The sequence below is a fragment of the Bos indicus genome, chromosome 19 (assembly GCF_029378745.1).
Source record: "Bos indicus isolate NIAB-ARS_2022 breed Sahiwal x Tharparkar chromosome 19, NIAB-ARS_B.indTharparkar_mat_pri_1.0, whole genome shotgun sequence".
NCBI classification, from domain to species: domain Eukaryota; kingdom Metazoa; phylum Chordata; class Mammalia; order Artiodactyla; family Bovidae; genus Bos; species Bos indicus.
In genome coordinates, this window is record NC_091778.1 from 26,340,892 (window position 1) to 26,481,296 (window position 140,405).

The 140,405-nt window shown below is 49.7% G+C and overlaps 5 protein-coding genes and 1 pseudogene across 18 annotated transcripts in view; 2 read left to right on the top strand and 4 right to left on the bottom strand.

The window, feature by feature from the left end:
* The window catches only part of TEKT1 (tektin 1), a 15,827-nt gene extending 15,660 nt beyond the window's left edge, over positions 1-167 (bottom strand). The window contains exon 1 of the mRNA XM_019982590.2: positions 37-167. The gene's annotated coding sequence lies outside the window, so the exon portion shown is untranslated. The remainder of the gene's footprint in view (positions 1-36) is intronic.
* Positions 168-20,051: 19,884 nt separating this feature from the next.
* On the bottom strand, positions 20,052-41,800 carry SMTNL2 (smoothelin like 2). 2 transcript variants are annotated; one of them, XM_019980398.2, is made up of 8 exons: positions 41,326-41,797; positions 33,343-33,433; positions 32,584-32,826; positions 31,836-31,911; positions 30,759-30,938; positions 29,598-29,715; positions 29,158-29,309; positions 20,052-20,996 (listed from the first exon to the last, which is right to left on the bottom strand). In XM_019980398.2, the coding sequence occupies exons 1-8, from the start codon at positions 41,713-41,715 to the stop codon at positions 20,870-20,872; spliced, it is 1,377 nt and encodes a 458-aa protein (XP_019835957.2). In that variant the 5' UTR covers positions 41,716-41,797; the 3' UTR covers positions 20,052-20,869. The 2 variants fall into 2 exon arrangements, with proteins under 2 accessions (XP_019835957.2, XP_070628967.1); XM_070772866.1 differs by lacking the exon at positions 32,584-32,826 and having other exon boundaries at positions 41,326-41,800.
* Positions 41,801-41,957: 157 nt separating this feature from the next.
* On the top strand, positions 41,958-60,058 carry LOC109573228 (proteasome maturation protein pseudogene; annotated as a pseudogene).
* Positions 60,059-67,322: 7,264 nt separating this feature from the next.
* On the bottom strand, positions 67,323-77,267 carry FBXO39 (F-box protein 39). Of its 2 annotated transcripts, none has more exons than XM_019982619.2 (4): positions 76,309-77,267; positions 70,656-71,723; positions 68,789-68,965; positions 67,323-68,454 (listed from the first exon to the last, which is right to left on the bottom strand). In XM_019982619.2, the coding sequence occupies exons 2-4, from the start codon at positions 71,679-71,681 to the stop codon at positions 68,326-68,328; spliced, it is 1,332 nt and encodes a 443-aa protein (XP_019838178.1). In that variant the 5' UTR covers positions 71,682-71,723; positions 76,309-77,267; the 3' UTR covers positions 67,323-68,325. The 2 variants fall into 2 exon arrangements, with proteins under 2 accessions (XP_019838178.1, XP_019838176.1); XM_019982617.2 differs by having other exon boundaries at positions 70,656-71,761.
* Positions 77,268-77,406: 139 nt separating this feature from the next.
* XAF1 (XIAP associated factor 1) lies at positions 77,407-90,847 on the bottom strand. 12 transcript variants are annotated; one of them, XM_019982409.2, is made up of 9 exons: positions 90,581-90,809; positions 90,227-90,340; positions 88,039-88,174; positions 87,236-87,292; positions 86,680-86,875; positions 84,432-84,517; positions 80,861-81,202; positions 77,718-77,785; positions 77,407-77,565 (listed from the first exon to the last, which is right to left on the bottom strand). In XM_019982409.2, the coding sequence occupies exons 2-8, from the start codon at positions 90,256-90,258 to the stop codon at positions 77,741-77,743; spliced, it is 894 nt and encodes a 297-aa protein (XP_019837968.2). In that variant the 5' UTR covers positions 90,259-90,340; positions 90,581-90,809; the 3' UTR covers positions 77,407-77,565; positions 77,718-77,740. The 12 variants fall into 12 exon arrangements, with proteins under 12 accessions (XP_019837968.2, XP_019837964.2, XP_070628971.1 ...); XM_019982405.2 differs by lacking the exon at positions 77,718-77,785 and having other exon boundaries at positions 90,581-90,827; XM_070772870.1 differs by lacking the exon at positions 90,227-90,340 and having other exon boundaries at positions 90,581-90,800.
* Positions 90,848-110,158: 19,311 nt separating this feature from the next.
* Positions 110,159-137,432, top strand: SLC13A5 (solute carrier family 13 member 5). Its single transcript, XM_019981983.2, has 12 exons — positions 110,159-110,287; positions 115,057-115,185; positions 115,449-115,585; positions 117,912-118,099; positions 119,113-119,278; positions 120,957-121,079; positions 124,787-124,996; positions 125,974-126,074; positions 127,103-127,221; positions 129,208-129,369; positions 132,125-132,262; positions 133,411-137,432. The coding sequence occupies exons 1-12, from the start codon at positions 110,186-110,188 to the stop codon at positions 133,534-133,536; spliced, it is 1,701 nt and encodes a 566-aa protein (XP_019837542.2). The 5' UTR covers positions 110,159-110,185; the 3' UTR covers positions 133,537-137,432.
* Positions 137,433-140,405: the final 2,973 nt, after the last annotated feature.

The window sequence follows — 140,405 nt, forward strand, 5'->3', positions numbered from 1 at the left end:
AAAAAAGTTGGTGTGGTGGGGCCGAGGCTTACTTACCTCAGCGCCACAAAGAACTACTTCACAACTTGGGGATAGGAGCCTCCTTACTCCAGCGGGAGCTCAGGGCCTTTGAAGAAATGGGACGTAAACAGCTCAGGCTCTATGGCAACCGGTAACGCGTCACCAGGGCAAAGAGGGGTGGGGTCTTCTGCGAAGCTGCGTTTACTCCGGAAGGCTTTGCGCAGGCGCGCGTGTTGTCTTTTCGTCTGCGCTAGAGACTTGGCGATGTGGCTTGGGAGGGCTCTGGCCAGATAGATATCTACAGCGAAGATGCGGGACACCAACCTGGGATTCAGGAGGCCTGCGACTGGTCCTGCTGAGGGCTGGGCCACCTCGGGCCGCACTGGGTCTCCCCAGATGGACCGCGAAATTGGGCTGGACGATGCCTCCAGGTCCTCGCAGCCGCAGGCCGGCCTGCTGCTGCTGCTAAGTCGCTTCAGTCGTATCCAACTCTGTGCGACCCCATAGACGGCAGCCCACCAGGCTCCCCATCCCTGGGATTCTCCAGGCAAGAACACTGGAGTGGGTGCAGGCCGGCCTGGGACCACTTAAACCACAAACCCGACGCTGCATGGGGTTAGCGGGGAGAGATTCCTGGGGTTGCCGCGGCCGCGGGGGTCGGGGGTGGGGGTTAGGAAGAGGAGGGATGAGGAGGGGCACCCCGGGCCGGTCCCTCAGCCTCCAGTCAGTGGTGGTGGCCAGACCCAGGGCTAGGAGTCAGGAGTGGTTTCTCTATCTAGAAAATGAGTGGCTTGGAACTCCCAAACTAGACTACAGCGTTCGGAATATGTTCTTTATGATTGTAGTGCTGGTAAAGCACCCCAAGAGTTGGAGGAGGGGATTTAAAAAAAACAACCCTGAGACTCTCACGGAAGAACTGATCCTTGTAGTTGAGGCCAGCCAGCTGGACTCTGCTCTGCTGGTTCTGCCCTCTGAAAGGCCAAAACTCGGATGCTGTTGCCTCTGTTGATGTATTAACAAAAATAGAAGAAGAAGAAGAAAAAAGAGCTCTCCAACTATTTATTTTGGATGTTAAGTAAAATATTTTCAAAAGAAAAACCTTGTTTTGCACCCACACAGGCCAGCAAAGGAATGAGTCCAATAGAGAAAGTATGGAACAGCTTATGATCAATACTTACTCAGTGTGTATCTGGCATCAGTATATGGGTAAGGGAGGAGAATATATGGGTAGCTACGGAAGAGCATATAAAGCAGATATGCAGCTCAAGGCTTAGAATTTGCTAAATTAAGAAGTGTACAACCAAAGCTTATATTCAAAGTAGGAATACTCAGGCAAAGCACGCTGAAGTTTTAAGTGATTTTGAGATTTTTGTTAGTTGGAATAAAACCATGTTTCCCAAATACAATGAGTTTCCTCTGGAGTTGGTGTAGCTCTGTTTCTGCAACCAGCCTCTTCTCGTGTGGGAGGACCTGAATGGGCAGCTCTGAGTGCAGGTATGGGGAGGATGCCTTTGGCAAACCACTCCAGGTCACTGTGTCCACTGGGAGATGGAAAATACAGGGGAAAAATTAAGTCTGAGAGGATAGACTCAGGAGGTTTAATATTTGTCAAGTGGACGTCCAGAAGGGGAAAAATAGAGAAGAGTGAAGGAAAGAGAGAGAAAATGTCCTTGAGTTAAAGACGCAAGTCTTTATTTCTCTTAATTAAAATTTTACACAATTTTGAAAGGTTACTTTATATTTTGTTATTGCAAAATAGTGGCTCTATTCTCCATGTTGTATTAATACAATACATCCTTGAGCCTGTCTTACACCCAATAATTGCCTCCGACACCTATATTATTTCTCCAACTCGTAACCACAAGTTAGGTCTCTATATCTATGAGTCTGCTTTTTTGTTGTTGTTATATTTACTAGTTTGTTGTATTTTTTAAAAAAATTCCACATGTAAGTGATATATGGAATTTAAGACTCAAGTCTTTAGATTGAAAGACCCACCTGAAATAATTATCTCTCACACACATAGTCACACATACATACACATTATATATGCACCTATTCTCTATCTATATACATTCTATTCTAGTGAAATTTCTTTTTCTATTTTTTTGCCTTACTGTGTGGTCTTAGTTCCCTGGCCAGGAATCGAACCCACACCCCTTGTAGTGAAAGTGCAGAGTCTTAACCACTGGACCACAGGGGAAATGTCATTATTCAAAGAGTAAAGGAAGGAAGAAATGAATATGTATACAACTTTTTGTCTATAACATAGATTACTAGAAATGATGCTAGAATAATGTCTTCAAAATTCTAGAGGAAATGATTTCAAATCTCAAATTCTATAACCAGCCAAAACACCTCACAGAGCAAAATAAAGATATTTTTGGACAGCTCTGAAACTTGAACATATACTCTTTTGGAAAAAAAATTACTGGAGTAGAAGTGAAAAATCGAGAAAGAGGAAGATATTGACCATAACAAATAGAGGAACCATAAAGAAATACAATAGCTGTATCAATTCTGGAAAGCTATCAGTTCAAATTATAACTGAAGTCAGAAGAGTTCTTGAAGAATTTAAGAAGAGTTACACAAATTATATGATTCATAACCCAGAAGTATAACTTCATGCTCTTGGTGAGCTGAAATTATATGTCAAACAAGAAAGACAGACAAAGTGGGGACAGCATTAAACTGTCGTTTTGAAACTAAAAGAATTCTGCAGGAAGCTTATGGAGGCAGCGTGGTGTAGTGGAAAACACACTTAGCCATGAGCCTGAAGTCTGGCTTCCAGCCTAGTTCCTACCTACCACTTAGCTGTCTCTGTTCTCATCCACATTAATAGTACCTGTCCTGGAAAACAGCATGGAGGTTTCTCAAAAAGAGGAACTACTGTGAGAGCCAGCAATCCCATTTCTGGGCATATATCCTAAAAAAACCCCAAAACCCTAATTTGAGAAGATACACACACCCCAATGTCCATAGCAGCATTACTTAAAATAGCCAAGATATGAAAGCAACCTAAGTTTCTATCAACAAATGAATGGATAAAGAAAATGTGGCATACATATGTGTGTGTGTAGATATATACACACACACACACACACACACACATATATATATACACACACATATATATAACAGAATACTACTCAGTCATAAAAAAGTATAAAATTTTGCCATCTGCAGCAACATGCATGGATGTGGAGGGCATTATGCTAAGTGAAATAACTCACACAGAGAAAGACAAATTCTATATAATATCACTCATATATGGAATCTTAAAAAAACACAAAAAACTAAATATAACAAAACAGAAACAGACTCACAGATACAGAGAATAAGCTAGTGGTTATCAGCGGGGAGAAGGAAGGTGGGAGGGGCAATATGGGGGAAGGGGATTAGGAGGTGCACACTACTAGATATAAAATAAGCTACAAGGATATATTGTACAACACGGGAAATATAGCCAATACTTTATAATAAATTATACACAGACTATACCCTTTAAAAATCATGAATTGCTGTAATAGATTGTAACATAATATTGTACAGCAACTATTTCAATTAAAAAATAGTTATTTTTGTTCTGCTTGGCTTATGACAGCCATAGGAGAGTTTTATGGATGCAAAAATGCTATCAAAACATCAGATGTGATTAACTTCTTGTTTAATTTCCTACAGTGCTACCGTGACCCTTGAACTCTGTTTTGGTAGCATTACCACTGGTGTTCAGATCCGTGTCGGTTTCCCTACCCAGCTGCACCTGGATGAGGAAAAAATCTCTTCCTCCATACAAGGGTATTGTTAAGATATGAATTGTTTTCTATCTTAGGCATCACTGTGGAACAGTGAGTTCATTGAGAAGAAATCAGTTTTTTATTCTCAACATTCTTAAATTGTCTCAATATCATAGGCCATTGTGTTGAAGCTGATTATTCAAGACCCCAGTGTCCTGGGTCTGTATCAGGAACTTACTTCTGTGTTGTGCAGTTCTATTGAAAAATCAGCAGTCAAGAAACGTGATAATTTAAAAGCTTTTTATTGGCATTTTAAACTTTGACTAACTACCAGATGACCTCTGTGTGTTTCTAAGAGGTCCTTCAGAGATAAGGAGAATGCCAAGCGTATGTTTCTCTATGGAAATAGCCTATTTCCACTGCTAGTAGGGCTGAGAGATGTTTTCAGCCATCTTTCTTTCTTGTGGTCACAGCACATCCACAACTCCAGTAGTCTTTTCCCCGTGTCTACAATGCATAGTCACCTCCACTAGTTCTGGCTGTTATTCATAGCAGCGTCTGTAAGGTGTCTGGCTGTGAAGCTAACTGGACTTCCCAGGGATTGAACCCAGGACCTAGCAGATTCTCTGCACTAAAGTGAGTGTTCCTGGAGGACTAGGGTACATTTGTTGTGCCCAATAAATGTATTTTAACATTTAAAAATGTTTGTATTATTTACTTATTTATCGGTATTTGGCTGTACTGGGTCTTTGTTTCTGCACCCAGGCTTTCTCTAGTTGGGGTGAGCAGGGGCTACTCTCTAGTTTCGCTGCGTGGGCTTCTCATTGCAGTGGCTTCTCTTGTTGCGGCTCCTGGGCTGCAGAGCACAGGCTCAGTAGTTGTGGTGCATGGGCTTAGTTGCTCCACGTGGAATTTTCCAGGACCAGGGATCAAACCCATGTCCCCTGTACTGGCAGGCAGATTCTTAACCACTGGACCACCAGGGAAGTCCTAACATATTTTATTTTTAATTATTAATTTGGCTGTGCTGGGTCTTGGCTGTGGCACAAGGGATCCTTGATCTTCGTTCTGGCATGCAAACTCTTAGTTGTAGGCATATGGGATCTAGTTCCCTGACCAGGGATCAAATCTGCGCCCCTTGCATTGAGAGCGAAGTCCTAGCTATTGGACCACCAGGGAAGTCCCCCAATAAATGTATATTGAATGGGTGTGCTCTAATCAATTGAGCTGTCCAGTTTTTATGAAAGTGAGCAGCATTGACATAAGAATGCAATTCTGTTAAGTGGAAAGGGGATGTATGAGAATGCTTTATTGCCTAAATTAATGTTAGGAAACAAACTGCTCAGTAAAGAAATCAATGTGCTAGCTCTTTCGTATTTATGTTACCCAATCACTATTTACTTACTTTTTGTTGAGTACTATATTATTCCATACAGGAAAAGCTATGGAAAATAGATTCTCTTTTATGCTTGCTTTTGTTCTACCAATAGTCAATTTAATTATAAAGGTTTTAAAAGAGATTATTATACATTCATGAACACAATCTAAAAACTAAAATACTTCAAGACCTTAGAAAGCATGAAATTTGAGTGTGGTTTAAAAAAATTGCCCCTTGTGATTACCTATTTGGGGCTTGTGAAAATCAGCAAAGGATGCTATTGAATGTGCTTCATCCCAATACTCTTATTTTGATGGACATTTCAGAGAACTTAGGTACATCTTAGAGTTCTAGTCCTTCAAACTTTCAAAGCATTCAGTGTACATGGTACTAGAGTTTCTACTCATCTTGATTTCCCTGTGTCTGAACATTGGGAAGCAATTTTGGTAGTTTTTAAACTTACAGGTTTACTTTTGAGGTATCCTTTAAGAGAATCTGACTCTGAGAATTGCAAGGAACTTGAAAGGCTATCTAATCCAATCTGATGCTGAAATGCTATAGTTTCTACAGCATTCCTGCCAAATGGTTGCCCAGTTCTTGAACTCTCCTAGTGATGGGGAACTCATCACCTCTCCAGTCAGTCCTTCTTTGGGATATTCTGCTGGGAAGGCCTTCCAATGGTTTTCATCCATGAGTCCTAGTTTCTATCTTGGGCCATACAGAATAAAGAGAAGTTTATATACATATCACATTTTCTTTATCCATTCATCCATTCATCAGTGGACACTTAGGTTGCTCCCACGTCTTGACTATTGTAAATAATGCTGCAATGAGTATAGGGGTGATATATCTTTTTGTATTAGTGTTTTTGTTTTCTTTGGATAAATAACCAGAAATCAAATTGTTGGATCATATAGTAGGTCTATTTTCTGTGGTTGTTTAGTTGCTAAGTTGTGTCTGATTCTTTGAGACTCCATGGACCATATGTAGCCCGGTAGGCTCCTCTGTCCAGGGGATTTCTCAGGTAAGAACCCTGGGGTGGGTTGCCATTTCCTTCTATTTTTATTATTTATTTTATTTATTTTTATTGGAGTATAATTGCTTTACAATGTTATATTGGTTTCTGCTGTACAGAAGCATTCTGTTTTAATATTCTTTTCCATTATGGCTTATCATAGGATATTAAATACAGTTCTCTGTGATTACTTTGCCAACAAAGGTCCGTCTAGTCGAGGCTATGGTTTTTCCTGTGGTCATGTATGGATGTGAGAGTTGGACTGTGAAGAAGGCTGAACGCCGAAGAATTGATGCTTTTGAACTGTGGTGTTGGAGAAGACTCTTGAGAGTCCCTTGGACTGCAAGGAGATCCAACCAGTCCATTCTGAAGGAGATCAGCCCTGGGATTTCTTTGGAAGGAATGATGCTAAAGCTGAAACTCCAGTACTTTGGCCACCTGATGCGAAAAGTTGACTCATTGGAAAAGACTCTGCTGCTGGGAGGGATTGGGGGCAGGAGGAGAAGGGGAGGACAGAGGATGAGATGGCTGGATGGCATCACTGACTCAATGGACGTGAGTCTGAGTGAACTCCGGGAGTTGGTGATGGACAGGGAGGCCTGGCGTGCTGCGATTCATGGGGTCGCAAAGAGTCGGACACGACTGAGCGACTGATCTGATCTGATCTGATCTGGGATATACAGTAGGGCCTCGTTGTTCATTCTACATATAAAAGTTTACATCTGCTAACCCCAACCTCCCACTCCATCCCTCCCCCAACCCCCTCCCCCTTAGCAATCACTAGTCTGTTCTCTATGTGTGACAGTTTCTTAATGTTGTATTTAAAAGTCTAGTTCAGGATGCTAAACATATGTTTATTGTTTATGAATATCTATCTACTAGCATTTATGAGGGCCAAGCAAGGTCTGATGGAGCCAAACCCTGGAAAATGTCATTATTCTTTTACTATGCTGTCATGGCCTTGTGCTCCTGAGAGTTTTAATGGTATCTGCTGTTGAATCTTGGCAGACACCATTGAGTATTTCTCAGAATGTGGGCAACCCTCCAGTAATCTGCATCAGAACCCCCTGGGGTGCTTGTTAAAGTGTGGATTCTCAGGCCCCACCACAAATATGCTGGATCAGAACTTAGGTCTAAGATAACGCTGCACCTTCGTGGGACCTGCTCTGTCCTACCAGTGGTCTTCCCTTGGGTCTCACTTTTCCACAGGAAACAGAACATAAACCTCAAATTGTGTTTGTACTTGGCCCCGTTCCCTTTGTTGATCTGATACAAGAATAGCTTTTTGTGGTGCAACAGTGAGTTTGTTGAATAGACCCCTTGTATTTTTAGGAGAAGAAATTTAGTGCTTCGTGGCTCACCATCTCTACTGGCCCTGGTAGCTCTAAGGGTAAACCAGCTTGGGTTTCACCCTGGAGGATTAACATTTCAGAGAGCACACAAAACCCCTTGAAAGTCAAGATGAGACAGGGCAGAGTGTGTGCTGGGTTCTTTGTGTGGTAAGTTTCTCGTCTTTAGCCGTTTGTCAGGCACGGCAGCTGAAGGTGCTGAATTGGATGAGGTAGTAACATTCGAGACTCAAACCAGGTGCCAGGTGCTCCCTGGAGGGTGGAGCAAAGGCTGCTAACTTACCTCCTGTCCTTCTTGCAATGATCTCCACACCTGGGAGATAACTGTAGGAAAGAAAAAAATGTTTCCTCTGCCCTCTTTTATGTTCAGTATATAGGGATATGCAAGTTACACTGACAAAGCTTAGCAGAAGGAAAGGTATATGATTTTTATTTATGTTAGTATTTGTGTGCATGGGATCTTCACAGAAAAAAAGAAGTGAAAACTCTTAAGAAGCAGCTAGAGGCACTTCTCTGGCAGCCCAGTGGTTAGGGTTCTGCACTTCCAATTCAGGGGCCATGGGTTCAGTCCTTGGTTGGGGAACTGACACCCCATATGCCACATGGTACAACCAAACACAACAAAGCAAAACAAAAAGCCCAAATAAACAGTTTAAAAGATCCAATTAAAAATTTTTTTAAAAGAGCAGCTAGAGTTGGGTCTTTTATACCATTTAAACAAAGGGCAGTAAATTGTGGAGAGTTGGCTAGAAAAAAGAAGATTTGGGTTTCTGGGGTGATAAATTCTAGGAAAGTGACTAGGGAATGTATGGGAATCTAATGAAAGATAAGGGTTGTTTTTATAAGGTCTGTTTATGCAGATTCATCTCAGTGTGACTCCCGTCTCTGGTGATCAGAGTTAGTCTTCTTCCTGGTTACAGGCCTTCCTCAGAGGAGCATCTATAGCCTACAGTTAGGCAGATAAGGGAGGGCAGATAACTTTCCCCGCATCTGTCACTTTTCAGTTACCTTCAGCTCAAAAATAATCCTTATGCCAATGTGGCATATTTTGGGATGGCATACCCTGGCCCCATTCAGCATCATTAGCACACCCGGCTGGGGAGAGGCTGGATAGGAGCTGGCACAGAAGGCTGACTTCAGGCAGTTTCTTTGAGTTCTAGCTGCATCGCCTGTGCAGAACAATTGGCCTGGGTCCTGTGAGGCCTGCCCTCTCGCTCCACCAGATTTGCTATGTCCTAGTTTGAGAGCAGCCCTCTAAACCCAGAGGGACCAGAGGCATGTGACGGAGGCGCCCACCAGGTAGAACCACTCTGTGGGAAGGTAGATTCTTAGTGAAAACCAAGCCTCATAGTTCAATGGATTGAAAATTAAATCACAGATAATTTTTAAAAGTTTTCTAAAATATGTGGATAAGCCATATCTTCGTATGAGCCTAATACTATGAATAATAATAAATGGGATACATACTACTACATATAAAGTAGATAAACAATAAGGACTTACTGGGACTTTCCTGGTGGCACAGTCAATAAGAATCTGCCCACCAGTGCAGGGGACGTGGGTTTGATCCCTGCTCCAGGAAGATCCCACATGCCGCACAGGAACTAAGCCCGTCCATCCACCACTGCTACTGAACCTGAACTCTAGAATCTCAGCTACTGAGCCCCTGTGCCACAACTACTGAAGCCCACGTGCCTACAGCCTGTGCTCTGCAACAAGAGAAGTGACCGCAATGAGAAGCCCGTGCATCGCAACTGGAGAACAGCCCTCACTTGCTGCAAGTAGAGAAAGCCTGCTCACAGCAACAAAGAGTCAGTGCAACGAAAAGTAAATATTAACAACAAAAGGCAAGGATCTACTCTATGGCACAGAGAACTATATTCAATATCTTGTAAAAACCTATAACGGAAAATAATCTGAAAAAAGAATACATATACCTATATATGTATAACTGAATTACTTTACCGTGCACTTGAAACACTGTGAATTCAATAAAAAAAGAAAAAAAAATCTAAGCCCCCTAAATCAAGGAAATCATTATGTTCCACTAGAGGGCACTGTGGTAACAATCGAGTAAAACATTCATAAAATAGGCTTGCAAGAACAGGGGGAGTTTGTGATTGGTTTGTAAATTTGTGATAACAGCTTTGAGCAGAAACAAAACTCAAGTACCACTTTCACCAGAGAGGGTGACACGAAAACTACTCAAGTGGCTGTTTTTTCTTTTTAAGTCGGAATGACACGAAAAGAAAAGGCAAGTTGACTGACAAACAAAACTGAACTGCTTTCTTTAGTTGCTATGTTGTTCTGTTGCTATGTGGTCTAATAGAACCTACAAACATAATCAAGGCGATCACATTTCCTCTGCCTCAGCCATTGGAAAAGCTTCATACCCCTAAGAGTCTTCATCCACAGTTGTGCCCGAAGAAACAAAGTTTGCCCGACAGTTTAAATTGGGAACGATATAAGAGTTATAGCTAGCTTTTTTTGAACGCTGAGTGCTAGGCTGGGCGATTCGTGTGGATCATCTCTTTAATCCCCACCGCAGCGTTATGAGTTAGGTTCTATTATTATCAGCTCCATCAGACAGATGAGGAGACTAAGCCCATGGAAGACTGAGTGCTGGCCCACGGGACACCGCAAGCCAGCGGCAGAGCTGCGATTTAAATCCAGGCAGGTTGAATCTAGATCCCTCATCCGAGCTAATTCTATTTCCTAGTCTATTAGGGGCAAAGACAGAACTAGAATGCAGGTCTCTTTGTTACAAATTAAAAAGTGACTTTAGTGTTGAAAAAGACATGTATGGGCACGAATAGGTAGAAGAAAACTTTAGAAGAGGGCTGACTCACATGTCAGCAGGATGATTCTGCCTGCTGCGTTGAGAATAAACTGTAGCAGGAAGACAGGCAGAAGATGCTATTGCAATTAGAAGGCTATTGCTGTGATGCAGGTGAAAGATAATCACGGTGCCCAAGAGGATGATGGTGGCTTGGACCAGGGTGTGAGCATTGGCGGTGGTAAGAAGTGAGTGGACTCTGGGCAAACATTGAGGGCAGAGCCGGAATATTTCTTGACATAATAGATGTGAGGTGTGAAAGAGAGAAGACAAAAGTGGTTCCAAGATTTTGGGTCTGAGCGACTGGAAAGATGAAGCTGCAGTCAAGCGAGATGGGGAGACAGAAGCTGGAGCAATGTTCCTGTTATCCATTGCTGAACTAAACCAGACTTTGGTGGCATAAAACAACAACCATCACTTATTATTGTTTTAAATTTATTTTTATTTGGCTGCATCAGATCTTACTTGCCACTCTTCTGTAGTTGTGGGGCACGGGCTTAACTGACCCACGGCATGGGGGCATCTCAGTTCCCAGAGGGGAGGTCGGATCTGCATCTGCTGCATTGGAAAGTGGATTCTTAACCAGTGGACCACCAGGGAGCTGCCCATCATTTATTAGTATTAGCTGGGCTCAGCTGGGCATGTCTCACTTGCTGGTTAAGACCAGGTTTACTAGAAGATAGAATAGCTAGAGGATGGACCAGCTGCGGCTCCTCAGACATCCATCTCTGTCTCTCTCTCATGGCCTTGCCCCAAAATCTCTCCAGCATGGTGGCTTCAGGAGAACCAGACATGTTACATGGTCACCAGAACTCCACAGCTTGTGTCCCAAGACAGAGTGGGACACACCCTGGACCACCAGGGAAGGCCTGTTTGACTTTCTAACCTATGTACTTGTGTTACGCTGATCAAAGAATTTTTAAAAGGCTGTAAATTTTTTCACTAAAATAATTTTTTTAATGTATAGGAAAAATACCCTTTTTTCCATAGAGAAAGGGCAAATTTTAGAAAATACCCCAACACCTCTCCACTCTGAACCTTCTCCTTCATGTCTCTGGCCTGAAAGAGAACTGAGACCAACCCATTCACGCTTGTGCTGTCACAGTGAGGACCACTGCAGCTCCCCAGGTCTCGGACCATCTCCTAACACCCCCTCCTCACCCCTTTCAAAGGCATCCCCGGTAGCCCAGATGGTAAAGAATCTGCCTGCAAAGGAGGGAGACCAGGTTTGATCCCTGGGTCGGGAAGATCCCCTGGAGAAGGGAATGGCAACCCACTCCAGTATCTGTGCCTGAGAATTCCATGGACAGAGGAGCCTGGTGGGCTGCAGTCCATGGGGTTGCAAAGAGTCGGACACGACTGAGTGATTCACACATTCACTTTCACCCCTTCCAAGCCTGTAGAGACAGGCTGATGCCCATTTGAAAGAAGAGAGAAGTATGGCTTGGTGAATTCACCTCATTAAAAGTCATTAAAAGACAAGACTTGAAGTCAGATGTTGTGGCTTATGCTGCAATGGTTTATCCAGGCTTAAATGTCATGGTTGCCATCGCTGTGGGTTCTCCTGGCAGCATGGGTGAGGGTAGGGGAGAGAGAGAGTGAACAGTTCTTGGAAGGAAAGTTCATCCCTCTAAATTAAGTGCATTATTTCTCCTGAATAAAAACACACCTGTCGTGAAATTCACTGCCCCCAAAAGATACTTGATACAGTGACTGTGATGGCCCCTGGCTGAAAATACTCCATTTCCCCTTAGTCACCCTCCTCGGGTCAGCGTAAGCTTGCTGGATAAAGTAACAGAAAGAAACAGAGCTCCTTTGGGATGAAATTCCTAGGCCCAGAGGAAGACTTTGGGGGGTGGCAGCGGCACAGTTCGGGGCAGAACCTTGGGTTTTCCTTTGGGGAATCGGTCCCTCTCGGAGGGTGGGTCTGGTGTGCCAGAGCCCAGCCCTGCCCTGGGGGGCAGAGGGAAAGTCACCAGTGGGAGACCAGACCCTTGTAAATCGGCTGCTCCATCGCAGACCGTGGACCACCAGAAGGGCTCACTAACCCCTGATCTGTGCTTAGTTATGCACTGAACCTGCTCTAGTTACCTCAAAGCCTTTATCAGAGGCACAAAGTGGCTGGGTGTGCCCCAAACTTGCCAACGTGCAATGCGATGTTTACCACGACAGTGGAGCAGTGTCAGCAGGTGTGCAGGTGATGTGTCCCAGCCAGGTCAACAGGGCCCACCGAGCACCTACTATGTCCAAACTCTGTCCGAGGCCAGGATGGTGGTGGAAATGGATGAGCACACAGCTCCGCCTCTGTCCCTGGAGGCTCAGTGGACCAACTCTGTGATTCTGCCATGTGACATGTGGTTAATGCCATTAGCTTAACTACACTGATTACACTGTGTAATTACACAGTTAATTACACTGTGGGCTTCCCTGATAGCTCATTTGGTAAAGAATATGCCTGCAATGCAGGCAACCCCGGTTTGATTCCTGGGTCAAGAGGATCCGCTGGAGAAGGGATAGGCTACTCACACCAGTATTGGACTTCCCCTGTGGCTCAGCTGGTAAAGAATCTGCCTGCAATGTGGGAGACCTGGGTTCAATCCCTGGGTTGGGAAGATCCCCTGAAGAAGGGAAAGGTTACCCACTCCAGTATTCTGGCCTGGAGAATTCCATGGACTGTATAGTCCATGGGGTTGCAAGTAGACACGACTGAATGACTTTCACTAACTACTCTAGGACTTACCAATTTCTGTACTCTGCTGCGTGCGGGTTTTAGTCATTGGAAGGTGCCACACTGTGGGTCCTTTATTGGGGGGGAGCTCCCAGAGCCAGGGGAGGGGCTGTGGTCTGCTTTCCCCTCCCTGGCTTTGCTTTCTGACCGAGCACAGCACATGCTCTGCAGTGTTCTCAGCATGTCTCTGCTCTAACCGAATTTGATTTTCTTTCTTTCCTGTCTCATGATGATGACTGAAGGGCAGGAGGCCTTTGGTGGACACCCCGTGACACTGATCACCAAGTGTCACTACCCTCATCCAAGGCGGTGACGATGCACTCTGGGCGCTGAAACCTGAACCTTTTCACTGATGGTGGTTCTAGCTGAGTCTGGAGGAGCTCAGTTACCACTTGTCACCTTCGGCTTCATTTATCAACATCTGTTCAATAAACAAACACCTAATTCTGCTCCTCCTACTGGCCTCCCAGAGGCTCTGGCGATTGGAACTGAAGCACTGTTGGATTAGAATGTCCTGCTGGAAGGGAAGGAGCGGCACCTGATTAATTCTGAAAGGAGGCTCTTAACCTTCAGAAACTTGGGCCGGGTCCCAGGGGCCCAGAACAACTGATTCATCTGGCCCATTCCTCCTGTGCTCGTCTGGCAAAGAACGACCTGCCCACGTGGCAGCACTGCCCATCTGTTCAGGGAGCACTCATGGAGTACCTACTGTGTACCAGGCTGTTGCTAGGCCATGGGCGCCCAGTAGGAAGCCAGGCCGGGCCTCTGCCCTCCTGGCGTTTACAGTCTAGTGATAAAACAAGAGTACTGGGTGAGAGGACAAAGTGAGTTTCTGGTGCTCTGTGGACAGAACCGTCCATGAGGGCCTCCCGGAGGAAGTGATGTGTAGACAGCTCTGAGCAAGTAGTCGGAGAGAGTCAGGTGAACAGGCTGAAGGGACAAGTTGGGGACAAGGGTAAAGGTGAGTGCTGGAGCCAGGGTGGTGGTCTTCAATGCCCTGGTAAGCAACTGTTTATCTTCGGGTTGTTGGGAATCCATTCAATGGAGGAGGTGATACGATCATATCGCCCTGGAAGATCACTCTGGTGGCCGAGGGTAGAAAATGGGTTAGAAAAGGCCAAGAATGGAGACCTGGAAGCTAGTTCTAGGAGGTAATTGTCCTAATCTAAGTGAGAAGAGATATGTGTTATATAAGATTACTGTGCAGAGTGGATGGAGGAAATTGGGGTCAAGATTACAGAACCCCAACGTCCACAGTAGTTGTTGTTGAAAATTGTTTAGTCGCTAAGTTGTATCCTACTCTTTTGCGACCCCATGGACTGTGGCCTGCCAGCCTCCTCTGCCTATGGGATTTCCTGGGCAAGAATACTAGAGTGGGTTGCCATTTCCTTCTCCAGGGGAACTTCCCGACCCAGGGACCAAACCCACGTCTCCTGCTTGGCAAGTGGGTTCTTTACCACTGAACCATCAGGGAAGCCCCCGTTCATAGCAGCACTATTTACAATAGCCAAGATAGGGAAGCAACCTAAATGTCCATCAACAGGTGAGTGGATCAAGAATATGCGGTCTCCATATACAGTGGAATACCACTCAGCCATAAAAAGAACAAAATTTTGCCATCTGCTGTAACATGGATGGATTTGGAGGGCGTTATGCTAAGTAAGTCAGAAAAAGACAAATACTGTATGATATCACTTACATGTAGAATCTAAAAGATACAACAAACTAGTGAATATAACAAAAAAGAAGCAGACTCACAGATAAAGAGAATGAGCTAGTGGTTACCAGTGGGGAGAGGGAAGGGAGGAGGGGAAATACAGGGGTAGAGGAGTAGGAGGTACAAATTATTAGGTATACAATAAGCTTAGTTGTATAATACAGGGAATATGGCCAATATTTTGTAATAACTGTAAATGGAAAGTAACCTTTCAAAATTGTATTAAAAACATAATGTTTAAACTTTTTAAACTAAAATACAAATTTAAAGAAAAAGATACAGAATCTTCGTCATATCAAAGTGTTAGTCACTCAGTTGTGTCAGCTATGGATTTGCTTATTGTTGTTGTTCAGTCACCAAGTCGTGTCTGACTCTCTGCGACCCCATGGACTGTAGCCCGCCAGGCTCTTCCATCTATGGAATTCTCCGGCAAGAATACTGGAGTGGGTAGCCATTCCCTTCTCCAGGGGATCTTCCCGACCCAGGGATCAAACCTGGGTCTCCTGCATTGCAGGTGGTTTCTTTACCACTGTGCCATCAGGGAAGCCCAAATCAACTGTAATTGAAAAAAAATACATGCTTCTCAGCTCCCAGTATAATCACAGTCAGGCAAAGATCATCAGTTGATAATCTCAACATACAGTCTTAAGATTCTCAAGGCATTGCAGAGCAGGATACTGACATGACCTCAAAAGCATCACCCACAGATTCCTAACTAGTTTTAGAGGGAGAGAGGACAATGGAAAGGTCTGGGGAATGCCCTTCCCCACAGCATCGACCTTCCCATAGCCAAGAGCAGGCAAACCATAGCATGTGCTTCTGACGTGGTGCTATAGAAATATCCACCACCTGGTCTGTATTTACCCACTCCAGTGTTCTTGCCTGGAGAATCCCAGGGACGGCGGAGCCTGGTGGGCTGCCGTCTATGGGGTCGCACAGAGTCAGACACGACTGAAACGACTTAGCAGCAGGGCTGTATTTGCCAAACATGCTTCACCTGAATCTACTTGGGAGCAAACAACAGCAGAGTGGGGAACAAGGCAGTGGGCCTGGGCTGTTCAAAAGAGTTAGAAGGGTGGGATGGCGTGCGTGCGTGCGTGCGTAGTTATGTCTGACTCTTTGCGACCCCATGGACTGCAGCCTGCCAGGCTCTTTTGTCCATGGAATGTTCCAGGCAAGAATAGTGAAGTGGGTTGTCATTTCTTCCCCCAGGGGATCTTCCCGACTCAGGGATTGAACTCGCAGTCTCGCGTCTCCTGCATTGTCAGGCAGGTTCTTTACCACTGAACCACCTGAGAAGCCCTAGGGTGGTGGTGGTTTGGCAGAGAGGCTCAAGAGGGAGAGGATATATGTATGTGGATAGCTGGTTCGCTTTGTTGTGCCGCAGAACTAACACAACATTGTAAAGCAATTATACTCAATAAAAAGTTGAGTGAAAAATTGACAGTAAACAAAAAGTGGAGGGACTGTTTCAGATGAAAAGCAATTAAACAGACATAATCACCGAATACAGTGTGTGAACTTTCACTGGGTCCTGGATTTTCAAGAATTTTTAACAGCCATGAAAGGCATGTGGAAACAATTAGGGAAATTTGAATGTCTAGTGTAGATTAGATGAGTAAATGTTCCATTTTTCAGGTGTGCTGACATTATCGTGCTCATGTAGGAGAATGCCCTTACTCTAGGGAGACATTTGCTAAAGTATTTAGGGCTGAGTGTCATGTCTGTATCATATTTCCAAATGGCTCAGAAAAATGGAGATGGACCACAAACAAGGCAGAATGTTTACAAAGCAAAGGAAAACAATGTTCATTGAACTCTTCTTTTAAGTTTTCTGTAAATTTGAGGATTAGCAAAATAAACCCTTGGGGAAAACTAATAGCTCTGATGCTTCAAGACATTTGGGTAGAAATCATGGGGCTCCACTAGAAAGTGTTTTGCAAACGCCTGGTTTACAATATGTGAAAGGAAGTGAGAGAATCGCTTGGGCAGTCAGTCCATGATGCTCAGGGACAAGGTGGCTTTCAGTTCCCTGGCATGGACAGTGGGGAGTGATCATGCTGCTGTTTGCTATATTTGAATAAATACAGGAGAAGGTGCCTGTTTTAGAGGGAAAGAGAAGGGAAAACATTCAATTTGGACATCTAGACTCCCAAAGCCCATGCCGGTCCTGGGTTATGAGCCCCTGATGTAGAAGATGGGACACAGGGTATAAGACACAGCACAGGAGAGTAATGGACAGAGGGAAAGGAGGTCATGGTGGAGACGGGGCAGAAACGGCTAGAGCGGTGCGGGGGACCTTTGAGTATGGGTAGGGTCATGGATGCCAGGAAGAGGGGTCCAATAACACACATGCCAAACTGAGGTACAAAACACGCCAAGGACACTTTTAGCTGTGAGTGATGAAAAATCTGGCTCGTGAAAAATATAGATTTTGCCCCTTGCCTATGTGACAGCACTGGATCAACTCAAGGGACCCAGGCAGAGAGTCATGTTGGACCCAAACGTTGTTTGGCATCTCTGGGATGTCACCATCCATGTCGAGGCCCCTGCTGATTCCAGGCCTCCATCAGTTCTTTATTGCATCAGGTTGCAGTCTCCCTCCCACCAGGGCTGCCTGGGTACCCCAGGGAGCACAGCATTCTTGGCCCCATCCTTCCCAGGTGTGTTTTTTGTTGTTGTTTGGCGCTTTCTAGGGAAGGGGCAGGCCCAGGCACGTTTAATGTGCTCTGACTAAGGACGATGAGGGCTGCTTGATGTCAAATCAAGTCCAAGGACCAAGCGATAAGAGATCAAAAGCTCTAAAAGCAAGCCCAAACCAAATCTTAAAAGAGCTAGAGATAAGATGGGTAATAACCCTCCTGAGAACATTCATCATTCAGCTGAAGGGGATGACGTGTGGGTGTGAGAGCATGGCTCTGGGAGGGGAGCAAAGGGGAAACATGTTTGTCTCAACCGGTGTGATCCATTCATCAGAATGAGCTGGTCACCAGTCACCAGTTGGAGAAACCCAATTCAGAGTTGGTTCTGCTGGGTGGCTCAATGTTCTGCCTAAAACTGGCCAACTCAGCACAGTTAGTCTGCCATCCCATTGTCTGGGGCTTCCCTGGTAGCTCGCTTGGTAAAGCATCTGCCTGCAATGCAGGAGACCCCAGTTCAATACCTGGGTCAGGAAGATCCCCTGCAGAAGGAAATGGCAACTCACTCCAGTATTCTTGCCTGGGAGGATAATCCCATGGACAGAGGAGCCTGGCGGGCTACAGTCCATGAGGTCGCAAAGGTCCGGACACGACTGAGCGACTAAACCATCATCCCATTATCTGGAGTCACACAGACCTAGGATGGCAGAAAACATCCTCTATGTGTGTGTTTCCTCCAGTGACAGAGTGCTGACCACTGCAGTCAGGAAAGCTGAGAACTTTTAGTCACTGAACACATTTGCGAAATTCATTGGCCTTCACAGACTGTTCCCCTGAACACCTGGCCTGAACGTTCTCCTCTAACCAGCCTGTGTAGGATCATGTTCAGAAAGTGCTTATAAAGCTCCCACTTGCCTTGAAAACAAAATCTCCATCAGCTGTCAGAAAAGCTAAAACCCGTCTTGGCTCTGGTGACACATCCCCTTCAGGGAAATGCACACAAGCCAATTTGGTTCAGACTTAATAAGTTTTAACAAAATCCAGGTGAAGGGATCTATCTGGAAAAGCAGAAGAATCTCACAGGCAGCTCTGAGAAATAATTCTCTCAGGAGAGATAGGGGGGAAAAAACATGTGAAACCATTTGTATCATGGCAGAAGGTGATTTGAAATCCAATTTCACAAATGGGAATTTTCCGTGTAACCCTGATGCAAAACGATGGTTTCCAAATGTCTTGAGATTGTGTGGCCTGCTTGCATGCCCCTTCATCCCCCGCTCCCACCCCCCATCCCCCTCCATCCTGGGAACCCTCAGGCTTTGTCTTGGAGGTAATCAAGTTTAAAACCCCTTAAAGCTTATGAGCCCTCATTTGCCCCTCCCCGCAAACCACAGACAAGAACATCATAGAACCCACTTTAAAAACACCTAGTCTCTTATGACTGAATGTGAGACGTGAGAAACACCATTGCTCAGTTTAAGAGGCGTTCTTCCTTTCTCCAGCAGGATCTGCTCTGTTTTATGTGCAGAGGTGCAAGGCCATGTCTGCCAATCAGGAGAGTTCCATTTAACATGTGCAAGGACTCAGTACGGTATAGGCATGCTTTTTATAGAGCCCCTGTGATCCCAGATTGGCTTTAGGTTTGAAACCCTAAGCTTCGGTATGAAAAAAGACCAGGCACAGTGTCTTTGCTAATAATAGGGCTCACCTTCTGGAGCTGGACAGGGGGTGGTTCCCACTGAGGGAGAACTCAAGAGGATGATATAAGCCTTCAGCCCGAACAAACAAACAGGGGCTTCCCTGGTGGGTCAGATGGTAAAGAATCCACCTGCGATGCAGGAGACCCAGGTTCGATCCCTGGGTTGGGAGGATCCCCTGGAGAAAGCAATGGCTACCCACTCCAGTATTCTTGCCTGGAAAATCCTATGGACAGAAGAGCCTGGCAGGCTACAGTCCATGGGGTTGCCAAGAGTCGGACACAACTGAGTGACTGAGTGGGGCAGCTCTGAACAAACAAATCTGCTAAGGCTATTTATCACCCAGCTGGCAAGCTCTATCATGTTCTTCTCGACACCCCCAAAGAGCTCTGACCCCCAAAACAGGGGACCACAGGTGACTCTGAGAAGGCACCCAGATACTGGTGGTTAGAACCCTCTGCATAAGCTGGAGACACATACTAGCTCCTTACAGGGAAATTCTCCAAGTTCATGGCTAAAATCCAACCCAGTTAGAAAATGCTTCTTGAATAAGAATAACCTAATAGCTGTGGCTTTATAGAATCTAAAGATGTCTTACTAAAAACCTAACAGTTTTTTTTTTTTTTTTTACAATCAAACAGCTGTGAAAATAAACCAGTGCCCTTCAATGGACACCCCCATGTGTGGGACCACCCCACCGCTGATCACAGATCTGTCAGTCAACTTCCAGGACACAGAACTGTAAGGGGGGGTACTTTCTGTCCACGCTCCTTCGATGATGTGGAGATGGGTGACCAACAGGCAAATGCAAAAAAAGCAAATGTGATTTCAACTTTCTGGGTGGTGATTTTGGTACAAAAAATTAAGCAGGGGGTTGGGGGGGTTGCGGTTTCAAGTAGATTTTTTTTTGGCATGTATGTGAAAGCTCTTATTCCCAGATGAAATAAAAAATCCCAAGCAAGGTGAGACACATCATTTTATGTACAAACAGTCAATGGTACAGATGGAGTTACTTTTTATAAATATCTGCAGCAAATCCCCTAAAAAAAAAAAAAAGCTGTGAATAAAAACCACCTCACAGCACCAAGGGCCTGTCCTTCCCTAAAAGTGTTAACTTCCCAAGAGCCTATTCTTAGCCAAACACTTGTGGGGCCCTCCTGGGAAGGACAGGACCAGGCGAGAGCCTTCCCCTCTCCCCAGAGAGCCGAGGTGACGTGTAGGTCATCTGCTGCCCAAGACCCCGGAGTGATTAACCGTTTCTTCCCAAGACTTTAGTCATCCTTGTCAAGCTGCTGATTATACGTCTCTGTTTCCTGGCAGGGGCCCAGAGCAAGGGAGGAAAGGAACCTACAATAGTGGGGGGAAGTAGAAAACTCTGGCTATTCTGATAAAAAAAAAAAACAAACAACACTTTGTAATCAATGCAATGCTGTAAAGCCAATGGATCCAGTTCAGTAGAAGGAACACTGTGATTCAGGCTTCCGGAATCTACAGACAAGCATTTTTTTTTTTTAAGGAAGAGAATTACTTAGCACCAATTTCTCTCTCTCCAGTAATACTTCCTTTTCCTCGGAGCCCTTGGCTGTAATGAGTCGGAGCGCAGTTCAGTGGTACTTTTCATCAGTAATGCAGCCGGGCAGGTGGGGGGCGCAGTCACTCGGCACAAACAGCGCTCTCACACCACTATGCAGCTCTGCTCAAGGGGGCCTCCTGACTCGGGGACACCAGCGGCCTCACCGTCTTCTCTGGGGGATGGCTCTCCAGCCCCAAGGGGCTTCACTCAAAGCGGCGCAGGTGGTTGTACAGAGACTGGACGTAGGTGAAGACGCACATGGGGTCCGGCTTGCGGCCCATCACCATCATGTCCTCCACCTCAATGAGGCGCTCGCAGTTGGCCAGGTTCCTGAAACACAGACGCCCCATCAGAATGTCAGCCCCAGCCAGCAGCCAGCATCACTGCTGGGGAACACAGCTCAGCCCAGAGCTGGAGGCTCCTGAGTGCCCCCAGTAGGGAATTCACATTACCCCACAAGAGTTTGTGGAGTTACTCTCTCTAATGCAGTGTTTCCCGAACTCCCACATGGAGGAAGCACCCTTCCAACTCGTGTTTTGACTTGACTGTTGTATTTCAGTCTCTCAGTTATGTCCAACTCTGTGACCCCGTGGACTGTAGCCTGCCAGGCTCCTGAGTCCATGGTATTCTCCAGGCAAGAATACTGGAGTGGCTTGCCATTTCCTTCCCCAGGGCATCTTCCCAAACCAGGGATTGAACCTGCACCTCCTGCATTGGCAGGTGGATTCGTTACCACTGAGGTACCAGAAAAGCCGCTTTAGCTAACTAGTGAGTGAGTGAAAGTCACTCAGCTGTGTCCGATTCTTTTCGACCCCATGGACTGTAGCCCACCAGGCTCCTCTGTCCGTGGGATTCTCCTGGCAAGAATATTGGAGTGGGTTGCCATTCCCTTCTCCAGGGGATCTTCACAACCCAGGGATTAAACTGGGATCTCCTGCATTGCAGGCAGATTCTTTACTATCTGAGCCACCGGGGAGACCCAACTAAACTTACTTTAAATTTTCAGTGAAATTCAATTTCCCTTTCAAGTTTCACTAAATATTAAGTTCTGCTAAAAAAAATTTCAGTTTTTATTAATTTAGTCAAATTTATATGAATCAAAATGGTTAGTTTTATTGATAAACATCCAGCTCTGAAATTAAATTTCACTAAAAAAATCCAATGTCTATCAGCAGTGTATGGAGAATCAGCATAGACTATGAAAATAAATGTAAAATGAATCAGGTAAAAAATAAATCTACCCATATGCCTCCTAAAACAGTCTTTAACCTTTTTTTTAAAACCATAACCCATAGTTAGAGATCTTTCATGATTCAGCATACACATACCTGTATGGGGAAATAAAGTTTCACAAAAATATTGACCCTTTCTACTATTCATATTTTCTCTAGATTTCATCTTTCACTCCCCACTTCTTTTTTCAATTTTTTTAATGCTGGTCATGAGCCATTAAGGGGCTTCCCAGGTGGCTCAGTGGTAAAGAATCCACCTGCCAATGCAGGAGATGCAGGTCCCTGAGTCTGGAAGATCCCCTGGAGGAGAAAATGGCAACCCACTCAAGTATTCTTGCCTGGAAAATCCCATGGGCGGAGGAGCCTGGTGGGCTACAGTCCATGGGGTCGCAAAGAGTCAGACACGACTAAGCATGCATACAAGGGTCACAACAACTCAAAGGTTTAAAAATTGCTTAAAATCGTCTTGAGAGCCTCTCTCAACTCTGCCCTAGGCCTCATGCTCTGGGAAATACTGGTTTAACTTCTGGCCCACTGGGGTAGAAGAATGTGGAAACTGGGGCCTTTCACTGGGCTGGAAGAAAAGCCGTTCCCTCCATTGTTCCCAGCTGAGGGTGGGAACCGAAGGTACGGGCTTCAGGGTCTCGTGGGGATGAGCATGTACCTAGGAGTAATGGCAGGGGTCCTCTGTGATGCCCAGCACAGCCCCTCTCCCACCCTGCACCGGATGTGGCCAGACCCAGAAGGCCCAAAAGCAACTGCACTTGGTCCAGTCATCAGTGTCCTTCCTTCAGCAACTGTGTGCCCTCTTGTTCCAGGGTCCCTGGTCTTTTTGCCCCCATATATGAGGGGCTGGATGAACCACAAGCTGGAATCAAGATTGCTGGGAGAACTATTAATAACCTCAGATATGCTGATGACACCACCTTTATGGCAGAAAGCAAAGAACTAAAGAGCCTGTTGATGAAAGTGAAAGAGGAGAGTGAAAAAGTTGGCTTAAAACTCAACATTCAGAAAACTAAGATCATGGCATCTGGTCTGATCACTTCATAACAAATAGATGGGGAAACAGTGAGACTATTTTTGGGGGCTCCAAAATCACTGCAGATGGTGAATGCAGCCATGAAACTAAAAGACTCTTGTTCCTTGGAAGAAAAGCTATGACCAACCGAGACAGCATGTTAAAAAGCAGAGACATTACTTTGCCAACAAAGGTCTGTCTAGTCAAAGCTATGGTTTTTCCAGTAGTTATGTGTGGATGTGAGAGTTGGACCACAAAGGAAGCTGAGCACTGAAGAGTTGATGCTTTTGAACTGTGGTATTGGAGAAGACTCTTGAGAGTCTCTTGGACTGCAAGGAGATTCAACCAGTCCATCCTAAAGGAAATCAGTCCTGAATATTCATTGGAAAGACTGTTGCTGAAGCTGAAACTCCAATACTTTGGCCACCTGATTCGAAGAACTGACTCATAAGAAAAGACCCTGATACTGGGAAAGATTGAAGGCAGGAGGAGAAGGGGATGACAAAGGATGAGATGGTTGGATGGCATCACGGACTCGATGGGCAAGAGTTTGTGCAAGCTCCGGGAGTTGGTGAAGGACAGGGAAGCCTGGCGTGCTGCAGTCCATGGGGTCCCAAAGAGTCAGACACGATGGAGTGACTGAACTGAACTGATATATGTGTCAGCATTCACACTCCAGCTGCACCCTTCCTAGCTACATGATTTGAGCAGGACACAACTTCTTGGGGCCTCAGTTTCCCCATCTGGAATAACAGCCACTTCACAGGGCGGTGGGAGGGATTAATGAGCGAATCACACAAAGCAGTTTGAGTGGCGTCTGGCATGGAGAGTTCAGTAACTGTGAGTGGTGATCACTGTTGCTGTTTGTATTGTAATGGTTCTCTCTAAACATCAGAGCAGGTCCTCAGGGGAAAGTGGCCAGAACTGGAACTCTAAAGAGCTGGGTTCAGCTCTTGGCTCTGCTCATTGCTCCAGCCTTCTGTGCCAATTCCTGGGGGTGGGGTAGAAATCAGCTTCCCACTGCCGCTCCCCTTCCAGGCAGGCTTGTTCACGCCCAGTACCCCGAGAGCTTTCTACCAGTCCCTACCGGCTCCCTGGCTTGCTTGCTCCAAAGACAAGCTGTGTAACATCAGCACGGGCCGTTCTTTGGTGCTGGCCTGATACCAGGCCTCAGATCAGAAACCAAATGTCAGGGTGAAACAGAGACACCTGTTCTGGATCCCACTGCTGCGTCCCCCTGGGTTTGGAGTGAGCAGCTAGTAAAGAAATCTGATGGGTTCATGGGGTGGCGAGTGCTTCTGGACCGATGAGCGGGCACCCTTGTTCCCCAGGATGGGCCAGGGTGGGGCTCAGTGTCAAGGGGGTTGGCGCTCTGACAAGAGTGTGCATGCAACAGTGCTTTGTTGAAAATCTGAGTTCCTGGGGAGGCCTTCAACCTGACTCCACCTCTCTGAGCTATCAGGTAGCATCTGAAGCCTTTTCCTCACCTGCAGCACAAGGATTCTCTCTCTCCCCCTCCCTCCCAGGGCTGCAGTCAGAGGATGCCAAGTGTTGTGCCCAGGTATCACCTCTGACAGCAGTGACCTCAGTAGTCAGTCCCTCCAGGAAATGTGGGCACCATTCAAACCCTAAACCTCAACCTTGGAAGAGAACTGAAATCCCATCCTCCAAACACCAAGCCCCTGGTGGAGGCCCTGCCTCGGCTGTGCTCACATCCAGGTCCAGGGAAGGGGCCCTAACTTCCTTCAAGGATGGTTCCAATTGCCCTGCTCTGACCATGGCAGGCTCTGACCATGAGGAAGTTCCTCCTCGCATTTCTTATGCAATTTTGCCTCTAAGTCCTTTCTACCTATTGTCCCCACAAGGCTATTCTCAGTCTAACTTTTTTCCCCACAGAAGAGCCTTTCGCATGTTGGAAGAAAATCTTTTGTCTTTTTTTTGGTTGCTCTGGGTCTTCATTGCAGCTTGCGGGCTTTCTCCAGTTGCGGTGCTACGATCACTTGCCCTGTGGCACATGGGATTCCAGTTCCCCAAATAGGGATCAAAACCATGTCCCCACGTTGGAAGACAGACTCTTAGCCACTGGATCACCAGGAAAGTCCCAGGAGAAAATCTTAATATCCACATCTTTCCCTACAACTAAACACGTCTGCTTCCTTCACCGTGCCCACAGTGGGTACCTGGGACCTCTGCCCTGAGCTGGTGGTTCTGGTTTCTCTCTAGCCCTCTTCATGGAAGAGCACCGAGAATCGTTGGCATGTTCTGAATTTTGTCCAACCTGTGCTTCATTCTAGAGGCTGCGCTGGGCCCCCCAGTAAGGACATCCCTGCCCCTGCCCAGGGTGGCCCTCAGGATGGGCACTAAGGTCTGAACCTGTCATCACCCTCTACCCCCCAGACAGGAAGCCATGGGCAAGATGCTGGCTTCCCCAGCAAAGAACCCAGGGACTGAGCCACATCCATCTTGTCCCCACCCCACCAGCCATGACAGTAACGACAAGATTCCTCTTGTAGCTGTGCACATAGCTCCTTGGGACGGGATGTGAGCAAAGGAAAACGATGATGCACTCTGACTTTTATAAAAACATTACAGTCTCAAAATAGTAGGGGCCCTGATTGCCTTTTAAGTGAAAACATGACTGCTTTTGTGAAAATAATACAAGCTTGTTTTAAACAGTTGGAGCAGCATGCAACAATAGTCCCAAGGAAAAAGTACAGATCATTTCAAATGTCACTGCACAGCGAGAACCAGAGTTACCCTCTGCCTACTCCCAACTTGAGATGGATTGACTCAGCCCAACCTCGTTTGGAGTTAAGAAAGGGTCAGAGGGTTTTCTCCTATTACTTTCTATTGTGATCTTCAGTACCTACAGGGCTGTCAGGGAAATGGAGGAGGTGTGTGAGGGGCTATTTTTATTTGTTTAAGCCTTTTCTAAATGCAGCCTGGGATGCCAGGGCTTGACTACAGCCCCTATCTGGTTTTTCAGACACATGGGCACTACAAATAGCCTGGAAGCTCCTCAGCTGGGCCGTAACCTGAGAGCAGGGCACATTCTCCGCAGGGCAAGGGGGAGCCTCAGGCACAGGGCCCGGGCCGGGCTTGCACAACGCCTGGAGATACGGGGAGCAGAGCGCAGGGGGTCACACACCCGTAATACGGGCCGGTCCTCCCGCTTTCCAAGCCCTGAGCACCTGTCCAATAAGGGGAGCTCACTGAGCTGTCAGCACCGCATCACTCACACAGATTAGGCCCCGGGAAGCTCCGGGGAGGCAAGTTATTGGGAGAGGGGCACACAAACCCCTCTCACTCCCCAGGTTCTAGAGGTGTGTGCTTTTAAGACCCCTTGCTCACTGAAGGGTCTGGAAAAATCTCCTTCCTGACGTCAGGGAGCCCTGACCCTGCCGCTTTCCCTCCTCCGGTCGCCCCATGGTGCCCGCTGCAGCCTGCCTGTCTTACGTCCCTCCTGCTGCCCCCGTGGTCTCCGATGGCTTCTCATAGCCCTGTGGGTCTGCTTGGCTTCTGCTGTCTAACCCCAGCATCTGTTAAGATGCTGATAATCAGTATTCTCCTGGAGGTCTCCCTGTGTTTTCTTTGCAGCTTTTTTCTTTTGTATCATTATTATTTTTTTAGTTTATTTTTCTCAGCTTAAAAAAAATATTTATTTATGGCTGTGCTGGGTCTTCATTGCCGTGCGGGCTTTCTCTGGCTGAGGTGAGAGGGGCTACTCTCTAGCTGTGGTGCACAGGCTTCCCACTGTGTGGCTTCTCTTGCTGCGGAGCAGAGGCTCTAGGCGCCCGAGCTTCAGTCATTGCAGCCCGTGGGCTTCAGTAGTTGTGGCTCGTGGGCTCTAGAGTGCAGGCTGGCCCACAGGCTTAGCTGCTCCACAGAATGTGGAATCTTCCCGGACCAGGGATTGAACCCTCGTTCCCGACACTGGCAGGCGGATTTCTTAACCTCTGGACCACCAGGGAAGTCTCCCTTTCCAGCTTTTCTAACCAACTTATTGTCCAGGAAACTAGGTGAGCCAAGCTGCCGTCCCAGGAGGCCTTGGGTGGGCAGGCCCACCCCATAGCTTGCTCCCCCAGGTACCTGGGAGGTGATATCCCAGATGACTCATGGGGGGAGGCACCTTCCTCCCCCTCAGGCCTACTGTAGTTGCCCCTCCCCTACCTCTCGAGTCAGCAGAAAAGCAAGAACTCATCTCAGGGGCCCACAGACCATCCTCCCCTCCCCAGCCAGCCTGAAACAGACTCAGGCCACAGGGAGGCAAGGCCAATTTTTACCTTGTTGTCTTCTCTGGGTAGGAGAGAGGCAAAACCTGGAGCAGGCTCCCCCTACTCCCGCCCCTGATTTGGGAATAGAAGAAACATCTGGTTGGAGTCTGCAGGCGCTGTGAGCTCAAACCTCGTGCTGAGCCACGAATCTCTCTGGCTCCGGCTGCCAAGGGAAGCTGTGTTCCCTGAGAGCTGGGGTGCAGGGCCACCATCCCAGGGCCCCCCCTCTTTCCTGCACAAGCCCAGCATAGTCCAGGGCTTAGGGTGACCAAGGCAGCCAGGGCATGAGCTGGCATGGCCTGGCCCCCTGAATTCGATGGGTCAGCCAAGGGTAGCCTCACCCAGCGTGGGTGGGACTTGGGGTGCCTACATCAGAGGTCCAGGCCCTGCACCCTCTGACCATGTGCTGTTTTGACAGCCACCCTTTCTAGGCTTGCAAACAGCTGGATCTCCTCCTGGGGAGACGCCCCCTTCCCAACATGGAGCTGTTACACTTGGCTTTCCTTCAGCATCGTCTGGACTCAGTTGTGTAACACACTCCGTCCAGAGCTGTTTCTGCAATTAGGATGACAGCTAATCCCAAGCAGCCAAGAAAGGAATGACTTTCAAAGTATACAAGGGGTTCTTGTGACCCCAAGGGGGCCGAGGGGCCACGCACGTCATCTGGGACAACACAATGGGGCGACACTGGCGGGCCGAGCGATCATGCTCAGGTTCTCCAATCTGTCCCCCAGGGCGAGACCCTCGGTACTGGGCTCCGGGATGTAACCTGTGAGCTGCAACTCCTCCAGCCAGGCTCGGGGCCAGGGTGTGGGGGCTGGAACAGACTGAGGGGGGCAGGCAAGGCAGTAGGGGGGGCACCTCCTGGACACGGGTACCAGGGCTGCAGACAAGACACGGAAGGGGCCAGGCACGCCGGATGGTGGAGGCTCACCCCCCAGGCACAAAGGAGGGCGGGTAGGAGAGAATGATAAATGTTCCCTCCAGGAAACTCGGGCTCCGGGAGGCCTTACTGCCCTCCAACCCTCCTCCCCTTAATTCCCAGCATCAGGCAGCCCTCCATACCCTCATCTCTACCCCCGTGCCTGCCCTGGATAGGGGTGGGGGACTCGATGGATTGTGGCAACAGCTCCCTTGCCCTCTGCCTCTGTGTTCAACACACAGGAGGCCCTGGGGTGAGGGCAGGAGGAGGGGGAAGGCAGGGTATTTATTCCCTAACCCTTCCTGACCGGTCATTGTGAGCTGGTCGCACCCACCCACTGCCCCAAGTAGAGCCAGCCCTCTGTGTCTGCGTAGAGCTGCTCTCCCCAGCCCGAGGGTATCGCAGGACACCTGGCTTCTTCCCACTTCAGCCCACTCATTTACAAGGAATCCCTTTGTTAAACTCTCCTGCCTACTCAATTTGAACGCACCCCCGCCAACCCGCCACCAGAGCCCTGACTGATACACCCCTTTGCCACTCTCCTGACACCCTGGGGTAGCCCTCAATCTATAACCAAATCCCAAGCTTCCCAGCACCTCCTGACCCCAGAATCACCCCTCACCCCCTCCTCTCCCTACGTGAAAGTCGCTCAGTCGTGTCCAACTCTTTTGCAACCCCATGGACTGTAGCCCACCAGGCTCCTCTGTCCATGGAATTGAATTCTCCAGGCAAGAATACTGAAGTGGGTTGCCATTCCCTTCTCCAGGGGACCCTCCGGACCTAGGGATCAAGCCCAGGTCTCCTGCACTACAGGCAGATTCTTTACCCTCTCAGCCACCAGGGAAGCCCCTCCTCTCTCTATGAGCACGTCTTAAGAAGGTAGGCAATTTTATAATCAATGCTTTTGATCACATTTAGGGGAGCAAAATGGACCCACTGGAGAAGTCTGAAATGTCCCCCAGGCAGATATTACTCAATTTCCTGCTGTTCGGCAGCTGGGGCTTGGCCAAAGCAACCGTGCCTTCCGACCCCCCAGACTCACTCGGCCATGGTGAAGGCCAGCTCGAAGTTCTGCCGCCGCTGTGTGGGACTCAGCGCGTTGTAGTCAAAGGCGTCAGGGAAGAAGGAGTGCACTAGGGCGCAGAAGGCCATCCCGTCGCTCCAGCTGGAGGAGAAGTTCTGCAGGTCCACGTGCTGCGAGGCCAAGGCAGGGGGATGAGGTGGAGAGGGGGTATGGTGCCGGCTTCAGCTCCCCCACCTGACTCGACCCCATGGTCCTCCCAGCCACTCCCCAGGCAACCATCCACCCAGCTCAGTAATAAGTGCCCATGCTTGCTGGACTCCCAGCTGGGGACCCATCGGGAGGGCATGGTTTCTCCAGCTCCTACCCCTCCGTCCCACCCTGGGGTTCCTGGAACGACAGCCGGGGGCGATGCCCACTCCAGCCTCTGGTCGGGGTCCCAGCGGCCCAGCCGGGCTCACCTGGTAGCCAAGTGTTTTGCTGCGGCACCACTCGAGCAGGATCTGCTTGATGCTGCTGGCACTGGCCACGCCGAAGCTCTGCGAGCGCTTCAGCTTCGCCCGTGTCTCGCCCTTCCCCCTGCGGACAGAGGGCAGGCCTGCTGGGTGGGGGCTGCGGGGCAGGGGTTGGGGGCTGCCCCTCAGCTGCCATCTCCTCGGAGACCATGCTTCACCTGCTCACTCAGGTAGCACGCAACCTCCCAACCCCACACCCACGTCCAGGCAGGAGCCGTGCATCCCAGAGCACAGCCTGCCTCGATGGGATCTGACAGACCAGCCCTGCTTCTAGCCTCTGGGCTGCCTTTTACTCACCACGCTGGTGATCTGGGGGCAGAGGGCCTAAGCCCACCCGGCCCGTGCTCCTCCCCTCTGCCTGGAGCATCCGCTCCACTTCCCTTCATCCCACCTCCTCTGAGCCTCCCTCTTGGGCTGCCCTCCCTGACGGCTCTTTCCTAGCCCAGAGGGATAGTTTTCTCCTCTGGGTCCTATGGACACTCCTTGATGGCCAAGATCAGGTGTCAGGGTCAGTGGGACACTTCCTGGGTCTGTCCCCCTCACTAAAGTCAGAGCCTTGAGAGCCGGGACTTGGGGTGGGGTTATCATCATACAGGCCTGGGCCTACCATTCAAGCAGTAGGCGTTAATATCACCAGAGGAAGGAAGGCTGGATAAATTGCAAAGTTGGACTTGATCTCTAAGGGGGTGGGGTTGGGGTGTTGAAGGGGCTGGTGGGCCCTGGGTCTCGCTGTGTCACCTCCCAGCTCCTACTGGGAACCCCAGGGACTGCCCTCTGGTCTCCCCTGTCACGCCCTGAAACCAACTTCTCCAGTTGGGTGAGGAATGTGGGCGTGAGGGTGGCCAGGGGCCCCTCTGGAATGCAGGGAGCGGGCTGGGCTCTCACCAGGCCTTGCCTGGCCCGCCTGCCCCCTCCTCTCCTCCCTCCATTGGTCCTGCCTACCTCTCAGCCCACCCCACCCTGTAGTCAGCCCTGACCTTGTGTTTTGCCCAAGAGGTCACATATTGGGGAACAGAAAGGGCCAGCTTTGCTGCGCTGTGCCTGCCTGACCCTGGTCTGAGTCCTGGCCTCTCTGGGGGCCCTGACTGATCTGGAGAGCATCCGTACTTGCCGGCTGTATCCTGCTCCCATTTCTCAAACAATGCCTTCCGGGCCTGTGCCCCAGACGTGCGGGGCAGCGTCTGTGACCTCACCAGCTCCCGGCGACGCTCCCCGGGTCGATGGGCCTGAGTCGTGGCTGGTGGCTGCGGGGATGGCGGTGACTGGGGTGGCGTCACCAGCGGAGGGCTGAGTCAGGGAGGGAGAGAACCACAGAGTCAGGAACACAGACCCGCCCATCACTAGCTCACCAGGCCCCCGGTCCCCCGCCCCGGGTCCCCTGCCCCACTGAGTGTGAAATGAGGCAGCAACCGGGCTCCAGGGAGAGAGGAAACATCACTGGCTCTAGTCCCCAACCGGTTCTGCAGGTTTTCTGAGCTGAGCTGTTCTCTGAGGCAGGCCAGACAGCCCATGGGCCCCCCTCTCTGGGAGTAATCACCCCTTGGCAGGTGTCAGTGCCTGGGGTTGGGGGGCATTCTCCTTGCGGGAGGTGAACCCAGAGCCACCCCCAGGGCCAGGCCCCCTCCATGCCACCACTGAAAAGCTCCCCTTTGTCTCTCCCAGAACAGTTCGCCAGAAAGTCACAATCCTCCTTTCATTATTAAAAGGAGGTGGCGGGCGGGGGAGGTCAAGCCAGCCCCGCCCCCAGCTCTGATCACAATCCAGTGGGCCTGGGGGAGCCTGGGGACCCCTGTAGGCCAGAAGGCGGCAGACCTGCCCCAGGCTGGGGGTCCTACCTCCAGGGACCTCCTTGGCCAGGGACAGGAAGCACCCAGCTGGAAGGGAGGGGCCCAGCCAGGATGGATGAAGAGGAAAGCAGAGATGGTCCCACGCTCCATCTTCCTGGGTGGACTGAGACACCCGCTCCAGTCTGTGCACAGACTTGCTTTCAAGGCTCCTCAGTGAAACCAGTCTGTGGCCATAAAACCCTCTACCTCCTAGCCTCGCTGCCTCATTTCCCTGGAGGTCAGCACAGGGAGCTCCCTGCAGGGGCCCAGGCAGCCTGGGTCCAAGGCAAAGCCCAGGCGCTTCCTGGGGAGGGACGATCCCTCCCCACCAGGGACTGGGGCCCTGACTCAGACTCACCTGTTGTTGTTCCTGCTGGCCGTCATTGCCCCGAAGCCAGAGCTGGACAGAGACCGTGGGAGGGAAGAATTCTTCTCTGAGGGACAAGGCAAGAGAGATAAATAACAAACCCTGGCCTCAGGGTGTGGGGCGTGGGGGGCACCACTGCCTGCCTCCCTTCCGCTGACCTGGCCCTGTGCCCTTTACCCAGCGTCACTCCAGGGCATGGGCGGGATCCCTGGGCTAAGCTGGCCCTGCCTCAGCTAGCACTTGAGGACAAAGGATGCTGGGGACATAGAGCAGTGACATAAAAGAGGCCTTTTACAGTGCTCCCTCCTGCTTTTGAGAGTACAGAGCCCAGGGCCTCTTGGGCTGCGTGCCCATAAACACTTTGATCCCAAGTTTTCATTCTGGAAACCTACACAGCCCAACCCCAGGACTTGCCACTGAGGCCTGACCCCAGGGTCCAGACAGGCCCCAGGGGCCACGCCAAAGTGTGCAGGGTGAGAGGCCACCTTCCAGCCGCAACCTGGACCTGTAGGAAAAGCCACGGCGGTATCCTACAGGGTTGATGCTACTTCACAGCATCTCTAGCAGAGGAGTCAGGAAGGAGGGGCCCCAAGCTAGGGAAAGGGGTCACGGTGACAGGTTGGGGAGGCTGGGGGTTGGCCCAGGTTTTCTGGGTCTCTTGCCAACACCCCCACCCCACCCCACCCCAGCCCCTGCCCTCCCTCCCACTCTGAGGCCATGCATGCCCTCCTGCTCCTACCACTGGGACTGGGAGTCCAGGGGGTGGTAGCCTCGCTGGGGCTCGAGCTGAGGCCCCCCAGGATGGCAGCAGATGTGGGCGACAGAGCTGTGGCTGAGGTCTCCCCAGAGAACCTCTCGGAGACTCGTGTGACGGCTGTGACTGGCTGGTGAGGCAGCCGCAAGGAGAGGCTCACAGGGCGAGGCTTGGGGGGCTCTGGTGCTGGGATGGTTTGAGTGGCCTCAGGGGGTCCGTCACCTGGATCTGGAACATGTGACCAGCAGGGGTGGAGCTGTCAGCTATGGCATCCACAGGGGCTTCAGACCCTCCCAGGAGGACTCCAGTCTCTGTGAACCCTCTTCCCACCTTCTCCAGGAAGGCCTCCCCTATCACTCCAGCCTCCCTGACCTCTCCCTGCTGCTCCAACCAGACCTGGCATCTGCTTTAACTTTCAATAAACTGCCTGTTTACTGAACAGACAGTTCAATAAATAGTTGCCTCTCTTTCTACCCAGTTCAGCAGCTGGATGATTCCTCAGCCCCTGCTTGCTTTCCTCCAGAAGCGAGGAAGCTCAACACCTTCCAGGATCTCTCATTTTTTTCTGTGTTTGCAAAGCTCCACTTCACACTGAATGAGGCTGCCCTCCCGTCAGCCTCTCCACTCGCTGGGGTTTAGGTGCAGGTCCTCTGTCCCAGGCAAGAGCTAGCCTGGCGCAGAGGCACAGCTGAAGCCCTGACCCCGAAGCTACCCGGCTCGCCCTCCTCTGCCGTCAGCCCCTACCTGCCCCGGGCTGGTGCCCGTTCTCGATGATGCATGAGTTTGAGGTCCTTCTCATCTCCAACTCACTGGCCTCGTCATGGTGGTCCAGGCTCTATAGAGAGACAAACCCCACCAAGACCCAGTCAGCGGGGGGCCAGCTGCCCCTCCCCCACAATCATGGCCAGAGACCCTCCCTGATTCTGGCAGGACAAACATTTTGAGAGAGACAGTTCTGGGGTGGGGAGGATGTTCAGTGATGGGCCCCATTCATATAAGAAGCTGACATGGACTCAGCCTCACCAACTGAACCACCAGGATCCTGGAGGCAGAAGCCTCCACTGGGCTCATCCCAGACCACCAAAATGCTAGAGTAAAGGTCCCGACTGGGAGTTCCAGGGCTTCCCTGGTTGCTCAGTGGTAGGACACGGGTTCAATCCCTGGTCTGGGGAGATCCCACGTGCCGTGGAGCAGCTAAACTCATTACACCACAATAGCCCGTGCTCTGGAGCTCATGAGCCGTAACTGCTGAAGCCCCCAGAGCCTGCACTCTGCAACAAGAGAAACCACTGCCATGAGAAGCCCACACATCACGAGTAGAAAGTAGCTCCTGCTCAGCACAAGTGGAGAAAGCCTGTGCGGAGCAACCAAGACCCAGCACAGCCAGAAATAAATACATCTTAAAGAAAAAAAAAAGAGGCTGGGAGTCCAACGGAATACGCAAGGCACCCAACCCCTTTGCCCAGGCAGGACCAGGTGACTGGGGTCAGGAGAACCCGGCCTGGGGCCGTGTCGGGAGCCCAAACCCAGTGACCTAAGTAAGGTCCTTCTGGGCCAACAATTGGCCCTGAAGCCCTCATGCTGAGGTCTTTTCACTGGCTGCGGGGTCACAAGATTTGCCTGGATGTCCAGAGTACAGAGGCCTTACTGGGTTCCATTGACCCCTCCGTTCCCTCTGGCCTGCAGCAGTTGGGGGTGTCACGTGGAGAGAGAGAGCCAAGACCAAGAGCCGGGTGACTCAGGTCAGACGGTTGTGCCCCCTCTGGGTCAGTTTCCCTGCTGGAGATGAGGGCGTAGGCTACGCAAACCTCCATCATTTTGAAGCCTGCCAAGCCATCAGGCCCTTTGCCCAGGCATGCCATTCATACCACTTTGCTTCTGTTGTCCCAGGTCGATGCTAGCACACCCATTTTACAGATGGGACCTGAGGGCTCAGAAAAAGGAGATGCACTGTCCAAGGTTACCCAGTAAGAAACAGCTAAGATTCGTGGTCAGGACAGATGTTCTCTTCAGCCTTGGCCCTACCCTTCTTACGTGGAGGGAGGTTGGAGAGTACAGAGTATCTGTAAGCCTGATGGGGTCTGCCTGGCAAGAGAAGACAGAGGCAGACCCAAATCAGGGGCTCTACTCAGAGCCCACGATGAGTGGCTTGAGAGGTTGGCCATAACTCTTCTTAGACACTGCCAGACTGGCCCCCTTGTCCACCAGGTTCCCAGATGACAACGGCCCATCCCTGGGCCCCAGTGGCTCAGCTATGACTGTAACGAGTACAAGAGGTATCCACCCTGCCATGAGGGGATCAGTGTGGTGTGGGAGCCAGGACTGTGAGCAGATGACGTCAATCTAGCATGAGGGTGCATGCCTAGGACAAACTTCATCCAGCCCAGCGGGTCAGGGAAGCAGGGGTGGCTGAGCCCGGCGAGAGTAAGCCAGGTGGACCAGGAGTGGAAGCCATTCCCAGTAGAGCGAGTGATACCTGCCAAAGCACAGAGACATTAAGGCCCAAAGTGTTCTGATCTGGTGGCGGGGGGGAGGCACTAAGCAGCTCAAGGTGCCATCCTGGAGAGCCTGGACTTGACTCCTTGGACAAGAAGGAACTGAAGGCCGTCAGCTCTGTTTTAGAAACATCCTTCAGAAACCAATGAGACAGTGGCATGGAAACGGGTGACCAGATGGCCAGTTACCTCCCTAGTCTCAGATGGGGATCTGGGGAGCAGAGATGGGGCAGCAAAAGAGTGGAGGACAAAATGGACTCAGCATCTGGGGAGAGTAAGTGGATATGAGGGGGGGGTAGTCACACGTCTTCCAAGCCTGGGCTTTGGGCCTGGGGGATGTGACTATGGAGAGAGAAGGGGGAACTGGGGGGAAAATAAGGACTTCAATTTGGGACGTGAGTATTAGGAGCGCCTGAGGCATCAGGGAGTTGAGGTCAGGAAGCAGCTGGATATTTGAGTCTGAAGTTTCAGAGGGAGGATGAACAAACAATAGAGGCGTAGGGGTCTCACATCCAGAGCCCAGCAGAAGAGCTGGCTGGGGGCCGAAGAGGCCTGGGATGGGCACCGTGTGCGGGGGCAGAGGAGGCATCTGCAGAGGAGAATGAGGAGCAGCCGCCAGAGGGAGGAGGAAGAAAACCGAAAGAACACTGAGAAAGGCAGGTGGAAGTACAACGAGAAGGCTGGCGCGTCAGCGGCTCCCAAGGTGGCCTTGGGTCCAGGAAAAGAAGGTCAAGGCAAGATCTAAAAGGGTCCATTGGGGTTAATCCAAAAAGAGGTGCTGGGTGATAGTTTAGGAGCTGAGTCAGAGGTGGAGGTGAAGGCAGGAGACAGCCTCGGGTTGAAATGGAGACACAGGAACTGCAATCATGGGCAGGTGGGGGCGGGGAAAGGGGTTTGAAGGGCTCACCCAGGCCGAAGAGGGGGACGATGCTTAGAGGCTGAGAGAAAGACTCTAGCAGGGTGAGGGGACCCTCTGTGGGGTGGGGACCCTGGGGAAGTGGAAGAGCATAGGATCGAGCCTGGGTTTGGAGAGGAGGTGGCCCCCTCCAACTTCTGATTCAGAAGGATGGAGAGAGAGAGTTCCCAACCGATACAGTGGAGAAGAGGGGGCCTCTCCTGGCCCCTCAGGGTGCGGGGCACCCCTAGGGCCTAACCTGAAGCTAACTCAGCAGACAGAGGGGAAACAGCCAGTCCACCCCGAACTCCAGCCCCGCCTGTCAGCAGGGTGCTCAGCTCGGGGGCTCCCTGTCCCCCCACACACACCCTACCCTGGTCCCACAGGTTCTGCAGGTCTAGGCAGGGGCCTGGAGGGCCCAGCTGGTGGTGAAACCATCTTCTCAGGAATGTGGGTCTCTCTGTGGGGCCCCACAGACACCTCCTCTTGCATGGCACAGGCCCCATGCTCTGCATGATGGCCTAGGGGACCAGACACCACCATCAGACAGGAGGCAGGGTCTGAATTCCCATCAGGTGGTCTCCAGCAAAGCAAGAGGGAAGGGGCTGGATTGACTCACGCTGGGAGGCCAGACTCCCAGGCTCCCCCTGCCCTGCACTCCCCCACGCCTGAGATGGAAACCACTGCTCATCCAAGCAAAGGGCTCGGCCCACACCTCAGACCCAGGGGCTCCTCAGAGGCCACCCCCCAACTCGTCACAGGAGCTTGGGGGTTGGGGTCACCCCTAACCTCACCCCATGACTAAAGGCAGCAGCAGTGTCAAGGTTGGGGTCTCCTATCCCAACCCCGGGCTCTGTCCACAAAGCGCTCATGCTTTCCAGGAGCAGGAAGGACCACTCGAGACAAATTTGTGCAATCAGGCCCCAGCCGTCTCACAGATGAGGGGAAGGGTGGGGTAACTGCCCCAGTGGGATCTGAGTCCCCAAGCCCAGGCATGGGCCCCCAGCACACCCCTGCAGTGGTCGTCCTTTGGTGGGGGATGCCTGCTTCAGCCACAGAGAAGGGACTGGGCAGGGGGACCCTCTGCATGCTGGGGCCAGGGTAGAAGTCAAGTCACCGGAGAGCCCTGGGGACCAAACGGGTCCTGGGGAGCCAACTGTCACAGCCCCAAGACCTGGGCTTTGTCTGAAGAAAGGGGAGGCTCCCGGTCAGGGAGTCCAGGCCCAGGAATGTTAGGGAGAGAGGTGGAAGGCAGGGAGGTGGGGGTGGGGGGAGGGGAGGTAAGTCAGAGACACTCTTCCTGGGGAAGTTTTTAAACACTGTTGAGAGGGCAGGAATAATAGTTCAGGCATCCTTGGGGCTGCCTGACTCCACGTGGGCTTGTGCGTGTGGACAGGGGCGCACGTCAGCAGGCCCAGCACAACCCCCATCCTGAGCCCCTAACAAGGCTGCCCCAGCCTCCTCCTCCTCCTCACTCACTCACACCACCGGTTTTAAAGACTCAATTCAAACTTCTCCCCAAAGCATTTAACTCTCTTATCACACAGTGTGTCTGGGAAAGGAAGGCAGATAAGGCAAGTCTGGTTTCTTTCACGTCCAATCTCGACGCTGCTCCTGGCAGCCACTCGGGAGGGGCTCCACTGCCTCTGACATGGGGACCTGGTGGCTCCAGCTCAGCTAGGGACATTTCCAGGGACCAACTCTGGTGCAGCCTCCTGGGCCGGGCCTGGCCCGGCCTCAGGCTGCCCCCAGCCAGCTCCCTCCACTGGCCAGATCACAACTGTGGCTTCGTGGACACTCTTATGAACCCACCGGGCAGATGTCACTGTCATAACTACTCAGCCGGCTCGGCTCAGGGCCCAAACAGGGCTGGCCAGTCCTCCTGAGATACAAGGGACCTGAGGTCCAGCTGAGAGATGTCCCCACGGCCTCACTGCAAATGAGCCTTAAGCAGCTCCTGTTTGCTACAGGGTCTCAGGCCTCCTACAGGGAGTCCTCCCTGATTACTCCCACCCTACCGCCCTGCCCTCTCACTCCTCCCTGAGCCTCCCTGGCTGCTCACTACCTGGCAAGGTCAAGGTTTGTGCACTCAGAAGTGGATTACTAAATCAACTCTGCATTGAGTTCAGAGCATATGTACATGCTGAATTCAACCCTCCTCCAACCCTGGCGGTTCCCACTTTGAAAGAGCAGGAAGCGAAAGGGTCTCAACCGAGGGTCTCTAAATCTCATTGCTTATCACAGAGGGGCAGTGGACAGACCAGCCTCCACACTGCCTGACCACTGTCACCACTGGCTCTCATGCGTGGATAAGACCCTCACACCTAGACTCCCCCATCCAGCAACACACACAAACTCACACACAAGTTTGAGAGGCCAGACAGCCCTGGCGCCCAGCTATGACTCTTTCCAGTCTCGCCCTAGAGACCCGATTCCCTGTTCATGACCAAGCGCCTGATCACAAGCTGCTGGTCACAGCGGGAAAGCGACAACGCGTGGATGACTCCACACAGCGCCCCTCCCTGCCAGAAACTGGCTTGGAGTCTGGGTGGGTGATCCTGAGAGGTGGGCTGCAGGAGAAGTGGAGGCCAGTGCCTCGGGGTAGGGGGAAGCTGCCTGGGACCCAGAGAGCCTCTGACCCATCGGGAGACCTCGACCATCCTCCACCCACAGTGCTGAACTCTGCCCGCTGCCCCACCCACTCCAGGCTTTTCTGAAGCCCAGAACCTGCTCCCCAACTGCGTCTCCATCCTGACCTGCCAAGAGGCTCCAAGAGGCTGTGGCACCCCTGATGACTCCCAACCCCTTCTTCCAGAAGGGCCCCCGCCTTCTCTCCAAGTCTAAGAATGGGCTTTCAGGGACCTCCGCACTCCCTGGCAGCTCCTTGACCTCCACAGAGGGCTCCAGCCTCACCTTCTCCCTCTGCTCCCCTGAAGACCCCACCCATTCTAGGGCTTCACCCACCAGCTCTGCCCTGCTGTCTTCCTCACCTCTGGCCTCGACCAGATCTGTGACTCCACTTGCTCTGGGTCAGCTTCACCAGGATGTCCCTCACCCTCAGGACAACCCAGAGGGAACTGGCCTCCCCACAGATCTGTGACCCAGGAGTCCCCCAGTAGGGCTGCGCTCCCTGCCTCCCTGCTCACATCCAAAGACCGTCTCACCCTGATGACTGCCCCTCCAAGACAGCGCTGCAAGGCAGTCCTGATGCTCCCTTCACCCACCCTTGGCTGTCCTCTCCTTGGACCACGGCATTTAAGTTACCCTGCCTGCAACTGCCCTCCAACGCCCATCCATCCATGAGGGAGCTTGCTGGATACAAGGAGGAGCCTATTCCTTCCCTGGCCAGTGCCCCTCACCACCACCCAACAGCCAAGAGGACTAGTTCACCCCACATGAAAGCGAAAGTGTTAGCTGCTCTTTGCCACCCCATGGGCTGTAGCCCGCCAGGCTCCTTTGTTTATAGGATTCTCCAGGCAAGAATATTGGAGTGGGTTACCATTCCGTTCTCCAGGGGATCTTCCTGACCCAGGGATTGAACCTGGGTCTCCCCCACATTGTAGGTAGATTCTTTACCATTTGAGACACCAGGGAAGCCCCATGTGACTGAAGGCCAATTCCCACTTAAAATAGAAGACTGGAGAAACTTCTACATATGTGTGTGAATTCATGTACATATGCATACATGACTCAGAGTATTTTTCTGAAACTTAGACAGCTGCTTCTGTGAGTAAACAAGTAGCAAATGTATGTTAAAATAAAAGCTCAGAAACAGTCGATGACACAGTTTATTAGGTGCGTGTGATCTCACAGTGATGATATTATATCCTGGCCAAGTAGTGGTCATGCTCAAAGGACAGAATTAAGTGTATCCATATTTCTAGATGGGCTTCCCAAGTGGCGCTGGTGGGAAAGAGCCTGCCCGCCAATGCAGGAGACTTAAGAGACACAGGTTTCATCCCTGGGTCAGGAAGATCCCCTGGAGGAGGTCATGGCAACCCTCTCCAGTATTCTTGCCAGGAGAATCCCATGGACAGAGGAGTCTGGCAGGCTATGGTCCCTAGGGTTGCAGAGTTGGACACGACTAAAGTGACTTAGCACGCACGCACGCACGCACATGTTCTTTGACATTGGGACACTCAGGGGCTCTGTCACCAGCATGTTTAAGAACCTCTCACCCCACCCCCCAAGACAAAGCCCAACTCCCTGGCCCATCATCTGGGGGCCTTCTCAACTCACCCCTCTCCTCTCATACCCCACCAGGCTCCCCTCTGGCCACTGAGTCCTTTGAGCCTCTCTGAGGCGGTCGGTACAGCCTCACACACCACGCCCTGCAGCAGCAGGTCCTAGGCCTCCAGGACAAAACCCGCTAGGATGAGAGAACACCCGCTCTGGCTGCCAGCACTGTTGGGACTGCTCCATGTGGGGCCATCTCCCATCCAGGCTGGGACCTCTAGGGGCAAAGGTTAATCTGATAACCTCCCCCCTCCGCTTCCAGCCCCTTGAGGTGCAGCCCAGCCCACACAAGAGATCTGAATGAGTGATGGACTGAACTGAGAGGGACTGGCAGGTGCCAACTACCCAGACCCTGGAAACCCAACCCTGGAGCACATGCCAGGGGCAGGGTGGAAAATCCCACCAAAGGGCCACTGTGCACACCAGAGAACATTCTAACGACCCACTCCAGGAGGCCCCGTGATCAGGGCAGTGACTGGTCCACACCGGCCTCTGCCCCGCCCCCACAGTGTGGGTCGCTGGCCAGTCACTGACCCCAGAAATCTAGACTGCTCAGAACTGGTTCCCCTGGCCTCTACCCCAACCCCGTCTCTCCCATCACGGTAAGGATTCCCCGCCACGGTGAGTTCCCAAAGGCTGTGCCCAGCTGCGCCCCAACAGACTGGGTACTGCCCCCGACACTCACACCGCGCTGGAGTTCTCCACCTGGGTTAATCAATAACCCGAGCCGTCAGGCCTCAGTGAAGGGGCATCACAGGGGCGAGTCAACGGAGGTGGGGAAGTAGGGGGTGGGGGGTGTTGCTGACCATTCCAACATGTCGGCCAGGCCGGGGTTGGTGTTACAGCGCCCGAGTGCCAAAGGACAGTTGGAGACAGCGGGACAGAGCTCGGGGAAAATGGGACCTGGCTGCAAAGAAGGGAGGGGGTCCGAGACAGGTGCGGCGGGCAGCCTAAGCCGGTGGTTTCCCCGACCGTAGCCGGATCCCCACGACCGGGTCGCAGCGGCAGGAGCACGCACTCGGGACCTAGGGGGCGGCAGGGGTCGCGGAGCCACTCTCCCCCGGCGCACGCGAACAGGCGCCCGCGCTCCCCTAGGCTCACCTGGCTGCGGCCGGACAGCGAGAAGGTGGCATGGCTGGCAAACCGCGCGGTGCCCAGACGCGGCGCGCGGTTCGGGACGCCGGGCGCGGGCGGAGGGCTGGGTGTGCCGGGAGCGGGCGCCAGCCCGGTCGTCAAACCCAGCGACTCCACCTGGCGCGTCAAGCGTTCGAGCTGCGTCTGCAGTCTCTGGTTGTCGCGCTGCAGCTCGGCCACGGTGCGCGCCAGCGGCCCCGCCAGGCGCAGCGCCTCGGCCACGCGCTGCTCCACACCGCGCTGCAACCCCTGCATGTCCTCGTGAAGAGCGCGCACCGCGCCCTCCAGCGCCGCCTCGTAGCGGCCCAGCGCCTCGCGCACTGTGCGCGCCTCCTCGGCGTCGGGGGCCGACTCCATGGCCGGGCCGGGCGCTTGTTTGTCGGGGAGATCGGGCCTGACCCGGAGAGAATAGTCGAGCTCCGCAGCTCCGGACCGCAACTGGCCACCCCTGGCTGGGTTCATCCGGAGGGGCGGTGGGAGGGGCGGGCGGAAGGCGGGGCGGGCCCAGTGAGCCCCGGGACTGGGCGCCACGCGAGGGCGGGCCCTCAGGGGCGTGGTCAGCGGCTCCGGAGACCGCCCCCGCCCCGGTGTCCCGCTGGATGCCTCGAGGTGAGGGAGGTCCTCGGTGGCAAGTCCTACTGGGAGTGGAGACATCCCCACCCGACCCCACTCCCCGAGCCACACACACACACACACACACACGCACACACGCCCACACTCTGCTCAGAGAGACCTGAAAGCCTCAGCAATAATTTCCAGACCCCTGACCCTCACCCTGGGCCTGTCACTGTCCCTCCACGCCAAGCACACGGCCCTTACAAGCACATACTCACCTATGGATTCTTTGTCTGGAATTTCTTGCACCTGTTATAAGACCTAAGGAAGAAGGAGACAGGTGGTGAGGTCCCTCCCTGACTCTACAATTGTGCCTTCTCCCCTCGAAACCCACTCTGGATAGTAAGATCTTTTTATCCTTACTGCCAATGGTCACAGGGCCTGGGGGTTCACAGAGAGGCCCCTGCTAGGGGATCCATGAGTGGCTGAGGTCAGATAGAAAGGAGAGGGTGTGCTTAGGGCTGAATCTCCAAATCCTAGGATCAGCGACCCTAGGACTAAGAACCCCCCTCCCTCCATCAGAGCCTCAGTCCCCGGCTTCTATCCACATCCCAGGGCTCCCAACTCGACACCCTCTCAACACTCCTTTCATGCCTGAACTCAGATATTCCTTCCTTCTTTCCTCCAGAAAGCAAGGAGTAAAAACAGCTGTTGCTTCAGAATGATGCTGAAAGATGCTGTATGTTCTCATGTATATGGTAAAATTAGGTTGAAATAAAAATGGGAACATCCCATTCTTCTTTGTGCAGAAAAAGATCTTTCCTGATTAGCCTTCTCCTTCTTGGCCTAACCCCGGTGCCTAAGAATGAGAGGTCTGTAAGGCTTGTTCCCATCACACTTCCCAAGATGTTGGCGGCCACAGACATCCTGGACTGGCCTGCTCTGCCCCAAAGGAGCTGGATCAGCCCAACAGATACTAAATGCTGACTCCCCCTGCCCCCCACCATGGGGACAGGAAGAAACGCTGGGTTACCTAATCCAAGGAGCCTTCCAGCAATTATTTCATGAGAAAGTCAAGTGCCAAAAGGCATGCATGGTGTGTATATGTGTGTGTTCCAAGTAGCTGTGTGGGACAGGGTAAGCCAAATTACTCCCTGCATTCTTCTCCGGGTAGAATCTTTGATAGACACTAGGAGAGAGGCAACCGCTACAGCTTGTCTCTAGTAGCACTCAGAGCCCCTCTGGATCTGAGCACAGAGCCTGGAGTGCAGGGACCCCAGTCTCAGCCAGAAAAGCCCAGCCTCTTCCTTTGCAGGACCCGAGGAAGGACCATGCAGGAAAGTCTGGGAGGGGCTGGACAGCTGGGTCCCCAGTCCTATAGCTGATGTGCAGCAGAGTCTGTGCCTGGATAGACAGCATAAATGAGGGTGGGGGTGGGTGGGGGTCCAGCCTTCTCTCGCAGCATCCAGGAAAAGGAAGGCTGGCCAGGTCTCTAGGGTGGGACTAATGGGGCATAGATAAGATTCTAGAGACTGGCTGCCCAGGATCCAGCCTCGCTCTCCCACCTTAGGTGGGTTATATGGTCTGTCCGGATCCACCATGACAACATCTGGGAGGGGCTGCTCGGGGCCTGGGGAGGGCTCTATCTGCCAAGGGCAGAGATGGGGCTCACGGTGGGTTCTGGGCAGACAGTACGAGAATCAGACCATCCCCCTTGGTTCCTCTCCCTCGGCAGTCAGACCACTGAGTCAATAGCTGGAGATCAGCCAAGGAGAGGAGAGATGAATCAGGAGGGGAGGAAGAGGGGCAGAGCATCTGGGGAGGAGGGAGGGAGAGAGGGAGGAGGGGGTGATTCTGGAGCGGGGAGGGAGGCACTGAAGACCAGTGCCATCCAAGAGCTGGCTCCTTGCCAGTTTGGGGGAGGCTGCTGCTCACCCCAGGCCCCAGGGGCTCCTCCTGGCCGCCCCCTCAAGGCCCCTCCTCCCTCCCTCCCGGGGCTCAGCTCCTGCCCGGTACCAGACTGTGGGGGAGGTGAGGGTGACGGACCCTGCTGAACTCCCTGCACATTCACCAGCCCTGATGTCAGTGGGCTAGCGAGGCCGACCTCCCACTGAGTCCCAGGGGCTCTGGCACTTGCCCTCCCAGTTCTCCCTCCCCTGGCTCCGACCTTGCTTCCTGGCTCCTTAGTCTGCTCTGGTGCTGGGCTGGGGGCAGGATGTGGGACAAGCCTTCCTGTACCCCCTGCCAATCACCTCATGAAATCGAATCCCAGCCAAGCCCAAACCCCAAAGTCAGGGACCTGAGGTGGGGGAAGTGAGGCCCGGGGAGGGACAGGGACAGGCTCCAGGTCACAGAGCAAGATATGCAGAGACAGGGCTGGAACCCAGGGTCTTGGCTGTGGTCCCAGGGCCCCTTGGGGGCAACCGTCAAATCCAGCCAATTCTGGGCAGCTCCCCCTGCTCCCAGATCACCCAGAGGCTCCAATCCCCTGGAATTGTGCTTTGAGGTCTCCAGAACCATCCCTGTGGCCCTCCAGCAGGAGCCCCTGAGGACCACCCCTCCTCCCAACCCTCTTGACTCCCCTTCTTCTCCCCAGTGACCTTCCTGAGTGACTCTGTTTTCACTCATCCCTTAACCATGGTCCCCAGGGCTCTGAGCTGGGAAGGTCCCCCTTTTATTCACAGACCCTTTCTGCATGGTGTCATCCACCCCCACACCTGCACTGGTGACTCCCACTCCTCCACCTCCAGCCCAGTCCCTCTCCTTATACCCACCTGCCTCCAGCTCTTGTCCTGAAGGTCCCACCCACTCCCCAGACTCCTGAGGTTCAGCGCTTAAGGGGTGGGGCAGTCTTCTGCAGTCCTGGGCCCACCTGCCTGGGACTGGCCCTCACCCTCTGCACCTGGGTCCCTGTGCATGGGCGTGGGGCCCTCACACACTTGTGTACATGTGTTGGAGCCCATCCTCGGAGAGCAGAGAGCTGTCTGTCTCAGCTGTTCATCTATCTCTACAGCTGAAGAGGCAGCTGGCTTTAGAAAATGCTCCATGAAAAAGTGGGAGTGAATGCCAGGGAAAGGGGACTCATTGGAGAGGGAGTGGAACAAATAGAATGAGCACATGGACGGACCCCATGAGCTGGGTCACAGAGAGGATGCGTTAGAAGGCGTGGTAAACCATGGGGGTCACAGGTGCCACACGGGGGCTGACTCCAAGATCACATCAGCCTTTGCACTGAGACAGACAGCTGCTGGCCTCACTGGTCACCTCAGCCCTTCAAGCCCCTCTGCCAGGAATGCTCAGGTCAGAAGATCATGGGTCAGGCCAGACCTGTGATCTGCCAGGCAGGCCCCAGTCAGCCCTGCCAGGCCCTCTATGAAGCCTTCAGGTCGCTGTGATGGCTAACAGGCCCAGCAGTCCAGCTTTGTAACTGGGGAAGGTGTGGAAAGGGAGCCACACCCCACACCTCAGGGTCCTCAGCTGCAGGCACCAACGGGGAGCAGACTAATAGGGACTCAATGGAGAAATACACTCCAGGACTGGACCCTCCTGGCAAACATACCATCCCCGGCTCCTCCCCCTCGAATCTTGAAATCCAGCCTCTGCCCTGGAAACCATTGCCTTGTTATGAGATCCACAGGGGTGTGGACGCAGGACTTGCGTTTATCTTTTCCTGCCAGGTTGCTAGGTTCAGGAGCCAAAAGGGGTGCTAAGCGGGGAGGCAGGGGCATGATGGAAGCTGCACAGGAGCCTGGGGTGGGCCAGGCTCGGAGCTCCTAGGCCTCATCTCTAACTAGGACCTCAGAGAAGGGCACCAGCGGCTCTGGGCTCTGCCCCATGGCTCTGCCTGCCTGAAGCGGAGCCACTGGGGCAGAACCTGGAGCCCTGAGGCCCCCGGTAGGGAGGACAGAAGAGAATCCTGCCCCCTGGGTCACTCCAACTCCCTCTACCAAACCCTCCTTTAAACTCCATCCCAGGGACACACTGCCGGACACACGTGTATTTTGGGATGTTCCTCTTTCTCCGGTGTATCTGGGGACACGCCTCTGCATATATCATGCTGCGTATACCTGTGTACGTGTGTTGGTGTAGAGGGAAGATGTGGGAGGTACAGAGTCTATAGTACTTGCACACACAGCTGTACACATATGTACATATATGGGCACATGTTCAAGCCCTTGTGGTTGGAAGGGGGATTTTTATGCCTTTGCTCATAAATGGTGAATGTGTTTCTAGACACATATGGATGCATGCCTGCAGTATCTGTGTCAACACAGGACGTGCGCATGCCTGTGTGTGTATTGTCTACACATGCTTACGTATATCAGATATTTGTGTGTGTCTCGTTGTGTGAGTTTGATCACACATCACGTGCCATATTTTCCGCTCTTTTACCAGACCTGGAAGTGTGTCTCTAGAAGGTACAGATCCTGAGTGTTCTGCAGAGACTCACACATACAATTCTAAGGGTGGCCCTGACCTGGGGAGAGGGTAAGAGAGTGGAGCTTCCTGTCCCCCTAGACCAGCACTGGGCCCTTTTGGTCCCAGCGGAGGAGGAATTTCCCACGAGCCTCTGCTGAGAGACCGGCTGCCCAGAGAACAAACAGCAACCATCCCCGCGTGGAGGGGCTGCCTGCTCCTCCCAGCCAAGGCAGGGGCTGCGGAGGGTGTGGAATGGAGACAGCTGCTTCCAGCCCAGATAAGGCTATGGGGCTCACATTTTCCACTTCCAGGAGCCTCCCCGGCAGGTCCCAACCCCTAAGCTCTGGCCCCATGGCCTGGAGAGGTCTCCGGCTGACCCAGCGCCTTCCCCACCCCCCACCACTCTGGGGGCTGCCATGCCAAGAGGAGAAACTGAGGTCCTGGAAGTGTCAGCACCCCACCAGAGCTTGTCCCGGGCCGCTGGGGACTGGGGACGTGGTCTCTGTGGCAGGACTGGCCCAGCCTGGGGCCCTCACAGCTAATATCCTGACACTTTTGCCTCTGAAAACCACCCAGGAAGGAGGAGGGGTCTCCCGTTCTTTTAGAACAGCAGTCCCTGTCTGTCTGCTCCATCAGCCTGGCCACCCCCCGCCCAGGGGAACCCCGAGACCCGGAGGAGTGAGCAGTCCTGGTCAGGGACAGAACTGGCCTCGAACTCTGGACTTCTCCTTCTCCCCACCCCTCCACAACATCCTACCCAGAGCCTGTCCCCTCTAGCCCTGCCTGGTCTGCCTCCCCTCCCCCTCCCCAGGCTATTTATAGGTCCTGGCTCAATGGCCTCCAGGACTTGAAGAGCCAGAGCTGCAGGGCTGGAGAGCTCCTGGGCCTTCCCCAGGGGCCCCGGAGGCTGGGGAGTGTCCGCTTTCAGCCCAGCAAAAGGCCTTGTCACTCAGAGCGAGCGGTGGGGGTGGGGAGGCCCGCCGAGGCAAGGGGCTGGACTAGGGTCTAGGCAAGGAGCTCTCTGGAGCCTCTTCCGGTCTGTAGACAAGCCAGGCTCCCTCAGAAGCATTCTTGAGGCTCCTTGGGGCTGGGGTAGGCATGGGAGGTCTCCGAGGGCACGAGACCTTCCTTAGGAAGGCCTGGAGAGCCGAAGCCAGCATCCGGACCCACCAGGCGGCCACTTTCCTTGCAAGCCCCCAGAGTCTCCTTTCTCTAACAAAACTGTCCCCCTGACCCTTGGATCTGCTCCAGCAACAGGTGAATAACTGAGGCTGCCAAGGCACAAACTCGCATATTTCTGCCATTGTGGCTGCTCTGGTCGCCCTGCCCAAAGCATCCTTTCCACTTGCCATCCTGTCTGACACTCTCCTGCTCCTTTTTCAGATCTTCAGAGCCCAGTTTTTGGGGAAGGTTGTTTTATTTTTTTTGGCCATGCAGCCTGGCATGTGGAATCTTAGTTCCCTGACCAGGGATCAAACCCATGCCCCCTACATGGGAAGTGTGGAGTCTTAACCACTGGACCACCAAGGAAGTCCAGAGCCTGGTTTAAATGCCACCTTCTCTGAGAAGTCATCCTTGGTGAAGACTGTCAGCCTGCCTGGCTTCCACTCTCTGCCCCACTGTGTCCACTGCGTGTTCCACTCCTGCCCTGGTTCCCTGCTCTAATGCGGGATTTGTGCTTCTCTGGAGCAGTGATCTCAGTTTGGAGCTCCCGAGAGGGCAGAGCCCAGAGTCGCTCAGCCCTCAACTCCATCCATCGCCCAGCCCCAGGCACTGGATGAATGAGTGCAGGAACTAGTGATTGAACAGTGAATGGAGATGGAGAGAACCAGGGGGGAAGGAAAGCAGGAAAGACCCCGTCTGTGTCTCCTGAGCCCTGGAGGGACTGCCCGGTGTGCCAGTGGGCAGGAAGGTGGCAGGGGCAGCCCAGGCTAGGTTTCAGGGATGCTGTGCCGCCCTGGGCTGCAGCCAGCTCGGTCACTCTCATTCTTTCCAGATCAAAGTTCCCCCAGGGAGCAGCCTGGAACCTGACACTGGCCCAGCGTGGAGGGGACCGGCTGGTGCTATTCAGGAGGAGGGTATGGAGAGGTAGGGCACCTGTCCCCAGCTCCGGAACACCAGGCCAACAGCCCAGGAAGGGGGCTGGATACACTTTCACACACCGACTCCAGCTGCAGGCCCGTCCTCAGATGAAGGGCCACATTAGTAGGATGGGAACCCCTGGCTTAGGCCCTTGTCCAGACTCTCCAAGGACACCAAGCCCCTCAGGGCCTTAGTGGCTCCCTGCACTGTCCCCCCATCAGTTCTGACTCACCCCCATCCCATTCTTCAGCAACTTCCATCTCAGACACACTCCAGGTGTATGGTCTGTGTCCCAGCATCTGTGTCTGTTTCTGTACCTTTCTGTCTAGACTATCATGATTCTCTGTTTCTCTGTATTTTAAAAAATATTTATTTATTTGGCTGTGCTGGGTCTCAGTTGCAGCATATGGGATTTGGTTCCCTGACCGGGGATCAAACCCGAGCCCCCTGCATTGGGAGCAGTCTTAGCCACTGGACCACCAGGGAAGTCCCTCTCTGTATATTTTGTTCTTCCTTCAGTCCTAATTCCTGTCTCTTTTTCCATCTCTGTCTCCCTGGACATGAAGAATGACTATGGAGTGGTGTGTTAGCCCTTCAGTCTGCAGTAAATAGGTTTTTCCTGCCGCTGGGTCTGGGCTGGCAGAGGATGAGAGAGGACAGAACCCAGTGCCCCTGCTGCAGCCAGGCCTCACTGGTACCCTCAGCTGCTGCGTCTGAGCCAGCCCGAGCTCAGCCCCACCGCCACGTGAGCAGACAGACAGGAAGTGGGCAGAGCTGCTCTGCGGCAGGAGGCCCATGTCAGTGGGCCAGATCCCTGAGTCTGCCACTCCTCTGGCCTTCTTCCTCATTCCACTCCTAGCTGTGGAAAGTCACACCACAGCCAGAGTTTGACTTCATGGCCCCCACTCCCATGTGCAAACTGGAGTCACAGGTCACACACACACACACGCACATACACACATAGGGGAGTGGCTCAGAGCTTAGGACTTTGCGTCTCAATAATGTCATGGCTCACTAATCTTTGGACCTCAGTTTCCTTATCTGTAACTGAGGATTTTAATAATAATAATACGGTATCTGTATCCTAGAATTGTTGTGCATGTGTGCGAAGTCACTTGGGTCATGTCCGGCTCATTGTGACCCTATGGACTGTAGCCCGCCAGGCTCCCGTAAGGGATTTCCCATGGAACATCTGACTTAGGATCAAACCTGCATCTCCTGCATTGCAGGTAGATTTGTTACCACTGAGCCACCAGGGCAGCCCCCCTAGAATTGTTATGCTCAGTCACTCAGTCCTATCCAACTCTTTGCGACCCTATGGACTGTAGTCCATCAGGCTTCTCTGTCTATGGGCTTTTCCAGGTAAGAATACTGGAGTGGGTTGCCATTTCCTACTCCAGGCGGAATTGTTAATATGCATTAAATTTATTCATATTTGCAAGGTCCTTAAAAACAAAGACCTTATATCTGGCTCATAGTAAGCACTCTATTTATCTATCTATTAGTTAAATAAAATTAATAAATATGCATGATTGCATGCTTCACACTTGACTCTCAATAAAAATTACAAGTTGCTTTCACCTTTATCCTGTTCCCCTGGGTTGAGCCAGACCCTGGTCACCAGCAGGTCCAAACAAGCCTGATGTGAGAAGTTGTGATTCAAGTCTAGGAAGAACATACAGCTCTGGGCGTGTGCATTTCGCCAGATCTGCTAGTGGAACCACATGTCATTAACAGGATCACACGTGGAGAAATCATTTCGCTTCTGGTTAAAGACAGTTGAAACCATCTCCCTCTGCTCCAAACAAGTAGACATGAGGACATGTTTGTAGACAAGAAATGGAGACCTACTCCATAAAAGAAAGAAGACAGGAGCCTGCAGGGAGAGAAGGGGTTGAGGCTGTTCCCAGGGGCTGGGAAGAGAGCAGGGCTGAAGGTGGAGGGTGTGGGCCACGGTGTAAATGCTAAGCCAGGCTGGGACCTCAGCCTGGCTGGTGTCAGGACCTGGGTTGCCAGTTGTGATGATAAAGCGGTACAGCCCTGTCCATCCTTCAAGGTGGCAGCAAAAACCGAAGTGACATGCCTGTGGTTCGGCCTGCAGCAGAGCCACTAGGCTCAAAGGGATTGTCCTAGAAATGTGTCATCCTCATGAGGTTGAGGGCCTGCAAGTGGACACTTCTGAGAAAACCCTGGTGTGGAGCCCAGCCAGACCCAGACCAAGCTGAGGCCACTAGCATATGGCCTTGGGTTTTTGAGAATCTCCAGATAACCTCAGAAGGTCCCCCTGGAACTGAGCCCGAACTGCCCACAGCAGAGACCTCTGCATCACACCCATCGCGGTTTGGTCTCCATCCCTCACTCTCCCTGGTGTCTCCTTCCAGTTTCCTGCCAGGATTTCCCAGACTGACCTTCTAAAACAAGAGTCCTTATCACAAGCTTTGCTTTTAAGAGGATTCTAAGACGCTAAGTTTCTTGTCTTCTTCAGAAGGATCATAGAGATGCAGATGGTGTTTTTAAATTGAGAAAAGGTTTATATCCATTAAATACATTCTGCAGATGTAAAATCAGTGGTTTTAATACATCACAATGGTGTGCAACCACCACCACTAATTCCAGAACATTTCATCACTTCAAGCAGAAATCCTATACCCATTAGCAGCCATTCCCCAATTTCATCACTAATCTACTTTCTGTCTGTATGAATTTTTCCATTCTGTACATTTAATATATTCGTCGTTGTTTTTCAATTGCTCAGTCATGTCCGACTCTTTGCGACCCCATGGACTGAAGCATGCCAGGCTTCCCTGTCCTTCACCATTAACATATTGGGTTGGGCAAAAAGTTCATTTACGTTTTTCTGTCCCATACACGGAATGATACAACATGTGCTCTTATGTGACTGGTTTCTTCCATTGGCATGTTTCCAAGGTTCCTCCATGCAACATGCATTGTGGTCCTTCGCTCCTTTTTAGGGCTGAATGATATTCCATCATATGGCAGAGCAAAATAAGAAGAACAGGTCTGAGCTGCAAGATAGTTTGATAATCAGTAGTAACAAAAACATGTCATTTAGAAATACGGGAGTAAATATTTTAAAAATCAGCTTCAGAGTAAGTAAGAAAGTGATTGTCCACGGAGAAGAGGATACAGAAAAAAAGGAACAACATATAGATCTTTTTCTAAACAAACCTCAAAGGGAACTAGCTCATTCTTTATGTGCATGTATAACAAATGGAAATAAAAACTAAAATAAGGAAAAAAGCATGATAAGTAGAAAATACAAAATAAGATATGAAAATAAGTCCAGATATATCCATCACAGTACATTTAAATGGCTTTAAATTACCTGTTAAGAAAACCAAGACTTTCAGAATGGATAAAATCCAATCTTATTCTATTAACAAAATCCAATCGTCTTCCATGAACACACCTAAGAAACAACTGTGGCTTCCCCAAAGTCTCAGAGGGTAAAGAATCCACCTGCAATGCAGGAGGTACAGGAGATGGGGGTTCAATCCCTGGGTCAGGAAGATCCCCTGGAGGAGGATATGGCAACCCACTCTAATATGCTTGCATGAAAAATCCCATGGACAGAAGAGCCTGGCAGGCTACAGTCCAAAGGGTTGCAAAGAGACAGACACGACTGAGTGAATGAGCATGAGTACAAAGAAGCAACTATGACATGGAATTGCTGACATAGGAAGGAGGGGAAAAAAAACATCCTTCCCAAGCAAGAACAAAAGAAACAGGAAAGCTGGTGGGGCAATAGTGGCGTCAGAAGATACACTCAGGCCTTGCGGTTCAGTGACTGTGGTGTGGTGGGGTTACTTTATCCAGGAAGGTCGAGAAGGCCTGTCCAAAGAAGGTGAAATTCGTGTTGAGACCTATAAAGTAAGACGGTAGCTAAGAGTTGTGTGGGAAAGAACATTCCAGGCAGAAGGAGCAGCACGAGCAAAACAGCGTGAGCCTGGATCCAGCCTGGTGTGTTGAAGAGCTGAGAGGCCAGTGAGGCTGGAGAGAAGCACAGAGATGGGCTCAGGCTTGAGCAGTCAGACCAAGAGGGCGGCGAGGGGGCGGGGCCATATGAGGGGCGGGGCCAGGTGAAGCGTGGCTCCGAGTGCAGTGGTGCAGGTGTGAGAGCTCTGGGAGGTTTCAAGCAGGGGGAGGACCGGGTTTACTTTACTGCTACTTGGAAGGTGGATTTTAACAGGGCCAGCGTGGAGGTGGGGATTACAGTTAGGTGTGTACCTAATTCAGCCCTGAAGCAGGGAACGCCAAAACTGGAAGAACTACAAGGAGAAGTTAAGAAATCTATTAATCACGGCGGGCGGTTTTAAACTCGGAGTGAGGGAGCGTCTCTCAGCCCTGCCCGTGTTGCTCCGTGGCTCCCACTTTCTCCCCAGCCCTCCGCGGCCATCCCTCACACGCCTTACGCCACGTCTTCATGTTACCTCCCTTTTCTTCCCAATTCTCCAGCCCCTCTGTGTCCCCGAATGTCCTTGCTGGTTCTCTCAGGTCCTAACATCGGTCCAATGACTCCCGCTCCCCTCCAGCCTTCCTGGCCTCTCCAGGGCTCTCCTAATTCACCTCTTTCCTCCTACATTCCCCCACCCCCGTTTGGAATCTCAGCCCCTCCCATCCCCCTGGTTTCTTCCACTTTCTGTCTCTCTCTAGCAACTCAAATCCCCAAACCATCCCCAGTTCTGCTTCATAGCTCGCCTAGTCCCTACCTCATCTCCCAGACTCTCAGTCGTTTTAGCCCCGGCCCAGAGCCCCACCAACTTCCTCCCATTTCCCAGAGTCCCTCTGGGTCTCCGCTTTGGTCCAGTCTGGTTGGAGACTCATTGTCTAGTTCCTTGTGTGGGGCTAGGTGCATCTTTTTTTATTTCCTGTTATTTCCCATTATTTCCCACTTCCTAGAGGGGCCCTCAAGGCCCCTGCTTATTTAACTTATTTGCAGAGTACATCATGAGAAACGCTGGGGTAGATGAAGCACAAGCTGGAATCAAGATTGCCAGGAGAAATGTCAGTAACCTCAGATACACGGTGACACCATCCTTATGGCAGAAAGCAAAGAAGAACTAAAGAGCCTCTTGATGAAAATGAAAGAGGAGAGTGAAAAAGTTGGTTTAAAACTCAACATTCAGAAAACTAAGATCATGGCATCTGGTCCCATCACTTCATGGCAAATAGATAGGGAAACAGTGACAGACTTTATTTTTGGGGGCTCCAAAATCACTGCAGATGGTGACTGCAGTCATGAAATTAAAAGACGCTTACTCCTTGGAAGTATGTTGTCTAGGTAGACAACATATTAAAAAGCAGAGACATTACTTTGCCAACAAAGGTCCGTCTAGTCAAAGCTATGGTTTTTCCAGTAGTCATGTTTGGATATGAGAGTTAGCTGAGCACCGAAGCATTGATGCTTTAGAACTGTGGTGTTGGAGAAGACTCTTGAGAGTCCCTTGGACTGCAAGGAGATCCAACCAGTTCATCCTAAAGGAAATTGATCCTGAATGAATGAATGAATATTGCAAGGACTGATGCTGAAGCAGAAACTCCAACACTTTGGCCACCTGATTTGAAGAACTGACTCATTTGAAAAGACCCTGGTGCTGGGAAAGATTGAAGGTAGGAGTAGGGGACAACAGAGGATGAGATGGCTGGATGGCATCACCGACTCAATGGACATGAGTTTGAGTAAACTCCGGGAGTTGGTGATGGACAGGGAGGCCTGACGTGCTGCAGTCCATGGGGTGGCAAAGAGTTGGACATAACTGAGTGACTGAACTGAACTGAGAGGGGCCCTTGGGGCTTCCTAGGTGGTTCAGTGGTAAAGAATCAGCCTGCAATGTAGGAGACTCAAGAGGTGCTGGTTCGATCCCTGGGTCGGGAAGATCCCCCCCCTCGGAGGAGGAAATGGCAACCCACTCCAGTATTCTTGCCCTGGGAAATCCCATGGACAGAGGAACCTGGCACACTGCAGTCCATGGGGTTGCAAAGAGTCAGACACAACTGAGCGCACACATCACACACACACACACACACACACATACAGAGGCCTTTTCATGGAGATTGTCAGTTGACCAGATATGAGTAAAACACACACATCGTTTCTTGCCACCTTCAGTGACCTCTGGACCCAGAGAGGAGGAAAGGCAAGATCCCCCAGGTTACCTTTCATTTCCCATCACGAGCAGGATGAGAGCCTGCTGACCATGGGGTTGGGGCAGGGCCCACCCTGGCAGTCAGGGAGCTCCCAGTCCAGCCAGGGGTGGGTCCCAGCAGCTGTCATGGCACAGACCCAGCCAGACCTTGGGGCCTGCCGCAGCAGGTGGTAATGGAGGGAGTCCAGCGGGATCTGGTGTTGGTAGGGCTGTGATGTGTGAAGATGACCAGCTCTGGCCATGCCCCTTTCCCATGTCTCTTATCTCTCACCTCCTGCAAACTCCTCCCAGCACCTCCATCTCTTCTCAGACCTCCAGGCTTTCTTAGCCCACCCATCCTCTCAGTTTACCTGCCTCCTGAGAAACCTGTATGCAGGTCAAGAAGCAACAGTTCGAACTGTGGAACAACAGACTTGCAAATCAGGAAAGGAGTACGTAAAAGCTGTATATTGTCACTCACCCTGCTTATTTAACTTATTTGCAGAGTACATCATACAAAATGCTGGGCTGGATGAAGCACAAACTGGAGTCAAGATTGCCAGGAGAAATATCAATAACCTCAGATACACAGATGACACCACCCTTATGGCAGAAAGCAAAAAAGAACTAAAGAGCCTCTTGATGAAAGTGAAAGAGGAGAGTGAACAAGTTGGTTTAAAACTCAACATTCAGAAAACTAAGATCATGGCATCCGGTCCCATCACTTCATGGCAAAGAGATGGGGAAACAGTGGAAACAGTGACAGACTTTATTTTTGGGGGGTCCAAAATCACTGCAGATGGTGACTGCAGCCATGAAATTAAAAGACACTTGCTTTTTGGAGGAAAAGCTATGAGCAACCTAGACAGCATATTAAAAAGTAGAGACATTACTTTGCCAACAAAGGTCCATCTAGTCAAAGCTATGGTTTTTCCAGTAGTCATGTTTGGATGTGAGAGTTGGACCATAAAGAAAACTGAGGACTGAAGAACTGATGCTTTTGAACTGTGGTGTTGGAGAAAACTCTTGAGAGTCCCTTGGACAGCAAGGAGATCCAACCAGTCAATCCTAAAGGAAATGAGTCCTGAATATTCATTGGAAGGACTGATGCTGAAGCTGAAACTCCAATACTTTGGCCACCTGATTTGAAGAACTGACTCATTTGAAAAGATCCTGGGAAAGATTGAAGGTGGGAGGAGAAGGGGACAACAGAGGATGAGATGGTTGGATGGCATCACCAGCTCGATGCACAAGAGTTTGAGTAAGCTCTGGGAGCTGGTGATGGACAGGGAGGCCTGGCCTGCTGCAGTCCGTGGGGTCGCAGAGAGTCGGACACGACTGAGAGACTGAACTGAACCGATCCTCCCAGTCCCTCCAATCTTCCACAGGGTTTCCTAGTCTCTGCTCCGCCCCCACTTCCCCTCCCATCCCTGCCATTTCCCCCAGTGCTCCACATTTGCCTTCTATAAGGCCAGGGGACTGGGATCCCAGAGGACTTTGTTAAGAACTGATGTGCTCATGTGTAACAAGAAACTACTCAAGGCGAGGGAAAGGACCACCATACAGGAGCATGCCAAATGTTTCTGAGGCTCACACAGGAGTAGGAATAGTCCCTGTTTCCACCTGTCAAAATGGATAGAACTCCTAATACACCAAGCATTGGGTAGAATCTTTAGATGGGTCATGCATGTATTGCAACAAAATGAAAGGCAACCCATAGAGTAGGAGAAAATATTTGCAAACCATGTATCTGATAAGGAGTTAATATCCAGAAAAAGATAAGGGATGTATACACCTCAGTAGCAAAAAACCCAAATAACCCAACTGTAAAATGGGCAAAGGACCTGAATAGAATTTTTTCCAAGGAAGACATACAAATGGGCAACATGAAAAGATGCTATGCTATGCTAAGTCAATTCAGTCGTTTCCGACTCTATGCGACCCCATAGACGGCAGCCCACCAGGCTCCCCGGTCCCTGGGATTCTCTAGGCAAGAACACTGGAGTGGGTTGCCATTTCCTTCTCCAATGCATGACAGTGAAAATTGAAAGGGAAGTTGCTCAGTCGTGTCTGACTCTTCGCGACCGCATGAACTGCAGCCCCCCAGGCTCCCCTGTCCATGGGATTTTGGAGATCACTAATTATTAGAGAAATGCAGGTCAAAACCACAGTAAGATACCATGTCACACCTGTTAGGATGTCTGTTATCAAAATGACTTGAGACAACCAGTGCTGGTGAGGGTGCTGAAAAAAGTGAATCCTAGCACTCTGTTGGTGGGAATGTAAACTGGTACAGTCACTATGGAAAACAGTACGAGTTTCCTTTAAAAAATTAAAAATAGAACTACACTATGACCCAGCAATCTCACTTCTGGGAGATTCATATGCAAAGAAATGAAAGCACTATCTTTAAGAAATAACTGTACTCCTATGTTCTTTGCAGCATTATTCATGGTAGCCGAGATATATAGAAAGTAGGTCTCTGTTGACAGATGAATGGATAAAGAAAATTACACACATGTACACACACACACACACCATGAAATATTATTCAGTCTTAACAAAGAAGGAAATCCTGTCATTTACAGATTTATGGATGAACCTGAAGGGCATTATGCTAAGTGGAATAAGCCAGACAGAGATAGACAAGTACTGTATGATACCACTTATGCGTTAAGAAAAAAAAAAAGACTCAGAATAGAATGGGCTTCCCTGGTGGCTCAGTTGACAAAGAATCCGCCTGCAATGCAGGAGACCTGGGTTTGATTCCTGGGTTGGGAGGATCCCTGGAGAAGGGCATGGCTACCCATTCCAGTATCCTGGCCTGGAGAATTCCATGGACAGAGGAGCCTGGCAGGCTACAGTCCATGGGGTGGCAGAGAGTCGGACACACTGAGTGACTTTCACTTTCACAGAATAGAATGGTGGTTGCTAGTGGCTGGAGAGAGGGGGAAATGGGGACAGGCTGGTAAAAGGGTACAGACTTTCAGCTGTAAGATGGTTAAGTTTTGAGGATCTAATGTACAGCATGGTGACTATAGCAGATCACACAGTTTCTATATTTAGTCTCTTAGCAAATCTTAAGCTTTCTCACATACACACCTAAAAGATAATTATGTGAGGTGATGAAAGTGAAAGTAAAAGTCGCTCAGTCGTGTCCAACTCTTTGCGATCCCATGGATTATACAGTCCATGGAATTCTCCAGGCCAGAATACTGGAGTGGGTAGCCTTTCTCTTCTCCGGGGGGGTCTTCCAAACCCAGGGATTGAACCCAGGTCTCCTGCATTGCAGACAGATTCTTTACCAGATGAGCCAGAAGGGAAGCCTATTTGAGATGATGGTATGTTGATTAACTTGACTGGGAGAATCCTTTCACAATGTCCATGTATATCAAATAATGTACCCTTTAAACACATTAATATTTCAGTTTAATTTGTCAATTACACCTCAGTAAAGCTGGTGAGGAAGGGAATAAAGATCATGCATTAGAGGCAGAGCTAATTCGTTGTAAAGTCTGCCTGTCCTAACAAAGCATAAAAAAATCTCTCAAAAGATAAACAGAGTCACAAGTTAGTTAACTGCATGCCAGAACAAAATCCAACACTTTTTCAAGGAATACAATACAACGCAGCACATAAAACTCAACAACGTAAAATTCACCATATTTAGCACCCATTGGAGAAGGCAATGACACCCCACTCCAGTACTCTTGCCTGGCAAATCCCATGGACAGAGGAGCCTGGTAGGCTGCAGTCCATGGGGTCTTGAAGAGTTGGACACAACTGAACGATTTCACTTTAACTTTCATGCATTGGAGAAGGAAATGGCAACCTACTCCAGTGTTCTTGCCTGGAGCCTGGTGGGCTGCCTCTATGGGGTCGCACAGAGTCGGACACGTCTGAAGTGACTTAGCAGCAGCAGCAGCAGCCTTTAGAAAATCACAGGACATGTAACAAAACACAAAAATCGGACACATACTTAGGAGAACAACCAAAAAAGGAACAGACCCAGAAATGACAGAGATGATGGAATTAGTAGTTAAAGACTTTAAAACCATTATTTTAAGTGTTAAGACTATAATCAAGGAAAATTTGGACAGATAAGGAGAAGAATAAGATATACAAAAGAGACCAAAATGGAACTTCTAAAGTTTAAATACACACAGTATCCAAAATGAAACATACACGATGGGCTTAAGAGCAGATGAGATACTACAGAAGAAAAGATCATTTGACCTTGATCATTTGAAGAAATTGCAATTATAAGCTACCCAAGATAAAACATTACAGGAAAAGACACTGAAAAAGAAGTGAGCAGAGTCATGGTGGGCTGTAGGACAATATCAAGCAATGTAATATATTCCAATTACAAATTGGAATCCCAGAAGAGGCGAAATTAAACAGAAAAAATATTTGAATAAATTGTGGTTTAAAGTTTTCCAAATTAGATGGAGACTGTAAAAGCTTAGACTATAAATGCATAGAATCTCAATAAAACCCAAGCAAAGAAACAAAACCACACCAAGGCTGATCACAATCAGATTTGTTAATATCAATAATAAAAAGAAAATCTTAAATGTTGCTGAAGAAATTCAACTTCTAACCAAGATAGAATAATAAGGATTGGATTTACCCTTACTGAAATAAGGGTGACTCCCTTGGCATGGACTATTTAGATAGGAAACAAAAGCAAAATGATAAATGGAATTTTGTGAAAAATAAAAAATTCTGATCTACAAAAGATGTCATTAAGAAAAATGAAAAGGCAAGTCATATTTGCAAAACACATTATCCAGTAAAGGACTTATGTGTAGAATGTACAAGGAATTCTTAAAGCTCAATAAAAACAGCTTACTTTTTTTTTCATGGACAAAAGGTTTGACCAGACACTAAAGCAATGAAGATATATGAATGGATAATAAGCAAATAAAATGACATGTCAGCAAAGAAGATACATGAGTGGATAATAAGCAAATAAAATGATGTTCAACAATATTAGACCTCAGGGAAATACAAATTAAAACCACACAGAATAGAAGTGAGTGGTGGGGCCAGCTGACAGTAAAGGCGCTGAGCGGCTGTGTGCAGAGCAAGCTGGACTTGGATCTCAGCTAAAGGACAATATTCCAGTTACTGAACTTTCAGTAAACGGACCTTCTTCAAAAAAAACATTTTTCCCTTGTGTGAAAAATGAACTTTTGCCTAGTCATTCTCTTGAATTACCAGGAACAAAATTTCCAGTTCAACCAAGATAAAATGAATTTTTCCACACCGAGAAACATCTGGGGTCTATTTGCTCCACTAAAACTGCATATGGAATTCAAAGCAATGCAGCAGGTTCTGCACCTTCCATTTCTTCCAAGCTCAAACCTTTCAGTGGATATTTGAGGAATAATGATGAGGCCATTGGATTTGAAGATATTTTTAATGACATGTCACAAAGGGAACTAATGGGAGAACTACACTTGATGATGGAATATAAACTTGATTTCCTGTGATACAGTGTATGCTGTTCATGAGAACAGAGGAGCTGCATCTTACTTACAGTAGTTGTCTATTTACTATAATTTGATGTGCGCAACATTAAAAGTACTGACACATGGGGGAAACCCCACATACACATACCCTAGAGTGGATAAAATTTTAATAACTGACAATACTAAGAGCTGTCAAAAAAGTAGAGCAACTGGAACTTTCATTCATTGCTGTCGGGAATGCAAAATGGTGCAGTCAGTCTGGAAAATAATTTGGTAGTATGTTTATATGTGTATATATGTATCAAGTTAACTGTATACTTATCATAAGACCCAGAAATCCCACCTTAGATATTAACAGGAACAAAAGCATGTATCCACACAAAGACTTGTACACAAATGTTTATAGCTGCTATATTCATAGTGATAAAAATTTGAAAACAAGCCAATTCCATCAATGAATAAATAAATTGTAGTATATGGATGCAATGGAAACTGCTCAACTATAAAAAAAAAACAACTAGCAATACAGGCAACAACATAAGTGCTTGTCCCAGGTTTTATGCTAAGTGAAAGAAACCAAGTATGAGTGATTACTTGTGTGATTCCGTTTATAATCTGTAAATCCTCAAAACATGATTCCTTTGGTGGAGGCAAACGTCCAGGGATAGAAATCAGACCGGTAGTTGCTAAGGGCCAGAAGTAAGGGCTGAGGCAAAGGGCACAACAAACCTTTTCAGTCGTCGGAAATGTTCTTTATCCTCTTCATGGTGTTGCTGCTGCTGCTGCTGCTGCTGCTGCTAAGTCGCTTGAGTCGTGTCCGACTCTGTGCGACCCCATAGACGGCAGCCCACCAGGCTCCGCCATCCCTGGGATTGCTAGATGATGATATATAGTAAAACTGGTGAATTTTACTTTCTGTAAATTTTACCCCAATGAATCAGATTTTTTGAATAACATGCATGACAAACTTGTCTGCCACCACTGATTTTGATGGTGATTTTGATTTTGATGGAAGATTGCTGCACTAGAAACTGGCTCTCCTAAGATCTGCTGAGAGAAAAGGATGTGAGACTTTCCTGCGGATTAGACGTGAGCCATGGGAGAGGATTGATGCTTTTGAACTGTGGTGTTGGAGAAGACTCTTGAGAGTCCCTTGGACAGCAAGAAGATCAAACCAGTAAATCCTAAAGGAAATCAGTCCTGAATGTTCATTGGAAGGACTGTTGCTGAAGCTGAAGCTCCAATACTTTGACCACCTATTGCGAAGAACTAACTCATTGGGAAAGACCCTGATGCTGGGAAAGATTGAAGCCCGGAGGAGAAGGGGACGACAGAGGACGAGATCCAAATGGCATCACCGACTGGATGGATAGGAGTTTGAGCACGCTCCCGGAGTTGGTGATGGACAGGGAAACTTGGCGTGCTGCAGTCCATGGGGTCGCAAAGATTCCGACACGACTGAGCGACTGAACTGAATGGGGAGAGCAGCTGGAGGAAGGCACGGCGACCCATTCCAGTATTCTTGCCTGGAGAATCCCATGGACAGAGGAGACTGGTGGGCTGCAGTCCAGTGGGTCGTAAAGAGTCAGACACGACTGAAGCGACTTAGCACGCAATCGCAGAGGGCACCTCTATGCAGAGGGAAGACCTGCATAGGGCGATAATATTAATAAAAACCTGTCCAAGAGCGCCACCTGGAGGGGAGCTGAGACTTAGCAGCAAGAAGCTGAAGCCTAAGGCTACCTGTGAGCCTAGGGTAAGGGGCCCTGCCGGGGTCCAGCCCCCGCTGATTCAGGGTATTCGAAGGAGAGACGGCATAGGCGACCTATTTATTTAAATATTTATCAAAGATATAAAGAGTAATAGAATGAGGACAGCTCAGTGAGGAAATTCAGTGTAGAAAAGAGGCTGAGTAGCTTGGTTTACGCGGGAGACCAATAAAACTTCAAGACAAGAAGTTTGCACCACTTACGTAGGCCGCAGGCGTCCTTCCGTTCTCCCGAAGGAGAGGAAACACTGAGGCCTCCCCGGTCGGATCTTAGAAGCCCAGGCATAATTAGTAAGCATGGTGGGTTCCGCGCTCCAGGTGGAGACTCAACCAGAGTGAGAGAGAGAGCGATATGGGGAGACCAAGTTTCGGTGAACAAGGCCCGCACTTTATTTTCCAAAGCAGTTTTTATACCTTAAGTTGTGCATAGAGGAAAATGGGGGAAGGGGTAGAGTCATGCAAGAACAGCAGTTCCTGATCCTAAACAAAGCCAGACTTTCAAACTTATCATATGCAAAAGTTCAGGTGAATTACATCATCTTCTGGCCAGGAGGCCTGTTAACATTTTAAGAAACTTATTTTTCTCTAAAGGTGATTATTCCAAAGTCAGGAGCCACCCTCCAAAAGCATTAGATAAAGTTACATTCCTATAGGGCAAAGGTGTGGTGGGCTCAATCAAGAAAAGAATTAACTCAAGGGTCCAAGGTTACAAACATTAAAGCTACTACTTACACCAATTATATTAATCAATACACTGCCAGGGACACAGCAGGTAAGGGATATGGAGACTTAGCAGCAAACATTGGCCCAACAAGTGAAAAACCCTTCACCAATACAATTTCTAATCAATCTTTTAACTGCTCAAAGGACTCTGTATTTAGACAGTTTAGAACATCTCATGCCTCTCACAGTTGGGAGGCTCTGAGCAATCACATGTGGCCGGAAAAACCTATTCAGGCAGGCTAGAGGATTTCCAAAGGAGTTTGTAGGTTGAAACACTGTCACACCCAGGAATTATTAACTGGAGCTGTAAGCTAACTCTTTTTTCAGAGAGAGGTAGTGGGGGACAGCCCCCCGTAAAGTCAGAGGTGTAGGTGAAAGCACAAAGCAGAAAGTAGGCAGACTCTGGTTTTTGGGGGTAGATGCTCGAGAATTTCCAGGGGGACTCCTGAGGCTCGATCCCGCCATTGTGTATGCTGAGCCTCCTTCCTCATGACCTTTGCCATGGGTGGAGCTCGGTCCCAGCAGGGCCCCTCCAGACCAAGGGTGAAACTTGTAGGTGAGAGACCCTGGTAATGATGTGGGCTGCAGGTTAGGAAGAACTTTCAAGAGTTACTAGATGAAGAGTCAGCTTTCTACACATAGCAAGCCTGGGGAGATGTGTGGCAGGCCACCCAGTACTAGTTAGAATTTGATTTTAAAAAATTTTTATTAGTAGTCTTTTTGGCTGTACCACAGGGCATGTGGCATGACCAGGCATGGAGCCCGAGTCAGGGATGGAACCCCACCAGAGTTCCAGAGTTCCCTGACCAGGGATGGAAACTGAGCCCCCGGCCCTGGGAGTCTTAACCACTCGTCTGCCAGGGAGGTCCCAAGAGCTGATTTTTAGAGTAGAACGCTCCTCTCTCTCCCCTATTTCAACCCCGGAGGAAACAAAAACAGCCCAGTGAGTGAGTAAGGAAGAGGATCTCAGGATGTGTGAGCAGAGGGAGAGGGGAAGCAACATTCATCCCCCACACAGAGTCGCTCCCACGTACAGACCCACAGACTCACATGCAGTTTTTCCCCCGCTGTGTGCTATCTACCCATAATAGATCGGGAAGGTGCAGAAGAGATGCTTTTAAACTTAAATAAACTTTTTGTTTGTTTGTTTTTTGGTTTGTACTCTTTGTATATCTTTTTTTAAAATTTTATTTATTTTTTATTGAAGGATAATTGCTTTACAGAACTTTGTTGTTTTCTGTCAAATCTCATCATGAATCAGCCAAAGGTATACATATATCCCCTCCCTTTTGAACTTCCCTCCCATCTCCCTCCCCATCCTACCCCTCTATGTTGATACAGAGCCCCTGTTTGAGTTTCCTTAGCCATACAGCAAATTCCCATTGGGTATCTATTTTACATACGATAGTGTAAGTTTCCATGTTACTCTTTCCATACATCTCGCCCTCTCCTCCCCTTTGTGGTAAGATACACATAACATCCAATTTCTCATTTTAACCGTTTTAAAATGTAAGATTCAGCAGGACCAAATTGTTGCATACCCAATTGGGTATTGTTGTTTACCCATCTCCAGAACTTTCATCAAGCGCAACTGAAACCCCATGTCTGCTAAACAAGAACTCCCCATTACCCCCCCCCCACCCCTACCCCCTTGCCCCTGCCCCCAGGAAGCACATCCTACCCTCCATCTCTGTGCATCTGACCACTCTGTATGGCTCTCAAAACTGCAATTACTGAAATGAGACTTTTATAACTTGAAGTGACCCTGGAAATTTTCCCAGTGCAATGTCCAGAAAAGACATGGGCCTTCCCAGTATTCCATTCAAAGGGGTGATGATGAACCAGCCCCAGAGAACAAGTCCGAATGGGGATTGGCTGTTCTCTGATTTCCTTGACCACCAGGAAAGGAAACTGGTCTTCAGCATCTGGGACCCTGAAGGAAGCAGGCAGACACTGGCTCCTGCCTGCTGGGGTCGCTTATCTGGGTGGCTGGTCTTGATGGGGTTGGGGTCGGGATGGCGGCCAGGAAGCCACCAGGGGACGCAGCAGGGAGGTTGATGAGCCCCAGAATCAGAGGGGCCTCAGGGGCCCAAGTCAGAAGCCTGTCTGGAGAGTCAAGTCCTGCTCCTGCAGGAGAGCCCTGCAGCCTGCTTTTTTCACTTAGCACGTCTTGAAGGGTGTCCATGTCAAGACATGAAGACCCACCTGTCTTTAAAATGATGCAGAATTACCAGCACTTAGGTTTCCCAGGTGGCTTACACAGTAAAGAATCTGCTCGTAACGCAGGAGACCTGAGTTCAGCCCCTGGGTGAGGCAGATCCCCTGGAGAAGGGCATGGCTACCCACTCCAGAGAATCCCATGGACAGAGGAGCTTCGTGGGCTACAGTCCACCGGGTCACAAAGAGTCCGGCACGACTGAGCAAGCATCACTTTCACTTTCAGGTCACCGATTCCCAAGCTGGTGGACGCTATGGTTGATTATACTTTTCTGCTATTAGCTGTTACTTCAGTAAACATCTGTCTCTCTTCGTGATCCTGCGTTTCTCTAAAGTTGCTTAATTATTCAGTCACAGACAGGTCATACTATCCCTCATTACATCACTCATTACATGGGCGAGTGAGTGACAAGGTTAGATTGTGACTTAGAAGAGTTGAAAAAGTCATACGAGAGAAATATCTTTTGGAAATGACCTTTTGAAATGGAACAGTCAGACCACCTCTAGAGCTGTCATCAAGGGTGGCCCAGGTCACATTCGTTCAGGGGGTTGGACAACATGGAGTGGAAGATCTTGGGGAGGAAGAAAAGCAGCTTCTATGCTGGACGACATGGTCACCCTTAGATCATAATAACGTGCGTGTTGTTAATATAGCCATTGTTCTGTGTGTCTGTATTGTATTCCTCACTACTGTATAATTAGTTGACAATGCTATTTACTTAAAAAAAAATATCCAGGTGGTGCAGTGGTAAAGAATCCACCTTCCAGTGGAGGGGATGTGGGTTTGATCTCTGGTTGGGGAACTAAGATCACACAGGCCATGGAGCAACTAAGCCTGTGCGCCACAACCACTGAACCAGTGCCTCAGCTCGAGAGCCCGTTAGCTGCAGACTACAGAGCTCGTGTACCACAACTAGAGAGAAGTCTGCGTGCCATAACAAACGATCCCACATGCTGCAACCAAGACCCGATGCAGGCAAACATAGTTTTCTTTTAAAAATAATGAGGCTGATCAAAACACAGCAAGAGGAATCTCAAGATGATTATCTGAGTTGATTGTGCTGTTCTGCATGTGGCCCCTCACTGGCCTGTGCACCCCTAAAACTCCTCTTTAAAAGATCTTGCCCCCTGATCACCAATGGTGAGTTGGTTCTTCGGGACATGAGTCTACCTTCTTCCCAGGATTGCTGGCTTCCTCAAGAAAGCTATCTTTCCTTTTACCCAACACGTGTCTCTCAATATTGATTTCTTGAGAAACACACAGTTGAACCTGAGTTGGTAACCAGATAGGGACCCTGCACCCCTTGCCAGTGCTGATTTTTTCTGAATGTTCATGAAACAGGAACCACAGGCACCCAAGAGCATTGCAGGGACATTCAGATCAGACAGTGATTGTGGAAATGCTGTGAAAATTGAAAAGCACTAGATAAGAATGAGTTTTAATAAAGACCTGAAAAGCTAAGCATAAATATGGATACAACATACAAAAGATGAGATAAAATCTAAAGTGAGACACTTGTCAAAAGTATCCTGAGATTTTATTAATTTATGGCAGAAAGTGAAGAAGAACTAAAGAGCCTCTTGATGAAAGTGAAATAGGAGAGTGAAAAAGTTGGCTGAAAGCTCAACATTCAGAAAACTAAGATCATGGCATCCGGTCCCATCACTTCATGGGAAATAGATGGGGAAACAGTGGCTGACTTTATTTTTCTGGGCTCCAGAATCACTGCAGATGGTGATTACAGCAATGAAATTAAAAGACAATTATTTCTTGGAAGGAAAGTTATGACCAACCCAGACAGCATATTAAAAAGCAGAGACATTACTTTGCCAACAAAGGTCCATCTAGTCAAGGCTATGGTTTTTCAGGGGTCATGTAGGGATGTGAGAGGTGGACTATAAAGAAAGCTGAGCGCTGAAGAATTGATGCTTTTGAACTGTGGTGTTGGAGAAGACTCTTGAGAGTCCCTTGGACTGCAAGGAGATCCAACCAGTCAATTCTAAAGGAGATCAGTCCTGGGTGTTCATTGGAAGGACTGATGTTGAAGCTGAAACTTCAATACTTTGGCCACCTGATGCGAAGAGCTGACTCATTTGAAAAGACCCTGATGCTGGGAAAGATTGAGGGCAGGAGGAGAAGGGGACGACAGAGAATGAGATGGTTAGATGGCATCACGGACTCAATGGACATGGGTTTGGGTGGACTCCAGGAGTTGGTGATGGACAGGGAGGCCTGGCGTGTTGCAGTTCATGGGGTCGCAAAGAGTGGGACATGACTGAGCGACTGAACTGAACTGATTGGGGAAAAAACCCTGGGTAGAACTATATGCACAAAACCTCAAAAGATCAGAAGCAATCCATGTCAACAGCATGGGCTCAGGAGTTTATCCATACTCCCCGTTTAAAACACATCATGTTTCCCTGTGACTATAAAAATAGCACATGGTCTTTGTAGAAAATCTGAGAAATAGGGGACAGCATAAAAAGGAAAATAAAAATCACCCATAATCCCACCACTCAGAGATCACTATTAACATTTTTGGTATATCTCTCCTATGTTTAAAAAAAAAAAAAACCTGTACTTGTATTTTATTGTGATTGATATCACACAAAACACAGTTTTGTGTCATGCCTTTTTCACTTAGCATTGTATCAGGGACATTTCTCCAGGACATTACAGATGCTTTGTGACTACGAAGGTCATGGTCACTTCTGGTTCAGCCCCACATGAGAACCCAGCTTTTGTAGCAGGCTGAGCACCATGTTGCCTGGATGGGGAAAATAAAGGAGAACCAGAAAAGCAGATGTGGGAGATCTGAGTCCATAACACCAACAGATTAGGAGCTGAGCTCCTGTGGGAAGGAGTTCTGGCTCTGAGCGGCTCTGTCTACACGTGGGAATCCCCCTGCTTCGCTGGAGGACCTGCTGGTGGATTTCATTCATCTGAGAGCAGACTTGGCCACCTTCAGTGGCACGAGGCTCTGACATGAAGGTCAGCCAAGATAGAAAGAGTTTCTGGCGGACCTCCCTGGCGGTCCAGTGGTTAAGACTCCGCCTTCTAATGCAAGGAATATGGGTTCGATGCCTGGTCAGAGAAATAAGATCTCATATGCTGCAGGGTGTTACCAAAGATTAAAAATAAATAAACAAATCTTGTTTAAAAAAAAAAAAGTCTTTCTGAGCTGACACTGATAGTCAATGGAAATCGTGGCTCCATTTGCTCCCTGGCACCTTTTCGGGAGCAAGGTTAGCAAGAATCAGGGTCCCTGAGTAAGAACCTGCTCTGAGAGGCTTTGGGCCTTCAGCTCCATGGCTGACTGAGACTCAAAAAGCAAAACCAAACCACAAAAAAGAGAAATCACCCCTGGATAGTTGGCAAAGATAGCACTTTAAAGTCACCTGGGGTCTTCGCATGACATCCTAGGCATTGCTGGGGTGCCACGTTGGTGTGAAACCAGCAAAAAAGGAGAGAGAGGAAGAAAAGGGGTGGAGTAGGGGATGCCCCAAGTGTCATTCTATGAGGACGGGATTGTCAGGTTCAAAGTGCTCGTGGTTTTCTTTCTCTGGAGAGCGCTGGTTGTTACATCATGGGGTAAGCGATGACAAAATAGTTAAGCTCTGAATCGATCAGCTTTCTGTACTTCCTGTAAATTTCCCGCAGTGTCCTGTCCTCTTCATTCGTCTCATATCTGTTTGTATAAATTCTCACCTGTGCCAACAGAGAAACACATCTGCACACACGCACCCTGTGACTACATCACCCAGGCCCCGAAGACAATCCAAATGAGGTACCCGTACAATTGTCGGCAGAATCAGGAAAAGCCTAAACCCAACTATTAATGCTGAGGATGATTACTACTAATTATTAATCCTAAACTCCAGATTCCCTTGGAAATTAGCAATTTCACAGAAGGGACAGACTTGTGAGATATCCAACCCCCATGCCCTGCCTCATCCCTGACCTTCATCCCAGGAGTGGACACCTGCCTCCGAGAAGCCCCTGTGCCCCTGCCCTCAGTGGAACCCCCCCAGGGTGCTCTTACCTTGAGTGTGCGCAGGGCACATTGCCCTTCCTCCCGGCTCTTTAGGATCCGCTCCACAAACTTAACATCCAGGAAAGCCCAGATTTTGAAATAAAACAACTTCCTGCAGGATAAGATGAGGAGGTGCAGCTCTTCATCCAGAGACTCATGGTTGTTGTTGAATTCAAAAGTTAGTTTCTGGAAAAGCACCAATGGGGCAGACGATGTGAACAGAGATGCTGGGACTTGGCTGGGTCATTTCATAGCACTTTCATGATCCAGCACTGGCCTGGTGGCCCTGGCGGTTTAAGTGTTTTATTTATTTATTGGACATGCCACGTGGCACACAGGAGCCTAGTTTCCCTGATCAGGACCAGGGCTGGAACCCATGCTTCCTGCAGTGGAAGCGGAGTCTCAACCACTGGCCCACTGGGCAAGTCCCCTCCAGTGCCTTAGATAAGGGACACTGGACACGCAGTTGTCAGAGGAAGGGATTTGGGAAATGCAAGTGATCTCATCCAAGTTTCCAAAACTTAGAGTTTTGAGGCTATGTACCTAGAGTCTGGAGACCAAGGTGGTGTTCCTGGCCCTGCAGTGGACTGGCCAGGTGACTATGGGCAATACCAAAAGGTAGTATGATGTCTGCCTGCCCACTTCAGGGCTGTGTGAGCGTAAATGACCTCTTCACACTTTGTCATCCCTCACTGTAAGTGTTGGTGTTTCTTAATTTATAAGTTTATTAATGAACTTATTAAGTTATCATTTATTTGTGATATAATTATACATTTATTAAGTGGTATAAATTAATTACTTTACTTGACTGCACTGGGTCTTACTTGTGGCATGCAAACCCTTAGTTGCGTCATATGGGATCTAGTTTCCTGACCATGGATTGAAGCTGGGTCCCCTGCATTGGGAGTGTGGAGGCTTAGCCACAGGACCGCCAGGAAAGTCCCAGTAGTGGTATATATACCCTTGTATATCCATGCTCACAGACTCGTGTGTGGTCCTTGTTACTCAGTCACTCAGTTGTGTCTGACTCTTTGTGATCCCCTGGACTGTAGCCCGGCAGGCTCCTCTGTGCATGGGATTCTCCAGACAAGAATACCAGAGTGGGTTGTCATGCCCTTCTGCAGGGGATCTTCCCAACCCAGGAATCGAAACTGCATCTCCTCCATTGGCAGTCATGGATTCTTTACCGCTGAGCCACTTGAGAAGACTGTGAGGTCCTCAGTAGGGGACAAAATGATGCTGATTTTGTAGATGGGGAGCTGCCAGATTAGAGTAGCCCACACCTCTGAGCTCTTCGGTAACTTGGGTCAAGTCTGGTTTTTTGTCTGGTTTGGAGCTGCTCTGTGTCCCGTGTACTGCTGTGTCAGGTGGGTGAGTGGAAGGGGCTGCCCATCTGCTGGTCACCGGTGGAGGCACCTGCATGCTCAGGCCTCAGAGTTCTGAGCCAGGGATATAGGCGCTTTCCTTGGTGGACAGTCACCCAAGAGTGGGTTTCATGTACAAGAAGCGAGCAGTAGCTTTTGTCCTCTGCTGTGGTCTTAGGGACCAGGAGAGGCGTAGTTTGGTGACCTTTCTCAGAATCTCAACTTAAGGCTTCCCTGGTGGCTCAGATGGTAAAGAAGCTGCTTGCAACAAAGGAGACCCGGGTTCGATCCCTGAGTCAGGAAGATCCCCGGGAGAAGGAAATGGCAACCCACTCTAGTATTCTTGCCTGGAGAATCCCATGGACAGAGGAGCCTGGGAGGCTACAGTCCATGGGGTCGCAAAAGAGTTGGGCATGGCTGAGCGTCTAACACTTTCACCTTTTGAGAGCAGGCAGGAGGAACCAGGGGGCAGCCACTCCTCCCAGGCCTCCCGGCCCTAGGGTCGTACCTACCTGCAGAGTGTGCCGAAAGGTGGGCAGGAGATCCGTCAGGGTGGGTCTCATGGACCAGTCAGGGTCGCTGAAATAGCAGCTTCTCAGACTGATGCTCCTGATGGGGATCTCCTGCAACAGGATCCGGGCCAAGCGCTCGTACTTCATGACCCGCTCAAAGAAGAAGTTGACCTTCAGGCTGGTGGCGTGCCTGGCCAGCTTGGCCCAAGACATACCCCAGATGACCTGCCCGTGGGGGTCATGAATGTGGCACTTGATGTTCATGGTCCGGAGGGTGCCGGTGTTGTTGTCGCACAGGTTCTCCAGCAGCTCGTCAGAGATGCAGTTGTAGTTGAGAGTCAGGGACACCAGGTTGCGGAACGTGGCCATGGTCTTGTTGAACTGGGGACTGCTGTAGACGGCAAGGTGGTGGCTGAAACAGTCCTCGATGTTGAGCTCCGTCACCGTGCTCTCGTTCCGTAAGTAGCTCAGGGCGTTGAGGATGTGGCAGCCTTGTTCCGTGGTGAGCCTGGCCCCCTTCAGGCTGAGATAGTTCAGGTGTTTGCCCATCTTCTTCAAGAAGAAGCTCAAGCTTTTCATGAATGAGCTCCTGATGCTGTTCCTCCAGACCAGGCGGTCCAACTCGAGATGCTGGATGGAGAGAGATTTCAGACGGTTGTTACTCTTGCCCAGACATGAGAGGAGGCCTCGCATGGTGACCTGGAACTTCTTGGTCAGGACAGCGTTGTAAGGATTCAGGAATTTGATCTCCAGGTGCTCCAGGTAACGACCAAATTTCTTAACATACCAAAGGGCTGACTCGAATTCGGACGCATGTACCCTGGAAGGTCTCCCACTGAACGTGATGGTCCTGTATCGCCAGAGGTCAGCTGAATACATCATCTGGTTCCACTTCCTGCAGACAAGGGCCGCTCTGGACCTGTCCCTGTCTCCCAGCCACCAGAAGACACGACGCAGGCACACATCGGGCAGGGTGGCCCAGCAGCTCTGGTCTTGAGGCTGGATCAGTTGGTCTTCTTCGTCCATCGGGGAACCAGGATGTCCACTGCAGCTGCGTGGTGGGCAGGGCTTCCAAAAATGAGGAAAGAAAAGCAATCACTTGTTTTCTGTGGGGAGTAAAAAGGAAGACCATTACCTGCCAAACACATATTAAACCTAATGCAATGAACTTGCTCTGCGGCCCCATGTGTCAGTACTGGGCTGGGGCATGGGGGACAAAGATAAATACACCATACAGTGTACACCCACAGGATTCACAGCCCAGCAGGGGTCTAGCAGGGACACAGACCAGGACTGTTACAACACTGTGGGAGGCGAGAAAAGGCTCAGGTATATTCGTGGTGCCTCTGCCTCTGCTCAGTCGCTTAGTCTTGTCCGACTCTTTGCGACCCCATGGACTGTAGCCCACCAGGCTCCTCTGTCCATGGGATTCTCCAGGCAAGAATACTGGGGTGGGTTGCCACTTCCTCCTCCAGGGGATCTTCCTGACCCAGGAATCGAATCTGCGCCTCTTGCATCTCCTGCATTGGCAGAAGGATTCTTCACCCACTGAGCCATCTGGGAAGCCCATGCATGGTGCAGGGTAGCACAAACAAAGCATGATTAATTCTTTCTGGGTAAGAAGTAGTAGAGAGGGCTGCTTGGAGGAGGTGGCATCTGAGCTGAGGTTTGCAGGGTGGATATGTGTGTGCAAAGAAGATAGGTTGGTGGTGGAGGATCTGGTATACTCCAGGAAGAGGGAACAAGACGGGTGAAGTCACAGGATGTGAGCATATGTGATGTGTTCATATTCAGGGAATTAATAGTTGTTTGAAGCTTAATTTGAAGCTTGTTAATTTGTGACAGGCAAGGAGTGATGAACCTGGATTTGGGGCAGTGGGAAGTTCTGGCTCAAGGGCATCATTCAAGATGCTCTGAATGATGTGATAAAGGCTGTGTCCTAGAGGAATTCTGACATCTTCTCTGGATGAATCACTGTGTTGAGCGACACTGCCGATGGCTGTGTCTCTATTTGGGGCTTCCCAGGTGATGCCAGTGGTAAAGAACTCGCCTGCCAATGCAGGAGACAGAAGAGACATGGGTTCGATCCCTGGGTCAGGAAGATCCCCTGGAGGAGGGCATGGCAGCCCACTCCAGTATCTTTGCCTGGAGAATCCCATGGACAGAGGAGCCTGGTGGGCTACAGTCCATGGGGTTGCAAAGAGTCAGACACGACTGAAGCAACTAGCCGTGTACACACGTGTCTCTATTCAAAAGGCACAGCTGCAGAACAAAGGTGGAGAACCTCGCTGACATCAGGGCAGGTCTAAGGATCACATGCCCAGAAGTGCTGTGGACAGTCTTGAGGTAAAGAAAGAATACTCTGGGGGAGTGGAGGAAGGATGGTCTAGAGCAGAGTCCAGGCTTGAAGCCTGGGACTAGGGCAGCATGATAGTGGGAATCGGGGTGAATTGTGAGTTTTTTAGTGGACATAATTTGGCAATTGGTGAACAGAGAAATGGAAGGACTGGAAAGTCTCTGACTTGATTGAATTGCAGGTGGTACCCCAGTCAAGCTAGGGAGTCCCAGGGAAGAACTGGGGTAAGGCCCTACCAGATACACTGAGCCCTCAGTCAGACTTTTCATAGTCATCTGCTGTAATCTTCATGGCTTTGCTTTCAAAGTTTCCCATGCTTGAAAACTACCCTCCTTTTCTCTACCTCTCCCCAGCCCTCCATTTTTAAGGTTTAAGTCCTGCTGCTGCTGCTGCTAAGTCGCTTCAGTTGTGTCCGACTCTGTGCGACCCCATAGATGGCAGCCCAGCAGGCTCTGCCATCCCTAGGATTCTCCAGGCAATAACACTGGAGTGGGTTGCCATTTCCTTCTCCAATGCATGAAAGTGAAAAGTGAAAGTGAAGTCGCTCAGTTGTGTCCGACTCTTAGTGACCCCGTGGACTGTAGCCCACCAGGCTCCTCCGTCCATGGGATTTTCCAGGCAAGAGTACTGGAGTGGGTTGCCATTGCCTTCTCAAGGTTTAAGCCCTATGGCTCCACAAAACTTTAATTGACTTTTTTATTCATTGTGGCTCAGAGATGGAAGAGACCTGAGAATTGAATTTTTTTTTTAACAGATGGAAACTAGACACAGAGAGGTGAAGGGGCTTGCCTGTGGTCACACAGTCGGTTAGTAATAGGACCCAGGCTAGACCTGGGCTTTCTTACTTTCTCTTGTACTTTTTTCCTGCCTCTACTTTTCAGGCCTTGGATGCAGAGGGACAAGTTAATCATAATTTTCCGTTCAGGACAGACATTTGTCTGTGCAAGAACTCTCTTTGATTTTATGACTCTGTGTGACCCCCATGGACTATAGCCCACCAAGCTCCTCTGTCCATGGGATTTTCCAGGCAAGAATAGTGGAGCCATTCCCTCTCTAGGGGATCTTCTTCACCTAGGGATTGAACCTGGGTCTCCTGCATTGCAGGCATATTCTTTACTGTCTGCACCACGAGGGAGCCCATGTATTCCCTTTAACTCGATGTCCCACTTCGCCGTTCCCCACAGAGGCAACTATTCCGGTGTGCTTGATGTGCTTCATTTTGTTTGTGCATGTGCTTGCCAAGTGTGTGTTCCACGTCTGTAAGCACCGCTCACGTTGCCCTGTGTACGTCTCACACTGCATCTGTCGTCTGAGTAGACCCTCTGGTGGACAGTCTCCTATTCATTCTCCCCAGGAGGGGCCCCCGGGGCTCTTCCAGCTCTCCCCAGCACCACAGTGGTGATGAGCATCCTCAAATGAGATCCTGTAGGTTTCCTCCATGCCTTTATCCTCACTACCCCATCATCACCTACTGAACAATTTGGTCCCTTCCTCCAGCTGGCCCTCCCATCTCCCACCCAGATAGGCCTCTGCATGGAAACTGGTAGCAGCCTATCCCCACCCAGGATACAAGGCTCTGGTGGGTTCAGCCTGCCCTCTTCTCTTTCCCCTTTCAGTGTCGAAGCCTTTCTCTTCTATGAAACCCACACACTCTTTGGGACGAGGAACAGCCTCATTCTTCTTTTGAGGAAGTATTTTAACTAATGAAGAAAAAAGAGTGTGTCTTTCTTCACATATAAACTGTCCAGGGCTAGGGGACCCCACAGCACTTAGCATAGAGCAAGGAACCTATAACCCAGGGATTGAACCTAGGTTTCCTGCATCTCAGGCAGATTCTTTACCATCTGAGCCATCGGGGAAGTCCAAGGATACTGGAGTGGGTAGCCTATCCCTTCTCCAGCGGATCTTCCCAACCCAGGAATTGAACTGGGGTCTCTTGTATTGGAGGTGAGTCTTTATCAGCTGAGCTACCAGGGAAGCCCTAAGAGGTGCACAAGAAAAGCTGCTGCTGCTACTGCTGCTAAGTCACTTCAGTCGTGTCCGACTCTGTGCGACCCCATAGACTGCAGCCCACCAGGCTCCCCGTCCCTGGGATTCTCCAGGCAAGAACAGTGGAGTGGGTTGCCATTTCCTTCTCCAATACATGAAAGTACTGGAGTGGGTTGCCATTGCCTTCTCAGGAAAAGCTAAAACCAGGGAATTCCATGGTGGTCCAGTGGTTGACTCCTGGTTTCCACTGCAGGGGGTGCAGTTTCCATCCCTGAACAGGGAACTAAGATCCCAGAAACCTCACAGTGCTACCAAGGAAAGAAAAGAAAGGAAAAAAGCTGCTGCTGCTGCTGCTAAGTCGCTTCAGTCGTGTCCGACTCTGTGCGACCCCATAGACGGCAGCCCACCAGGCTTCCCCGTCCCTGGGATTCCCCAGGCAAGAACACTGGAGTGGGTTGCCATTTCCCTCTCCAATGCATGAAAGTGAAAAGTGAAAGGGAACAGGGTCAGAATAGTTATCAGACACTTTAAACCATAGGGTGGGGCTGGAAGAACTTTGGAGGGTTGGGAATGGTGTTGCAAGCCTTCCAAAAGTCATGTAATTACCCGGAACCTATGCTACCCCTCAAGAGGCAGTGTAGATTAGTGGGTTAGATTCTGGTTCTGTCATCTGCACTATGTAACTTTGTGTGTGTGTTCTCTGTTGAGTCCAGACTCTCTGTGGCACCATGGACCGTAGCCCATCAGGCTTCTCTGTCCATGGGATATCCCAGGCAAGAATACTGGAGTGGGTTGCCATTTCCTACTCCAGGCGATCTTCCCCACCCAGGGATGGAACCTGCGTCTCTTGTGTCTCCTGTATGGGCAGGTGGATTCTTTAGTACTAGCACCACCTGGGAAGCCCCTCCACATCTGTTGATACGGTAACTGTTCCTTTCTTCTAGTGTTGGGGGGATTAAATGGACTGACAGATGGAAAACACTAGAACAGTGCCTGGCATATAGTAAATGTTACACAAGTGTTTGCTGCCATCAGAAAGTTGGTGCCAACGTGCTTCTAAATAGCATCCCTATAAGGAAGGTATTTACAAATGGGGAAACAGGCGTTGGAAGGTTAGGAAAATGAGATGGGTAAGTGGGGACCAGGATTCGAACCCAGACGCGGGAATGTAGGCCGGGTTCACAACGTCACACAGCTGCCAAGCCTGGGAGGACACCTGGGTGTTCCATCACCCGGGTGCGGAGAGGGCCCAGGAGCCTCCCCGGGGCGGTGGGTGAGGAGGGGCGCCCACCCCGCCGCGCGCGTTACCCGTTCGCGGGGCCCCGCTTCTCCGGCTGCAGGGACCGCAAGCGCCAGGCCTGCTCCGCCCGCGCCGCCTCCGCTCCGACGCCAACTCCGCCGCCCGCGGCCCGGCCGAGGCTAGAGGCCCAGCGGCCCGCCGCCTCTGTGACGCGCCGCCCCCTGCGGGGGTCTGCTCATCCCCACGGCCGCGGGGCCCAAACCCGGGGTGATCGCGCAGGTCGAGGGGCCAGACTAGGTGCCCCCACCCCGCAGATGGCCGGGGAGGCGCCCCGGTCAGGGGCGGGAGGCAGGAGGCTGGACCCAACAGGCCCTGCCCCCTGCCCGGCCCCTCTGCACACGGGAAAGAGGTTCTGCCCAGGACTTGGGTTGTGCAGGCCCGATCGTTCGCCACCTTTCCTGTCCGGATCCAGCCCCAGTTCCTGTCCATTGTCGGGGACGCTCTCTGGGAAGCCAAAGCCACTGCCAACCCAGCCCTAGTGTTAGTCGCTCAGTCGCTTCTGAGTCTTTGTGACTGTGGACTGTAGCCCGCCAGGCTCCTCTGTCCATGGGATTCTCGAGGCAAGAATACTGGAGTGGGTTGCCATGGCCTCCTCCAGGGCATCTTCCCAACCCAAGGATGGAACCTCAGTCTCCTGCCCTGCAGGCGGATTCGTTACTGTCTGAGCCACCAGGACCCAAAGAAGGCCTTAAGCAAACCTGACTCAGCCAACCTAACAAAGCTTGAGAAAGGTCACACTTCTGCAGTTTTGGGTGGGTGGGGGCACACCCAAACACCCACTGTCCTGGGCTCTGTCCTCCCTAGTGGGAGCTGGTACCCTAACGGGTCTCCCCACAGGCCAGGCAGACAGTTAGGGCTGTGCTACTCGCAGGGAGGGGGCTGCTTCTCTGGGTGTCTCCCAGCTGCTCCCCCTGCCAGCGGCCTCCACTGGCACCTCTTCGTGCATTACCTGGCTGCCCCCACCACCCAACCTCATTTTTCTCTTCCTCGCTCTCTCATTTTCTGCCACTCCCCTTCCCATGCCGTCCTAGCTGCTGCTCCCCAACTCCACCCACCCCCAGCCCTAGAAAACCAGTCAAAAATCTAAAGAAAGGTGGAGGACAGGCTTTCAGGAAGATCTTTTTTATTCTTCAGAGATAAAGCTGGATTTCCCAAGGTGTCCAGGCTGGGTTGGGCCTAGATGCTTGATCAGAATTCTCAGGCAGAAGAGTTGGCGTTCTCTTTTCCTCCTGGTTTAGCTGTAGCTCTTGGGCAAACCAACATCTCTGTTCAAAAGGAGGAAAATAGTTAAAATCCAAACCTTTTCTTCGACAAGAAAGACACCCAGTGAGTAAAACGTCTTTCCTCAAATACAGACTAGCACAGAAAGCAAGCAGAAAAACCAGTGTAAAAACAAAATCTTCAAAATCTGTTGTACCTTTCCCAAAGCTAGCTGGAACTTCACACTTGTTTTCCTTTTGATGAAGCTAACCGCCGGCATTTCTCCTAAAGAAATGGATATTTAAAAAGTTGAAGGTGTATAAAGTGGAAAGTGTTAGTTCCTGGGATATCGCTGGTTAAACCTATCCCCAGTTTCTGGAGCAGGGACCTTGAGCTGTAGATGACAGAAAAGTCATAGATAGAGATGAACGTATTTGCAAAGCAAAAATAGAGACCCCGATGTAGAGAACAAATTTATGGATACCAAGTGGGGTTGGGTTGGGGGGAGAGGAGGGTAGGATAAATTAAGAGACTGGGAATGACATATATACACTACTATGGATAAAAGGGGGCTTCTCAGGTGGTTCAGTGGTAAAGAATCTGCCTGCAATGCACGAGACACAGGTTCGATCCTGATTGGAAAGATCCCCTGGAGAAGGAGATAGCAACCCACTCCAGTATTTTTGCCTGGAGAATCCCATGGACAGAGGAGCCTGGTGGGCTACAGTCCATGGGGTCTCTGAGTTGGACACAAATGAGTGACTAACACTTCCACATTTTTTTAGTGACTAAAAAACAACAACAATGTATAAAAGAGATGACTAATGATAACTTACTGTATAGCACAGAGAACTCTACTCAATAGTCTGTAATGACCTATATAGGAAAAGAACCTCAAAAAAAGTAAACATATGTATCTGCATAATTGATTCACTTTGCTGTACAGCAGAAATTAACACAATATTGTAAGGCAACTGTACTCCAATAAAAATTTAAAAAAGAGAAGAAAAGGGAGGCCAGTGAACTAGGAGGGGTCTATGGGAGGTTTGGGACAATGTTTAATAGAGGACTGTCATCATCAGGAGGGTGGACGAACAGATTAGAAGATACCCACGCTATGGCTTCCCTGGGGGCTCAGATGGTAAAGAATCCGCCTCTAATGCGGGAGACCTGGGTTCAGTTCCTAGATTCGGAAGATCCCCTGGAGAAGAGAATGGCAACCCATTCCAGTATTTTGCCTGGAGAATCTCCGTGGACAGAGGAACCTGGCGGGCTACGACCCATGGGGTTGCAGAGTCGGACACAACGGAGCAACTAAGCACAACACAGCACCCCATGGACTCTTGTGTGTGTGAGTGATAGTTGCTCAGTCGTGTCCAACCCTTTGCAGCCCCATGGACGGTAGCCCGCCAGGCTCCTCTGTCCATGGGATTTTCCAGGCAAGAATACTGGAGTGGGTTGCCATTCCATTCTCCAGGGGATCTTCCCAACCCAGGGATTGAAACCGGCTCTCCCACATTGCAGGCAGACTCTACCATCTGAGCCACTAGGGAGTCCTCATGGACTCTTACAACATTAAAAAAGAAAAGGAAGGGGCAACATCATTTGACTTGGAGGGATGCCCTTCTTATTATTGGTTATTGATGAATCCTATACAAGTAGTGTGTACAATTGGACTCCAAATGTGTGTGTGTGTGTGTGCGGTTATATATTAGAGTTGCCAGATAAAATACAGGCTGTCCAGTTAGATTTTAATTTCAGAGAGACAAAGGATTTTTCTTAGTATGAGTATGTCCCATGAAATTATTTTGTAGTTATTTTTGTCCCAAGTAATGAATTTTTCTTTGCTAAATTCAGCAAGCCCATCATTAAGGATGGAGAGAAGTATGAAAGGAAATTTCAGTTGTAGGAGGCAAGGGAATATGGCACTAATAACACCCTCAGCAAGTATGAAATTCACTCAGCTTGGTAAAATTGTGTGCTTGTGTGCGTACAGAGATGCTTAAAGAAGTTAGAACAAGATTTAGGTCTACTACTTTGTAAGGGGTGTGCGTCATATATTCAGGAAAAAAGGCAAGTGGTGGAGTCATGAGTCTAGGAAGACGATATATGGGGGAAGAAAACCAGTTCAATCCCCATGGAGGCTTGTCAGGTTTTTGTGAACAGAGGTGACGTTTTGGAAGGACGCCCACCTGGAGGCTGACACTGGCACTTCATGGCATGGCACTTGGGAGGTGGGAGGGGTGTGGGGGGATTAGCTGTATCTTTATGTTTGTTTGTATGGTATCATGGCAAATGGTCACAACCAAATCTAGTATTTAGTACTGGCAAACTCCGGGAGATAGTGAAGGACAGGGGAGCCTGGTGTGCTGCCTTTCAAGGGGTTGCAACGAGCTGGACACGATTTAGCTACTGAACAACAACAATAACTTTTGTATTTTGAAAAACATCAAATAATGAAAGTATTTTAAAGTGAGACATCCTTTATAGGGCTTGAGAGCATAAGCTCTGGAACTATATCCACATGTATACCTGGCTGGATTCTGCCACTCTCTAATTGTGAAATCCTGGGGAAGCCATTCGACCTTTCTGTTTAGTTTCCTTATCTATAAGATAGGGGTAAAATACCTTCCTGATGTTTATAATGATTAACCATTTGTAAAGAGCTTTGCCACCCCATGGACTGTAGCCCCTCAGGCTCCCCGGTCCATGGAATTTTCCAGGCAAGAATACTGGAGCAGGTGACCATTTCCTTCTCCAGGGGATCTTCCCGACTGAGGGATCAAACCCATGGCTCTTGCATCTCCTGCATTGGCAGGCAGGTTCTTTACCAGCTGAACCACTGGGGAAGCCCCGCTTTGCATTGTAACTGGTGCATAATGGTTAACTACCTCTAATGCTAATTCTTCTTTATTGGAAAGTAATCTAGGATGTGAAAAATCAGGTTATTGAGGCTGCAAATCCTGAGCTACTGGAGGTAAACCTTAATCTGCTGGAGGCAAGATACCAACTGACTTAGGATCTTGACCAAGGCTCTGATCTCTGGACTGCAGTTGCCTTATCTACGCCATAAGAGAGCTAGACTGGATGCCTTCTATTCATTTGTTTGCTCCAAGGTTTGGGGGCATTTGCTGTGGTCAGTAACTAGGCTGGGAACTGGAGATAGAGATGAGAGACTGGCTCTGCCGTTAGAAATGGGAGGTGATGAACATATATACACAGGAGATAAGTGAGAGTAGATCCGGACACACAGAGAAAGGGGAGATAGTGTTGTCTGAGGACATCTCGCAGGACTTGCATTTCTTTAAACACTGTCCTGATGGCTCATAGCTGGATATGGAAGGAACAGAGGCTGGGTACCTGGTGGTGGTTTAGGGTTGGCAGGGGAAGTAGGATATCACACTGAGAACATCTCCTCAGAATGTCATAGGCTGTCTCATCTTCTACAGGAGAGGAGGCTCTGAGCTTGCCATTGGACTTCAAAGACAGATTCGTGGTTTTGTTTGTTCCTCGTGGCGCTTGCCTTGTTGACTTTTCAGAAAGAAAGGGAGCTCTGTGTCTATTTTTCAGCTTTGGACGGACATCTTTCTCTGTCTTGGAAGTCTGGTCTTCAGCAGCCCAACTCAAAGGGGATGAAGGAGGAATTTCTGGTTTCCCCACTGGAGAAGGTGTCACAGCACCTGAGACTCGACGGCATCTATCCTGCAAGGGTGAGTCAAGCATCAAATTTAAAAATGACCTCAGCTTTAATGGTGGACAATACAATAGGCGAGCTAACCTGAAAATTTTCCACTCCAAACTCTTTAGAAATGCTGGATATAATATGACAAACGTTCACTGAGCTGACTTTGCAAGGAAGCAAGCAAACTCATGTTCCGGGAAAGAAGACGTACCTGTTAAGCACATGAGGTAACCCTTTAGGAGGAGATTGTGGGGTCAGTCTCATGACTAAGAGCTTGGATGAGAGAAAAGTCCCATCCACATGATGTGTGAAATTGGAAGAGTCCCCTTTCCCTGCACGAAGCTGGGAAACTTGAAGTCTGAACTACGGTGGCTGAGAGACAAAAATTGACTAACTGGAAAAGGGAAATGACAACAAAGCTTGTCTACCTTGGACTAGAAATTGAGCATGAGGTGATAAATTCTGAAGAAGAGAGAGAGAGGGGAAAAAAGCAAACACATATGAGCCTATTGCCCTAAGGGGCTTCTCTGGTAGCTCAGCTGGTGAAGAATCCGCCTGCAATGCAGGAGACCCATGTTCCATTGCTGGGTTGGGAAGATCCACTGGAGAAGGGATAGGCTACCCACTCCAATATTCTTGGGCTTCCCTTGTGTCTCAGCTAGTAAAGAATTGGCCTGCAATGTGGGAGATCTGAGTTCGATCCCTGGGTCGGGAAGATCCCCTGGAGAAGGGAATGGCTACCCACTCCAGTATTCTGGCCTGGAAGATTCCATGGACTGTATAGTCCATGGGGTCACGAAAAAATGACAAAGCTTGTCTACCTTGGACTAGAAATTGATCATGAGGTGATAAATTCTGAAGAAGAGAGAGAGGAAACAAACAAACAAACACATCTGAGCCAATTGTCCTAAGCAGGATGAATAAAAATAAATCTTCTCTTGGATACATTGCAGTGAAACCACAGAAGATCCAAAGCAAAGAGGATCTTGAAATCCAACAAAGAAAATGGTTATTGGCAAAGAACAAGCAGCTACACTGAGAGCAGATTTATCAACAGCAATCGAAGAGGTGGGAAGATGGTGAAAATGCTTCAAAATGCTAAAAGAAAATAAAGGTTAATGTAGAATTTGAAATCCAATTAACATTCAAGGATGCAGAATAAAGGAAGTAACTGTGCAGATAACTAAAGATACCTAGACATGTATTTCAGGATGACAGAAATCTTGCCCAGAAGGAAAGCTTGGGATTCGTTACTTCCCTGGTGGTACAGTGTAAGAATCTGCCTTGCAATGCAGGGGACTCGAGTTTGATCCCTGATCAGGGAGCTAAGATCCCACATGCCACAGTGCACTTCAACTACTGAGCTCATACGCTCTGGAGAGAAGCCCACAACTAGAGAGAAGCCCTCACACTGCAGTAAAGATTCCACACGCCGCAACTAAGACCCAATGCAGCCAAAATAAATCCGTAAAATATTTTAAAAAGAAAGAACATCAGCAAAGAGAAAGGTAAACGTATGAGTATATCCAAGCAGGCATGAATTGAATAAAGTGACAGTAATAATAATGACTAAAGAGGAATAGTAGAAAACCAGGTGAAACTAAGTTCCACAGCATTCATTAATACCTAAAAGGTGGAAATAGAGAATCAATCAACATGTTTTCAAATCCATATATTGTTTTTGTGGAGGGTAGGGAATGTAATTTAGATTTTAAGTCAAGTATTCATATTAAAATGCTCTAAATGTCACTAATAGTAAATTTTATATGTATGGTCCCTGATAAACAAAAAGACCTAGATCATCTCTAGGATTTCTTTAGTTCTGATATTCATTGTTCTCTGGATTGAAGGGTAAAGAAAGGACAAACAGTTTGCCATCCAGGAAGAAGGAAGTGAGTTCTTTGGAGAGATCCTTTGGGGAGATTCCCCCAAAGAAAATGCTCCATCCTGTAGAAGAGGGGAACAGCTTGGCCTGTTCCCAAGGTGCTTAGAGTGATGGAGGGAGAAGTCTGTAAATTTTCCCAGGCAAAAGCAGTCAATCAATCCATCACATCATTACATCCTTTCAGAGTCCTCCTTTTGGTACACAGCCCTGATATCAGCTTCATTGTGGGAAGATGGAGAAAGTTATTAACTTTTTGGAGGAAGCTCACAGCCTAATAGAGAAGACTTCCATACGGGATGTGCTGTGCTCTGCTTAGTTGCTCATTCGTGTCTGACTCTGCAACTCTATACAACCAGGCTCCTCTGTCCATGGGGATTCTCCAGGCAAAAATACTGGAGTGGGTTGCCATGCCCTCCTCCAGGGGATCTTCCCAACTCAGGGATCAAATCCAGGTCTCCCGCATTGCAGGTGGATTCTTTGCCATCTGAGCCACCAGGGACATGGGATAGAAAATAATAAAGCAGAGCCTATTTAGGCCTAAATTGTAATTTTCAGGTCCTCAGAGGTGATCAGTGATAGCTGGATTGGTCAGGGAGGCTCCTTGAAGGGCTGGCATAATTGGAATCCAATTACGTGTGCTAAATAAGCCTAAAGCAGTTCACGATGTCCTTTTTTGAACAAAGCAAAACGAAATATGGGAACCTCTTAATATTCATGCTGTGTAAAACTGGACCCAGAATCTACCATTCAAGACTTCCCAGGTGGTCCAGTGCTTAAGAATCCACCTGCCAATGCAGAGGACACAGGTTCAATCCCTGGTCCAGGAAGACCCCACATGCCATGGAGCAACTAAGCCTGGGTGCCACAGCTACTGAAGCCCATGCATCTAGAGCCCGTGTAAGGCAACAAGAGATGTCACAGCAATTAGAAGCCTGGGACAAAGGCTACGATGAAGATCCAGTGCGCCCAATAAGTAAATAAATAAAATGAATGAATTACAGAAAGAATCTACTGTTCATATCATATTTTTTTGCAATATGAACTGGCTATTGGCATCATTGCTGCTGCTAAGTCAGGTCAGTCGTGTCCGACTCCGTGCAACCCCGTAGATGGCAGCCCACAGGCTCCCCTGTCCCTGGGATTCTCCAGGCAAGAACACTGGAGTGGGTTGCCATTTGCTTCTCCAATGCATGAAAGTGAAAAGTGAAAGTGAAGTCGCTCAGTCGTGTCTGACTCCTAGCGATCCCATGGACTGCAGCGCACCAGGATCCTCCGTCCATGGGATTTTCCAGGCAAGAGTACTGGGGTGGGGTGCCATTGCCTTCTCCATTGGCATCATTAGACAATGACAAATTTCTACTCACCAGATGGTGGAAATACTTATTTCCTGGAATCATTTGGTTGCAATAATGACAGCAGATGTTGCTTTCAGGAACTGGAATGCTCTTCCCTGAAAAAGCACAGAAGCAACAGCACAAATGATTGCCTTTGACAATGGCCAGCCCGGCTGCCCCGCTACGTGGCCTGCAGTCCTGAGGATGCCTTGACCCGAGGCTGCCATGAGTGTCCTGCACTGCCAGGGTCCTTGGCCACATGGACCACCCACATTATTTCCATTAAATTGTAAAAGTGCCCTTGGGGCAGCACACAGCCCTGATGAAAAGACGTTTTCCTGGAGCAGGACTGGTTTCCAAGGAGATGGAAGGAGTTGTTACCACAGATGCCAGTCCTGTTCAACCCGACTGCTCTTTCAGTTTAGCCATTTCCGAGCTCTGTGATCAGATGAGGAGTTAACTGCACACATCTTTGTTGATTGTGTTGAAGCTGTGTTGTGCTGTCTTGTTGAAGTTGTGTTGTGTTGATGAAGTTGCATTGTCTTGTTGAAGTTGTGCTGTTGTTGAAGCTGTGCAGTCTTGTTGAAGTTGTGTTGTCGAAGTTGTGTTGATGAAGTTGTATTGTCTTGTTGCAGTAGTGCTGTCTTGTTGAAGTTGTGTTGATGAAGTTGTGTTGTGTTGTTGAAGCTGTGCAGTCTTGTTGAAGTTGTGCTATCTTGTTCAAGTTGTGTTGTGTTGACAAAGTTGTGCTGAAGAGTTGTTTGTTGGCTATGTTGAAACCCAGGCCTGCTGGGAATGTACTTGAATCTTAAGCACCCCAGTTTTTCATTTGCCGATTTTGATAAAATCTTTTACCCAGAGAGACTTACCGCCCAGGGGATTTTCGGCTCTGTCCCCATGCTACTGTTGTTACTAAAACAACCAGTGAGAGGATGTGTTTGGCTCGTGTTCTCTGTAAACACACTTCCTGAAGAGGTAACTGGGTAAAGAGAGGATGCTGTGGCACCAGGTGGCCAACACGTAGGCCCAAAGGTCAGGGGCTACATCTGGATCCTTTGGGAAAGTTCCTGATTCTGTGTCAGGGAACTTGGGGATCCTGTCTGGTTTCTGCCTCTAGCAAGCCCCTGTTTCACTCTGCATAGCTTTCTCATCTCTACAAGGATTCAGGTAGGTCTCTGCCAGTCTGGAGTCATGCTGGAGGAGTTCAAAGGAAGCCTCCCATCTGGTAGGGCCCCATTGCCTCTGCACTCATCTGTGTAGCTCCCAGGTCCCCAACCCCTGGCTTCTTGGCTCCCTGGATCAGTCATTTATTTTTATAAATTAAAAAAAATTCTTTTTATCGGAAGAAAATTGCTTTACAATATTGTGTTGGCCTCTGCCGCACAACAACTCAAATCAGCCATAATTATATGTTCATCCCCTCCTTCTTGAACCTCCCTCCACACCCCATTCCAACCCTCTAGGTTGTCACAGAGCACCAGGCTGGGCAGCTTCCTTATAGTTATCTATTTTACACTTGGTCGTGTATATATGAGGGTGTTAAGGTGGCTCAGATGGTAAAAGCGTCTGCCTGCAATGTGGGAGACCCAGGTTAGATCCCTGGGTCAGGAAGATCCCCTGGAGAAGGAAATGACAACCCACTCCAGTACTCTTGCCTGGAAAATTCCATGAACGGAGGAGCCTGGTGTGCTACAGCCCATGGGGTCGAAAAGAGTCGGGCACGACTGAGCGACTTTCCTTAGTGTATATATGGGGCTTTCCAGGTGGTCCTTGTGGTAAAGAACCTGCCTGCCAAGTCAGGAGACGTAAGAGACGTGGGTTCGATCCCTGGGTCGGGAAGATCCCCTGGAGCAGAGGGCATGGCAACCTACTCCAGTATTCTTGCTTGGAGAATCCTATGGACAGAGGAGCCTGGTGGGCTACAGTCCATGGGGTCGCAAAGAGTCGGACACGACCGAAGCGACTTAGCACACACGAACACAGTGTCTATATGTTGATGCTACTTTCTCAGTTTGTCCTACGCTCTCCTTCCCCTGCTGCGTCCACCAGTCTGACTCTATACCGGAGTCTCCCTTCTCTGTAAATAGGTTCATTAGTACTATTTTTTAGATTCCATATTTATGCATTATGATATTTGCTTTTCTCTGGACCAGTCATTTCAAGACACAGCGGGTGCACAAGAAGGCCACTCTGGAACTAGACTAGCCAGGTGACTTAGAGACACATGCATCTGTCAGCACCCTTGTCACCCGTCCTGCTGAGAGCTCACGATGCTCACCTTTCTGGAGCCGGAGCTGCTCACGCTGACACTCTTCTCTGTGCCGGGCCAGCACGCGGAGCATGACGTGCTGGCCGCAGTCTGGGCAGAGCTCCGTCTGCTGGCCGCAGTGGTGTTCATGGAGGTCCACCTTGTTCAGGCGCACGGCCAGCTGGCAGAACTGGCACTCAACCGGGCGCTCCTGGCATTCCTGGGCCTGCGGGGAGGCCGGCAGGACGGGCATAGTCACTGGCCTGCAGTGACTGCAGTTGCCTTGGGGCTAGGAGCTTATTTCCCTGAGGGGGACTGAAGCCAGTAAGAGAAAGCAGGTGGGAAAGACTGGGGGGTGGGGGTGGGAGGAGGTTGTGGGAGGGGGGCCTCTCCTTGTGAAGGGAACATGAGCTCTCTTGGACCTTGGCAAGAGGGGCAGGGGCAGGGGGCCCTGTGTCACTGGGATAAGCTAGTTCCAGGCCTGCTTGGGAGAGAAGAGAGAGCTGGGGGCGGGAGGGGAGAGCTTTATGACCCGCCCCCTCCCCTCCTCCTGGGCTTGGCAGAAGAAATCACACCTGCCCCTCACCTCGTGACTCTCCAGCAAGTGCTTCGGCACGCTCTGCTGACACATGGCGCATCCCACCTAAATGCGGAGGGAGGTGCTCAAGTCCCACCCTGGCTCTGTGTGTCAGGGATGGGTCTGTGAGCACCTGGGGGCAGGAATCAGGCACCCTCATCTGCCTGCAGCACCAACTCTGAGCTCAGGGACGCATTCATGGGACCCTCTGAGCTGAGATGGATGCCTGAGCTTGAGGAGCTCCAGAAACAGCTGGAGAGAAAGGTTGGCCTTTGACCAACCTTGGCCGTGACTGCCTTCCAAGCACCCCTTTCCTGTTTCTCCTCTTGACACATCTCAAACGAACATTTTACTTTTCCCAAAACAGGGACCCCTAGTCTTGGCCAACCTCATATGCCTGTAGGGAAAGGATTGGGAATGGGAAACCGGGGTCTACTCAATGCAGTACAGGAAAGAAGTGTAGTAGCTCAGTCGTGTCTGACTCTTTGCGACCCCATGGACTGTAATACACCAGGCTCCTCTGTCCATGGGAATTTCCAGGCCAGAATACTGGAGTGAGTTGCCATTCCCTTGAATCTTCCCGACCCAGGGATGGAACCCAGGTCTCCTGCTTTGCAGGCAGATTCTTTACTGTCTGAGCCACCAGGGAAGTCCAAGTGGCCGTACAGGGAGGGCAGGATTATCTACCCTTTCCACTTTGCGTAGGGGGCTAGGCGCGGGGGCTGAGCAACTTGCCCATGGCAGGCAGCCATGAGATGGGCTGCAGAGAGGACCCTGCCCCTCCACCTCCGTCCCCCAATCTGCCTCCCCACCTGCTGGTGCCCGCCCTGGCAGTGTTCTTCCATCTCATGCTGCAGGACGGGTTCCTTGCATTCTGGGCAGAGGACCAGGTACATCAAGCAGTGGGCCTCATGGAGGCCCAGGTGGTTGGAGGCCACCCTTCTTTTGCTGCAGGATCAAAAGGGAGGAAAACCAGGTTTATTTCATGGTATAAAGCATGGAGCCATATTTTATACATGAGGCTCCTGGATGAAGATCTTTCAAGGCCTCAAGCACTGAAAATATGATGATGAGACCACCTGACTCGCCTTCCCCATGTTGATCTCAAATCAGAACAATGCTGAATCATGACGTAATGGTAAGGATGCTCTGTAAAGCTCTTATGTTGCCCAGGGTGAGCACGGTGGGTAAGAAGGAGCAGGAGTGAGTGATTACAAAGGAACAAGAGAAACCTTTGGGAGGTAATGAATAGTTTCATTGTCTTGATTGTGACTGATGAAATAAAATTTATATTTTAAGGCAGGACAAGAACAAATTAAAGATAAAACTCTGTGTGTGTGTTGGGGGCTCCTCCCTCCCTCATGTGCATTGTGCATCTGTACTACACATTAACCAGAGCCCCTCATAGATGGAAGAGCCTGCTCAACTGTTTCTTTTTTTCTTTCTTCTGATGCCAGGAATATAAATGAAAAGAATAGTGTTCTTTCTCAGCTCTGTGCTCAGTCACAGTGACTCACTGCTCACTCAGTACTCTCTGTGCGTGCTCACCTGGACTAGGCAGGTATCCTTGGTGAACTTTTTGTAAAATGTCAGCATGTCATTCTGATTTATGATCCTTTGTCTCAAAGGCGTATGACTGTGTCTTTGACTTCTAACCCAGGCTTCCCTGGTGGCTCAGATGGTACAGAATCTGCCTGCAATGTGGAAGACTGAGGTTTAGTTGCTCAGTTGTGTCTGACTCTTTGGGACCCCATGGACAGTAGCCCCCCAGGTTCCTCTGCCCATGGGATCTGTCAGGCAAGAATATTGGAGTGGGTTGCCATTCCCTTCTCAGGGGATCTTCTCAACTCAGGGATCGAACCCGTGTCTTCTGCATTGCCAGGCAGATTCTTTACTGTCTGAGACACCAGGGAAACCCTATATATATCTTATTTTTCAGATTATTTTCCATTATAGGTTATTACAAGATATTGGCTATAGTTCCCTGTGCTGTACAGTAAACCTTTGTTGCTTATCTATTTTTAAAAATTAGAAATAGCATTCTATTTATACAAAGTCAAGCAAGTGGAATCAAAATGTCATATTTTAGTTGGGCAAAAACTTGTAAGTTTTCTAATACATATATACCCTATATACTATATATACTATATTATAGTAATACATATATTATACATATCTAATACATATAAATTATACTTAATATTATATATAATAAATAGAAATACAATTATATATTTATTTAAAAATATATAACAAATATAATTATATAAATGATATATAATATATATTATATTACTTATATATATGTATACAAAACTTTTCTACTTGGGGAAGCATGGACTCTTAATCACTAGGCCACCAGGAAAGTCTCCCTTCCGCTATTCTTACCCCTCTGCCTGGCCTGGCACCTCAGCTTTTTTTCCTGAGCTCGTGCAAACGCCAGAGAGCCAGGAGGGTCTGGCTGGAGAAAGACCTTGGGGAGCGATCCCCCTGGTTCCTGTCACAGGTAGGGAGCTTCGAGAGTAAGGTGCCTCAAGGGGCTGGGTCCCCATGATTTAGAGGTGTGGTCTGGGAGCTTTGCTGTATCCCCTCACCCTGCTCCACGGGTCCCTCTAAAGGTGGGGGTGGGCATGGTCTCAGACAATATGCGGGAGCCTCTTTCTTTCAAAGACTAGTATGAAGAGCATACAAATTAGGACCCGAGGTCTGAAAAATAGGAGTAGCCCAGCAGGGATGGTTAGCCTGGCTGTCTGGCTGTAGAACTGTCCCAGAAAGTCTTCAGTACCTGGAGGCGGGGGTGGGGCGGGGTTCAGGGATATCTGCCAACCCTGAGCCTCTCTCACTGATATCTCCTGAGTTTACACCTTCCTATCTCAGGGGCCCACCCTGGCCTTCCTGGGCACACAGACCCTTTCCTCTTCACTTTAGAAACAGACTTATCCTGTCTGCCCCTCTCACCAGCCAGCCTCAGGTCGGCCACCAGGGAAAGCGACTTCTTACCAGTTCCTGCACACCTGCAAGGCTCCCTCCATGTTCTGATCTCCGGAATCTTTCTGTTTCAAGTTTCAGTTCTTGCAGGCAGAGAAACGAAACTGAAAGTGAAGGGCCCACAGCCTAGGAAGGGAGGGGTTTTCAGATTCCTCAGCCCAGGGCTGCTGCACAGTACCTGTGACTGGACATCCAGGAAGCCCGGTCCCTGCCTCCTCCGTCAGCCTGTGCTGCTGCCGCCGGCTGTTGCTGCGACCCCTTGGGTGGGAGCCAGAGGCCAGGCCGCCCTGGGCAGCAGCCCCTCCCCTCCCCCAGGCTGGCCTCACTGCATCCGGGTCACTCCATCCTCTTCCACAAAACACTGACCTCCTCGTCCCTCCTGGTCCTCTCACTGATCCTTCCTCTGTAGGAGAGAGCTGGTTGGCCATGTTGAACTCGAACTTGAAGGCCGCTCCTCCTTGAGAACGGCTCCTGACTTCCTGTATGCTACTCTGGTCCGGGTCAGGGGCAGGAGGAACTGGGGGTGCAGGGTGGGGACTGCAGGCTTTGGAGCCACATCCTGTAGCAGCCTGGTGACCTAGGGCACTCACCTATTCCCCCTGTTCAACTCTGTCCTCACTTGTAAATAACAACATTAAACTGTAACTGTAATTAAGCTGTAATGCTAACAAGGGGGCAGGCGAATGGGGAAGTCTTCAGACACAGAAACTGCTGCGCTGAGGGCTGATGTAACTTGCACACATTGCCAGCCAACAGGAAGCAGAATCAGGCTTTGAACCCCGGGCCAAAAGGCCCAGCGCTTGTCTCTCCTAGAATGGCCAGAGGGTCAGGAGCCGGGAATTCGAATCTTGGTAGTGGCCCTAACTGACAACAAGAGTCACTTTAGCCTCTGGGCTTGTTTCCTCATTTCCACCCCGCTCCTCCCGCCGCCTACTCTGGACTCTACAGGGGACCTAGGGAACTTAGGAAGTCCGGGTGCTCCCAGAAACTGTGAAAAATTGCTTTCATTTGAGTACATGGACTTGAAAGGAGTCTGGCACCCAGACTGTTATAAATGACTGGACGAATTGACCCCAAAATTTGAGATACAAAGATATCAAGTTCTGCTAAAGGCAACACGTGTCCAAAATTATATATGCATAATTGGATCAAATGAATGTAGAACAGTTGTTTGTGTTCTTTTCACAGACAGCAGGATGTAATTAATTAGATAAAAATGACAGAACAGTGTATCTAATTGCTCAGTAGAAACTGAAAAATTTGCAGATAATTGCAATTCCATCAGAAACGTTTGGATATTATATACTTTATGTTGACATTTTTAAGGGGATTTAATGTGTATTTCTATTTCCCAGAATCTTATTTGTAAAAAAATACCATGCCTGTCTTTAATTAGCTTCAATATTTACCTTTATTATTCATAAACACGACTAAGACATTGATGTGTTATTGGAATGATTGTGGCTTTGCACATTTGTCTAAGCATCTTAATTTATTTAAACTTTAGTGAGCACACCATCTACATAACCTTACTATACTTGATCAATATGTGACAGTTTTTCACTGTTACATGAGTAAGTCCCTCCTGATGGTCAAGTCAGAAATTGAAAAGGGACCACTGAGGCATGGTGGGTACTCCACACTCAGGCCCTTAGCCTGACGTGTGGCCATTTATTGGGATTCTTGGGGCAGCAAGGATGGTGGATTCCAAACTTGCCCACACTTGCGAACCGCTTGGGAAACTAACCAAAAGCCACGGATGCCTGCCCAACCCCAGAAAATGTGATTTCCCTGGTCCGGCAAGTGGCTGTGACTTTGGAGTTTTTGAAACTCCAAAGGTGATTCTAATGTGGAAACAATTTGGTGTTGGAGGAAAGGGCTGGTTCTGAATGCCAGGAACTTTCCCACCTGAACAATAAGAGAATGGGGCAGATGAGCATCACTCAAGATTCCACAGGTGTGGGGACCAACTCTTGGTGCTCATGGAAGAAAGACAAGAGTGGGTTACTGCAGGAGGAGAGCTGGGATTTGTGGGTGGAAGTCCTGGGAGGGCCCAAGCTTCCTCCCGGTCACCACCCTCTCCCTGAATAAACCTGTCAGGGATGGAGGGGACCTGGCCCCAGGAGTGGGGCAGGGAAGGTCTGGGATGCAGTGAGCATGCTACTCTCATGTCCCACGTGGGTGAACTCGTGAGAAAGCCCACCTAAGCCAAGGTGCAGACAGGCTCTTTGTCTGGAGCTCTTTGTGCTGCACACAGGAAGAGAAGGGGGAACAGGGTATGGAAGCTGCTTACACAACCCCTGCCTCCGCCTTCTTGATAGATCCTCTCTAATGTGTATCTGCACACCCCCACCCCTACAACTGAGGGTCCTCAGAGCTTTCCCAGACCCCAGTCACAGCTGAGCTAACAGAAGGATTCCAAGCATTGAGCGGTGGCACAAGGTTGCCGAGAGAATTCTTGTGATGCCTGCAAATGGAGTGAGAGCAGCTTTTCTAAGGAGGAGAATAGGATTAAGGAAAAGGTTCAGACGTGGTCTCTAGCCAACTGGCTGCTGCTGCTTAGTCGCTTCAGTCGTGTCCGACTCTGTGCGACCCCATAGACGGCAGCCCACCAGGCTCCTCTGTCCCTGCGATTCTCCAGGCAAGAACACTGGAGTGGGTTGCCGTTTCCTTCTCCAATTCATGAAAGTGAAAAGCCAAAGTGAAGTCGCTCAGTCATGTCCGACTCTTAGCGACCCCATGGACTGCAGCCTACCAGGCTTCTCCATCTATGGGATTTTCCAGGCAAAAAAAGTACTGGAGTGGGGTGCCATTGCCTTCTCCACCAGCCAACTGGCAGACTCTAAAATCCAGATACTGAATGAGAGATGTGCCTGCATGCTCAGTCAATAAGTCTTGTCTGACTCTTTGCAACCCCATGGACTGTAGCCCTCCATCCATGGGATTCTCCAGGCAAGAATACTGGAGTGGGTCACCAGTCCCTTCTCCAAGGGTCTTTCTGACGCAGGGCTCAAACCCAGGTCTCCTGCATTGCAGGTGGATTCTTTACCAGCTGAGCTACCAGGGAAACTCACGAGAGCGGATGGTAACAGTAATGATCAGTGATAGGAGTGATCAGTAATGATCAGTAACAGCAAAAATTACTGCTTATACATTTCCTCTGCTGCAGGCATTATATGAAGCATTCTACAGGCAAGATCTTTTTTAATCTGCCCAACAGCTCTGATGTATGTATTTTAGCCCCGTTTACATCTGTGGAAATGGGGGCCCAGAGAGGTTAGGTACTTTGCTCACAGTCACACAGTGGGAAAAAAAAACAAAAGAAGGTCACACAGTGAATATCAGAACTGGGATTTGAACCAGGCTGATCTCACTCAGGGGTGTATGAACATAAGTCAGACACCAGCCACCTTATTTGACAGCTGGAGGGGATTGGGGAGACCCAGGTTAATGTCCCAATTCCCTTCCTCCCCACCTGGGAAAATTGTTTAATTCCTCTGACCTTTGCTTCCCACTGCTGTCCATCTCCAGGCAGTTTTACACATAGCAAAAATAATGGGGGAAAACCCATGAGATTTCACACACGTTGTCTCCTGCTGAGATCCCCCAGAACAGAGGGGGTGGTGAGATGTCAAAGAGAGTGCAAAGATGAGACTCCTGGGGGACAGGGATTGGTGATGGTGGAAATGGAAATGACCTTGAGCTTTTTAATATCTACATCCTAATTGTCTTCCAAGATGTTTCCTCTTTCCAGACCAGCACACCCCTGCACCACCCCTTCCTTACCTTATCAAAATTCCACCAGTTCTTCAAAGCTAACTCTGATATCATCACAGATATAGGATCTACTTGCTCTGTCTCTGGGTCTGGTTGGCTGCTTATCTGTCTGTAGCCCCAGCTTGTGCTCATCCAACCACAGATGTAGGCTATTTGAGGTTCATCACCACCTCTTTTTTTTTTTTTTTAATTTCGGTTACACTGGATCTTTGTTGCTACACTGCCTTTCTCTAGGTGCAGGGGCTACTCTCTAGTTGCTTCTCACTGTGGTAGTTTCTCTTGTTGCAGATCATAGGCTCTAGGCGCAGGGGCTCAGTTGTTGTGGCACATGGGCTTAGTTGCCCTTTGGCAAGTAGAATTTTCCCAGACCAGGGATCGAACCGGTGTCCCCTGCATTGGCATGTGGATTCTTAACCCCCTGGACCATGCAGGAGGTCCTCATCACCTCTTTCATCAAGCTGTTTCTAATTCATCAGTTTCTGCCAGAGGACCCGCTGAGCTTGTGCCCAGTAGCCTGTGAAGTCTTTGGCTGTGTGTAGTGGGCAGGCAAAGGCTGGCTGAGCTGAATGGGTGTGAACAATGCAGGTCTGAGATAATTAGAAGTTAGAAATCTCCCTTCACTCCCATCTCCACCCCACCCCACCCCAGAACCTGAGGTTCTCAAAGCAACAGTGGATGCCATTAACTTCTGAATTTTTTTAGTTGGAAGATAATTGCTTTGCTATGTTGTGTTGGTTTCTGCCGTACGTCAACATGAATCAGCCACGAGCATACATATGTCCCCTTCCTCCTGAATCTCCCTCCCCATCTTCCCCCCCGGGCCCCAGGTTGTCACAGAGCACTGGGCTGAGATCCTTGTGTCATATAGTAAATTCCCACTGGCTCTCTATTCTACATATGGTAATATATATGTTTCTGTGTTATTCTCTGAATTCATCCCACCCACTCCCTCCCTTCTGAATTTTAAAGAGAACCTATAATTCTATAACTAATCCATAAATAAGTTTTCTTTCATTTTTTTTAAGTTGCAGAAAAATTGCTTTACAATATTGTGTTAGTTTCTGCTGTACACCACCATGAATCAGCTATATGTATACATATATCCCTTCCCACCCCCATCTCGAGCCTCCCTCCCACCTAGAAATAAGTTCTCTTTGAAAACAATTGGAATAGTATAGACGAAGGAAAATTTCTTTCTGACCACCATGCCCGCTCTGGAGCCATCGCTATTTTTAACCGGCGTGTGTAACCAGGCACATTCTGGCTGGCACGAAGCCTGTCTCCATTCCCACCATGACATGAATCAGTGTTGTGGGCTTTCATGATGGCATCATTCTGCCACTCGTCTTTGGCCAGCCACCAACCCCTCCCCAATCCCAAACCCATAAAAAAACTAGAGAGAAATGCTCCGTTGTGAGCTTAGAATTCCTCTCCAGGACGCTCTGGCTACCGGCTTGGCAGCAGTCAGGAGTTTCCGGTAGCCTCCTTTGTGTCAGGCCAGGGGGGGTCAGGGTTGTCACAGGGAACCAGTCCCTCGGCCGTGACTTGGCTGGGCTGCCCAGTGTTACCCTTCACTGGGTGGGGCGGGGGGGAGGGAGCGGGCACTCTAGGCTGGCCCAGGAAGCAGGAATAATAGTACATACCTCAGTGTGTTGTCTTGAGGATAAGCTGAGAAATTGTGTGTGAAAGCTGCACAAGCTCATGGAACACAGGAGAGAATATTAAAAGGTTATTTCCATGGTTGACTTCAAGAAGGGATCTTGGTCAGGCTTTCTTCTTTTAAGGGATCGCTACCCTAAGGAAGGGCTTTCCCTGTGGCTCAGCAGTACAGACTCTGCCTGCCAATGCAGGAGATGCAATAGACTTGGATTCGATCCCTGGGTCGGGAAGATCCCCTGGAGTAGGAAATGGCAACCCACTCCAGTATTCTTGCCTGGAAAATTCCATGAACAGAGAACGGGCTACAGTCCATGCAGTCGCAAAAAGTCAAACACAACTGAGTGACTGAACACAGTGCAGGCTAAGGAAAATGATGTAACGACAGAAGTATGTTACTTGCCAGACAAAAATTACATGGTGGGATTGTGAGCACTTCTGTCAGTCATGCCTTTAGAAAGATCCTGTGGTCAGAGTGGGCCCGAGTCCTGGGAGACATGATGGTCGAGATTGCAGTCTCCCTAAGTACAATGTGTTTGGGTGGGAGTTTGTTTTTCAGACCACAGGCAATTGCATCAAATGACTAGTCTCTCTGGATGGAATTCAAGCCTGGGAATATCTGTGATTGTGTTTGGGGCAGACTCCAAGTCAGCCTGGGCAGCAAAGTCGGGGGATGCCCTGCCAGCTCCTGCTTAGTTGGCATCCAGAGGGGAGGAACCTTGTCATTAAACGGATGGGCAAGAAACAGCAGCTCCACGACTTCTGTCTGCAATTGTGGTCTCGAGTACTCTTCCCTTCCCTTCCTTTGGAGGTCAGTTTCCACACGTTCTCAGCTCTGTTCCTGATCAAGGCACCCCCTCCCCCTCTCCCCCTACTTTTCTCCATCCAACCAGCAATCCCAACTCCCCTCTTTGTCCCCCATTGATCACTGCTCCACTTCCCCAGAGGGACGTCTCCGGGTCAGTGTTCTGGGGACTTTTACCTCTCTCTGGTGATTTTCTAGGTCTCAGTCATGGAATGGGCCACCTTAGCTGCTGCCAAATCTCATGTGACCCAGGACAAATGGCCATGAACATTAAATCTTTCATTATCACTTTTTTTGGAGGGGGGAGGGGAGCAGGGAGAAAAAATTTAGACCCTGAGCATCTTTCTACTATCAGAAAAAGCTTGCTGTGTATATGTCATGCTGATACACAGCCACTCATTGTAGAGAATAATTAGTGTTTTTTTCATTTTTAAAAATGGACCCCACTCTATGACTTCACTTTTTTTTTTTTTTTTTTGGCCAAGCTGCATGGCTTACTGGATCTTTGTTCCCCAACCAAGGATGGAATCTGCGCCCCTTGCAGTAGAAGCATGGAGTCTTAACCACTAGACCACCAGGCAAGTCCCTGCATATTGTTAAACCTTGTATAAATGGGGTTAAAGTATATAATAGAGACTTCCCTGGGGGTCCAGTGGGTAAGACACTGAGCTCCCAATCCAGGGGACCCAGGCTCGATCTCTGGTCAGGGAACTAGATCCCACATGCTGCAAAGAAGACCCGGTGCAGTCAAATGAATAAAAAGAAAAATGTATATAATAATGCAAATAAACAAATTAAGAATTCCTTTGATCCTCTGGCCTTTTTCAGTATACCTCTTTTTTTTTTCTCTCACAGTTGAACTGCTGTAAAGAGAAGTCTCATCTTGCTTGTTTCCACGAGTCAGCTCTCATTCTCTCTTCCCTACTTCAGCCTCCACTGAACCCCACCCCATCTACAAGGACCATGTTGTCCAGTCTTCAGCCACCAGGCAATTTGCACTGTGGGGATTCTGAACAACTTTATTTTAAAAAATTATATAACTTGGCAGATCTCGCTTTTCCTCACCTGGGTTCAGATTGCGAGTCCGCACTGTAGCGGACCCTGCGGTCCGGAACCATGGCGGTTGTTGTCTGAGTGGTTTATTGTGGCGCTTGAGGCTACAAGCCCAAGTATCTTCAGCTCAGGAAGAAGTTAGAAGAGTTCTCTGACCGCCTGGACATCTGCAGCGAGGGGACTCCCCAGGTCACTGATTTCTTTGAAGTGTTCGTAGCGGGAAAGCTGATTGACTCCAAGAAGGGAGGCGATGGCTACGTGGACACAGAGGGCAAGTTTCTAAAGCCGCTTTGGCTTGATGTGCCCTAAAGACAGAGACCAGTGACCTTGGCCCAGCCCCTCTTAGCAGAGGCTTCATGACAGGAAGGACTGAAATGTCTCTTGGACGCCTGGTACTTCCCTGATGTTCCCATGGCCGCCGGTTGGAGCAGGATGGACACCCTGGTCTTTGCCTGTGTGTGTGTGTCCCCAGAAGCCTAATGTTGCTCACTGGTCCTGCTGCCCTCCCCCATCCCTCACCTCCCTGCATCTCCCTGCCCCCATGTCTTCCTTCTACCCTCTGTTGTTTGGGGTGGTCCTGCTCCAGGCTTCCTTTTCAAGGGGAAGCCGAGAGCAGGATCAGGATGAGTGAGTGTCAGATTTCACCAGCAACAGCAACAGTTCACAACTCAATAAATGGTGATGAGGTTAACAACAACAACAACAAATTATATAACTTAATTCAGATAGCTTCCTTTGTGGCTCAGCTGGTAAAGACTCCGCCTGCGACGTGAGATACCTGGGTTTGATCTCTGGGTTGAGAAGATCCCCTGCAGAAGGGAAAGGCTAACCACTCCAGTATTCTGGCCTGAAGAATTCCATGGTCTGTACAGTCCATGGGGTCGCGAAGAGTCAGACACGACTGAGCGGCTTTCACTTTCTTCATTTTAATTCAGAGGGATAGAACTCTGTCTGGCGTCTTTAACAACAAAACGCACCGTGCCATAAAATGTACACATTTTGGGCTTCCCTGGTGGTCCAGTGGTTAAGAATCCCCCTGACAATGCAGGGGATATGAGTTTGATCTCTGGTCTGGGAGGATCCACCTGCCTTGGAGCAACCAAGCCCGAGAGTCACAGCAACTGAGCCCACAAGCCCTAGAGCCCGTGCTCCGCAGCAAGAGAAACCACCACAATGAGAAGCCCGAGTACAGCGCGAGGGAGTAGTTCCCGCCCGCCGCAACTTGAGAAAGCCCGAGGGCAGCAATGAAAACCCATTAGAGCCAAAAGTAAATAAATAAACCTTAAAAAAAAAAAAAAGTACACGTTTTACTAAAGGGAAGGCCCTCCCCCAGCAAATATTCTTGTCTTTTCTATTGATAGACGTATCTGAAAGACAGTCTGTGCTTTCGTGTTTATCAGTCAAGGCCGCAATTACTATTTCAGGGCATGAAACTTTAGACCCAGCATCAATTTGGGGATGAGGGAGCAAAGTTCACATTTTCATTCAGATGTCATTTGAGAAGGGAGCAAAGTTCACATTTTCATTCAGATGTCATTTATAAACATAGTGATAAAAAGATCCTTAAGAACCCCATCTTTTTTCATCCCTGTGCTCCTCTCTCTAACTATAACCCCCCATCCCCCACCAAAGATGACCTTTGGAAACTAAATTTTCAGTAAGTGGGACGTTAGCTGTTCTTATTTTGTCTGAAATATTTTTTTCCCCCTTTATCTTATACCTGGAACCTCCTGAATGTTTTTCTAGTGTCAAATATATGCACAGGCCCCTTTAAAAATGTTATAAGCCTTTATTTTACAATATTTAAAATATGTTTTTAATATATTTTGTTTTATAAAGGAAAAAATGATAAACATATCTGTATTCATACCCAGTTCAAATGATAAAACATTTCAGGTATGGTTAGAGCTCTCCTACCTAATCACAGGCCTCCTCCCCATCAGCTTAAAACCAGACAGAATAGGGTGTTTATTTATGCCTCTATTCTTTATACTTTTGCTATTTGTTTGTATCCTTAAGCAAAATACAGTCTTATATTGCATATTTAACATTTTATAAGCATTATTATCCTATAAGTGTTCTGTAACTTAATTCTTTCACCAAATATTATAAAGCTTTCCCACAATACTTGTAAGCTTCATTCATATTTATGTGCATATCTCTAATTCCTTCATTTTTCCTGCTATATAAAAATCTAGCATGAAAATACCCCAATTTATTTATTCATTCTCTCGCTGTTGGATTTTTCAGATTTTTTCCTTCTTGCAAACACTACTACCTCAACTTTGTTTTGTGTGTCTCCTGTACACATATGCAGGGGTTTTTTTCCCCTAGGACGATGGTCTTTGAACTTGGCTCATGTTCTCCCCAAGATAATTTTGAAATTATGTATCTCTGTCCAAATTTTAAGTTGTCATCTAAATTTTTAAATCATAAGTTTATATTTATTTACAAATTGATATTGGAGTATAGTTAATTAGCAATGTTGCATTTATTTCAGGTGTACAGCAAAGTGATTCCGTTACATATATGCATGTATCTATCCTTTTTCAAGTTTTTTTCCCATTTAAGCTATTATATCATAAGTTTAAAGATTAGTGTGAGCCATGTGAATCTGCTATATTTGTTGGTTGAAAGTGATTGAATATTAATTTCCTTTAGTTCAGACTGATAGCTGCAAAGAATGTCATGTCTTATAAATATCATTTAAAACTAAAATTGTTACTCTACTTTTCAACATGTATGCAGTGGAATCTAAATATCACAGTCTAAATATCACTTGATACTTGCTATTATTCACTTTAAAAATACTCAAACTCCTCCTTGACAGTCCAAAATTTTATGTAGCTATTTTTCTCATTTATCTTATATTTCCATTCCATTTAGTTAATAAAATTTCTCTTAACATATATTTGAAGCTTTCTAATGCTGATGGACAGGGAGGCCTGGCGTGCTGCGATTCATGGGGTCGCAAAGAGTCTGACACGACTGAGCGACTGAATTGAACTGAGTGTTAAGGCAATGGCACCCCACTCCAGTACTCTTGCCTGGAAAATCCCATGGATGGAAGAGCCTGGTGGGCTGCAGTCCATGGGGTCGCTAAGAGTCGGACACGACTGAGCAACTTCACTTTCACTTTTCACTTTATGCATTGGAGAAGGAAATGGCAACTCACTCCAGTGTTCTTGCCCGGAGAATCCCAGGACGGGGGAGCCTGGTGGGCTGCCGTCTATGGGGTCGCACAGAGTCGGACATGACTGAAGCGACTTAGCAGCAGCAGCAGCAGCAGCAGCAACAATGCTCTCCCAATGATATTTTTCCACAATAAAAATATGTAAATAGATCGAAATACTCATGCTTTAAAATTTTTTATGAAATTAAGGCTCTAAGAGTTAAAATTTTTTTCTGCTTTGAGTTACAACAACAATTATTAGTATACACTTAAGCAAAGCAACATAATTATAACAGAGATTTTTTAAATAAATTATTAAATTTAAAAAGTGAAATTTGGTTGTAAAGGCAGCCCCATAAGGTTGATGGGGCTTAATTTGTTATCAGTTTGCCATGGATGAATGTTAAATATTACTTGGCAGAGGCAAGATTCAGCATCAATTCTGTCCTTATTTTCTGTTACTGAGCAACTTTGCTCCTGTAAATAGACAGGAATAAGGGATTTTTAAGAGCAGAGTTTCTTAATTCTGTGAACTCCCCAAGTTTCACCAAATTCACCAAAAATTGCGCAAAGATCCATCACAGGAAACTGTTTTGAATGCTGTGTCAATTGGCAGCCAGATTTGATTCTCACTCAATTTTGTTGATGGTAAAAGAACTGGAAGTCGCCTGGCTCAGAAACCCATTTGTTGCTCAAGCCTGTAGTGTCGTTTTCTTGTCCACCTTTCAAGAATTACACCAAAAAGTCTGTATTAGAAATTTCAAATGAAAACTAAATATCTTTCATGTAGAAGCATCTTTTAAGACTCATATACTCAGAAAGACTTGAGAAAATTAAAATATTGTTTGACTTCAGTACATCTGACAATTTATTTTTTCCAATTTCTTATGTTTCTATTTTATTTTATGTTTATGTTGCTTTACTATATAAATCATAAAATGTTTATGTTGCTTTACTATATAAACACACCTTTTAGAAAGGAAAGTTATTTTCTGTTATATGATTTAACTATAGGTGTGTCAAAATATTGACACTACAAATTTAGCTCAGTTGGCTTATGGGAGACATCTCTGTATAACCTCATTGGCAAAATCAGTATTTATTGTCAAAGTAATCATCCAAATTAGGCTTCCCTGGTGTTCCGCCTGCCAATGCAGGAGACTTGGGTTCGATCCCTGGGTTGGGAAGATCCCCTGGAGGAGGGCATGGCAACCCACTTCAATATTCTTGCCCAGAAAAATCCCATAGACAGAGGGGTCTCGCACACTACAGTCCTTGGGGTCGCCAAGAGTTGGACGTGACTGAGCGACTAAGCACACACAATCATACAAATTAGACTTACTTTCTGTGGGAAAAAAAGCAGGATTTCACTTTCCAACTTGAATAGCTATATTAATTTATATCCCGGTAACAACCATCTCATTTCTGAATTCTTGTAACTCAAGGGCCTTGCTAAGTCACTTCTGTTGTGTCCAAGTCTTTGAGATCCTAGGGACTGTAGCCCATCAGACTCCTTGGTCCATGGGGTTCTCCAGGCAAGAATGCTGGAGTGGGTTGCCACGCCCTTCTCCAGGGAATCTTCCTGACTCAGGGATCAAACCCAGGTCTCTTACATCTCCTGCATTGGCAGGGGGGGTCTTTACCACCAGCACCACCTGGGAAGCCCCAGTACCCAAGCTCATTCATATAAGTTGATTCTGTTTCCACATACATCACTTATGAAAAATGTAAGTGTAATGCCCTTAACTTCATAACATGTATCCTGTGTGGTAGGTCACAGGATTTGTGCACAGTTATTCATTCCCTTCCCATCTTTGTAATCCTGCCCTGCAGACAGTACAATTCCCCACCTCACTGACTTTGGACTTGGCCGTGGGACTTGCTTGGCTGGTGGAAGGGGAGAGGTGAAGTCTGCCATATCTGAGCAGAGACTCTAGAGGTGCCGCAAGGTTCCCCACCAGCCCTCTTGCTCCTGCTCTCCACCTGGAGAACAGTGCTGTCCTGAGAGTGCCCGCTGCCTTGGTCTAGGTCTCGGAATGAGCACGCAAGTCAAGCAGACCCACAGTTCAGAATGAGGAGAGCATAGAGCTGCCCACAGCCTACCCACAGAGGGGAGCAGAGTTGGAAAACCGCAGACTCCCAGCCGACTTGCAGCTCTGGAGTAAATATTTGTTGTTGCAAGTCGAACCTAGCGAAAGCTGACCAATGCTTTCTTTTAATGGCAGCAACCTATATTCTGAGCAAATAAACCTCTGAATTTTTAGCAACCAAAACTTGTTTACAAATAAAACACTGCTCCCAAGTTAAAGCCTGGAAATAAACCATGGCTGCTTTTAGTATCAGTGACCGGTTCTTGCAGCAACCCTAATCCATAGAAATGCTTACACACCCTGCCCAAATACATGCAAATAGACTCAAATAAAAGTATCTAAAGTTTAAGTAAAACTATTCACCAGCTGCATTCCTAGGTGTGCCTTATGCCTGTCATCATCTCATCAGTAATACCATTTTCTTAGCTACAATATCAGCCATATAAATATAAAAGAGGTGATTGGATTCATTAGTCAATGTACTGCAATTTAAAAAGAGTTTTTAAACTTCAACATAATTTGACTTATGAGCTGCAAAAATAGTAGAGATCGTTCCTATATACCATTCTCCAGATTGCCCCAATACAGCATTCCACATGGCCATGCTAGTAAAAGCAGAAAATTGACATTCGTACTGAGACATCAATTTGCTGACAAAGATCCATATATTCAAAGATACGGTTTTTCCAGTAGTCATGTACAAATTGAGAATTGGACCATAAGGAAAGCTGAGCACTGAAGAATAGATGCTTTTGAACTGGGGCTGGAGAAGACTCTTGAGAGTCCCTTGGACAGCAAGGAGATCAAACCAGTCAATCCTAAAGGAAATCAATGCTGAATATTTATTGGAAGGACTGTTGCTGAAGCTCCAATACTTTGGCCACCCGATGGGAAGAGCTGACTCTTTGGAAAAGACACTGATGCTGCAAAAGATTGAAGAGTAAAGGAGTAAGGGGCAGCAGAGGCTAAGGTGGTTAGATATCATCACTGACTCAACGGACACAAATCTGATCAAACTCTGGGAGATAGTAGAGGACAGAGGAGCCTGACATGCTACAGTCCAAGGCGTCACAGAGTCAGACACGACTTAGTGACTGAACAACAACAGGCCCAATGTGTGTCTCTCCGTGTGTGTGTGTGTGTGGTTCTACATTGGTACATCTATCACTACTATAGTGATACAGTGTTACAGTCGCATTCTCCCCCAACCCTAACCACTGGCAACTCCTGGTCTTTTCCACTCCCCTCTAATTTTTCACTTGCAGAATGTTATATAAATGGAATCATACCACCTGTAACCTTTCGCGATTGGCTTTTTACACTCAGCATAATACCCTTAAGATCCATCCAAGTATGTTCTTTCTGTTTTTTTAACCACTGAGTGGTATTTTACTGGGCTTCCCAGGAAAGTGGTCAAAGAATCTGCCTGCCAATGTGGAAGACCCAAGTTCGATCCCTGGGTTGGGAAGATCCCCTGGAGAAGGAAATGGAAACCCACTCCAGTATGCTTGCCTGGAAAATGCCACGGATAGAGGAGCCTGACAGACTACAGCCTATGGGGTCACAAAAGAGTCAGACATGACTTAGTGACCAAACAACAACAGAATTTTACTGCTTGGGTAGAGCAGCACAGCCTCTTGACCACGAATGAACTTGTTGGCCAGCCCAAATATCTTCATGTCAGTAGCTAATGATTACATCAATCACTATCACTTCATGAGTCTTGAATTCTGATAAGCAATTTCCCTCCTCTTCTCCAGAACTGTTTTAACTATTCTTGGCTTCTTGTGTCAATCACAAATTGGCATTGGCCATGGGGTCTCGCCATCTAGCTCTGCAAGGATTAAATCATGTGCTGATGCAGTTGCTGATTTTCAACATGCCCTGAAAGGAGTTCAGGGTGGAGGGCAGACATGAGGCCCTCTGTGCTCAGGAAAAAACTGGTAAGACAGGTTTTCAGATAGTTAGATATTTTCAGAAGCTTATTTTATGAGCCCAATTCTTGTATCTCCTCAAATCTAGAAAAGCACTAAAATCCTTCATGGTGTCGACTGTTTCTCATGACTTCATGAGACTAGCAGAGGTTTTCTGGAAAACATATGTGCTTGATTGTATGTACTTCCCCTTCACCAAAATCACATGTATATTGATCTCCCCCCCTACCCTTTGGAACAGTTTCTCAGAGCTATCTGAGGTGCTGTCTCCTGGTCTGCAGTTCTCATTTTGCCCCCAATAAAACTTAACTTGCAACTTTCATGCTGTGCAATTTTTTTTAATTGACTCTTGCAAAAATTAGAACTTTAGATGTGACTTGTCAAATAAAAATTCAGTTGGGATTTTGATTGGGATTGAAATGAATTTATAGATGAATTTGAGAGGCATGACTATCTTTACAATGTTTAGTCTTCCTGTCCATGAACTTGGTATAATCTTTCCATTTATTAGCTTTGTTGTTGTTGTTGTAGTTGTACTTTGTTGCTGTTTAGTTGCTAAGTCACGTCTGGCTCTTGGGGCTCCATGGACTGTAGCCTGCCAGGGTCCTCTGTCCATGGGATTTTCCAGGCAAGAATTCTGGAGTGGGTTGCCATTTTATTCTCCAGGGGATCTTCCCTACCGAGGGATGGAACCCAAGTCTCCAGCATTGCAGGCAGATTCTTTACCACTGAGCCTCAGCCACATATACCCTCTTTAAAGTAAAATCTAATCTCCCTAAAACTGAGTTCCCTTGCTGAGTTTATGATTAACCTCTCTGTCGTTAACTTTATTCTCTTTCTTGTCCTGCCCCTATCCCCCTTCGTTGTTTAGTCGCCAATAATGTCCAACTCTTTGTGACCCTATGGACTGCAGCATGCTAAGCTTCCCTGTGCTTAACCATCTCCCAGAGTTTGCTCAGACTCATTTCCATTGAATCAATGAGGCCGTACAACCATCTCATCCTCTGTCATCTCCTTTTCCTCTTGCCTTCAATTTTTCCCAGCATCAAAGTCTTTTCCAGTGAGTCGGCTGTTCACCTCAGGTGGCCAAAATATTGGAGCTTCAGCTTCAGCATCCGTCCTTCCAATGAATATTCAGGGTTGATTTCCTTTAGGATTGACTGGTTTGATCTCCTTGCTGTCCAAGGGACTCTCAAGAGTCTTCTTCAGCACCACAGTTTGAAAGCATCAATTCTTTGGTGCTCAGCCTGCGTTATGGTCCAACTCTCACATCCTACACGAAAAAAAAACCACAGCTTTGAATATACGGACCTTTGTCAGCAAAGTGATGTCTCTGCTTTTTAATGCACTGTCTAGGTTTGTCATAGCTTTTCTTCCAAAGAGCAAGTGTTATTTAATTTCATGGCTGCAGTCAGTGTCCACAGTGATTTTGGAGCCCAAGGAAAAAAAAAAAATCTGTCACTGTTTCCATTTTTTCCTGGTCTATTTGCCATTAAGTGATGGGACTGGATGCCACGATCTCAGTATTTTGAATGCTGAGTTTTAAACCAACTTTTTCACTCTCTTCTTTCGCCTTCATCAAGAGGCTCTTTAGGTCATCTTTGCTTTCTGCCATTAGGGTGGTATGATCTGTGGCACTCTGTGGCATAGGGTGGCATATCTGTGGTTATTGATATTTCTTCCAACAATCTTGATTCCAGCTTGTGAGTCATCCAGCCAGGCATTTAGCATGATATATGAGGAGAATCAAAGAAAAGGGGAATTGAAACCAAACAAGACCCCGTGGGGCCCTCCTGGGTTAAAAAAACAACAACACCCCCCCCCCCACCCCGCCTTGTGTCCATTTCTTATTTGTAGAAAAAGGGTTTGGCCACCTAGATCTTCCCTGAATTCCGCAGAGCAGACTCAAGCAGATACGAATGAGGAAAGTAAGGGAACGCAGAAACAAAAGAAAAGTAGTCAGGAAACAATAGCTCAGCAGCAAAACAGAGCACTAGTACCTCTTCCAGGGATATACATACAGTCCGACACAAATCTTCAAATTGTTCTGCAAGAAATAAGACCCCTCTCACCAGCTGAAGGATGGGCATACATGTTGACCACAAGCACATAGACCCCAGACTAGTTTGTGTCAACTACAAATTGGCACTTGCCGTCTGCCTATCAACCACGACAAGGATTAAGTTGCATGCTGCTGGAGCTGCTGACCTTCAATACTCCCTGAAAGGAGTTGAGGGTGGAGACCAGAAATGAGGCACTTGGTGCTTGGGGGCAAAACTGGAAGGATAGATGTTCAGATAGTCAGATGTTTTCAGGAACTGATTTCATGAGCCCAATTCTTGTATCTCCCCATATCTAGAAAAGCACCAAAATCCTTCATGGTGACAACTGTTCCTTGTGACTAGCAAAGGTTTCATGAGCCTAGTAGAAACTTTCTGGAAAAATATGTGTTTGACTGCATGTGTTTCCCCTTCACTAAAAATCACATATACACTCACCTTGCCCCCTTGGCTCTTTGGAGCAGTTTCTCAGAGCTATTTGAGGTTCTGTCTCCCCAGGCTTCAGTCCTCATTTTGCCCCAATAAAACTTAACTTGCAGCTCTCACGTTGTGCATTTTTAAAAAATTGACAGTTGGAACCAGAAGGTTGATGATTAAGAGTCCCAAACACCACCCTGTTGCCTCACCATTACCAACCAAATGAGAAGAAAGTCATGTCCCCTGCGACTCTCACCCCAAATGTTGCCCTTAAAAGCTCTTCCCTGAAAGTCATTGGAGAGTTTGAATTTTTTTGAACATAAGCTGCCTGATCTCCTTGCTTGGCACCTGCAATAAACATCACAATTCCCCACAACCTAATGTCAGTAGATAGGCTTTGGTGAAAGTGAAAAGTGAAGGTCGCTCAGTCGTGTCTGACTCTTTGCAACTCCATGGACTATACAGCCCATGGAATTCTCCAGGCCAGAATAGAGTTGGCCAAATGGACCCAAGTTCAGCTGGGTAACAAAAGCAGTTGTATCATTGTAAGGAAGTGGTTTACTTGGATGAAATAAAATTATTTTTAAGGCAGGAAAAAATTTAAACATAAAATTCTCTCTCTGCCCATTTGAACCACTACTTTCTTCCCTGTAGTGTGCATTGTACACCTGCATTATACGTTAACTGTTTGTGTTATTGTTGTTTAGTCGCTAAGTCATGTCTGATTCTTTTGCCATCCCATGGACTGTAGCTCACGAGACTCCTCAGTCCATGGGATTCCCCAGGCAAGAATACTGGAGTGAGTTGCCATTTCCTCCTTCAGAGGATCTTTCCAGCCCAGGAATCAAATCTGCCTCTCCTGCAGTGCAGGTGGATTTTTTACCACTGAGCCACAGGGGAAGCCTGTTATACATTAACTAGATCCCCTAGAAGACAGAGGAAGGCCTACTTTCAAAAAAAAAAAAGAGAAGGAGGGAGATTTTCTCCTGGCACCAGCAAGATAATTCTTTAGGAGATAGCATTTCTCTTTCAATCCTGGAAGGGGTCACAGTAACCAACTTGCTTCGTTGGACTATATAAACCATCAACATGTTACTTTGATGTAATACACTTTGTCTCAAAAACGCAAGTGCCTTGACCTCTAACAGAGCAGTGCTCAGAGTTTTCTGAATGACTTTCTTGAATCATAATCCTCCAGCTGGCTGGAATAAAAATTTCCATTGTTTTCTTAGGTTGACTATTGACTTTTTTTGATGACAACTTACACTCATTCACACATCCCAGAGAAAAAGTTTTGTGTACACACATTGGATCAGGTACTGTGAAAGGTGCTGGTTGGACATATGTGGACGAATAAAATAGACATCAAATAAAAATCACACCAATAAATAAATAGGAACAAATAGTGCTAAGTGCTCTGGGATGGGGCAGGGGGTGGGATGGGAGGAAAGCCAGGGTTCGATGAATGAGAATTACAAAGCAGAAGATATATGAGAAGCAGATAGATGCAGGAAGGACTTGGGGGAATACCTGTCCTTAGGTGGAGGTGACAGCAGGAGATTTGAGAACCTGAATTAAGATGTGATGAGTTTAGGGGCCTGAGACACATCCAGAATGGAAGACGTTGGGAGTATGGAGAATCTGGGACTCTGGCATCAGACCAAGGATTGTTGTTCTTCAGTGGATCGGTGTGTCCGAGTCTTTGCGACCCCATTGACTGCAGCACACTAGACTTCCCTGTCCTTCACTATCTCCCAGAGCTTGATCAAACTTACGTCCATTGAGTCGGTGATGCCATCCAACCATCTCATCCTCTGTCCTCCTCTTCAGACATCTTATCCTCTACAGACAGAGGATAGTAATCTCTATGGAGCAGGCTATGGTTAAACCACAAACAGTGGTAGGACTCCTCCAAAGAAAACTGCAGAATGAGAAGACAGGGAGGCAGAGAAGGAAGGAAAGTGCTAGTTGGGGGTGGTGGCAGCGTCTGCATCCTTGTACCTCCAGCACACAAAACAGGGCTCAGAACACAATAGCTGCTCAGTACCCTGCAGGCGGCGGCGGCTGAGGGAATGAACGACCCTCTCAGTGCAGCCTCGGTTAAGTCCCTTCCTCTCTGGACCCTCTTTTCCCTGTAGAATGACAGTAGCTGCTCAGGCGGGCTCAGTCGGCTTTCCGCGGACGCAGCGCCAGCTGGCGTCTGACCCGCTGCGCGGGTACAGCGCAAAGCCGCTGGAACAGCGGAGGACAGTGGCCTCACCTCCTGCGCGATCGCTGGAGAGTGCCGGGGATGTGCTGGGTGGGAGAGGGTGTGGGCGCGGGGGACGGGTCCTGTGCCCAGAGCGGCGGGTTCCCGGTAGGGAAGCCGAGCGTGACCGCGACGGAGTTGGTGGGGTTGGTGGGAGGCGAGGAGAAGAGGCCCCCGGAGCAGACCGCGCTGGGTGCTCGGTGGGTCATTGCCGTTGCGGGAGACCCCTCCGGGATCGGCGTGTGAGGAGCAGAAGTAACCAGGTGAAAAGGAGGGAGAGGTTGGGGAGATGGATCTGAAAGACTCAGAAACCGCTGGGAACCTTCACCTGGGACCCAGACGGGGCCCAGGAAAGGCAGATGAAGAAGCAGAGGGGGGTCGGGGGGCCACCCGAACGTCTAAGCCCAGACTGAATGACAGATCCCTACCGCTTAGGGGGACGCCCTCTGGCCCGCCTGTCTAAGGCACTGCAGGAAAGGCTTGGAGAGTCAGGATGTGCCGGGTACCCGACCCCTCCTGGAGCGCCGGCCGGTAGCGCTGGAGACCGCAGGCCCCGCCCGGGAGGCAGAGTTGGGGGCAGGCTTGTCCCACCGACCTTGCGGGGATGGCCCCGCCCCCGGGGCCGAGGTGAGGCTCCGTCGTGGGAGGCGGAGTTGCCGCCGCCCCCTCCAACCCCCCTCTGGACTGCGGCCCCTTCTTAAGCCCGTGCAACGACTGGCTGCCCTTCTCTAGCTTCTCCCGCCAGGTTCCCGCTCTGCAATGGCCTCGGCACTGAGCTATGTCTCCAAGTTCAAGTCCTTCGTGATCTTGTTCCTCACCCCGATCCTGCTGCTGCCACTCATCATTCTGATGCCCGCCAAGGTCAGTTGTGTCTCTGGACAGCCCGGTGGCTTCCGGGACCATTAGGTGGAGCGCACGGATTCCCGGGTGGGCACGACTTCCCCCGGGGGCACGCACCTTCTGGAGCTCCGGGTGCTGTGGGAGGTGCCCTGCAAGGAGTTCTGAGGGGCTTGGATCTTGGGATTCACAGATCCCTGGAAACAAGAACTGTCTTGGCAAAGCACACAAACCTAGAAATTAGCACAGATCTTGGCCACACAGCCCATCCATAGGCTCAGAATCTCCCAGGCGCATAACCCGGACCCCAGGGTCCCTAAATGCCACCTGTACCAACAGGGAGCTTGGGCACTTGTTTCCTTCTCGCTCCTGTCTCTTCACTTAGGGACTTCCCAGCTGTAGATGGCTTCTGAGGCCACTCAGGGACAGACAGGAAAAAGTTATGACCTTGGTGGATCCTGTGCTGTGCTTAGTTGCTCAGTCGTGTCGGATTCTTTGTGACCCTATGGACTGTAGCCCTCCAGGCAAGCATACTGGAGTGGATTGTCATGCCCTCCTCCAGGGGATCTTCCCAACCCAGGGATCAAACCCAGGTCTCCTGCATTGCAGGCGAATTCTTTACCATCTGAGCCACCAGGGGATCCTGAGTCCCATCTTTGTCCCCTTCTGGGCCTCCTTCGAGCCTCAGTTTTCGTATCTATGATGCACATTTCTTTCCAGCTCTGAAGCTTAGGAAGCCACAGCTGAATCAGAGTCCTGCTGCCGCTCCCGGCTGAAAAGGCAGGTCAGGTTGGCCTGCTTTTGCTCACTGCCTGCTGTGGCTGAGGCAGGAGGCAGGACATGTTCCCAGAACTCACGCCTTGGGTGGCACCACCCAGGGTTGCGGGGAAGCTGCGTCCGAGCCCTGGCCTCCGAGGGCTCCCGGGAAGGAAGCAGAGAATGAATGGCCTTGGCCGCAGGATGGGGGCGGTGCCGGGAGCGCTGGCCCAGGCCCCGCTGGGCAGTGAGAGGCCCGTTTGGCAGAGGCCCGAGCCCTTTGAAACCTTTTGTGGCTGCTGGCTGCTCCTTACTCATTCCCTCTTTCAGCCTTTCACTCTCAGCCCAGACAGGAAACCTCTGCTCCCCCCACCCCCCACAACCCAGGCAAGTTTGGGCAACAGAGGATCTCTTTGGGGGACGCTCTGAAGGCAGTCCTGGAGCAGTGGGATTGTACTGGGTATCAGGAAGCCAGGCTTCGAGAGAACTGGACTTCTCTTTCACCCATCCTTGTGATTTTAGTCAAGCCCCTGTGTTCTCTGGGCCTTGATGTTCTCAGCTGTACAATGGAGGAAGGAGGCTTGATTTTGACATTTTATGGCCATAGGGTCCAAAAGAGATCATGCTGGTTCCTAGGTGGGGGAGGAGCCCTTGGGTAGGCTGATCATAGACCCGTGATGGGCTGAGGACATCGGGTTCAACAAGGGTGGCTCTTCAGTTGCCACATCAGCTGTGGTCCACAGTATTTCCTCTGTAGAAAGAGATTTGAGGCTGTTACCGGCTATGGGAGGGAGTCAGGCAGGGAGCTGTGATTTGAGTCCTGCTGGTGGGAGTAATGTTCCCCGGACTAACTACAGTCACTTTGCTGACCCTCCTGCTCCAGGAGAGTGTGACCAAGACCACCCGCCCCCTACCCCGCCAGCATACATTGGAAACCCTGAGCTAGGACCCCCAGCTCAGGTTGTGTCTGTGTCTATGTGTTACGTTGGGAGGGAGGATCAGGCAAGGGAAGGGGAGCCGTGAGTGACAGTCACTCCAAAGGCCACCTTCCTGCGTTCTCTTGCCTGGTGGTGGGGCAGGTGCCAGGGAGCCTGGAACCCTGTCTCCTTTTTTTCTCCCTTTGAGCTTCTGTTTTGGTCACCATTGAAGAGCTCCCTGCCCCCACCCCCAGGGCCACAAAGTTTGCAAGGAAACCCAGGGTCAGGGGCAGAGTGGCAGGGAAGGCTGTGAGAGCACCATCCAAGGGGAAGGTAGGACTCCTAGGGTGAATCCCCCTCCACCGGTGCCCCGAACTCTCTCTGCTGCAGGCTTCCTTCTTTTATTCTTCTCCTACACCTTGCTTCCTTCTAGTCATCATCTCTCCTCCACTTTTCTACCCATTCTCTGAGCTCAGCTTGAACTACTCCTCTGGTCATACTCTCTGCTGCAGAGAAGGCTCTGAGCTCACCGGGGTCCAGGCTCCCACCTGCAATTAGAACCCATCTCATTCTGCACGGTTGCCAGCCTCTCTTCAGGCTTCTCAAAGGTCACCTGTCCTTTCCTGCTCTCCCCACAACCCTCTGGAGCATTCTAGATGAGGGAGGGTCAACTTTGCGGGAAGGCATGGCAATCCACTCCAGTATTCCTGCCTGGAGAATTCCATGGACAGAGAAGCCTGGCCGGCTACAGTCCATGGGGTCACAAAGGGTCGGACACGACTGAAGTGACTTAGCACGTTATTCAGGGGCATCTCCTGAGCCTTCTGATAGAAGCATGGAGGAGAAGGGGTAGTTAGTCTCCTGTGCTTTCTATTGGCTACATTTGGAGCCTCCAGGAACTGTCTGGGAAAATTGCTTACATGTGTCACCTGCCGTTTAGATAATAAAAACATCACTTTCTATGTGGCATACGTTTAGAGTGGGTGCTCTTCAATCCTTGATTTATAAGTGAGGACGTGAAACAAGCAGGGAGAGGGTCCAGGGTTGGGAGTGGGAGGAGTATTTTATCAAAGACACTGTTGAGAATTGCTATCGTATGATGATAAGAAGGAGACTGAGTTTTAGACAGTATGACTGTGCTTAAGAGGCTTCTCTCGTGGCTCAGTAGTAAAGAATCTGCCTGCCAATGCAGGCAACAAGGGTTCGATCCCTGGGTCTGGAAGATCCCTGGAGGAGGAAATGGCAAGCCACAGCAGTATTCTTGCCTGGGAAATCCCATGGACAGAGGAACCTGGTGGGGTTTTGCAACCACGGGGTTGCAAAAGACTTAGTGACTCAACACCTGTGTTTGAAATCTCTGCAGCACACTCCCTCACTGCCCACCCCTGCCTCACTGCCCATCCCCGCAGCAGATCATTCCTACTTCTCTTTTTCAACCTCATACAACCACTGGGTTGCAAAAGACTTAATGATTCAACAGTTGTGTTTGAAATCTCTGCAGCACATTCCCTCACTGCCCACCCCTGCAGCAGATCATTCCTGCTTCTCTTTTTCGACCTCAAAGACAAGGAAGGCCACACAATGGCAGATCACTGATCAGGCCTGCCCGGTGTCAAAGGCTGGGCTTCTAACCATATTTGTCCTGCCTTCAGCCCAGTGGTGTCACCAGCATTGACTCCCCTCTTCTTCTCAACTCGGGGACATCTGGCAAAGTTTAGAGACCTTTTGTTGTTATTGTTACAACTGGAGAGTGCCACTGGCATCTAGAGGGATGAAGGCTGGGGTGCTCCCACACACCCTGCCATGTACAGGACAGGCCCCTCCCCCTCAACAGAGAACCATCTAACCCCAAACACCAAGAGTGCTGAGGTTGAGAAACCCTGCATCAGAGTAGGGAGGTGTCCTGGGGTGCTCGTATTTTATCACTGATAACACAATTCAGACAAAGAATGTGTCTTTGTGCGATGTTCCATGCATATAACACATGTTATCTTGGGTGATGATAAACTGATTGTGTGCAGGTGCGTTTGTCACAGCCCATGCTGTGCTGGTCGTTCCTCCAATCAGCACTTGCTGAGTGTCCCTGGGGTATCAGGCCTGTGTTGGATGCTGAGTGACACGGATTCTGCCTTCCACTGCTGACTCCACTCTTCAGGGGAGGGAGTGGGTGGGTCAGGAGTGGTGCTGGTGAAACAAATAATGCCAACTCAGTGTGCTGCATGCTGGGGGTGGGGGCAGGGGCATAGAGGAAGGGTGCAGACCCAGGCTAGGGGCAGGAAGGGGGAGATGCCCAAGGAGCAGTGGTGAGCTGAGCCCTGAGAACTCTCTCCAGGCCAAGGGAGCGTCTTGCAGCCGCAGGAGGTGGGGCATCAGCCTCGGTTCTCACCATGGCTCTGGGGTCGTGGACCTCGAAGTGGGAGTAAGGAGATGTGGCTGGAGGGGCCTGCTCCACAGCAGAAGGTCTTCAAAGAGTGCTAGCGCATTTGGCTTCTGTCCTGAAGGCAAAGAAAGGCTTTTAAACAAAGGAGTGATATGATCTGATTTGCAAAAGAAAAGAAAAGCAGCAGCAGTGTGGAGTGACGCAAGTAGAAAGATCGAATTAGAAGATAGTTGTGCTGTGCACCTGGGTGGCACTAGTGGTAAAGAACGCAGCTGCCAGTGCAGGAGACATAAAAGACACATGTTAGATCCCTTGGTCAGGAAGATCCCCTGGAGGTTGTCCAACTCTTTATGACCCCATGGACTGTAGCACGCCAAGCTTCCCTGTCCTTCACCATTTCCAGAGCTTGCTCAAACTCATGTCCATTGAGTTGATACCATCCAGCCATTTCATCCTCTGTCATCCCCTTCTTCTCCTACCCTCAATCTTTCCCAGCCTCAGGGTCTTTTCCAATGAGCTGGCTTTTCAAATCAGATGGCATGGCAACCCACTCCAGTGTTCTTGCCTGGAGAATCCCATGGGCGGAGGAGCCTGGTGAGCTACAGTCCATGGGGTTGCAAAGAGCCGGACGTGATTGAGGGGACTGAGCACACAGGCATGCGTGCCCGCTGCCGCGCCGAGTGTTCTGGGCTGGGGGGCGAGATGGCAGCAGTTTGCAGGATCCAGGGCTGTCTCTTCAGTTTGTCCGGTGTGCCTACATCATCATCATCATGGCCGTTTACTGGTGCACAGAAGTCATCCCTCTGGCTGTCACCGCCCTCCTGCCTGCCTTGCTTTTCCCACTCTTCAAGATTCTGGACTTCAAGCAGGTGAGCGCCCCAGAGCATCTCTCCGTATGACTCTTCCTCTGAGCTCAGCTCTCAGCTGCGTAGGATCCGGGGGACCAGATCATACCCTGTTTGTGGGCTCTCTCTAGCAGAGGGACGTACCCTTGACCCTCCATCCCCACTCCAAGCTGCTCTGAAGTCAGCATCTGTTCTGCTCGCCTGTCTCTGGGGACTTGGGTGGCCCTGAGCCCGAGTAGTGTGTGGCCAGCGGGCGGGTCTGATGGGGCCTCTGTGCCCACCCGCAGGTGAGCATCCAGTACATGAAGGATACCAACATGCTGTTCCTTGGCGGTCTCATCGTGGCTGTGGCCGTGGAGCACTGGAAGCTGCACAAGAGGATTGCCCTGCGCACGCTCCTCTGGGTGGGGACCAAGCCTGCACAGTAATTATGCCTCCTCTTTCTCACAGTTAGGCCCAGGGCTGGGGAGGGGAATGTGTGCCACAGACTCACAGGCAAGGGCTGACCATGGCCTTACCTGGGCAGGGCAGCCAGGCAGACCCCTGGGTGGGTCATGTTACAATCTTAGCTAGGGAGGCCAGATGCAAGGATGGTGGGAGTCGGGGAGCAACTGGGGAGGAGGGGTATGGTAAGCAGCAGCGGGTAAAGTTTCTCTGAATCTAGAGGAGACTGCTCCGCAAGGGTCCCTGCATGTTCAGAAGACTTCCTGGGGGAAAGGCTGCAGGATCCAGGGACAAGGGGGATGGAGGCTGGATCAAGCTGTACCTGATACCCCTAGGAGTTGTGTGGGGGAAAGCAGGAAAGAAAGCTCAACTACCTTGCTCAGGGGGAAGTAGAAAAGTCATCTCTCCAAAGCTGGCACATCTATTCCCTCTGCAAAGCTGCTGCCCACCTCACCTTCCCCCGGCCACTCAGTGGTCTCACCCCTCTCCAAGGTCTCCCCACGAGTCACAGGCCATTCCCGCCAAGTCATGGAGGTGATCTCGCAGACTCACCCTGTGGTGCCTGCAGTGCCCAGGGCATGATACCAGGGACTTATTCATCACCTCTTCTAACTCTTCCCACACCTCTGAGAGTTGGGGTTTGTTCTCATTACCCATGTTCTGTTCTGTAGATGAGGAATTTGAGGCAGAGAGGGATTAAATGGTCTGCTGACCTCACATGGGGATTGGACCTGGCCTGTCTGATGGCGCCCTGCCCCCTCTAATCTGGAGCTCAGGATGCATCTTTCTAAATGATGCCGTGACCCAGCCCAGCCCTGGGAAGGCGGGTGGGTTAGTTCACAGGGAGTCTGTCCTTCGATGTCCTTGTGTCGAGGACCGTGCTGGGCCCTGAAGGCAGAGGCCTGCCTGCCCTCCAGGAGGCCAGTGTCTGAGCACCCTTGGCATCCCAGCTCTCTTGAGTGAGGGCTCGTGACTCTTTGACCTGTGACCCTTCTTGACATCGAGCCCCTCCAGCGATTGGTTTTCAGAGTCACATCAGAACTGACTGCCTAGAAACATGAGGCCTTGCAGGCCCCCGAATTCTTGTTCCTAGAATCCTTTGAGTGGGAAGCTTTTCTCCATCAGCGGGTGGACCTTATTCTGGAGCGCTGGAGTGCCTCGCTCCTACACCAAATCCAGGATGTTCATTCACGCTTCTCTGCTCCCCCCGGTCACTGCTCCGTCCTCTAAGCCTGGCTTCCAACCTTTGTACTTATGAGGCCATGAGGCCTACCTGTAGGGACATCGGCTAAACCACGGTGCAGGGCAGCCCCCAGACCCTTCTTCAGGCGAATAAATGAGTGGTCCTGGAGAGGGGCCTGACTGCAGAAGGGCGTGGGGACCAAGGAGTTGAGTTCCATTCAGCCAACCCCCTCTTGCCCCCCAACCCTGGAATGCCTCCTGCTCCTGGCTTTGTGCCAAGTGTGCGGGACCCATAGAGAAGAATCAGAACTTCTGTGCTCATGGAGCAGACGTGGACACAGTTCCGTCTCCAGCCAGGGAGGGGCGTCCTAGAGAAGACGGAGGAGGGTGTGGTCAGCCCTACCCCGCGTCCACTTCGGGGGAGGCGTCCACTTCAGGCAGCACCCTGAAGGCTCTGAAGGGCCATGAGGGGAGTTTTCCAGGCAGATGACTCAGCGGGGACAGAGGTGGAAAGTGGGGTGCCATACAGGAAGGAAACATGTTTTTTGAGTACTCTTTGGGGCTCTGATCCGCAGCAGAGTGGAGGGGGGTACAAAGTGTGAGTGGAGAGGTGGGGCAGGGGTTAGCCACCAGGGAGGTCCCGCTTCCCCAGGCCCCTCGTGGCTCTCCCCCTTCTGGAAGCCTGACTCCACGCAGGCCTTCTGAACTCAGGAGGAGCAGGATCTGGGGGGCTGGGAATCCTCCAGGTAGAAATGGGAAGCTGGGACTGCTCCTCCTGTGCGCCCCTAGATTTGTACTAGGGCCAACTCCACACTGTGCCGGCGCCAACTGCATGCCTGTGCTTCCCTTGCTAGACCGTGAGCTCCTTAGAGCCACGACGGGAGCTGAGGCCTCGTGGTGTCCCAGTAGCCAGCAGAGTAGACGTCAGTAATGTTTGTGGAGAGTGGCAGAGGGAGGGAGGTGGGGAGGGAGGTATTAACACGGCATCACTGTCCCAAACAGGCCTCTGCACCCTGGTGCTGGCCCCTGGCGTCCCTGCAGGGGGCAGGACCTAGTTCCCTAGGAGTTGGGGGTGGCCGGGGGTGGGGAATTCTCTGGCTTTCCTCTCTGCTCCTCCTCTGCAGGCTGATGCTGGGCTTTATGTGCGCCACGGCCTTTCTCTCCATGTGGATCAGCAACACGGCCACCACGGCCATGATGGTGCCCATCGTGGAGGCTGTGCTGCAGCAGATGGAGGCCACGAGTGCAGCCACCGAGGCCAGCCTGGGGACCCTGGAGCTGGCAGAAAAGGGCAAGGCCGGCGAGCTGCCAGGTGAGCCCCTGGTCAGGGAAGTCTTCTCTGTTTCCAAAAACTTGAGCCACCTCCCTGCTTTCTGGAGCCCTCTTTTTTCACAAGCACATAGAGAAATACTTTGAAATGCTGTTTTCCTAACTTTTAGGAATGTGATTAGTGTATAAAAGTTCCATCTTTTCGTGGAGCTTACAGCAAGTTCCCCCCGCATCTGTTCCTGCCATGACAGAAGTCAATACATGTTGATATGATTATTCATTTGGGTATCTTTTGAGCACCTACTGGATGCCCTGGAATCCTTTCTACCCCTACTCATCCTTAGGGAGGCCTCCTCTGAACAGGCCAAGTCCATCTGCCACTCTGTTCCCACAGGTTTTGGGGTTGGTGCTCACACCTTGGCTTCCCCGCTGGACACTGAGCTCAAGGAAGTCAGAGAGTGCCTGTGTCTTTCCTCTGCCTCGTTCATCCCCAGGGCCTTGCATGGCCTCTTGGGGCCTGTGCTGATGACCAGACCCTGGGCCAGGTCCTGGGCTACATAGATGAAGCAGACACCCTTGTACTGCAGATTCATAGAGCCTGGTGGGGTGGGGTCAAGAGGTCCCTCGGACAGTTCATTTGACTTGGGAGAGACCACAGAATGCCATAAACCAGACACGGAGGAAGCGCAGAACAGGGAGAGGACTTGCTAGGAAGAGAGGACATCTGAGATGGATTGGGACTACCGCCTGCCCCCACTCCCTCCAGATAAAGGGAACATCTTGAGTGAGAGCAAGGAGGCAGGAAAGAAAGGAGTGTGTCTGAAGCTGCTGAGTTTTTGCACGAGACGTTGAAGAGCCGTGGGACGTGACCATGGGTGGCAGATGGGGTCAGACCACTGCCTGGGTCTTGAGGCTGAGGAAGGAAAACCTGGGGGAAGAGCCAGCAGAGCTGGCATGCCCAGAGCCTCAAGTCAGCAGCTGGGTCAGGAGCTGGAGCTAGAGCTGGGCAGGCGGCCCCCAGGGCTGGCTCAGCTCATGGCGGTATGCCCATGACAGGGAATCAAGCAACTTTGGAAGGTCCCTCCATGAAGCAGCAGGAGGTCAACAGGAAGAACGCATGCAAGGCCATGACCCTGTGCATATGTTACTCGGCCAGCATTGGAGGCACCGCCACCCTGACCGGGACGGGACCCAACGTTGTGCTCCTGGGCCAGATGCAAGAGTGAGTCGCTGGCCATGACTTTGGGGACAATAACAGGGTGAGAGGAACAGGGCTGGAGGGGCCCACCCACCTCTGCCTCCTCTTCAGCTGGGCCCTGGGGCTGGGGGGACATATCAGAGCAGGGAGGATGGGCTGCCTTCAGCCTCTGTGGCCCAGCCCCCCTGCACACACTCAGGACCCCACAGCGGGGGAGCTGATGTCCATAGACAGGGTTGCTTTTCGCCCTGGGGCAAGTCCCACCTTTCTTTCCCGGGCTCAGGATTCTTGCTCAGAAGGAATGTGGATTGAACCCAGAGCCAGCCAGGGGAAACAACATAGTCCAAGAAGCAGGGTCCTTGGTTAAAACTTGTAGAAAATAGACACCTCTAAAGACACTCCCCTCAAAGCTGGTTCACAACCTTGCTGTTTAATGATGATGGTCCTATGATGTCGGCGAAGGTTAGTGGTTAGGTCAGCTGGTGCCTCACCGGCTCACTCACTATGACCCTTCTAATTGCCCTTGAGGGGATGTGTGCCCTTGTGGGGCTCCAGGTGGACCAGGGGGCTGTTTGGAACTTTGCAGCCTTGACCAGAAAGGAACCAGGCTCTGAGGACTCAGTTCTGTGCCTGGTCTTGTGAGGCTGGGATTACAGAAGTGAGAGGGTCTTGGGGCCTGCCAGTGGGATACTCGAGGGCAACTGAGGGTAGCAGATGCCTGGAGAGTTCTGATGGGTCGTGTAAATGTGTTAATGAAGATAAGTACAAATCGTAGTAGGTACAGAGAGAAGGAACAGAAGTATGGTGGTGCCTGTCCTGTGCAGACAACCACCCTGGACAGGGGTGCAGAGGGAGGCTTGAGGGTGGGAAGGCAGGCCTGCAGCCTGGCAGGGTGGACACTTGAGATGGAACAAGCAGACCGCTTTGCTTCTGCAAGTGTTTTCTGTAATGACAGCCTTATGCTTCTCCCCAGAGCTCCTCTGGGCAAAGCTGCCTATCTGCTCTGAGTGAGAAAAACTCTGTGGCTGTGTTGTTGAGTTCATCAGTCGTGTGCGATCCTTTGCAACCCCATGGACTGTAGCCCACCAGGCTCCTTAGGCCATGGGATTTCCCAGGCAAGAATACTAGAGTGGGTTGCCATTTCCTCCTACAGGGGATCTCCCTGACCCAGGGATCGAACCCATGCCTCCTGCATTGGCAGGTGGATTCCTTACTGCTGAGACAGCAGGGAAGCTCTGTGCCACTTCACTCTTGGGCTAAAGGGATCAATGCCTGGGGCTGGGGGTGGAAGTGACCCTCTTCTAGCCCCCAGGAAACATTGTCTGATCCCACCCTGGGAAGCTTTTGAGATTTGATCTTTTAAGGGGGCCCTTCTCTTGCGAAAGCCCACACCCACTGGTTGATTCTGAGGAATTCGTGGACACCCTGGACCTGTTGGCCAGTTATGTGTGTACAAAGGTGTATTCTTCTGTACTGAAGGGCCTTGCTTTTCACGAGCTTCTCAGCTGGTGTGGACCCCTAGGAGGGTTGGTTGGTCACACCTCAGGCTTGTCTTGTGCGTGGCTATGTTCTGGGGCCCTTGCTTCAGGCCAGCTCTAGGGGCCCGGCTGTAGCTCAGCCTCTGCCCAGAGGGCCTGGCCTGCCCGCTCTCCCGGCCCAGTGTCTGGTGGAGACGTGGGCGGACTGGTGCTTCTCCTGTAAGGTTGTTTCCGGACAGCAAAGACATCGTGAACTTCGCCTCCTGGTTCGGATTCGCCTTCCCCAACATGCTGATCATGCTCCTGCTCTCCTGGTTGTGGCTCCGCTTCATGTACATGAGATTCGAGTAAGTCTGAGATGGTGACACAGTAGTGGGTCTAACCGTGCCGGGTCCTGCAGCAAACCCCTCTGGCTCAGCAGCTGAGTCCAGAGCGTGCTTCCTGTCCGGTTCTGACCATTTCTCAGCAGCCCCTCTCCTGCTGGCTTGCCCTCCATTTTCTGCCACCCCTGTGCCTCCCCATGCCTTTGCACGTGCTGTTGCCTCTCCCCGGAATGCCATTCCCTGCCTTCCTCCCTTCTAACCTCCTCAGTCTTCAAGGCCAGTTCCAACATTTCTTCCTTGGCAACTCCTTTCCCAGCTTCCCCACAACCTGCCCCCCGCCATTCTGAATCTGATGATTGCTAGCTTTCTCGCTGCTCCGGGCCTCCCTGGACACTCCAGGCTCTGCCCACCTGCCCCCCTCTGCCATCCCCTGGCACCTGCAGTCATGCTCCAGTACTGCCCCCCACCCCGAGCTCCTCTGTGGCCTGCGGGTAAGTCCTCTCTGACCCCCGCATCCGCCCAGCGCCCAGCCTAGGGAGAAGGAGCAGGTGAGCCATTGAACGTGAGTCAAAGCAATTAACGAGCGCTTGTTCTTGGTGTAGGACTGGACAGACTTCCACTTGGCTGCAAGTGTCTTTTAGGCCAGGTCACGGCAGACGACCTGAGAGCGTCCCAATCAATCCAAGCCCAGATTTACTGAAAGCTCACAATGTTCCCAGAAGCACGCCACTTTTGCAAAGTTTACCTTCTGGTTCCCAGCACACAGGCATGGTTTACCAAGGTCAACCTTGACAGCAGCCAGGCTTTGCACAGAAACCATGACGCGTGGCTGACAAACACCTCAAAATGTTGTTGTCGTTTCAATTTTTTTTTTAATTTATTTTTATTTATTTGACTGCCCCCGGTCTTAGTTACGGCACTTGGGATTCTTCGATCTTTGCTGTGGCACATGGGATCTTCATAGGGGCATGCGCGATCTAGTTCCCTGACCAGGGGTCAAACCAGGGCCCCCTGCATTGGGAGCGAGGAGTCTTAGCCCCTGGACCACCAGGGAAGCCCCTGTTGCTGTCATTTTTAAAAGCACGGACTTTCTCTGTGAGCTGCGTGCTCTGTGCCTTAATTCATGGGGAGCTTGAGCTTCAGTGAAAAATAGGCCTATGTGGCAGGAGAGGAGACTTCAGAGATGAAAGGCAAAGATGCCCACGAAAACCTGTGAGTTAATGGGGAAAAGGGGGCATTTTGGTTAAGTTTTCTTCTGAAGGAGGAATTGTTTTGAAAACTACAGTTTAAAAAAAAAAAACAACAAACTCTATCCATAATCAGAGCAGCTGTAATAAAAACATAAAGGTAGACTTAGGCCTCCGTCACATCCCCACCCTGCCCCGTGTCTGGACCCCCTTGTGAAAGGGAAGCTGCTCCCTTAGGCGCCTGCCTGCCCAGCTTGAATCCTTATCTGGTTAGTTATGGAGAGCAATGTCAGGGCCATTCCCTCCAGCCTAATTCAGAAAAAAATGGATCTTGCAGAGTTTATGGGCAGCTTCCTAGGCCTTGTCCAGCCAAGGAGGCCGCAGCTCACCCCAGGACCCCTCAGGACTCGTGGGATATTGCTGCTGGTTTACACCCAGCCCTCCTTATCAGGCTAAGCCCTGAGTCAGGGAGGAGGGTTCTCCTGGACCTCTTCCAGAGCTCGGGGTCCCTTGGCCTCTCCAACAGCATGTCTACCCAGTTCATCAGCATCTCGAGGAAGGCCATTCTACTGCAGAAGGATACTGTGGACCCACCTAGCCCCCCAGGAATCCCACAGGAAGGCTGGATCCACCTGCCTTTCTCTCATACCAGCCCAGAGGTCACCAGATGGATTAACCCAAAGATAAGCGTGGAACGCTTAGCCTCAGGGGGACCTGAAGGCCTGGCGGCACCACTACGGCAGGGCCAGCACTGGACAACTGAATATATGATGCTGCCCCCAGAGTCTGCAGCCGCTGTGTTGTCAAGATTTGTCCCCAGCATCAGAAAAGAGCTGGACGGCTACCAGAGTCCCCCCCTTATCCTGTTCTGGAAGGTTGAAGCTTCTGGCCCAGCCCCAGAGCCTCAGGAACTACAGGAGACAGTAGATTGGTGGCGGGTAGAACATAGACTCTCATGCCCTGGGGGCGAGGACAGAGAGGCCACCTCCCACCCCAGTGGAGCCATCCCCCTGCTGGATGATCTAGAAGGTGTCCCTGGTGGGTGACCCTGGGGACAAACGGCCTGGCCTCTTGTCCAAAGCGGAGATCCTGGCAGGCTGTGTAGACCTGAGTTCCCAGCCCTCACCCTCGTCGCGTCCTTTCCTTACCCCTGAGCACCACGGGAGGAAATGTCCAAACATCCCTGAGCCCCTGCTCCAGGCCGTGCTGCATCCTGGGCTGGCTCTCGCCCTCTTAAAAGCGGTTTGCATCCGCCCCTGGCTCCAGCATTCAGCACCTCGGCACCTATTCCACAACTCCTGTACTCCTTGGAAGTCTGACTTAGGGTCCCAGGAAGGACTCCCAGAAGGGAAGGCTCTCTAGGGACAAGCAACTTGGCCTTGCCACCACCTTCAGGCTGATGGGTTCCTCAGGGTCGGCATTCTGTGTGCCAGCGGCCCCAGCCAGTCCCTCCCCAAGACTTCTGTTGTTTAGTCGCTCAGTCGAGTCTGACTCTTTGTGACCCCATGGTCTGCAGCACGCCAGGCTTCCCATCCTTCACCGTCTCCCGGAGTTTGCTCAGACTCATGTCCATTGGGTCAGTGATGCCATCCAATCATCTCATCCTCTATTGCCCCCTTCTCCTCCTGTCCTCAATATTTCCCAGCATCAGGGTCTTTTCCAATCAATCGGCTCTCCCCAAGGCTAGGTATCCTCCCCAGGGAGATGTGCTGCAGGGTGCCCTGGGCAAATGTGTTGGCCAATGGGCCCTGGTCCCTTAAGAGCCCATCCAAGAGCAGGACCTGGCTGGCTTCTCCCCCTGCCTTAGCCACACTCACTTCCAGCCCCCGGCATCTGCTGTGTCCCTAATCCTACACCTCAGCTCCTTGGAATGTAAGCACCCACCTTCCTCCTGCCTGACCCAGTCTGCTGGGACCTGTCCTTGTTCCTTGTGTCCTCCTGAGCCACCTGATGATGGGGACTGGCATGCCAGTACCATTGAAAGCAGCTCCAGGCCACAGTGGGAGAAAGAAGACAGGGAGCTTGCGAGGGGGCCTTGGCTCCACCGCAAGCTGGTTCCATATTTCTCAGCGTCCCCTAGATGATGGCAGCAGCTGGCCTCTAGGCGACTGGTACCGGCCAAGACGCCCTTGCCAGCGGTGGCTTCGACTCTGCTTGTTTCTGCCCCCTCTGCTCCTGTCCATCTCCAGTCCATTTCGCTCAGTCTCCCACCTTCCTGGCCATCCTCTCTTCCTGAGTCTTGATCTAGACTGGCCATCCGACCTGTGCCTTCTCAGGCTTCCTTTGGGGGCACCCTCCAGTTCTGAGGGCACCCTGGGGCATATGCTGGGCACACAAAACAGACTTTGCCACTGCGTCCTGTGAAGTCGGGTGGGCAGATGACAGAGAAGGGGAGTGGGGAGGGACTTGCTCAAGGCCCCCTGGTGACGGGCAGCCCGCTGCGGCTTTCTATCACGTTCTGCTGCCCGGCATTCACACTTCCATTCAGCCAGTCCTGGGCTAACCAACACGCTCCCCCCGCCCTGTCATCTTTGCCTCCTCTAGTCTGTCCTGGGGCTGCAGCCTGGAGAAGAAGAGCGAGGAGAAGTCTGCCCACGAGGTGCTGTGGGCGGAGTACAGGAAGCTGGGGCCCCTCTCCTTCGCTGAGATCAACGTCCTGCTCTGCTTCTTTCTGCTGGTCGGCCTCTGGTTCACCCGGGACCCCGGCTTCATGCCCGGCTGGGTGTCGATCGCCTGGACAGAAGGAAAGACAAAGTAAGTGGCTCCTCCCGCAGCACCTTCTGTGGCTCTCCTCCTTTTCTGCCGTCCAGTTCTGGAACGCTCTGTTGGTTTCCGGACTTGCTTTTGTCTCACCAGTCTTCCCAACAAGCTCACAGATGTGTTCCTGTGGTCCCTCAGGGCAGCCAGGCTATGATAGAAGTTCGTTGGGCGAGGACTGGGGCTCCCAGAGCTCCGGTTTCCCAGTCTCTGTTCTTCTGTCTTTCCTTTCTTATCTTTCTCCAGATTCAGATGAGTCCCTCTGAAGATGCACATCTAGGGTCCAGAAGCTTCTTTAGAAAGAAAAGAGGGGGATATGGAGTTTCTCTTCTGGCTAAGTTATGTGATCAGAAAGGAAGAAAAGTTGAGACCATGCATATCCTAGAAAAGAAGGAAGATGTGGTCTGAGAGATAGCCACCTGTTCGTGCCTTATTTCATTCTGAAGGTCTGCTTGGGGTCACCCCAGAGTCCTTCTGGTCACCCTGGTGACCCCAGAATCCAGAAAATCTGGTTGAGAAGAACGCACAAAGTTCACCTCCAGAGCAACACAGGCTGACAGAGGGAAATGAGTCGCTCAGGGTCACTCAAAGACAGTGGCAGAGCCAGGCCAAGAATGTAGGCATCTTGGTTTCCAGCCTGGATTCAGTCCATCTCAGCACCCCTGGTCTTGGCCTTTGGGGTATCAATTTTCTTTCTTTTCTTTCTTCTTTTAATTTTTATTATTTATTTATTTATTTGGCTTTAGTTGCAGCACGTGGGATCTAGCTCCCCAACCAGGGATTGAACCCAGGCCCCCTCCATTGGGAGCGCAGAGTCTTAGCCACTGGACTACCAGCGAAGTCCCAGAGTATCAGTTTTCTTTCTCAGAGGAGCCAGCTTCCGCATGTAGGAGCATTCAGATACAGAGAAGTTTCGTGGCGTGACTGTCACTCCAGCCAAGCTGGGCTAATCCTCTGTGCTTGTCTCTGCCCAGGTACGCCTCCGATGCCACTGTGGCCATCTTTGTGGCCATCTTGCTATTCATCATGCCTTCGCAGAAGCCCAAGTTCAACTTCTGCAGTCAGACTGAGGAAGGTAAGGCTCCTGTCCTGGCCTCCCACTCATCAGGGTTGGGCCCTGGCAGCAAAGGGTCTCCATAGATTCCCTGGGCCCAGGAGGGAGAAAACCTCACCCTGTAGCAAAGGCCTGGCTAGATTACAGAGTCTGAGCACTGGGTGTTTTCCAAGACTGCCCTGGGTATTGTTCAGCGCAGGACCTCTTCTCTTGCTTTTTAAGCATTTGCAATCTCATTTATTTAATAAGAGGAACAGAAAGGGATTTCCCATGATGCCATCAGTATTTTGGGGGTTTCTCTCTCCCTCCCAGTCTTTGTTAATATGCATATAGATATTATATAGCTATAATCAAAACATTTCAATCTGTTTTCTCTGTTGGATTTTGTTTTCATGTTTTTGTTTGTAGTTATTCTATAAACATTTCCTGTTACTGTTGCAGTCTTCAAATTTATTTTCTTAATTATGGCGTTATATTGTATCAGGGGGCTGTAACCATTCCCGGGTTTTGGAGCATTCTGACTATTTTGAATGTTTCATTATTATAAATGAATGCTTTTGTATATATAGCTTTTTCTTTGAGGGTGTTTCTTCTGTAGGATAAATTTCTAGCAGTGATGGTGCTGGGGTACAAGAGTATATATGTCTTAAAGGCTTTTAACATGTATTGGGAGATAGCTTTTCAAACAGGCTGTACCAATTTATAACGCTACCAGAGCATATAATAGCTTTAATATATCATGTCTTTACCAGCAGTTGATGTAGTGATTACTGTACATTTTAGCTGATTTATAGCTATGAGATGGTACTCATTGTCCTTGCAGGCTTTTATGCCCCCTTGATGAGATCACTTTTATCTCTTTTTCTTGCTAATGCTGCTCTGGATTGTGTGTGATTTTTTGTTTGGCTGTGCCATGCGACTTGTGAAATCTTAGTTTCCTGATCAGGGATTGAACCCATGGCCATCAGCAGTGAAAGCGCAGCGTCCTGACCACTGGATCACCACTGGAATTCCTAACGTATGTGTGTGTTTTTATCGTCTCTTCTCAGAAAGGAAAACTCCATTCTATCCACCCCCACTGCTGAATTGGAAGGTGGCCCAGGAGAAAGTGCCCTGGGGGATCGTGCTTCTCCTGGGGGGCGGCTTTGCTGTGGCTAACGGATGCGAGGTAACTTCTTCACTGCTGGGGCGGTGGCAGGGTTGGGGGGCTGCCTAGGGCCTCTTCCTTCACCGAGAGGGCAGCTGAGAGCCTCTGCACCCCTCCTTCCCAGCACCCCAGGGCTCTGCCTCTGTGTTTGTCTCCTCCACGTAATTGCACATTTCAGGAAGACAGTGCCTCTGTCTTGTCATCTGCAAACCCTGCATCATGCATAGTACCTGGAACAGAGAGAGTACTCTTTGACTGATTTCAGAGATGAGTGAACAATCGTGGTTAGCCAAGAGAGGTGGGGGACACTGGGAAGTCTCCTGGGGGGCTGTGGGAATAATGATCTCTGCTTTGATTTATTCAAGGCAACTCTTTCTTTCAACTCTTTGTGAATAGTTTCACCATTTCCTTTGCTTCATCTACCTGCTGACCTCTTTTGTTGATACAGTTGCCATTTAGAAATTTTTTCTCTAGCTAGGTATGTAGTGGCATCGGAAGAGAAGAACAGCATTTGGAAGAAAATACCCTCAAAAATGCAACTTTCTTCCCTCTCTCCTTCCCTAATAGGGAAGAAATGAGCTAGAGGGGGAGGGGACGAGCCGCCTTGGTGCTGCTGTCCTTCATCCATCTGTCCATCCATCTGTGCATCTGTCCATCCATCCGGGAATAGAATGTTATAAACTTGGTCTTACTATTGCTGTTTGCTCAGTATCTAGGACAGCCTGGCGAGTAGTGGGTTCATAACTGTTTTTTTTTTTTTTTTGATGAACATATCCATCCATTTAGTCACTTCTCCATCCACTCATCCACCTATTTATCTCTCATTCATTCATCATCAAACCTTCCTACTATGTCTATGTTAGGTCAGGCATAGGAATTACAGAGGAGATTGAGATGCAGTCTCTGATTTTGAGGATTTCCCATCCTAGGCGGGGGCAGGGGGGGCATATCTGGAAGAGCATTTCAGAAAGAAGTGGCACACGAGTAAAGAAGTAAGTGTGAAATAATCTAGCTGAAGAACAGCAGAAGATAATAAGGCTGGTGTTACCTCCCAGAAACTGCTTCACTGAGGGTCAAGATAAGGAGTGTGGACTTTATTCTGAAAGTGGTGGCAGCTACTGAAGGGCTGAAGCCAGAGAGTGACTTGGTCAGATCTACACTTAGGAAAAATCTCTTGGATGTTTGGAGTGGAGGCCTAAGAAGGGTGGGGCTTGGGGGAGACCAGTAGATACTGTACAGCCTTCATCTAACACAGGCTCAGAACACTGGACTCCATGGACCACTCTCTCCTCCTTGAAACTCTTTCCTCTTTTCATCCCCAAGACACCATTCTCTCCTACTTTTAACTCTGGTTGTTCCTGCTCTGCCTCCTATGCTGACTTTCCCTCTATTCTCCAATAAATATGAGTGTTCCCGAAGGTTCTATCCTTAGCCTCTTATCTGTTCACTTTTCATTCTCTCCCTGGACAATCTATTCTCAGCCTAAAGCCCCAAATAGAAATTCCCCAGTTTCTGGCTCAGATCATTCTGTTGAGCTTCAAAAACTGTGGGAGACTGAGAGGAGATGATGGACTTGAGATTGTTTGGGTGACATGGTCACCGGGCATAAAGAATAAGGGGGAGAGAGACCCCAAGATGACTCCTTAGCCTTCTAGGTTGGGTGAGTCTAGTCACTGAGGTGGGGAGCCCAGGGGGAGCAGATTCTGGGCTAGAGAGGGTGAATTCAGGTTGGGTCGTGTTGAGTCTGATATGCTCCTGGGACATCTGGGTGGAAATCCAGACAGTAGGCCAGCTGGGCTGGAGACAACAGATTTCAGAGACAGCAGAGTGAGGTTGGAGATTGAAACTGTGGGCATGGATGACAGCACCTATGGTACATGTTCAGAGAAAGAGAATTGGAAGTGAGGTCTGGTTTGAGCTCCTCGGAGAAAGATGAAGTTCCCTCTGGGCTCTGGAGGAGCTGTGAGCCAGTAGCCCTGTGGTGACTGCCCTCCCTGTGCTTCCTAGGCTTCAGGGCTGTCAGAATGGATGGGGAAGCAGATGGAGCCTTTGCACACTGTGTCCCCGACAGCCATCACCTTGATCATGTCCTCACTCATTGCTGTGCTCACCGAGTGCACAAGCAACGTGGCCACCACCACCCTGTTCCTGCCCATCTTTGCCTCCATGGTAAGTGACTCGGCTGGGGGAGAGTCGTCATTTCATAGGAAGCTGACTGGGTCCCCAGAGAGGCAGTGACATCAGGGGCCCAAGCCTAGCTAGGCTGTGGAGACCCAGGTCCCTGAGCCCTTGCTGGCCCTGGTCCTGCCCTTAGCGCTTTGCTGGTTCTTCTTGGTATCCTCTTGCTGACCCAAAGTGCTCAGCAAGAACCAGGTGCTCTAAATTTGTTTATAAATGTAATTGATTATTTCTCAAGCTCGGGAGGCAGGGCTGGCACCAAGGATGCCATGGGGGAATGATAGAGCGTCTCTCAGAATGTAGCACAGGTGGGTGGGAGGCCTGCAGGACAGGGGACACCACAGGCTGGAACCCACCAGGAAGAGATCTTGGGGAAACTGGAGCCTGGGGATGGTGGGAGGGGAGAGGACGTTCTGCAAAGATGGAGTAGTGGCATCTTAGGTAGGCCTGATAGTGGCAAAGGATAGTGGACCCAGCAGGACAAAGGCACAGAGGGCCCAGCTGGACAAAACCCATGTAAAGGAAATGGTTGCATAAACTCCCAGAAGCCCTGCTTGGCAAGCTCAGGTATCGTGGAGCAGTGTGCACTGAGCCTAGAGAGCTTGTGAATGAGGGTGCTGAGTGTCAGGCTAAAGAACTGTGTTCTCTGGGGAAGCGTAGTTTTGAGTTGGGCCTGAGAAGAAAGCAGAGTGTATAGGAAGCTCGACTGCCATCTTTTCTTGCATTTCCTTCTGTCTCTCATCACATGGCAGTACCAACTCAAGGTGGCACAGAAAAAGGCCTAGGTTTAGAGTCAGAAGACCTGAGTTCAAGTTCAGGATCTTCCAAACACATCACTCAAGTTCTTTCTCCTATGTGTGCACTGAGGGTCAAATAGGATGAGGGCTATGAAAACCCTGTGTAGATGGGAAATGAGCCTGGGAGAAGCTCTGGAGTTCAGAGGACAGACTTACAAAGGCCTCAGCACAAGACTGAAGTTGGTAAATTTTCATTCAGTTGCCAGGGTGTCCATGTGTATACAGAGCAAACTCAAGTGACTTTCTCTTTTCTTTCCAAGTGAAGATGGAAGAGTTAGGAAGAGCCCATCTCCCCCAACCCTCAGCAGGTGGCCTAGAATGAAAAGATGCCAAGGAGCCTCTTTTGATGTTGGCCATGCAGTAGTGAGGACTCCCTCCACTCACAGAGGCCTGGCTTTCGCTCCCAGACCAGTCAGATAAATGGGGGTCTTTATTGGAGCGGGTGGTCAGGCCTTTCGGAAACAAGCTTTTCTAGAATCAGAAGCCCTGAGTTAGAGTCCCCACAGGCCTCACATCTGGCTCAGCACCACATGTGGGCAAGGGGAAGGTGGTAACTTCCCAGGTGGGCCCAGAGACACGTGGGGTGCATACATCATGAGGGAAACCGGGAAGGAAACTGGTTCCTCTTAGTTATCCTGGAGGGATGCAACTGGCACGGCCTTTTCTGAGACCTGTTTACTCATAGGAACTGTAACCTGAAACCCTCTCACACCCCTTGACTCTAGGGATTTTATGTTCAGGAGTCTATCTTAGAAAAATTATTAGAGATGCTTACAAGTTTATACCATAAAGATGCACATCACAGAATTGTGATAAAAAAGACTTCCATAATAGTAGGGGATTGGTGAAATAAGTTACATATTCAGACAATGGAATACTATCAAGTCATTAAAAAATCATAGTCTTGAAGGATACTTCATAAAATGGGGACATGTAATTTTTCAAATGTGTACATACACATGGCTGGAAAATGTCTAATAATACAAAGAGCATACAGACCCTTACCCTCTAGCCTCCTCCCTAGAGATAACTCCTATTATTAATTTCTTAGATATCTTTCTGGGTGTGTAACACACACACATACATGCAAGAATGCACACACATGCACACACACTCTCTTTTTAAAAAATGTCATTTCATAGTCCTGCTCTGCACCTTAATGTATTAAATCGTATCATACATGTTAGAGATCATTCCATTGCTAAAATGTAAAACCTACTCAATTCTTTACAGCTGCAGACGATTCCATTGTTTGTATAGATGTATTTTATTTGACCATCCTGCTATTGATGGCTGTTGAGACCCTTTCCTGTGTGTTTTGCTGTTGCAATGTTGCACCAAACAGCTCTGCATGTGTGTCTGCCCTCAAGTACATGTAGATCCACATGATGAATTATTCATTTTGGTAGATATTGACAGACATTACAAATTATATCACTGATTTATTCAACAAATATTTATGAGCATCTGTCTACTCTGTGCTAGACAGAGTAGGTGTGGCTCAATTTTAAGCTTTAGAGTAAAAGAGATGGATACCAAATTCCATATGCAAAATGAACCCAAATGTGTATAGAAACACATACATACTGAGGCACATACACAGATGAGTGACATGGTCCCTGCCCTCCAGGCTCCCTCTGCCTGTATCAGGAGAGACAGACATGCACACATGGGTGGCAGGAGCATCCAGCAGTCTCTGTCATATACTAGGTGGCCAAGAAATATATGTTGAATGAATCAAGGGGGTTCAAAAAGGCGTGCTGGGGAGTTTAGCCTTCAGCGTCCAGCAGAGTTACTATCCAGGTGTGGCAAAGGGCAGAGGACCCAGCAGGACAAAGGCACAGAGGTGGGAACGCGCTTAGCATGTTAGGGAACTGCTTTTCAGACTGATGGTCCCGGCAGCTTTGTTTTCTGCACCTGTGACACTGCAGTGCTGTGTTTTTCCCCAGTCACGTTCCATCGGCCTCAACCCGCTGTACATCATGATCCCCTGTACGCTGAGTTCATCTTTTGCCTTCATGTTGCCTGTGGCCACCCCGCCTAACGCCATCGTGTTTTCCTATGGACACCTCAAGGTTTCCGACATGGTAACGCTGCTGCTTTTGTTCACTCCCATCAACTATGATCCTTTGGTCCTGAGGGATGCCCTGTGATGTTAAACAGTTTGGGACCAAATGTCCAGACCTAACTCCTTCTTTGCACTTATAGGCAACTTTTTCTTCTTTTCTGACACCATCTCTTATTTCATAGACTGTTCTGTCTCCCAAAGCTGAGAGGTGGGTTACAGAATCTCCCATTTGGAGGTGCTCGAGCAGCTATCAGGGGAACCTTCACTGAGCACTTGGACGGGGTGAGGGTGGGGGTCCCATATGGCCAATGTAGACTTCACAAATAAGCAAGAACCCAAGAGGAGAGTCAGGAGGGACGAGGCTGAGAATAGGGGAAAGACGAATGGCAGCCAAAGAGACTGATAGAGGCTATAGATGGAGGCGGTGGGGGGCGGTGTCGACGGGTGGGTGGGGGGCGGGGCTTGGGGATGGGACACCACTGCCTGGGAGGAGCAGATGCTGCCCTAGAAACAAGTGCAGCCAAAGGAGGGACTCTTCTGGCAGAAGGAGGGCAGGTCTGCAGCTGCAGAATGGGGAGAGGCCAGTGTGCAAACGGGGCGGCCAGTGAAGAGGGACCGTTCCCCGGCCCAGTCAGGTGTCGGTTATCTCAGCACCGCCACTGGGTATCTTTGGGGCTTCATGGGGCATTCTCACACAGATGGCAGTCCCAGAAACCAGGGACTGCAGGCTCAATTCTGATCCCCAGTGAAAAACCTGCCACAGGGTTTGAGGGCAGGGGTTAATGACCACGCAAAGAAGGCAGCTCAGGCTCTGGAAAGGCTGGTGTGCGTCTGTGGGAGGGCGAGGGTGCTGGGGTGAGCTCTGGACCAGGGCTCTTCAGTAACTTGCTTGCCTCCCTGAGGCCCAGTTTTCCAGGCGTCCCAGTGGGCCTGGAGAGTCTGCCTGTCCTGCCTGTTTCCCAGGCTGCTTTGAGCAGTGATGACTTGTACTGGACGAAGTTACTCTGCCTGGGGGTGGGTTGAGGACAGAGCCTGGCCTGGGGACAGGAGGCCCAACCAACAGCTTTGGTTCCCTTCTCCAGAGCACGGATCCCCGTGTCCCACTCACATTTGTTCTGACAGCCTGGCAGACCCAAGAGCGCTAACTTTGACCCTGTTCTTTTCCAGATGAAAACAGGACTAATAATGAACGTCATTGGAATCACCTGTGTGTTTTTGGCCATCAACACCTGGGGACGGGTCATATTTGACTTGGATCAATTCCCTGACTGGGCTAATGTGACCACACATTGAGACTTTGGAAGAGTTGCAAGACCATGCCCATGGCCCCCACCCTCCCAAGGACTCTTGAACCTTCCAGTATGACTTGCCCCAGAGCTTTGGGGTCCATGTCCCAAAGTGACCCCGTGATGCCCACACCCTACGGAGACCCAGCTGACCAGGCCAACTCTTCCTCCAGGCCTGGGGTCTCAGCTGGGGATGGGCTTTGAGAGGGCAGGCTCTGAAGTGAAGGGAGCCTGCCGTGAGTCTGCTGGCGTCCATCTTTGCTGGGGGCCTGCCATCACCTCTGAGATGGTCAGGGTCCTGTCCCCACTCAGCCTCGAGCTGGCCCCCCGGGGCTGGGCTCTGGGGTTCACTTGTCATTCACATGGGAATCAGATCCCAGCTTGGGAGGTGAGAAAACAACCTTCCAGGCCCCGTGCCTCTCCCAGCTTCCCTTAGGCTACCTTGGATCCCTCCTGGCACTAGGAGGGGTCAGTCCACAGCCCAGGGATGGAGTGTCTGGTCCTGGGCATCTTCCCACTACTAGAGTGAGAGTGGGAATGAGAGCCTCCTGGGACCACTGGCAGTAAGGATGAGGAACTTGAGCTGCTAACTTCCGGATGACACTGCCTGCTGCACCCCACTTGTAATCTGCTCAACTGTAACTGATGATTTAGACCCACTCCCCAGCTCTGCAGGACACCTCCTCAGACCCCTTCATGGTCTGGCTGACATTTATTGGGATCCTCCCCGGCAGGTTAGTTTGTCTCTTCCAGAAGATGCTTTCCTGCCCCATGACAGCTGGGGTCACACTATCTATGGGCAGTGGTCATACTACATATAGGCTCCTTTGGGCCCATAGCTGGAGACCTCGGTCCACCCTCACCTGCAGGCGCAGGGGGATGGATAGCTGTTAACCACCAAGAGCAGGCTTCCTTCAGAGCCTGTCTGTCAGGCCGGAGTTTGGGCTCCTCTGGGGAAAGCTCCCTTTGCTGATTGGTCCTGGCAGCCAAGCCTGGTACGGACAGAGCATTGCTGAGAACCAGCAGCGCCCAGTGGTTCCTGAGCAGACAGCTCCTGCCCATGCGTGAATCTACATGAAGTTGTGGGACCAAGACTCCAGAGTGGCCTGGGAACCCTCAGAACCTCGGGGAGAGATGCGTGAGAGAGTCCTGTCCTCTTGCCCACCAACCCAATTTTCTTTCCTTCCTGTGCTGCGCCACTGATGGTATTTTTCAGAGCAGGAGAAAGTCTGGGAACCTAAAGACCCCCACTCTCTCTACTCGAGGGCCAAGCATATACAGCTGGTTCCTTGCGGTGGGGTGAGTCCTGACCGTCCTGTCTCCAGTGGAAGGTGCCCCAGGCTGTCTCTGGCTTTCTGCTCTGTGCAGGATGGTGGGGTGGGGAGAGGCAGGTGGATGAATGAACACTTACACGTTGCCCACTTCCACTGTGCCAGGCCTCCCTGCACCCTGCTAACGATCTCATTCAATCTCTGCTGCAGCCTGTGAGATAGGCAGGTGTTATTCACCTCCTCTGTCTTTCATTCGGACTGGGGCTCAGAGAGGCCACATCGTGTCCAGTAGTCACACATCCAGTTAGTGGCGGCTGAGGTTCTGATTCAGACCTGCCACCGCTATGTCCACTGCTGCTTCCTTTAGCCATTAAGGGCCTTGGCCTTGTGGGGCCTGTAGGGAAAGGTGGGTGACCAAGAGCAGGTCTACCCAAGGCCCTGCCTGCTCAGGGATCATCAACAAGAGCCCCTTGCTGCTGCCTCCTCTGAGAGGGCTCAGAGCTGTCCTGGAACAGATTGGGCTGGTCTTTGCCCTAGAAGAAACAAAGCCTTTGGTTGGCGAGAGCAGCGTGGAGATGGGCCAGCTGCTCTCCCACCAAGGTGAAACCGCACCACCCCTTTATCACTACTCCCTACACTGCTGCTGCTGACATGTCTGCCCTCCCCCCCGCCCCCACAGTGAGGGCTCCGAGGACTTGCACAGCCTGTGGGGTCCAGTGCCGCCACTACGGCAGGCCACCACAAGCGTGATTAGTAAATAAATGATCAGTATGGTCAATTGGATGCATGCCTGGTGGTAAGTGAGCAAGGTCAGTGAAGGTCATCCAAGGTGGGGAGCGAAGGATGAGTAAGACTGGCCGAGCTGATGGGGGAGGATGTGGTGGCGTGGGGGAAAGGGTGGGGAGATTCCAACTGATTGAGGAATGATAAGAAAGCTGGGTGGTGCTTCAGGAGAGCAGATTTCAAGGTCGAGGAGGCTGACCAAAGGCTGTTTTTAAACAGCTTCTCTTGAACTTGGCTGGAGTTGCACTAACGCTTGTGGCCAGTGCCATCTGGATTGCTTTCAGCTGCAAGTAAGAGGAAACGTAGCTGGCAGTGACTTAAATTATAAGAGCAGCATTTGCAGTTCAGTCGCTCAGTCGTGTCCAACTCTTTGTGACCCTGTGGACTGCAGTATACCAGGCTTCCCTGTCTTTTACCATCTCCTGGAGTTTGCTCAAACTCATGTCCATTGAGTTGATGATGCCATCCTATTAAGGGCATCTAATGTCTACTTACCAAGAAGTCTGGAGCTAGACAGTTGCTGGCACGGGACCAGCAGTTCACTTGGGCCACCAAAGACTCGGGCTTGACCATCCACTCTGCCATCTTAAGGATACTGTGGCTTCACTGTCACGCTTGACTCACACTGTATACACTTGCATTGAAGGCAGGTGTACGGGATGGGGGCTGATGGTGCCTACTGCATTTTCTGCTTTTAGTAGGAGAGCAAAAGTTTTCTCAGAAAGCCCCTCAGTCCTCCTTTTATGTCTTGTGGGCCAGAACTAAATCATATGCCCACATTGAGGCCAATCGCTGACAAAGGGGAACTGGAATACCATGAGACCAATTAGGATGCACCTTTTGGGCTCGGGAAATTGGCCTATGTTTCCTGAAATCAAGAGATATCTACTTACTATGAAATATGAGTCTGGCAGGAGGAGGAAAAAAAACGCTGGGAGCCCTTGGGTAGGTGATGAACCAGGGTCTGGTTTTATGACTCTTTCAGAGGGCTACCTCACTCCAGGCTACTTGAGTGGCTCCCTTTCCATGGAATTCAGTAGAAACACATTCTGTGTTTGGTCAAGAATTTCACCTCTGCCTCCACTTCCAGGAGAACCACTGGTTCAAGAGGCTAGAGTCTGAGTCATGGACGAAGCTCAGTCCTGATGTCAGATACTGAATAAGTAAGCCCACTCTCTGGGCCTCAGCTTCCATCAGGGAGGGGCTGGACTACAGCATCTGTCAGGGCCTTTCCCCAGAGTCATGTCAACCATTAGCCCACTGACCCCTCACTTGCTTGGGCCAGGTGTGGCCCCATGGTGTCTCAGCTTAAAGTCTATTACATGGCCCGTTCCCTGCCCCCATCTGGGTCTCAGCCATTTGCTGAAAACTCTGACACCTTTTCCCCATTGATATTTTGCCTCTTCCATTTTGTCAAGAGGTTCAATACAAGACCCTTGATTTTTCTCGGCACACAGCAGACATATGGGCCCAAGGTGAGCCGAACACATATCCTGACCATATGTGTTGCTCTCTGAACTGTTCTGCCAAGGACTTAGGACTCCACAAGGATCCTATGCATTCCAGGATTCCTTCTTGGATCCTGTCCCTCTGAGCTGAGAACTTCCTTAGGGCCTCCTCTGGCAAAGCCAGTGAGCAGGGCATCTCCCTGGCAGGTGAAGTCTCCTCCCTACCATCGCTAATGCACAAAAAGCATGGATAATGAAGCTGTTGCTCTGCAGGGAGTCAGCACAGTGGCACAGAGTCCGGTTCTCAGAAAGAATACAGACATTCCCAGGTAGGACCTTTGATGGCATATTCTTGTTTGTGGAAATAAAGATCAAATGCTGGATTGTCTGTTTAAAAACTACACTTGGCAGTCCTATTCTTAGCTCAGAACTCCTTCTATGGTGCTCTCTCCCTTGGTTCAATATCAACTTAGAAGCCTTGTTTTCTTTCCACCAATGATGCATTTTTTCACATTAAAAATTTTTCATCACGATAAATCTTCCATGTCATGGGATGGGTTTTTATATTCTTCAACAGAAAGCTTATCATTTATGGCTGAAATCCTTGTGCCCAGATAGATATATACTTGTTTATTTACCGTGGTGTCTTGACCCAGGATTCAGGTTCTCACTTCCCTGCCCTGGACATGCCTTCCAGGAGCTTCTCTGATAGGCTTGTGCACATGCCAACTTCCACTCTCAGAGACACAGGCCTCCCGCTGCTGGCAGTGTTAGAGCAGCAGGCTTGTCTCTGCATCCAGCTACCAGAGAAAGCTTCCTTGGTGGCTCAGAGGTGAAGAATCTGCCTGCAATGCAGGAGACCCGGGTTCAATCCCTGGATTAAGAAGATCCCATGGAGGAGAGCATGGCAACCCACTACAATGTTCTTGCCTGGAGAATCCCATGGACAGAGGAGCCTGGCAGGCTGCAGTCCTAGACTTGGCAAAGACCTGGACATGACTGAGCGATTAACACACACATGCTTTTTCAGCTACCAAGGGTAGAGAAATACGACAACCCAACCTGTGGAGAGCCTGTTATCCAATCAGGAAATTTTAACTAGTTTTTATATCTAAAAAGTTAACATGAACACAGTGAAAGAAATTCCAACAGGTCAAAAAAGCACTGAGACATGCCCCTCCCCTTCAGACCCTGGGGCCTCCAGGCCCTTCCAGAAAGGCAACACTTGTCCAGCAGTTTCTTACATGTCCTTCCAGACGTGTTACATGCATAGTTAGCTCTCAAGGGTTGGCTCCAGGACCCCCCAGGTACCAAAATCTGTGGATGCCCGAGTCCCTTATATTAAATGGCCTAGTCCAGTCAGCCCTCCATGTCCATGATCTGGCATGGTGGTTGTCTTCTTTATTACATCTGCAAGCATACTATACACATTTCTGTCCTGGTTGCCATTCCTCCCCATTAATTTATCTGGAGATCATTACATTCAGCACATGTGAAGTTAGACTCCCCCTCCCTCACTCAATAGTTAATTTTGCTTTTATTTTTTAAAATTATTATCGTTTGGCCATTCCTTGCAGCTTGTGGAATCCCAGTTCCCTGACTAGGGATTGAATCCAGAACCCTGGCAGAGAAAGCATGGAGTCTTAACCACTAGACCACCAGGGGATTCCTGGTTTTGTTTTCAAAGTGAGGTAAAATGAGATGTGAATCGCACAGATCTGAAGTGTACGATTCAGGGATTGTACACACTGTATACAACATGTAAGCAGAACCGTATTTCCATTTCCTAACGCCCTGAAGTTTCTCTTGCCCCTTGTAGGAATCCGCATCTTCCTGAGGCAATCGTCGGTATGATTTCTATCACCATGGGTTGGTTTTGCCTGTTGAAATTCACATCAGTGGAATCATACAGTGTGTACTCTGGTGTCTGATTTATCTTGTGCAACACCACTTTAGAAATTCATTCCCGTTGTGTGTACGCATTCCTTCCTTTCTTTGCTGTGTCGAGTAGTTTCTCATTGTATGACCATGCCACGATTTGTTTATTTTTCTCTGATGGATATTAGTGTTGCTCCAAGTGAAGACTATCTGAATAAAGCTGTTATAAAATTCTCTGCACAAATCTTTTTGTGGACATGTGTTTTCACTTCTCTTGGCTGTGTGCCTAGGAGTAAGCCTCAGTCTTTTTAAAAGCTGCATAGTATTCCATGGTAAGTGTGTGTATGTGTTTAGTTGCTAAGTCGTGTCCGACTCTTTGCAACCCCATGGACTGTAGCCCATCAGGCTCCTCTGTCCATGGGATTTTCCAGGCAAGAATACTGGAGTGGATTGCCATTTCCTACTCCAGGGGATCTTTCCAACCCAGGGATCAAATATTGGCAGGTGTATATTGTATAATAAACAAGACCCCAGTTGATGGGCATTTGGGTCATTTCCAATCTTTTGCTAAGACTATAGTAAACATGGCTGTAGTTAAACCTTTGTAAACCTATGAAAGTAGAATACTTTTTGAGAATGGCATGCTGGATGAAAAGGTATATGTCTTAAAATCTGGAACAGAGGGGAATTCCTGGTGGTCTAGCGATTAGGACTCTCTGCTTTTACTGCCAAAGGCCGGGGTTTCATCCCTGGTTGGGGAAGTAAGATCCCACAAGCTGCAGAAAAAAGAAAAAAAAAATCAGGGACACATATTGCCAACTTGCTTTCCAGAAAGGGTCTGTCAATTCATATTTTCAAGAACTGTGCAAGAACCCATATTCTCACATATCCTAAGTAATCAAATTTCTCAATCATTGCTACTCTGATGGTTGCAAAATGCTCTCATGACTTTCACTCCTATTTATTTAAATTGCAAGTAACACTTATTTTTTCACACATTTATTATCCATTTGTGTATCCTTTTTCTTCTTTTTTTGGTAAACTCCCTTTTTCTTATTTTCTAAGAGATTTTTTTTTTAAAAGGTCTTTTCTTATTCACGTATAGGACCTCTTTATATATTAAGGAAGTTAGTCATTTGTCATAAAAGTATTTATGTGCTGTGCTTAGTTGCATCTGACTCTTTGTGACCCTGTGGACTGAAGCCCACCAGGCTCCTCTGTCCATGGGGATTCTCCAGGCAAGGATACTGGAGAGGGTAGCCTATCCCTTCTCCAGCGGATCTTCCCAACCCAGGAATCAAACCGGGGTCTCCTGCATTGCAAGTGGATTCTTTACAAGCTGAACTACCAGGGACGCCCCAAAATATTTATAGTGTATGTTATAATCTGGTAAAAAAAAATTCTTCTTTTTAATCCTTCCCACTTCCTGCCCCCCTCCAGCTATTCTCACATATTTTTCCATAAGAATTTCTGAATCAGCTTTTCTAGCTCAAACA

What these genes read in the sequence shown, in the direction of transcription:
- XAF1 (XM_070772867.1), bottom strand. Translation starts at nt 90,642, where the DNA reads ATGGCCAACCAGCTCTCTCCTACAGAGGAAGGATCAGTGAGAGGACCA. An exon ending in GGACCAGGAGGGACGAGGAG is followed by an intron (nt 88,175 to 90,580) that starts GTCAGTGTTTTG and finishes TTGATCCTGCAG; the next exon opens with CAAAAGAAGGGTGGCCTCCA. An exon ending in ACTTGCTGGAGAGTCACGAG is followed by an intron (nt 86,876 to 87,235) that starts GTGAGGGGCAGG and finishes GCCTCCCCGCAG; the next exon opens with GCCCAGGAATGCCAGGAGCG.
- FBXO39 (XM_019982619.2), bottom strand. Translation starts at nt 71,681, where the DNA reads ATGGACGAAGAAGACCAACTGATCCAGCCTCAAGACCAGAGCTGCTGG. An exon ending in CCTTTCGGCACACTCTGCAG is followed by an intron (nt 68,966 to 70,655) that starts GTAGGTACGACC and finishes GTGCTTTTCCAG; the next exon opens with AAACTAACTTTTGAATTCAA. An exon ending in GTGCCCTGCGCACACTCAAG is followed by an intron (nt 68,455 to 68,788) that starts GTAAGAGCACCC and finishes CTGTTGGCACAG; the next exon opens with GTGAGAATTTATACAAACAG.
- SMTNL2 (XM_019980398.2), bottom strand. Translation starts at nt 41,715, where the DNA reads ATGGAGTCGGCCCCCGACGCCGAGGAGGCGCGCACAGTGCGCGAGGCG. An exon ending in CGGGCACCAGCCCGGGGCAG is followed by an intron (nt 32,827 to 33,342) that starts GTAGGGGCTGAC and finishes CACATGTTCCAG; the next exon opens with ATCCAGGTGACGGACCCCCT. An exon ending in CTGGCCTTCACCATGGCCGA is followed by an intron (nt 20,997 to 29,157) that starts GTGAGTCTGGGG and finishes TCTGTGTTTCAG; the next exon opens with GAACCTGGCCAACTGCGAGC.
- SLC13A5 (XM_019981983.2), top strand. Translation starts at nt 110,186, where the DNA reads ATGGCCTCGGCACTGAGCTATGTCTCCAAGTTCAAGTCCTTCGTGATC. An exon ending in CTCCTGGGCCAGATGCAAGA is followed by an intron (nt 119,279 to 120,956) that starts GTGAGTCGCTGG and finishes TTCTCCTGTAAG; the next exon opens with GTTGTTTCCGGACAGCAAAG. An exon ending in TGGACAGAAGGAAAGACAAA is followed by an intron (nt 124,997 to 125,973) that starts GTAAGTGGCTCC and finishes GTCTCTGCCCAG; the next exon opens with GTACGCCTCCGATGCCACTG.